The sequence below is a fragment of the Lithobates pipiens genome, unplaced genomic scaffold (genome assembly GCF_037356315.1).
Source record: "Lithobates pipiens isolate NorthernLeopardFrog02 unplaced genomic scaffold, aLitPip1_a1.2 Scaffold_18, whole genome shotgun sequence".
Lineage (NCBI taxonomy): Eukaryota > Metazoa > Chordata > Amphibia > Anura > Ranidae > Lithobates > Lithobates pipiens.
Window position 1 is genome coordinate 443,428,869 of NW_027507758.1, and position 144,179 is coordinate 443,573,047.

Consider the following 144,179-nt stretch of genomic DNA (forward strand, 5'->3'; position numbering starts at 1 on the left):
TCTCTCCACCACCAAAGAGCCCTCTTCGTCCTTGACGAGATCCTTAAATGCTTCTCCAAAGGATCCTGATAGGACCAGCTTGACAGAACCTCCCTCTGAAGGGGTCTGGAATGGAACCTGGCCCATTGAACAGCCGGGATTGCTGCCGTAAGCAGGCCCAGAACTGCCATAGCCGTCCTGACCAAGACTGCCTGGTTGCTCTGTATCCGCTGTACAGCTAGCTGCAATTTTCCTGCTTTTCCAGCGGCAGGAAAACTTTCTGGAGAATCGAGTTTATCGTATACCCCAGAAATTTCATTTCCTGTGAGGTTATCAGGTTTGACTTCTCTAGGATTTAGAAGCCACCCCAGGCCCTCGAGGTGAGACTGGGCCATCTGGAGATTGACTAGGACCTGCCCCCTGGAGTCCACAAAAAAACAAAAGGTCTTCCAGATAAGGGACGACTGAAATCCCCTTTAACTTCAGGGGCTCCAGAGCCTCTGCCATAATCTTTGTAAAGACCCTGGGAGAGGACGAGAGTCTGAATGGCAGAGCCCTGAATTGGAGGTGCCACACTGAACTCCCCAAATTCAATTCCAGGGGCAGGAACTGCTGCGATGCCCGATGAATGGGTATATGAAGGTAGGCATCCCTTAGATCCAGGGATGCCATGAAACAGTCTGGGGTCAACAGCTTCGTGATGGAAAAAAATTGTATCCATCCTGAAATGTTTGTACCGAATAAACCCATTCAGAACTTTCAGATTCAGGATTAAATGGTACTTCCCTGAGGGTTTCTTCACCAGAAAGATATGGGAGTAAAAACCCCTGCCCTGCTGGTTTACTGGGACTTGAATTAGAACCTCTTGCTGTATCAGCTCCTGTAATAAAAGCTTCATTGCAGAGGCCTTCTCCTGATCCCTTGGCAACGTTGTCACATAAAACCTGCTCGGGGTGGTTCTGAAAATTCCAACCTGTACCCCTGATCGACAACGCTCTTCACGAACAGATTTGGAGGCAGCCTGTCCCATTATTTGCGAAAAGCTGACAGTCTCCCCCCCCACTGGGGAGAGATTGTCACTTGCTCTTGGAGGTTTGCTCTGGGGGAGATCTAAAGAGGACTCCACCCCTGCCTCTGCCCTTCTGCGAACCCCATCTGCTCTTGCGATCCTGGTCTTTTTAATGGGACTGCTGAAGAGCCTGAAAATTATTTTTTGGTAACCTGCTTCTTGGCTAGGAAAAGCCTTCTTTTTATCAGCCGTCCTATCCAGCACTGACTCTAAATCAGGGCCAAAGAGCAAGTCACCTGAGAAGGGCAGACCACACAGTTTGACCTTAGAGGCAGTGTCACCAGACCATGTCTTCAGCCAAACTGCTCTCCTGGCTGAATTTACAAGAGCCGAGGACCTGGCGGCCAGTTTGACCGATTCTGCTGATGCATCTGCCATATATTTGACAGCATTCAGAATTAGTGGGAAGGACTCTAAAAGATCCTTGCGGGGCGTCCCCGCTTCAATATGTCTCTTCAGTTTCTCTACCCAGCACTCCAGGTTCCTGGCCACTACCGTAGCCGCCATAGCTGGCTTCAGACTGATGCTGCATCCCAAGCCTTCTTGAGGATGGAGTCAGCTTTCTTGTCCATTGGGTCCTTTAGGATCCCCATATCCTCAAAGGCTAGATCCGTTCGTCTAGATACTTGCGAGAAAGCTGCATCGACTCTGGGTTTTTTGTTCCACACCTCTGAGTCTTTATCCTCAAAGGGAAACCTTCTCTTGAGAGCCTTGGAGAAGAAAGGGGCATTTTCTGGGTCCTTCTACTCCTTTCTCACCGTATCTGAGAGGACCCTGTGGACTGGAAAAACTCTCCATTTTGTTTCGTCCAACCCCTGGTACAATTTGTCATGAACTGACAGCTGTACCTTTTCTTCTTCAATTTCTATAGTTGTGTAGATTGCTTTAAGGATGTCATCTACCTCCTCTAGTGATAGCTTGTACTTAGAGCCCCTGCTATCTTCTTCCTCAGAATCCCTGATGGAGATGAGAGTACTACCCCCTTTGTCTCCAGAATCCTCCGTCTCCACCTGTCTGGACGACGCCCTGGGGCTGGGTGGCAAGTTCTGAGGCTCGGTCTGTGTGGGAGGGTTTTGTATCAGGATGGACCTGACTAAACTCAAGGAGTTTGTTAGCTCTTTAACCGAAGAAAACAAATCCTTATACTGCTGGGATGCTTCCTCTTCCACCAACTTCCCTGATACAAACTCTGCAGATTGCCTTCTGCCACGAATCTCTGAGGGGGTTCTTGCAAGGAGGACATTTTCTCTGGCCTGGTTTAGCTTTTCCTAGTGACTTTTCCTGAAACGACATGCAGGCTTAACTCACTAAAAGCTCTCAACTACCAGTTGCTTAACACCAAGCCAGTGAACTGATACCTTAAGGTAAGCCTTTACTCCCCTGCAGAGAGTGTAGCTTTCCCCTGGTTCAGGCACATGCTTCCTCCATGGAGGAAACACAATAACTGAAGCCATGGAGGAAGAGGCGGTGTTTTTAAAGTGGGCATGTGTTTCCTGATAAGAAGGTGGAGCTACACTCTCTCCGGGGTTGTCCTGAAAGGCGATTTGAGAAAAAAATCTGATCACTTTTATTGCTGTCACAAGGAATGTAATCATCCCTTTTGACAGTAATAGGTGGCGACAGGAAAGCTTTGAGGAGGAATCAGGGATCTAAAAGACCCAAAAAACCCACATTTTTTTCCACTTTTACCTACAGGAAAGCCTATAATAAGGCTTACCTGTAGGTAAAAAAAAAATCTGCTAAACCTGTACGGTTTAGGAGATATTCCCCTCGGTATGCGCCGCTGACTGCAGCGGCGCATGCGCACAAGGGGATTCTCGGCTGAAAGTCCGGCAGCGGCCTGCCCGGCCGGGATGAAATCTCCCACGCGCATGCGCGGGAGTGACGATATCGCGGCTCTGGCCACTCACAGCGCCGGAGCCACGATACCCGGAAGAAACGCAGAGGGAGCATGTCAGCTCCCTCGGCGTGGATCGGGCCAGATGTCAGGGCCTCATTCTAAGGCAAGTATTTCATAATGAGCTAGTATGCGGTGCATACTAGCTCATTATGCCTTTTGCTTTGCAGGTGGTAAAAGAAAAAAAAAATAGCGGGTTTACTACCGCTTTAAAAGTAATCAGATCGCCAAAATCGGCAATTATGAATACTGCCATTTTTTAAAAATCGGTGCCATTGCAGTTACAGAGACGAATCCAGCTGGTGGCTCGGGTCTCCTAATGGGACGGGAGGCCCAGCAAGAGTGGCAGAAGGGGGGTACGTCCCCTCCCACTCCTTTAGGATAACAGCCGAGCAGCTTTTAGCTGCATCATTTGTTATCACCAAGGAGGAACCAACCACCCGCTCTAAAAACTGGTACCGGGGTGATCATCATCCTGGTATAACCCCTTTAAGCCATGAATGCAAATTTGCGTATGGTTGGCGTGATGGTGTTAAAGGACAAATTCCCCTTTGGGAACATGTTCCACCCCTGACCTGCCACCTCTAGTGACAGTAAGCAGAGGATCTTTCCTCTCCGCCTACTCTACTCTACTAGCTGCATCATTCATAGGTTAGGAAGGGGGGTTTAAGTGCCCAGTGGGCAAGTGGTTAAAGTGTTACTAAACCCACAACAGTAAAATCAGTCTGTATATGCAGAATAGCATGCTTAAGGGGGTCAATCCTCTGTATTGTGCATGGACAGAGCCATTCATCTGGAAATTGAAGGTGGTTGTAAACCCTTACAAACCACTTTGAACTACAGGTAAGCCTAGATTAAGGCTTACCTGTAGGTCCAAGAAATATCTCCCAAACCTATACGGTTTAGGAGATATTTGCCCGAAGATGGGCACCGCTTTCTACGGCGCATGTGCCGTAGACAGCGGCGCGCAGGCGCCCTGAGCGTGGCATCCTTGATAACAAAGATGCCACGCAATGCCGCGTGTCTCGGCTCCCATGCGCATGCGCGGGAGTGACGTCATCACGGCTTCGCCGAATGACAGCGGCGGAGCTGCGAGACCCACCGAGAAGATGGATGCGGCAGACTACAGGGGACAGAGGTGACTTCGCTGGATCCTGTGTCAGGTAAGTGACACATAATGGGCTACTATGCGATGCATAGTAGTCCATTATGCTTTGCCTTTGCAGGGAATGAAAGAGGAAGTAAACTCATCAGGGTTTACTTCCTCTTGAAATACTGGTGCTTCTACTTTCCTATCAAAAACCAACCACACTAGGTACGAAAGAACAGCGTGGTCAGTTTTCTGGCTGTGCTCAGAATTCAGCTTGCTCGTCTCCAATGATTAGACTTGTGCTAACACCACCCCCACCCCCAGCCATTTACTGCTGGGAAGACTAGTGTAGTTTCTCCTTCCTTTGCTCTCTGAGCTCCTAATGCAGCAGAGAACAGAAAGTATGTGCTCATCAAAAAAAAAAAAAAGAAGATAAAAATATATACACACACATACACACATTTTAAACTGAATGGGTTATTTTCCAAGCTGATGGTTAACACATTCTTCAAGCCCAAGTGAAGTCCTGAAGTAAAGGTGCCAAATATAAAAATATCAAAAACCCGGGGTGGGGTGTTCAGTTGTTTGCGACCGAGTTCTCATTTTGCCTGGAATTCTGCTTTAAGACCATGCCTTTTTTGTTTGTTTAAATTTGTATTTTTACTGCTAGAAAATTACTTAGATCACCAAACCGTGTGTGTATGTATATATTTTTTTTATTAGTAGAGACCCTAGAGGAGTGAAGGCAAACCTTGGCACCCCAGATGTTTTAGAACTACATGTCCCACGATGCTCATGCACTCTACAGTGTAGATGAGCACCATGGGTTCCAAAACATCTGGGGTGCCAAGGTTCGCCATCACTGCCCTAGGGAATAAAATGCAATATTTTATGTCACACCATATTTGCACAGCAGTCTTTTCAACTCAATTTTTGGTGAAAAATATTCAAAAAGTCTTAAAAAAAATAAAAAAGATAAACAGTAAAAGTTAGTTCAATGTTTTTGAATAATGTGAAAGATGTTACCCCGAGGTAAATAGATACCCAACATGTCAAGCTTAAAAATCTCCATAGGCAACGCTTTAAAAAACGTTTACAGGTTACCTGTTTAGAGTTAGAGGAGGTCTAGTGCTAGAATTATTGCTCTCCAAAGATCACAGCAATACCTCATGTGTGGTTTGACCACAGTTTACATATGTGGATGTGACTTATATATGCTTCTGCGTGCAAGCACAGAGGGATGGGAGCGCTTTACATTTTTTTCCTTATTTTACTTTTTATTTTTACACTCTCCCTTAAAAAAAAAAATGTTGATCACTTTTATGCCTATTACAATTCAATGCATCTCAACCGCCACCTCTAAAAATGGTCTTGTGGCAAACGCACAGCTGAGACCACTTTTAATTTGTAGACAATCGCTCACAGAACAAAAGGATACCGAGGGTTAGGGCAGCTAGTTGCTGTCATGTGTTATTTAGGGTCAAAGTAATGGTGTAACTGTACCGTGGGCGGCCAAGTGGTTAAAGACAGAAAGGAAGAACCCAACAGTTGCTGGTGACAGGCTAGGGGAAAATTAACATAGGAAAAACAGCTAGGTACCTTGCAACTCCTTTTCTGGAATCTTCAATGACAACACTTGAAAGAAGGCTCTTCTCACCTAAAACAGGAACCTCATCATTCACAGTTTAAAAAACAAAACCACAAAAAAAAGCTTACCCTTGTGCCTCAGTGATGCAACAGTACCAAAGGAACAGGTTTTAACTGTACTTCTATACACAGCATATAATTTATTACAATAAAAAACAATTAGTTGGGTAGCTCTGCTGTGCTGGAAGATTTCCAGAAAAGAAGTTACCATGTACCTAAATCCGTTTTCTCAAGTCATCTTCCAAGGTAGCATCTGAGAGGATTAGCAAGTAATACTTACTAGGGAGGGACCACAGTCTGAAGGACCCTACTGGCAAAGGTCTGGTTCTGGCTGGACAGAAGGTCTATTCACATGGCAATGGGATGTGAAGTTTTATGCTCATGCTTCTCAGGTGTGTAAACCATGCTCTTGGCGGCCAGTGGGGTGCCACCAAGATGACTGTAGCTTTCTGTTCCTTGATATTTTGGATTATCCTTGAGATCAAATTTGTCAGGGGAAAGCTTAAGCAAGAGGGAATGACCAAGTCAGGGCAAACGCATCCAACCCTGCATTGCCAACATTTGGTGTGAGAATTTTGGTGTCTTGGCGATTTTTTTTTTGCGGACTGATCTACTGCTGAAGTCCGCCATTTCTCTGTCAACCAATTGAATATGCCTTTGTTCAACAGCCATTCTGTCAGGGATTTCCTGCTCAGAAAGTCTTCCCGTGAGTTTGGAGATCCCTTCAAGTGGATGGCTGACAGGGAAAGCAGATTCTTTGCTGACCAGCTTAACAAGGCATCTGTTGGTTTCATCAACTGGTGTGATCGGGTTATGTAGGCAATTATGAGGTCATTACCCGACTGAATTTGGACGTGTTTGGTCTTGAAAATAGAGTAGGCGTTTTCCACGGCTTTGAACTCCCTCATTTTGGAGGAGTTTTCAGTTCAGGAATTACCCCATCTGCCTTTGGCCAGCTGATCTGCTAGGTGTGCACTCCACCCCCAAGCACTTGCATTGGTGGAAATACTGACCACCTCTGTTTGTGCCCTGCCTGTAGGGCTCAGGGTTGAGCAACTACTGCAAGGAATTCTTGACCTCTGGAGGGACCAGAGTTTGATCTTCTAACACCATCAGACTTCCATCCCACAGAGAGTAGGTATGCTGCAAGGGACCGGTGTGAGGTTGGACCCAAGTGACCGCTAGGGATGGTGGCGGTCCTTAAGCCCAAGACCCTCATGGCTGTTCCTATTGTGGACTGGTAGAGTGAGGTGGCTTCTTCTATTAGTCTATGTTCCTTCTCTTTGTTAGGAAAGTTGTTTGCTTGGAATCTAAAAATGTATCCCAAGTAGGTCACCATTTAGATAGGGGTTAAACATGACTTATTAGCTCAACCTAGATTTGTCAGATATTGGGTAGCTGTCTAGAGGGTGTGTTCTAGCATTTATTTTCTATCCCCGAAGAGGAGGTTGTGCAAGTAGGGTATGACTCTTAGTTTGTAGTCATAAGTCTTTCAATACTTCTGCTAATATTTTTGTAAATATTCTTGGTGCCGAGGAAGAGAGGACAAATGGTAGGGCAGTGTATTGCAAGTGTACTGTGGCCTGCAGCCTCTTGATCACAAAATGTTAGGCAACAGCGGAAACATTTTTCTGATTAAATATATTGACTATTTCTTCTTGAAGATGTGTGAATAAAACTCTCTTCCTCTTTGAGGGGTCCTTGTCGAATGGTGTTGGAGGATAAACTTTTTTTTTTTTTTTTTGATTGTCTACCAGTGGGAAAAGACTGTCGGTATACTCAAGCCAATGGTAGACCATCATTCGTTTTTTGTGGTGGTGAGGGAGTTTGAGGATAAACCCCTCTTTGCCTTTCCGTTTGTTCAAGGACCATCTTTTCTTTGTTTTGCTTTCTCCGAATCAGATGACATAGGTGAAAGGAGGTTGTGTTGTTTCTCTTAGGTAGGGAAGATCCTTTTTTTTTTTTTTTTCCTGTCCACTGGCCTATCTAGCATTAACTACAGGTCCAGTCCAAGTAACAATTTTCCTGAGAATGGGATTCCACATATTTTTGATTTGGAAGGGGCATGCCCTGACCATGTTTTGAAGAATACGCCCCCCCCCCCTCCCCCGAGTTTATGAGGGCTGTTGACGGTGATCTTTACAGCTTCAGCTGAAGCATCCGTGTTAAATGCTGCAAAGCTTTGTTTAGGGTCGTCTTTAATAGCGGTCTTGGTGTTCCTGCTTCCAGATGGGTCTGGAATTTATTTAGGCACAAGATGTGCGCAGGCTACATAAGAGGTGACGATGGCTGGATTGAAGTTGGCCAACCTCGCCTTCCAAGCTTTCCTCAGTAGGGCCTCTGTCTTTGTCCATTGGATCCCTCAGAGTGCTTGTGTCCTCGAAGGATAAGTCAGACTTCTCTAAACAAAGGAAACTACTTTTAGGAATCCCTCCAACTCTTTAAACACAAGTTTGTTTACGCACTTTAGGCATAAAGGTTTTGCTCAACTAGTGGCCATCTTGGTTTCACCAGAAGCGCAATGCTTTGGATGGGAACAAGGGAATCCTTTCCTCAGAGATCTTGGTCTTTCAGGGGGGGAAAAAACAAAACAAAAAAAACAAAACAAAAAAAAACAAAACAAAAAAAAAAAACAAAAAAAAAACCACACAGGACCCAGCAAGAAGATGCAAAAGAAATCTCATATCCACCAACACATTTCACAAGAGTGATAGATGGGTAAGAGCAGAGGTTTCCTGACAAAATCCCAGACTTACATTTGGGCTGTTCCGACAGGCAATATCTGCAAGGTAGACAGATGGAGTGACATCAGACATGGTCAGCTTAAGATGTCCCTCGGAGTCAGACCCTTTTTAAAGCTTCCTGCCCCTGCTGATCCAACCCCCAGCTGTTCCACATTATGTATGGTAGAATGTACATACCACTTTATGCTGCGTCACCCAGGTGTCCCCATACCAAGCAAAGGTGAGAGTCACTGGAAGTGATGCCTGCCTCTCGTGCCATCTAATTAAATATGTCATTAGTGGGCCTTCCAGGCATATCTATACAAACCGGAGTCCATTTGCTGCACTGAGGTCACTCAGGGATCATAAGAACATTGTTCTAAAAACGGCCAATAAGGGCTGGGTGATTGCGATTATCGACTATAGGAAAAGTATGCTTAATATGCTGGCAGACACCATTAGCTATGTTATTTTGAAGAAGGACCCTCTACAGAGTACTAACAATTTATTGGCCAACCTTAATAATATGGGTCGATCCAATAGCTGTAAAACTGACGAGACTGCAATTGTTTTTTGTACAATGACCTTCGTCTATGCTATACAGCTTTGAAATTAAGACAGATTGTTGCTGGTACAGGGTTGATCACCCAACCGTCACCCCAATTTCTTGACATTAACTTACAACCTTTATGTTAGCAGCATTAGTGACTTTTTGGAAAAACAAAAGCTTTTTCTGCATTGAACAAAGATTGGAAACTCACCACAGTGGACATTACATCCTTATACACTTGCATACCCAATGTAGTGGGACTAAAGACTGTTAGATATTTAACTAGACAAGATTTGCCAAATGAATGCCTTGAGTTTGTGATCAACAGTTATTCTGCATTCAAAGGGAAACACATGCAGTCCTCTGCGCACAGATATGCAAAACTTTTTTATAATGGTGAATGTGTCTCCTGTTTTAGGTGGCAGGAGCCTTCTCTCAGATGCTGCCCTGGACGATGACTTGGGGGGGAGAGAAATATACATACATACACACATATATATATATATATATATATATATACACATACATATATCTGCCAACCTGATAGTATATGGATTCCTTTGTCCCTCAATGGACAAGAAAGAAACGGCTCTATTATACTCACTCATCCCACCACCCCCTTCCTCTAAGCTCTTTTGCAAAGCTATAGCCCCTTCACATCTTAAAAACTTCCAGAAAAGCCTGTGTCTGCTGCAATCTGGTTCCTTTCTCCAGTTCTTATGTCATTAAGGGACATAGAAGTGACCAGAGAATGGAACCACAGCACATGGTGGGGGGGGGAACAGGCATCCAAATCTTCTAGAAGTGTCAAATATAAAGATTCGGTTAAAATAACTACTTCAGGTGCCTGCTAAATGCTGTGTGCCCTGAAGAGGCCTTTCATTCTTGCTGCACATCACTATCCCTTAGGGTAAAAATTCTACATTTCCCATAGTGCAAAGGGAAGAGGCTTTGTGTGAGCAGAGCTATGCTAAAGTGCGCAGGTTGGGCTAAGGTGCTCTATGTGGAGACCCACAATGTCCAACTGAGCAATGTAGTTATAAGCGGTTACAGACTCTCAAACACACCCACTGCTGCGAGCAGTGATGCAATTACATCACCACTTGCTGAAAGAACTACAGCAAGGATGTTACAAGACCAGTGTCCGGCCCAAAAGATGGCATAGTGGTCACCAGTTGTACAAAATGGAAATGAAGGGGAATAAAGCCTGTAGTTTAAATAATGCACCTTCATAATCTCTTACAGTACAGACTGAGGAGAGAAATGGACTACATATCTTCTTAAGATATGAAAGCACCAGCAACAAAAAGGGAAAAATGTTTTTGCCCGGAGTTCTGCTTTAAGGCTGCACCTCTTGAACAGAGCAAAGATCAGATAAAAGGGTGTCAGGATCGCCAAGTATACACCCTCTTGTTCTGCTTTTTTTTTTATTAACTCTGTGCCAGTAATTTTTGTGCCTGTGCAGAAAAATCTGTGCCAAAAAAAACTCTGTGCCAAGTTTTGATGCATAGGTCAGGCCAGTGCAGTTTTTATATACAATTTAAATGACTGAAGTGGAGGTTCTGCAACTACCTGTGTGTTGATTCCAGAATGGCAGATAATACTGCATCTGACATATTACAAAATAATTTGTGACCTTTAGATGCTTTACCCATGTATAACAAAACTGGAGCTCTGCATATTTTTCCAGACACCCTTGATGCATTAGCTCGAATTCCAGTTGCTTTGGAACTTGTGCCACTTTGCACAATAGTCTCCTCCTGCTAAATCTGAAGTGACTGCTGTATCCAGACTACAGGGATGCAGTAGACTAGAAGATATTCTTGAGTCACTTATTTCAGCAAAACTACAATTTAATAATTTCTGAAAAATGTGAAAATATATATTCTTTTTACAATAGTTTGACAGACTTCTTGTTGCTACACAAAAAAAAAAAGCTCCTGCAAATGTATTTTTGAAATGTACAATTCCGTTTCAAATGTAAATACTCCTTATACACTGCAAGTAATCTGCATGTTGAATTTATTCAATACATTAAAATCTGCAATGTAACAAAACTTGTTTTCTGCATATGAAATTTATAACACCATTTTAAAATGAACAAAAGATGGCTCACTTTATGTCACTGTTTCCATATGACAACTAGTGTGCATAACACTAGTTTATCTCAACTGACATTAGCGGTTTGCTCTGTTTATTGGACGCGCTTCACAGATTACATAGTACAATAAGAGTGCTGGACAAAACAAAAATAAACTTGAGGTATGAAAGTGGTTCAGAAATTACAGGTCATGCAGATCATGCTAAACAGCAGGGTGGGGGGGTGGTGGGGAGGGGAGGAGAAAGAAAAATGTGATGAGAGAACACTGAATAAAAATACAGAAAATGTGCTTAACAAAAAAAAAAAAAAAATACACATCTTTGCTTCTTTGGTTACAAAGTAGGTTGAACAATTTCACAGTTTTTTTAAATCCCACCCTAAAAAATTATAATTCACAGAAATTGTCTAAAAAGCATAAGAATCATGGCAATTTTCCTGTCACAAACGAGAGAAATGAACAAAAAAAAAAAAATATGTCTTCATCAAACTAGCTAATCTATCATTTATTTTTTGTATTACAACTGTTGCTCTCCTGTACAGGCGCATTATGGATCCACACTTACACTCTTTACAAAATGTACATTCAAATTGGATCCTTGCTCTACTGTAAAATAAATACCAGAAAAGTAGATTGCCATTAGTGTTAGATATATATTTATATACGCCAGGATACGTATGTTCAATTATTGCCAAAACGCTTTCCCTACTAAATGCAATCCCTCCCCTTCTACAATTTATGATAGATTTACATTTATTCTCTAGATAAGGAAATAAAATAAAATAGAGTGTCTGTGACATTGTTCATACACATTATGAAAATAGCAGCCCTGTAATAAATAAAACACAAACTTAAATGAACTAATAAAAAGGCAAAACAAAATATTACTTTATATTTAAAGAATGGTGGCTCTTACTACGAACGCAATGATTAGATTTGCTTACAAAGAACTGACAAAACATGGCTCAGAGTATGATCTAAAGGAAACGCTCCCTGGGAGAGCCACTAAAGCTCCATAAGACCCCTTGTTGAATACCAGAGATTAACTGCTGTTTATTAGCAGCATTTTATGTGATAGAAACCCAATTTTAAAAAACAGATTTACGCTGTCATTAGCTATTCGCTAGATCAAATATAGCTGCTGTTGCTTGTTTTTTTTCCTTTTTCTTTTTTTTTTTAAACATAGATCTGTTTATAAGGTGCAAACAACTGTCTCACTACAAACAAGCATTTCAGCATAGTAAATAGGCACCTTTAACACATGCAGATGTACACGGTAATTGTGTTTAACAATCTAATATACACTTAATGTACTTTTCTAAAACCACAAAGCGTTGTAAAGCCTACATGAAGTAGATCCTTTGTAAAATGTCATGCTCAGTGTATGGGTATACATTTACTCAGCCTGTAGACAGACTAGCAAGCATAAACACTGTATCCACGTGCAGTGAAATTAGCTGCACTGTTCTATCTACATTTACATCCTGTTCGTGGAATACCATTAAGGAAAAGTCCATCCTCAGGCTGCATCAGTGATGACTACAATGAGCACAAAGGGCATAAAAATGCATCTAGAGATCAGCCTTCTAAAAGTACTTATTTTTCAGTACATTCTGAGCAAAGAAAATGCAATGTTGTACATGAAGCACTAGGTTACTTTATCCGACACTCAAAATGCTACCTTGCATGCATTTTCAGGTGACTTGTGACACTATATGGTCTGGTCTTCTTTACAATACAAGTTAAATTCTACATGCAAGTTCATTTCCTTGTTCTCTAGAGGGTTTCTATGACATAAAATGCTGCGTTTGTCTCTTCTACTGAAAGAAGGGTTACATGTGTTAACATTTATTGCCAGCATTCATGGATTTACTGTCCCTAAAGCAAGGATTCATGCTTTTGAGATAATGAGTCTGTGCATATAATGTGTGTATGGCTATAAAAGCGTATACATACACTAGGGGCACAATCCACTGTGTGAGCATATACATACACACACCTTTCTAGCTCTGTTAATACCTGATACACAATGCAAACGGTATCACCTCTCTCACAATGAGAGATCAGGGAGTACGATTGTCTAATACTGAAAAGGCCAAACACACAAAATGAAGCATGGCTACTTGCTCTTTTTTCATTTTTCTCATTTTTGAAGTGGAAAGATCAGCAGTGGCACACAAGGACAGATTGCTTTCAGTTAGCTGAACAAGGCGAGAAATCAGTTTTTGTACAGTTTATGCAGAAGAGACATTCGGTTGTTGTGGAGGGTGTGCGGTCTGCGGAGCAGTCAGAGGAGCTGTAGTCACTGGAGGCGGTTGTTGGCTGAGGCCAGCCTGGGTCGAAAGTTGTGACAGCTGATCGCTGTTTGAAAGGGATTTTAACAGTGCATTCTCACGTTCAAGTGTAGAGTTTTTCTCTATTAATTCCTTTATTTGTTCCTTCAGGACTTCCACCTCTTCTCTTACAGCGTACATCAGATGGCTTTTGACCAGATCCTAGTAAAAGAATAAAAACAAGGTTATAAATGTATACCAAGGCTCCAAATTGGTCTATTTAAAAAGGGAATCAGCCTCATGAATGAAAACATATATTGGACCAGATGCAATTCAGTTTAGTAGAAAACCTCTGCTAAACAGAGCTCACCCCAACACAAGTACATTTAAAAATGGTTCTTTGTGGTCAAGGCATAGGCTGGCATAGGGCAAGCCACTTTTCTAAAATAGTTGGGTGCCAATGGTGCTGGTCTGTAAATTCCAGGTGATATTCAAAACAAAGTTCCACCACTCTATTACAAAATTTCCAAGGAAGGCACTTGCCTTGGCTCCCACAGCTGTCAAAGTCAGTCAGCCAATCAGGGGAGAGAGGGGCCGGGGCCAGGTCAGGGCTCTGTTTGAATAGATACACGTAGCTCTGACTTGGCTTGTGTGCCCCATGTAGAAATCTGATGGCTGAGGGGGCACTCAAAGGAGGAAGGGGCCAGGAGCAGCAAAGAGGGATCCGAGAAGAGGAGGATCCGGCCTACTCTATGCAAAACCAACTGCAGAGGGGAGGTATAACATGCTTGTCATTTTTAAAAGAGAAAAAATAAAAAATAAAATAAAAAACACAAGCCTTTAGAATCACTGTCAGAAAAATCTGCTGTATTTAGTTAACCACTTACGGATCGCCCAGCGTCGTTATACGCCAATTTGAAGAGGGATATCGTTGTTAGGGCAGCAGCTAGCTGCCCTAATTCTGGTATCCTCTCCTTCAGCAGGAGGTCCGCTTTCAGATAAAAGTGGTCTCTGTGGCAGTTGCGCAGCAAGATCACTTTTCGGCGATGGGAGAGGTCCCACCGCCCCCCTCCACCCAGAACCGCTGGCTGCGGCGATCGGGCCTGCTCTTCTGTTAGTTATGAAGGCGAGTGAGGGGAAGATGGCCCCCACCCATCTACATATCATTGCAGGGCGGAAGCGACGTCAAAACGTCACTTCCACCCATAGCTCTTAAAAAGGGATGTTTGCATTGCTTGTAATAGGAATAAAAGTGAATTTTTTTTTAAAGAAGCGTATAAAAATAAAAAACATTTTTAAAGGTGCCCCGCCTCTACGAGATAACATGCAGAAGAAAACACATAAGCAGTGACCGCATATGAAAACGGTGTTCAAATACCACATGTGAGATATCACCACGATTGTTAGAATAAGAGCAATAAAATCTAACTCAAAACATGCAACCTGAAGATTTTTTTTTTTTTTTTTTAAACGTCGCCTATGGAGATCTTTAAGGGTAAAAGTTTATCTCCATTCCATGAGCGGGTGCAATTTTGAAGTGCGACATGTTGGGTAGCAACTTACTTGGTGTAACATCTTTCACAATATAAAAAAAAAAAAAAATTGGGCTAACTTTACTGTTCTCTTATTTTTTTAATTAAAAAAAGTGTATTTTTTTTTTAAAATAAAGTTAATAAAGTTTTAAGACCGCTGCGCAACTACAGTGCGACAAAGTATTACAACAACCACCATTTTATTATCTAGGGTGTTAGAAAAATATATAATGTTAGGGGGTTCAAAGTATTTTTCTAGAAAAAAAAAAAAAAAGTTTTAAATTGTAAACACCAAATCTCAGAAAGAGGCTTGGTCCTTAAGTGGTTAATAGATGACACTTTCAGTTTAGGGAAATGTTAATTGTAAATATGGACATTTTTTCTTTTGCATAAAGTAGAACTATAGGCAAAACTTTTTTTTTTTCTTTTTTGGATACAGCAATGGAGGGTTATAGCCCTGTCTTTTTCCCCTCCATCTGTGTCCGATTGCGGAGATTTCCCTTCACTTCCTGTCCCATAAGCAAACAGGAAGTTAGAGGAAATCCCTGAAAATCAACCACTTAACCTCCAGAAGATTTACCCCCCTTCACGACCAGGCCATTTTTTAAAATATGGCACCGTGTTACTTTGACAATTGCATGGTCATGCAACACTGTACCCAAACATTTATGTCATTCATGTAATTTTTTTCACCATAAAAAGTCTCTTTTGGTGGTAATCGATCACCACTGTAGTTTTTTGCGCTAAACAAAAGACTGACAATGTTGAAGGGAAAAAAAAAAATGTATATATTTTATATAAAATATATCTACCTATATATCTCATCTAGGGTGATCAAACGGTGTGCCTAGTCAGTATTTTTGTGTACTGTATGTGCTGCTTTTACTAGAGGAAGAGAAGGATTCCCCCCCCCCCCCCCCTGCTTTGTGGGGACACAAAATCTACCCCTTTCCCCATTATAGTGGAGATTTGCCTTGTTTAGATGGTAAAAACACAAACAAGATCTGACTGACGATTGACGGGTGCTGATGGACATCCAGTGCCCAGCACCGGCAGATCTTAATAATGCGAGTGCTTACTTTGGTAGCTATGGGAATATCTTAATGAATATCTGCCCTCAGAGGAGAAAGAATTAAGTTGTTCCATATGGAGAGAGTGTAGACCACAAAAATAAAAATAAACAATGAAAAGCTGAGTGTTACTAACTAGTATTAGATTTAAATTAGAACATCCATGAGTCTACATTACCCGGTGTTTGCTACTGCCTTTATCTACAGTATAAAAAGGAAAAAAAATAAATATTGCAAGACATATCTGTTTGACTCGTAATAGACCAGTAGGAGGACATGACTAAATTATTTCTAAACAACGACCACGTAAACGAATGTGGGAATGCTTTGACATAGGGCATGACTGACATAATCAGGTAATGCTTGGAGATTACACACTTTCATCAGCGATACGCAGGCTTTAAGTGCAGACAGCTAGTTCATACTTGGTCACTTCCCTTTCTCAGTCAGCTCTTGTGGTGAGAACAATATCCTGTCATTTTGACATGATAGAACAAGCAATTAATTTTTAAACAACAGATAACCATGATGTGCTACAATATACCTGAAATAAAACTGTTATGAACGCACAAAAAAGCAGAAGTAATCTGACAGATTACCCTTAAAAAAGTTATGCATATCTATGGCTCAACAGAAGAAAATGATACTTGTATATAAATAGGTATCCCCTGAAGGTTTTATCTTGTTAGGTGTGACCAATCACACGCAATTTTCATTAACCAGATTGAAAATTTCTCCACCTTAAAGTGGAGCTCCAGGCTCCTTTTAGAAAAATTAAAAGTCAGCAGCTAAAAATACTGTAGTGGACTTTCAAAATTATGGCACTTGCCTGTTCACAAATCCAGCGGTGTCTTCACCCAAGCGGATTTTTTAATCAGCTTTCGGGTGCTGCCACCGCCATCTCGGCTAAGGGAAACTGGAAGTTAAACCGTTCCCTACTGCGCTAGCGCAAAGCGCGCTGCTCTTTGTGAATGGCCTGGCTGCGAAGGAGGGGAGCCAAATTTCTGGCAGAGTTCGTCAGAGTGTGTACACCCCCCCCCCAAAGAGGGAAAGGTAAAAACCTGTGCATCAACACCCCCAGCCCCCCATAATACTTACTTGAGCCCCATCATGATCCAGTGATGTGCACGAGCCCCACAGCTGTCCCAGGACTCTCTCTCCTCATTGGCCAAGGCAGCAGTGGGAGACTGCTGAGGCAGCAGTGGGAATTGACTCCACTGCTGTCAATCACAGACAGTGAGTCAATGAGGAGAGAGCAGGGGCAAGGTCAAGCTGCAGCTGTGTGTGTCTTATGGGCACAGAGGAAGTTCTCAAGAGCAAGCAGGTGCCATTGCCCCTATAGAAAGCAGCTTGCTATTGGGGGCAATGGTCAAGAGGGAGGAGCCAGCCAGCAGGGGACCTAAGAGGAGAATTGGGGCTGCTCTGTGCAAAACTATTGCATAGAGCAAGTATGACTTTAAAAAAGCCGAAACTTTAATACCACTTTTAAGGCTGTTTTTACACTGTTGCAAAAAAAAAAAAAAAAAAAAACAGTCAAAATGCATATCTGTTTTTGATTCGTTTCCAGTGCGTTTTCTGGGTGCCTATTACCCAGCATGCACCTGTGAAATCTGGATATGCAACTCAACAAAATGCACCTGCGTTGCATTTTTGGTGCATTTGAAATATTTTCTATCCATTGCAATTGGGGCCTATATTTTTGAAAAACCACACAAAAGATGCAGCATGCAGGACTTTTCAAAATGTACCACTCAGTGGTGCAAAGAGTCCAATAGGATTTAATGGGCTTGCATTATAGTTCTGTATTTTAGCAGCAGAAACACATCGGTATGAAAGCCACTTAAATGATCCCATCTTGAGAATATAGGGGCTGCCAGAGTTAACCTTCTGAAAATACTATTTTTGAGTGGCTGTTAAGCAGAGTTATGAAGGAGATACGCAGGACAGGAAAGACTCCCAATCTACCTTCTTGTTTGAGTGATCCAAAGCACTGATGTAAGATTAATTTAAAACGGAACGCTAGATATGGTTTTATTACATTGTTACGCTGGTCCAGTTTGCACCAATGTAAGTGTACTTATTCTATACTTGTGGGACCACTGTGAAAGTGGAGACTCACTATAGTACTTGCTGCCACTACAGCAATCACTGCAGTTTTCTGGGTCCTGTGCTGAGCAGCTGCTCTTCTCACAATGCTGAGACGACAGGCGGTCAGCACAGGACCCAGATGACTGTGGCGATCACTGTAGTTAGCAGTGACCATTTCAGTGATTATCGACTTCCATAGTGGTCCCAAGCTAGACCGGTGTACCTCTGCAAAAAACTGAGTCTGCAATTAAAGTGCCTTGAAAATGTATTCATACCCCTTGAAATTTATGATATTTTGTCATGTTACAACCAGAAAAAAATGTATTTCATTGGGATTTTATGTGATAGACCAACACAAAGTGGCACATAATTGTGAAGATGACGGAAATCGATAAATGGTTCTCCAAATTTTTTATAAAGATCTGTAAAGTGTGGCATGCATTTGTATTCAGCCCACTCAGGCAATACTTTGTAGAACCACCTTTTGCTGCAATTACAGCTGCAAAACTATGTGGGTATGTCTCTACCAGCTTTGCACATCTAGAGAGTGACATTTTTGCGCAAGCCCGGTCAGACTGGATGGAGAGCGTCTGAACAGCAATATTCAAGTCTTGTCACAGTTTTTTTAAATAGATTAAGGTCTGGGCCATTCTAATACATGAATATGCTTTGAGCTAAACCATTCCATTGTAGCTCTGGCTGTATGTTCAGGGTCGTTGTCCTGCTGGAAGGTGAACCTCAGCCCCAGATTGCCCTGTATTTGGCTCCATCTTCCCATTAACTCTGACCAGCTTCCCTGTCCCTGTTGAAGAAAAGCATCCCCACAACATCATGCTGCTGCCACCACCATGTTTCACGGTGGGGATGGTGATGTGCAGTGTTCGCTTTCTGTCCTCACATAGCATTTTGCTTTAAGGCCAAAAAGTTCAATTTTGGTCTTAACTGACCAGGGCACATTCTTCCACATGTTTGCTGTGTCCCCCACATGGCTTCTTGCAAACAGCAAATGGGACTTATGGCTTTCTTTCGGCAATATCTTTCTTCTCGACATTCTTCCATAAAGGTCAGATTTGTGGAGTGCACAACTAATAGTTGTCCTGTGGACAGAATCTCCCACCTGAGCTTTGGATCTCTGCAGCTCCCCCAGAGTTACCATGGGCCTCTTGGCTGCTTCTCTGATCAATGGTCTCCTTGCCTTGCCCGCCCTGTCAGTTTAGGTGAACAGCTATGTCTTGGTAGGTTTGCAGTTGTGCTGTACTCTTCATTTTCGATGAGATGTTCAAAGCTTGGGATTTTTTTTCCCCCAGCCTTGCTTTAAAATGTTCCACAACTTTATCCCTGACCTGTCTGGTGGGTTCCTTGGCCTTTATGGTGCCAAATGAACGCCACACCTTCAGATATTCGTACAAAATTTGGAAAACCATTTATCATTTTCCTTCCACTTCACAAATATGTGCCACTTTGTGTTGGTCCATCACAAAATCCCAATAAAATACATGCTTTTGGTTGTAACATGACAAAATTTCGAAAATTAAGAGGTGTGAATACTTTTTCAAGTCACTGTATAGCAGCTTTTCAAGTGATTTTCAACTTAAAGGAAACCTTAAAATGAACATGTGGCTAAGCTACAGACATTCAAGCCATAAACTAGGTAGAAAACAATCCGTCACTGACCTCTTTACAGTAAAAACACTTCAGGAGAATCTACCAGCCGAGTATGAATTACTCCACTGTGTCTGCAGCTACAGTGGTAGAAATTGGATGTACTGCAGGTAGACAGTGCTACCAACATTTATACAAAGGGTAACATTTTTAGGTTGACAGCAGTCTACATTTAGAGTGAATTCACACAAGAGCGTACAGGGGCTAGTGCTTTACCTCTCCAGCAGCTGTTTCCGACTGCGGTAGGGGGCTGTGTGGTGTGCGATTCAGCACATCCCAGAGCTACTTTTTTTGTTTTTTCTACAAACTTGAAGTGTACAAATGTACACTTCATTCATGCTGCTGTACAGCAGCCCTGTGCGGGGTTTCAATCACACAAAGTCATCTCAAGGCAGGCAGAAAAATTGTTAGGGGGGTCAGTTTACTCATCCAAAATGAACTAAAAGGCACCCCCTGCTGCCTGAAAGCACGGAAAAACAGCCCATGCACAGTTTTTGAGATTAGGAGACCTAGATTACCTAAAAAGTATCTGAAATGTGTATTAAACAAAATAACCCAACACTAGAATCAGAATAAAACTGATTAAGGCAGCCCTGCCATTCTAAATCCATCTGTCCTATACAAAAATAGAGCAATTAGTGACATCCCTTTTAAGTCAAATTATGGTAAAAAAAACATGCTGGCTAAAAATGGGGAAGTCATGCCTTACCATTGCCTGTTCAATCTTGTTGTCGATGGCAACCACATTTGCACTTGATGAACTGTAAAAAAAAACAAAAAAACAGGAAACCAAATGAGACATAAGAATAAATAAATTTTCCTGGCATAATTTTTACTGACAGCACATAACACAGACAAAGGATTTAACTAAACACTAGTTTGCAGTTTTAGGGCTTATTCATACTACAGTTTAAAGAAAACCTGAGAGAAACAGAGGCTGCCATTCCCGAGCTTCAATATTTCTACCTAGAACAAGCTGATCTGAGTTAAAGTGGTTGTAAAATGCAGGTGGTTTATCTTAATGCATTCAATCCATTAAGATAAAAAGCCTTCTGTGTGCAGCAGCCTCCCTCATACTTACCAGAGCCCCATCTCGATCCAGCGATGTTGCATAAGAGACTCAGCTGTCCAGGACTTTGCTTCCTCATTGGCTGAGAGAGCAGCAAAGCGCCATTGGCTTCCACTGCCGTCAAATTCATTGAGTCAATGAGGAGTGTGGGCGGGGCCGCGGCTCCCTGTCTGAGTGAACACACGGAGCTAAGGCTCGGCTGAACAAGATTTTAGTATCAGTTGAAGTGTTCGCGATCAAATAAATACAGAGGCCACTGGAGCCACATGTCAACCAAGCAACTTCTTTTTAAAATAAACCTGGTCTTTTAAAAATATCACATTAAAGTTTCCAGCAAAATCTAAAATGTATACAAATTTGACGAAGAAGACCACCACACAACACCAGGAGCTGCATGCTGAAGACCCAATGATTGTAATTTTAAACGTAAGATCGTATGCATTTGTTTTCTCTCTCTCTCTCAACAGAACATCAAATATACAGGCATTTCAAGACACACCATGGATATAAAAAGTTCACACCCCTGTTAAAAGGTCAGGTTTCTGTGATGTAAAAAAATGACAAAGATAAATAATTTCAGAACTTTTTCCACCTTTAAATGTGACCTATAAACTGTACAACTCAGCTGAGCAAACTAAAATCTTTGAGGTGGAGGGAAGTTAAAAAATATTTTGTTGTATAAGAGTGCACACCCTTAAATACTTTGGTGAAGCACCTTTTCATTTTATGACAGCACTCAGTCTTTTTGGGTATGAGTCTATCAGCATGGCACATCTTGACTTGGCAATATTTGCCCACTCTTCTTTGCAAAAACAATCCAAATCTGTTAGATTGCGAGAGCATCTGCTGTGCACAGCCCTCTTCAGATCACCCCACAGATTTTCAATCAGATTCAGGTCTGGGCTCTGGCTGAACCATTCCAAAGCTTTAACCTTCTTCTGGTGAAGCCATTCCTTTGTTGATTTGGATGCATGCTCTGGGTTGTCATGCTGAAAGATGAAGTTCCTCTTCATTTTCAGCTTTCTAGCATTCAGCTCTACTGTGCCAATATTGAATGGTATTTGGAACGGTTTATAATTCCCTCTACCTTGACTAAGGCCCGTTCCAGCTGAAGAAAAAACAGCCCCAAAGCATGCTGCTGCCACCACCACCATGCTTCACGGTGGGTATGGTGTTTTTGGTGATGTGCAGTGTTTTTTGTGCCAAACATATCTTTTGGAATTATGGCCAAAAAGTTCAACCTTGGTTTCATCAGACCAGAACACATTTACCCACAGGCTTTTGGGAAACTTCAAATGTGTTTTTGCAAAATGTATCCAGGCTTGGATGTTTTTCTCCGTAAGAAAGGCTTCCATCATGCCACTCTACCCCAAAGCCCAGACATAGGAATAATATGGGAGATTTGTCACATGTACCACATAGCCAGTACTTGATAGATATTCCTGCAGCTCTTTTAATATTGCTGTAGGCCTCTTGGCTGCCTCCCTGACCAGTTGTCCTCTCATCTTTTCATACATTTTGGAGGGATGTCCAGTTCTTGGTAATTCACGGTGTTCCATGGTATATCCAATGCCTTGGAAATTATTTTGTACCCTTTCCCCGACCGATACCTTTTTAACAATAAGAACCCTCTGATGCTTTGGAAGTTCTCTGCGGACCATGGCCTTTGTTGTAAGATGTGACTAAAAATTTCAGGAAAAACCTACTAGAACAGCTAAACTTTAATTTGGGGCTAATCAGAGGCACTTTAAATGACAGGTGTATACTCCTATTTAACATGAATTTGAATGCGATTGCTCAATTCTGAACACAACTACATCCCTAGTTATAAGAGGGTGTGTGTACACCTATGCAACCACATTATTTTAGGTTTTTTTTCAATTTTTAATAAACCCCCCCCCCAAAAAAGATTTGTTTGTTTCTCAGTTGATTTGTACAGTTTATAGGTCATATTAAAAAGGTGGAAAAAAGTTCTCATTTATTTACATCAAAGAAACCTGACATTTTAACAGGGGCGTGTAGACTTCTATCCACTGTACGTCTCAACGAGGAAAAAAAAAAAAAAAAAAAAAAAACACTTAGTGGTTGTAAATCCTTATATATAAGCAACTGATCTCAGGTGATACACAGAAATTAAAACAGATCCTCCTACTTAAAGTTGTAACTATTAATTTGAAGTCTTCTTTTCACTACATCTGTTCAAAGTGCAGAATTTATAAAGCTTGCCTGAGCTATCAGAAAACGGAGTTGACAGCTGAAATTACATTCTGCAGAGCTCAGAGCTGATTAGAGGGAAGACACTCCAGCAAACAGCACACGTGAACAGAGCTGAGGCTGTCAGGAGGTCCCTCCCGTCACTTTTTTCTCTTGGGTGTCAGGAAAACTTGTCAAAAGTGATTCATGCTGATAGAGGAGCAAAGCAGCAGACAGAAATTACACTTCGTGCTCTGGATTGAGACAAGCACACATGATAGAGGGATTTGCTTGGATCATACTTCAGATCTGATGTTTGCAACCACTTTAAAATTATGCATTGAAGCTAGAGTTTACAGGTCAGTTACACATGCCCATCCTAAACAGAAGGCAGTGTCTACAATACACACGTCACTTGGTTGTCAATATTTGTCTGCGTCAAAAAGCAGAAGTGGAAAATAAAGTTTTGCAGTTGAGCAGCTAATAAAGAGTGATTTATCATCAGGATATTTTAAAGCCAAAAAAGGTTCTAATTTCATAAAAGTAAAATGGTCGAATTAGATTAGTGAAGCTAATATTGCAATACATTATTCAGATTCAAACATTTCTATTGGTTATAAAGTAAAAACAGAAACAGCATCCATCCATGACCTTACGCCCTCATTCACCATTTCATCTTTACCTATGCCAAATTAGGCAAGGTTTTTTTTTTTTTTTAAATCCAATCCATTTCCAGAATAAAAGGTCATGAATACTAATGACTTCAGAACACCAAACTTTGTTCATTGGAGGACACCATGGCAGAGGTGATGTGTCAATGATCAAGTTTAGGGAACAGTGGCCTAGATACAAGTAACGTATCTGTAACATCCCATTTCATGTAACTATATACAGCACAATAATTGAATGCTGTACTTTTCCTTTTGCCTGTAAGGGGTGGCAAGGCGATTTCTTACCTCCAAGTTCTAGTGTCTAAAGCATAGCCAACTGTAAATTAAAAACCAATAACATATGTAGAAACCAATATATAACCAATATAATCTACAATATACAAATCTCCAATTTCTCTCGTTTTTATTTTTGGTTCTTTTCAGCCCATTGCCACCCTAGTAACTATTATCTAAACACATTGTACAACAATGAACAGTGAACAATTTTTACAACAGTTGTCAAAAATGCCATTGGTTTTAAAGGATGTTATCCTTTAGTTAAGATATGCAGGCTTAAAAATATTTCAGCTGAACTTCACCTCCAAGAGCTGCAAGTGTAGTTAGATGCATATTTGTGTGTGCCAGCAGTTAAAGCTTGCACTCCTGGTGCCATCTGTGACCCTGTGAGATTTCACTATATTTCCTGTCCATTTAACAGCAGGATAAGAAGTTCTGAGGAGGACCAAAGATTGCCAAAAAAAAAAAAATCTGATGTGCATTCTTCTTTCAGGTCTGAAATAGCCAATGGATCAAAAACGTCAGGCAGCATTTTCAAAAGGTGGTGAGCAATAGCAGTCTCCCATGTTTCTCCTGGGACAGGTTTCTTCAACAGATTTTAATACAGTCATTAGGAAAACACTATCAGCAGCATATGGACAGGTGTCCAGTTTGTCGTCAGAACTGACTCTCCTTACTAGTTTAAAGGAATACAAAAGCAGCCTGAAGTGTGTCAAATGCAGGCTAGAAGGTGAGCAATTGCAGGTCACATGCACCTGCAAGAAATGCAGAATGATCCGAGAAGCGTCTCAAGCCAATATCAAAAGCACCCCACATTTTGCAGTATAAAGCCTTTGAAATACCCAGCCCTAATACATCTAGAAGAGACTCCCATATTTTCTCAGTCTTCAACGCTTCTTAAATGTGGTTGTAAAGCCGGAAGGTTTTCTATGCATGAAGGTATAAACTATTCAATGTGCTGCCCCCTCCAAGGCTCACCTGAACCCCATCTCAATCCAGCGATGTGCACTAGAGCCTCTACTGTCCCAGGACTCCCACTCCTCATTGGCTGAGACAGCAGTGAGAGCCATTTGCTCCTAATGCTGTTATACACAGCCAGCAAGCCAATGAGGAAAGTGAGGGGGCAGGGCCAAGCCACAGCTCTAAGCATGCCCCAGTGCCCCATAGTAAGCAGCTTCTTATGGGGGCACTGATCAAGGGGGAGGAGCCAGGAGCGCTAGCGGGGGACTCAAGAAGAGGACCGGGGGCTGATCTGTGCCAAACCACTGCACAGAGCTGGCAAGTATAACAGGTTTATTTTTTTTATAAAAGCAGAACCTTTACTACCACTTTAAATTCACATTGATGGCTTGGCTAGACCTATTTTGCCAAATACTATTGCTATATCACTAAAGAGGAAGAGCTTGAACTTTTGACATCCAATAAAACCTCATCTAAAAAAGACGTCTAGTACAGATCCCTATCTGTACCTGCTTCTTTATAGAACTTGTGTGTTCAATTAGCCATATAACAGAATGTATATTGCTCAATCCACATTTGCCATGTTCCTGCAACAACTACAAAATTGAATTTATGTCTTGTGAAAGTTTAGAGGCTTACTGTATGTAATGCAGTGATAAAATGGAATTACACAGTATTTACCACAGAACAAAAGATCTTTTGTTACCCCCCTTATGTAACAGTCCTGCTACATTAAGAATGTATGATCTAAAGACGCACTCACACAATTACAGCAACTAAGGCTACAATTATTATAACAACATTTTTTAAAAACACACATTAGTGGGATTATTGGATTTCTGAACCAAGAGAACACAAAAGTGGGCATTGGCAGTTTTCATTTACAGGCAGTAAAGTATTAACTTCCCCTAAAAACTGGCCATAGATTGATATAGACTAACAGATTCCTCGATTCACAGAACCGAGGTGGGTGGAGCAATCTCCCTTCACTAGGATAATGCATTCTGACAGCTGCACTTGTCACCATCAGAATACACTGATCAGCGCCAACGTTTTACAGCATGTCCCTATAACAGAAATTACTTCTGCCACCCACGGACTGCCACACAATGAAAGGAATCTGGACACTGTTGATTGGCCAAATATCAGTCTATAGCCAGCTTAAAGGATAAATTAACCTTTGGGAACATGTTACACGCATTTTTAGGGTGGAACATGCAACATGTCCCGAATGCTGTAGCCGCTGGCAAACACTGCCCCCCACCCACCTCCCCAAGGGGTCAAGTATTTGATACCTTTGCAAAACATGACTTAGCACTTGGTAGCAAAACCCTTGTTGGCCGAGGTCAGACGTTTCCTGTAGTTGGCCACCAGGTTTGCACACATCTCAGGAGGGATTTTGTCCCACTCCTTTTTGCAGATCCTCTCCAAGTCATTAAGGTTTTGAGGCTGATGTTTGGTAACTGGAACCTTCATCTTTTCTATGGGATTAAGGTGAGACACTCCTTTGTTGCATTGGCTGTGTTTTGGGCTATTGTCATGCTGGAATACCCATCTATGACCCATTTGCAATGCCCCGGCTAAGGGAAGGAGGTTCTCACCCAAGATTTGATGGCACATAGCCCTGTCCATCATCCCTTTGATGTGGTGATGTTGTTCTTTCCCCTTAGCAGAAAAACACCCCCAAAGCATAATGTTTCCTCCTACTTTGACAGTGGGGATGGTGTGGAGTCATAGGCAGCATTTCTCCTCCAAACACGGCGAGCCGAGTTGATGCCAAAGAGATTGATTTTTCGTCTCACGACAACACTTTCACCCAGTTCTCCTCTGAAGTTTGAGAATGAACCTCAAATGATTCAGACGGGCCTGTACATGTGCTTTCCTGAGCAGTGAAACTTTGTGGGCGCTGCAGGATTTCAGTCTTTCGCAGCATAGTGTGTTACCAATTTTTTTTCTTGGCAACTATGGTCCCAGCTGACTTGAGATCATTGACAAAATTATCCCGTGTAGCTCTGGGCTGATTCCTCACCATTCATGATCATTGAAACGCCACAAGGTGAGATCTTACATTGAGCCCCAGACCGAGGGAGATTGACAGTTATTTCAGGTTTATTCCATTTGCGAAGAATCGGACCAACTGCTGTCACCCTCTCACCAAGCTGCTTGGTGATGGTTTTGTAGCCCATTCCAGCCCTGTGTAGATCCCACAATCTTGTCCCTGAAATCACTGGACAGCTTTTTGGCCTTGGCCATGGCGGAGAGATTGGAAAATCAAATGGATTGCTTCTGTGGACAGATGTCTTTTATACAGGTAACAAGTTGAGATTAAGAGCACTCCCTTTAAGACAGTGCTCCTAATCTCAGCTCATTACTACCTCTATAGAAGGCACCTAGGAGCCAGAAATCTTGCTGATTGATAGGGGATCAAATACTTATTTCACTCATTAAAATGCAAAATTTATAACTTTTTTTGAAATGTGTTTTTCTGGATATTTTTGTTGTTATTCTGCCTCAGTTAAAATGGGAATTTTGTACTCAAGGCCACCAACTTAGAAACCCTCCTGGCAGATGTAATAACCACTAGAAAGACTGAGAAAGTCAACATTAGGGAGATTTCCTTGTTTTCAAATGGCCGATCCACTCCACGCTGAAAAAACAGCAGGATCCTGGAAACTGAATGTGTGCGCGGACACCACCCCATCTCCTCACATGTAGATGTAAGCCTTCCACGTACGATGGTAAATCTTTCTAGAAGACTACTTCCGTGCCGTCAGCATAGTGAAAATTACCGAGTCTGACAGACCTAGGGCTGACTGTACCGCCCAAACCCCCCTCCCGCAACCGGTCAGGCTGGCGTCTGTTGTGATCATGTCCAATGGAGAGGAAGGAACGATCTTCTGGACCGGAGGGCCGGAGACCTCAGCCACCAGAGAAGGGAATCCCTGACTAGCTGGCTCACCTGAATTTGACAATCCAGGGATAACGGAGATTTGTTCCATTTTGACAAAATCTCCTTTTGCAGGATTCGAGTGAAATTGAGCGTATGGTACGGCTTCAAAAGTGGCTGCCATGAGGCCCAGAACTCACATCCAGAAGCGCAGCGACAACTACTTGCGGTTCACCAACAAATTCACCGCAGCTTGAAGAGTCTGCAACTTGTCTGAAGGGAGAAAAACTCTCGCTTCTGAGGAGTCCAACAGTAAGCCCAGTTACTCCAGGCGCTGAGTCGGCACTAACACCTTTAGGTACAGCACCCAACCAAACTCCCAGAGAGTCTGCATGGTGATCACTACATCCTCTCTTAATTCTGAGGCAGGAGCTGCTCTCAGAAGGAGGTCGTCTAGGTAACCCACAATTGCGATCCCATGTTGCCTTAACAGCGCCAGAATTGGCACTAACACTTTGGTAAAGACTCAGGGAGCTGACGCCAGGCCAAAAGGGAGAGCCACAAACTGGTTTTGCTCTTCCGACTGCAAATCGCAGAAACCTCTGATGCCTGAGGCATATGGTTACATGCAAGTACACGTCCTTGATATCCAAGGACGCCAGGAAGCCCCCCTGATGGAGTGCACGGAGCGAACAGATTCCATCCTGAACATTTGCACTTTTACAAAGCTGTTGAGGGCATTAAAGTCCAAGATTGGACGTACCGCTTTTTGGGGACAACAGATTGGAATAAAATCTCTGAAATCTTTCCAGCATCAGTACAGGTACTATCACCATGCACAGCAGGTTCTGTACTGCCGCTAACAGGGCTTCCCGAGGAGCCGGAAGCAGAAGTAGGTTGGAGAGAAAACGCCATCTTGTACCCAATGAAACCAGTTCGCAGACTCATTGGTTGGACAGTAGGAAGTTCACCGAGCTGCAAACTCCCGAAGGCAACTCCCCACTTGAGTCGGGTGGGGCCAAACCTTCATGCTGTAAAATTGTTGCTTGCAGACTTGTTTGGCTTTCGAAACCAGGGACCTTTTTGTCCTTCAGCAGGCGTCTTGTCTGACTGGGGACATTTACCTGGCGACCCGGGCGGGCAAAAAAGCCGTTTAAAAGGAAAGAGAGGGCCCTTTGCCTACGGCGTGGCTCCTTACCCTTCTTGGACTGTGGGACCAATGAGCTCTTCCCACCCGTAACATTTTTAATAATGTCAACCAGCGAAGCTCTAAATAGCCTCTCACCTTGGAAGGGAAAATCCACCAGTGTTTTTTTTTTTTTTTAGATGCCTGGTCCGCATTTCAGCCAAATCAGGCGCCATAGCACCACTGCTGATACTGATGCTCTAGAGTGCAGGGGGGCCGTATCCTGGGCCGCATCTCAGACCTACTTAAGGCCATGCACCAACTGGTCTGCCAGTTCTAGGCAGACCGGGGAAGACTGTTGCTTCGCCAATTCACGGTGCAACAACCTTGCCCATTCAGTAAGCGTCTGCGACATCAAGGTCAGCACAGGTTGTAACACCGACCCCACCACCGTAAACATGGACCGGGCCACTGTCTCAGCCCTCCTGTTGGCAGGGTCCTTGAAAGCAGGAGTCACTTCTACCAGAATAGTGGTTACTTTATTTAACCTGGATACCGGCCGGAGGAGACGCCCATTTTTTCAGGAGGCTCTCCTCAAAGGGGTAACGCACCACCATTCTTCTTGGGACTGAAAAGGCCCATTCCTTGTAGATGAACTTATCAAAATAAGTGAAATACTGAAACACCTTAGTCGTGTGGGCTGGTTTGCGGGACTTAAAAGGGACCGTCACCTCAGCAGAAGTTCCTGCTGTATCCTGTATCTTCAGGGTATCCTGCACCTCAGTGATAAGTGCTCCTACTAGCTCTTTTTCCTGCGCCAACCCGGACACAGAGTCATTCTCAATGTCCGAACGGTCCTGGTTCACATCCTCTAACACGCCAGAAGAGGGGCCGCCAGCCACCACTAGAGGTCGACTGGTATATTGTCCGGCTGATATTTGCCGTTATTTAATTAATTGGCATCGGCCGATTGTGCTGCTAAAAAGGCAGATTAGAACTACAGCGTGACTTGAAAATTACTTCTGTAATAGAAGTCAATGCAAGTTGCCTGAGTATTCAGAGAAGCAACTCGTTTCCTCTCTGGGCAGTCTGCCAAGAAAAGAACAAAGATACAATGTTTACACTTCTGAATGAACTCAACTCTGTGTAGAGTTCTCAGTTTTTAATTTAAAGACTAAATCTTTTCTGACACTTGTTGCTTACAAGTAAAAATCCTGTATTTTCTGCCAGAAAAATCACTCAGAACCCCCAAAAATGATAAATATATTTTTTTAGTAGAGATCTTAGTGAATAAAATAGCAGTTGTTGCATTTGCGCAGAGGTCTTTCAAACGCAAATTTTTTTTTTTTTGGGGGGGGGGGGGGGGGAGAAACAAAAAAAAAAAAAAAAAAAAAAAAAAAAAAAACACACACACCAGTAAAGTTAGCCCATTTTTTTTTGGTCAAAAAGTTTTGAATACCCATTTTTATTTAATATATAGTTTTTTTTAAATCTAAATTATACATACAAGTAAACCGATTGGAGGTTTGTTTTGTTCAATAAATGTAAGACATTTTCTGTATTACTTAAGGCTGCTTTCACACTTGAGCAGGCAGGAGTTGATGGTAAAGCGCTGCTAGATTTAGCGGCGCTTTACCGTCATTTTAGCGGTGCTATTTGGCTGCTAGTGGGGCGCAAATAACCCAGCTAGTGGCGGAGGAAGAGGTTAAATGCACCAGTGAAGCGCTGCTGCCAAATCACATTGCATGCGCTTTGGCAGTGGTGCCCATTCATATCAATGGGCAGGAGTGGTAGAGGAGCGGTATACACCACTCCAAAAGGTGCTGCTTGCAGGACTTTTTTTTTTTAACATCCTGCCAGCGCATCGCCTCAGCGTGAAAACACTCTGGCTTTCACACAGACTGCAGGGGAGCCGTATTTTTAGCCCAAAAGCGCCTGAAAAACGTCCCAGTGGGAAAGGTGTGTTAAATTTTATTGAGATGAGGGGGGAAAATCGACCTAACATAATCGGCCTAAAAAAATAAATATTGGCATCGGCCAGAGAAAAACCCATATCGGTCGACCTCTAGTCACCACAGAGCCAGAGTCCGAATCAGAGCTCTCTTCCCAGAAGATGCCCACAGACCGCTTCCACCCTGGCAACAAAGGTCTCCAGGACTGCCGACAGAGTCCACAGGCACTGCATTTTGAGCAGGTGAGCCGGTTACAATAGCAGGGATGTCTGGGGAAACCCCCCTGAGTGCTGCGCTATGCTGCCGCCGTCTGCTCAACCCTGTGTCAGTCACGACCGTCCTAGAAAAAAAAAAAAAAAATCACCAAGAAAATGGCCACCGAACCTTCTAGAAAATGGCTGACAGCACATACACTGACTACAGGAAAATGGCTGCGGCCTCAGCAAAATGGTGGTGGCCTCTCCCCATGTAAAAGCACCTCACAGCGAAGGCAAAAAAGGCAGTGAAAGAAAAAGCAGACCCTAACAGCCAGAGCTGCTAGGTGCATACACCGCACCTCATGCCCAGTCACACAGGGGCCCCAGCAGGGGGAGGAGGGAATTACTTGTATAGTGCTGCAACTGCGAACTGAATCACCTGGACACACCGCTCCCAAATTTATCCCACCATTGAAATCAATAGCCAGTGCTGCCAAATTGCTTCTGCAGCAGCGTTTTAAACCCTTTTTTGGCAGTTAGCGGGGGTTAAAAGTGCCCTGCTGGCGGCCGAAAAGCACCGCTAGAACTAGCTGCAATTTACCACCGCTTCAGCATGAAAGTGGCCTTGTTTGGTCATACCAAGCTGGCCTAAACAACAATTTTCCTCACCAACATGTGTGGCTGCTGCATGTGCTCTGTAAACTGTATGTAGCTGAGGCTGCGTTCCGGGTTTGAGACGAGACCTTCCCGGGGTTCATTTTATCAATGAACACAAAGCTTCACCTGATTAGCTCAGAGAGGTGGGCTGATGTTGCCACAACCTCAGACTCAGCCAATCAGAAGCAGCTTTGTAATCAATACATATTTACAGTGAATCCCCTAATACACTGCAGTAAACATGAGCAGCTTTAGCTAGACTGTCAAAGCCTCCCAGGTCTTAAATCCAAAAATTTTATACAATAGATGTGGTAACTGCATTAGTTTTCTTTAGATTTTTTATTTGTTTTCACCTAGATATCTGGCCAGTAACACCTCCTGTATTAGATAGAGTTCCCCCACTCTGGATGAAGGAACACAGGGGGCGGGGAAATATAAAGGGTTTACATAACGGCTGATTATTGTAAGCACCCCTGTCAGTGTTAAAATGATTGGTCTCATTCCTCTGGCTGCTACATGCAAGTAAGATTGTTCACATCTAAAAATAGGTAAGCTGCAAAATAAAGGTTTGCTTTTAGGTTTAACCACTTGCTCTCCAAAAGATTTATCCCCCTTAATGACCAGGTAATTTTTTGAAATACGGCACTGCGTTACTTTGACAATGGCCCAGGAGTGCGATGCTGTCCCCAAACGAATACAATTATATCCTTTTTTCCTCCCACAAATAGAGCTTTATTTTGGTGCTATTTGATCACCTCTGCAGTTTCTCTTTTTTGCACTATAAACAATAGTCTTACTTTCTGCTATAAAACATATCCAATAAAAAAAAAAAAAAATTAACAAAATCGAAATTTCTTTATTAATTTAGGCCAATATGTATTCTGCTATTTTTTTTTTTTTTTACTAGTAATAGGGGCGATCAGCAACTTCTATCGGGACTGCAATTAAGTGGGGGACAAATCAGACACCTGACACTTCTTGGGAGACCAGAGACACTAAAATACAATGAACAGTGATAAAAATATGCACATTATTGTACCGACACTGGCTGGGAAGGGGTTATCTGGGCAATCAAAGGGTTAACTGCATGCCTAGCTGGTGCAGAAACACAGGATCCATGCTCTCTCTACTGACATAACAGCAATCTTTTTACTTTACAGTGCACATTCGCGCCCCAGATCCAGAAGTGTCAGATCACGTACTAGGTAATAAGAGTAGCCCAGTACCTCTGCACACAAAGTGTAATGTCCAGTGTACATGAGAAAATTCAATGAAAATGACCGCTTTTGAATTGATCTTACGATAATCTAATCGTTAACACACAGGTATTGAGAGCCGATCACAACAGCTCATGCATAAATATCCGTCAGGGACAAAAACCGCAAAAATATTTTTTGTACAATACCAGAACAATTTTCTTTAAAATGTCCGGAAAAAAAAAAATTGTAAGAACAAGAATGCTTGGAAATGGAAGACTACATTACAATACAACAAAACTGTCGTATGAGCCCATACATTATGCATTTATTTTTCCTGTTCAACCAGTGGGTTGAAAGGGTAAATCCAGGCGTTTCCTCATTCAATGTGGACAGGGTAATCCAACCCGTTGTAGCATTGTATTCTGGCAGCAGGGAGCCTTCCCTGCTGATCAGTGTTGCCGGCTATAGCTGGCTGCAATGATCATTCGGGAAATACCCAACAGGCTGGTTGTACAGTCGATCGAACAATGTGCTGTACACAATATAACCTGAAGCTCCAGTGAAAAGGCCATCAATCCTAGGCTACATATAAATCTTGTCTATAAAAAAGGTGCAGCTGCTCACTGAAATATGAATATAAAGCAATCACAAGAAAATACAAAAAAGCTTGCACTTGGAAGGACTACATTCAGAAGATACGCAGACGGGGATTTTTTTCCTAAACAGGGGAAACGTGGAAATGTAACAGAAAATAAGTGCGATGAATCTGTGTAATAAAAAAAAAGTCTAAAATGCTGAGAGCCTGGCTAATCAAAGTGGAACTCCAGCCAAAAGGGTTTGTTTTTCTGAATAGTGATAATCCAACTAAAAACCCGAGTAAGGTTGATCTCATCAATACAGCAATTATTATGGTACATAATATCAAAGTCTGCCTTGGTTGCAGCTTGTAGGACAGGAAACATGGTATGACAATAAAATGACATTGCTGTAGGAAAGCAGCAACTGCTGCAAGACACATTAGTATACACTCAGTGCGCAAAACATCTGCAAACCATTTCCAAAAAGGAATCAACTCTTGCATTTAAAGCGGGACTGTATTGCGGAAAAAAATATTAAAAGCCAGCAGCTATAAATACTACAGCTGCTGACTTTTAATAAATGGACACTCACCTGTCCCGGGTTCCAGCGATGCCGGCAGTCGAGGCCGATCGATCGCTCGGCTCTCGACTGCTGCCGCCACCATTCTAGGTGAGGGAATCAGGAAGTGAAGCGAATCGGCTTCACTTCCCGGTTCCCTACTGCGCATGCGCTAGTCACGCAGCGGAATAGGAATTGTCTGCGCCATCTCTGGGACCCGTGTGTGTCCCAGCAGACAGCGCGGCAGGACAGGAAATGGCTTAGACTCCCACGGGAGTCTATGCCCGGAAGTGGGTGTGAATACCTGTCTTTGACAGGTATCTCCACCCCCCTCCCCCCCTGAAAGGTGCCAATTGTGACACCGGAGGGGGGGGGGGGAGGGTTCCGATCAGCGGAAGTTCCACTTTAGGGTGGAACCCCTCTTTAAGTACTATAGGAGAAAACCATTAAGAAAATCGCAGTAAAGGTCATAAAATAGTTCCTCTTATAAGCAGTAGTCACTGATACCAATTACCGATACCTACCGCAGCGGTTTTGTTTTTACTTCAGCTATCAGCAATGGTAAAAAGCATTGAAAAGTTATTTACAAATTAAATAGATTTTTGTTTTTAATTTTGCACTTTCAATGTGAAATGTGTAAATATGGGTTAGTATGGGTGAATGTTTATGCACATATAAAGTAACAAAGCAAAAAAAAAAAAAAAAAAAAAAAATAAGTTAAATTGTTCATGGTTTTTAAAATAAGACAAAAAAAATAAAAAAATAAAAAAGCAGGAAAATAATTAAATGGAAGAGAGTAGGGAGTTAAGGCTGATTAGAGTAAATTAAGGATAAATAAGGGGTTAAACAGAGGAACATTTGTTCATCTTTAACCTGCAAATGAAGAAACAAAGATACAAAAAGAAATTTTTTTTTTTGTATTTCAGGGCTGAGCAATGCTAATAAACATTGGCAGCTGCTTTTTTTCACAGCTCCAATTACCGGACTTCTTTAAACAGGGGAAACGTGGAAATGTAACAGAAAATAAGTAAGTGCGATGAATCTGTGTAATAACTTTAGCCGTCAACAGGGGAGACCCACTGACAGTGCAAAGAACCAAGTACCGATTCTTTTGCAAACGCTCGGTATCGGCACAGATACTAGTATCAGTGCAACCCTAACAGTCACCTATACAAAACTTTTTGAAGTATAAAGCAATGTGAATAGTTCTTTACAGCCCAACGATATTCTAGAGGAGGTGCCAAAAGGGTCAATGAAAGACCAACTCTAGGCAACACTTTCGTTTTGGATAAGTAGGGAATGGCTCGCCCGTCTTTTTTTACCGCTATCTGCATTCCCCCATCCACACTATTTGCTTTGGTAACCATTGTCACTGAGAAACAAAGCAAGGAGAAACACACAAAAAAAATAAAAAAAGGTATAATCTAATGGTGAAAATTGTCCAACGCCCCTTTCGGTTTTTCAGGTGGACCCGATCAGACCCTCCAGTCTCCTCTATGGAGCAGCGGGCATCAGACATGTGTGTCGACAACGGTCAACATCCGATATGAAAAACAGACAGGCAGTCCATTTACATCCGACCTTCGCTCTGCAGACACGAACCAGCCATCCGCCTACTCAGCAGAGATCAGCAGACAGATTCCCCACTGAGCAGGTGGACTCCAACGTAACCCACCCCATGTGGAAGTGGTGTAAGAGGGACACTCCTCTCACTTAAGACTCCAACTTCCTGTTGAGTCTCTGGGACAGGAAACGAAGAAAATAAGTATTTTTCCCAATGGTACAGATATCAAAAACAGGAAGTGGCACCCCCCAATTGAAAAATGTAAGTTGCCCCCCCCCCCACACACACACACACACACACACACACACACACACACTTAAGGAGCACAAACACCCAGATCTTTTTGCACTTGAAATTCAAATATACTGGTTTGTGGTTTTCTGTCTCCTTCCTCTTGGCAAGAGAAGTATATAGCGAGCAGTTTCAATACTAGTAACTTTACAACTCTGCTAAAAGACACGAGCAACAGTGAATTTGGCAAATTAGCAAAATTTTCAAAAGCCAGCAAGTCCATACCAAACCTGCAAGTCCAATAAACATTAGTTCTACTATAGTAAGTCTATACTACCTTACATTGTAATGGTTGTAAACTCTCATAAACAGGCAATTAAGGTTCCTGTAAAAGTTGTCAAAATATCGAGTATTCTGAAGGGCACACACAGAAGGTAGAGTGGTGGGAACAAGACAGGATTTATAAAAAGGTAAACACTTACCAGCATGTTCTCAAATGAGGATGAGCGCGTGAAAATGAAGAGCTCATGTATGAACGCCTGCATGCCATTTTGACCTCAACATGAAAATGTCCCTCCACTTTTTAGGAAAGACCAAAAAGAAAAAAAAATTGCAGAGGAATGCTCAAACCTTTCCTGTGCACGTACAAAGTTTGTATAGACTTGTGCAAGGGATCGATGTGTCACCAGACATGTAGCAGAGCTTTAAAGTTTTATCAACAATGGGTGTGTCAATACTTGCCAGCCCATTAGATAAATTATCCAGCACTAGAGGAGGGAAAACCAGATTATGTCAACCATCAATTATTTCTTTATTCTAAAGGAATCTAGTCATTCTGAATTGATCACATTAAGTTAACTAAGAATAATTTACTAGAGGCACAATGGGGGAGATTTACTAAAACCTGAGCAAAATCAGAATCTAGTGCAGCTGTGCACAACAGCCAATAAGCTCCAGACTTCAGCTTGGTTTAATTAAGCTTTAACAGGCTGGGTTCACACCGCTGCGGCAGCGAGAACCGGATGCGATTCGCACCGCACTGCAAATCACATCCGATCTCTGTGCGATGCGAGTTCAGCCATACAGATAGTATGGCTGAATTCGCATCGCACCCGCCGCAAACTCGCACGGGACCCTTTTTTGGTCCGCAGCAGAATCGGATCGCATGGGTGTTCACACCATGCGATCCGATTCCTGTCCGAGTTTGCAGATCGCACTGCGATATGCGAATTGATCTAGGGGGTGTCATTAACATTTCACTGACACTCCCAGCAGTCCGCATAGGGCAGTGTGAACTGCCGGCGGGAGGCATGCGATGCGGGAAAACGCAGCGGATTCGTGGCGTTTCCGCATCGCTGCAGTGTGAACCCAGCCTAAAGTCTAAAATCGGATATGTTTCTATGCAGAGCTACACCAGCACATCAAATCAATGGGTTGCAAAAAAAAGAAAAAGAAAAAGTAATAATGTGTAGCCAGCTTCAGAAGATGCTTTAAAAAATAGCTTTAAAAAGTCTGCTTGTTCACACGCGTGCCAACCCCCCCCCCCCCCCACCGACTGTCACATTTGACACTTTATTTAGCAGGTACCCAGTTTTGATAGGTAACCGCTCCCATTTCCTGGCAAGATCACCATTGGCAATCTACGATATTTCAGGACCCTTTTCCTTGGAGGTCCTAGGTGATCACAGCAGCTTTCAAATATTTGAGAAGGTATATCTGGAGCCTTTAAAAAAGTCAGCCACATTGGAATCAAGAAAATGGGTAAAAGAACAATTTGCCTAATAACTGGGTCATCACTAAGAGGCTTGGGTCGCACTACTGTGAACCCCTTTTGATGCGATTTTCAGTGTGATTATGTAGTGCGACTTTGGGTGTGGGTAGCACATTCTATTGAGCCAAATCACACTGAAATGGCACCAAACTAACACAGGAACCTTATCCAAAAATCGCACCACACAGTTGCATTGATGAGACTGGTCACCACTGAAAAGATTTCCCTCGTCATGCGATTCAATGCGACTCAAGTTGCATCAGAAAATCACAACAATGTGAACAGCACTAAACCTGATTTGTCAGTAGCAAGCAATATAGTTTCCCAAAACTTTACTGTACGTGATCAGTCTTATGTTTTAACACAGGAAATGTGATCTTTAAACACAATCTAAAGTGTGGCAATCCACAAAGTCCCTCTAGTGGAAGGAAAGAACAGAGGACTGTGAACCCAATTTTTTTTGTGCAGCCAGTTATCAGTCAATATTGAAACACACAGCAGTAAAGTAATACGTCAGATAATACCTTGAGTCTCTCCAATACCCAATCACAGGCAAGCAAAAACAAAGGGCCTGCACTACAAATTCTTTTTACTGAAAACCAGAAATACAATCACTAATCTAAAGCTTATGGCCACCGCTGTTGAATGCAAGTTGGTATACCGATCATTTCTGTACAACTGCCCTGTTGGATTTTAGCCGCTCGATCAGCGATGCAGGCAATAGACTACATTGCTGATCAGAGTATTCTGAAGGCAGGGAAGTCTCCTGTCCTGGATCCTAGAATATGCACCTTCAAAACTATTCAGCAATGACAGCTTCCATCTTCTTATATTGTCAAGTAACCCTTTCACTGCCAGAACCATGTTAAAACACACATTCTAAGCCTGAAAACTACTGGAACCCTACAAAAGCATTATATATTTTCAGAAAGCAGACCAGTGAGTGCCAAAATGCATGTGGTTGGCAAGTGCAAGAGCACCTGTGATAGTGTCGACAGATCACAGTGAAAGAAATAGGAACAGAACCTGAAAAAATAAACTATAGCAGCCACTTAAGAACTGGTAAGCTGCAGTATATTACATTGCAGTGGGGGTTGTTAAATACACTTTAAAGTGCATCTGAACCCAAGAGCCAAATAGATATTTCTGCAGCCTACCCATTCTTAGGATGTGGTGGCTGTATTAGTCCACTTCCCCCCCCCCACACCTTTTCCCTTTATTTTACCTGGTAATGCTGCCATAAACATATTTATAGCCCTAGGGGGAAAACCGTACTGAGCAGTATTGTCACCTCAGGACATGGAGTAAGGAATACATAACACCTCCCTATTCATAATCGAGGGAGGCATTTTGCAGTCCACATAGATGGCAGGAAACAATGCTAACTTGGACTGCATGAACAGCTTTTTTTTTGCCTGTCAAACACATAAAACAGAGGCAGTCAATTAAATCCTGTGAGCAGACAGCAGGGGATGGGGCTGAGCAGCACTGAGATTGTGCTCTCAGGTGCACCCCCATAGAAAGGGGCTTCCCATGGTGGGGAGAAGAGGAGGAGCCTGAAGTGCTGGAGGGGACCCCAGAAAAAAGAGCTTCAGGGCCCATCTGTGCAGTTACACTGCACAGAGCAGGTAAGTATAGTATAATAGGTTTGTTATTTTCCAGGAAAAATAATAATAATAATAATTGCCTTTACAAATGCTTTACATTTTTTATTCCCTTACAGTTTCAACTTTTTATACTGAAAGCTGTAAGAAGCAAATTAAAAGAAAAATGTAAGATCATTACATTTCCTTAAAAGCAGAATTCCAGCCTCAAAAAAATAAAAATGAGGGCTGTGGAAATTAAAGATTAATTCCTCGATTAATTTTTTTGATCAATCAAAATTCTTTTGATCGGTACTTACCTCCACCGGCTTCCGGGTCTTCAAGGAGTTCCGTCGGAGATCCGGTGACGTCACGGACATAGATGTCAATGGACTCCTCCCCCCTTCCCCAAGTGCCTACGTCTGCCAATGAAGGGAAGCGGGGAGGAGTCCTGTGATGTCAAAGTTCTGAGTGAACGTAACGCGTACGGGGGAAGGAGCTACGCACAACGTCACCCACAGCTGCCCTGCAGAACTAACACGATTGTTGGCTTTACAAGCTGTGTTTTTATTATCTTTATGCGAGTAGTTTGTACACAAATATTAAATCTTATACTTAAGCTGTGAGCACTTAGATCTTTTCTTTCTACCCATGACCTGGCGTCCTCGCTGAGATCTAAGGAGACGTGAGAGAAGTTTATGGTCCGTTTTAACCCTTTTGATACCCGCTTGCATGACCATCTGTTTGCACAGGGGTCCATGCCATAAGGGGAGAGTGATTAGTTATACCGGAGGTGGAGGGATTGTCACGCTACTGTGTGGGAAAAAATAATAAATTACTTACGTCAGTGGTACAGTTTGAATTGAAAACGTATTTGTGTGAAGTCATGGATTGTGGAAACGAACTAATGTCGGGTGATTGTATATAGTGTATACCACATTTACCACTGACTAATTCAAAAGTTGCAATGCAAGGAGATCAGCTAAAAAGTAGTTGGATCTGTTTGTGCGTTATAATTAATCAAATTAGTCGATCAATAAAAAAAAAAAAAAAAAAAAAAAATCGATTGATCGAACATGTTAGTCGGTAACAGCCCTAATAAAAATGAAATCTGCAGCTACAAATACTGTAGCTGCTGGCTTTTAATATAAGGACACTTACCTGTCCAGGGATCCCGTGATTGCCTCAGGTGTCGCCAATGCAAGAAAGGAAAACCGGCAGCCCGTTTCCTACAGCGCATGCTCAAGTCACACTGCTTTCTGAATGGTCCCGTCATCTTCTGGGACACACGGAGGTCTCAGAAGGCAGTGGGGTTGAGGGAGGAGGGTCAGATGCAATACTGATATGACGTACCTCATCACGAAAATATCCAAAAAGGGGGGGGGGGGGGTGCTCTATTGTTCAAGACCTACTTTAATTTTAGCCTGGAACTCTGCTTTAAGGGATGGTTCATACCAGCATCCACGCTGATTGCATGACAGCTGGTGTGCATTGGAAAGACTGATCTCGGCCCATCTCACTTTTTTTTTTTTCTATTTAAGACTTTATTCACGCTGTACTAGCAAAAAAAAAAAAAAAAAAGAAAATACTCCATGCAGCACTTTTTCGAAAGTGCACACCACTGCAACACAGTGGTTTAAACTGACAGCATAGGGAACACCACAAGCTGCCTTATCTTTGCATTGAGATCACACTAGGCAATGCTGCCCAGGGCAGCCCAATGGAAAATTGTGTGAATAGGCCCTAAAGCTGACCACTGATTTTCAAACAATCTTTGAGAAAATTCTCAGTATATTCCACGACTTGATGAATGTTGTTTGAAGGCACTTCAACATTTTCATTGATTATGACCACCTGAAGACGATGCCTTTTCTGGCACTTTTTGTTTACAAGTTTAAATTTGTATTTTTTTTTTATAGAAAACTACTTATAACCCCCAAACATAATTTTTTTTTTTTAGCAGGGACCCTAGGGAATAGAAGGGCAATCGTTGCCTTTTTATGTAACATGGTATTTGCGCAGTTGTTTTTTCAAACGCAATTTTTGGGGAAAAAAAAATACACTTAAATAAAAAAATAAATAAATAAATAAATAAATAAATAAATAAATAAATAAATAAATAAATATATATCTCTCTGTTCACCTCTGTGACCAGCCGGCATGCACCAATAGGGTCTGAGGCGCGCCGGTAAAAACTGTAAGCTCAAGAAACACTGGTGAGTGGTGGAAGAGATGATTTGGCCCCCTGAATGATTAGAAAATAAAACAAAATGTTCTTAAAATGAAAAATTTTGATCAAATTTCTTCAAGTATTTAGGTAGTTTCAGGCTCGCCATAGATGGATCAAATCTCGGCTGGGTTAGCAGGGAATAGCTGAGATTTGATCCATCTATGACAAACTGGTTGTCCCAAAATCGATCCATCGATCGACTTGGGTACAACCAGCCTGTCCGTTTTTTTACAGGCAATTACTGCCGGCGGCTATAGCCACTAGCAGTAATTGTGTTCTGCCAGCTGGGAAAACTCCCTCCTTCCCACCTCAGCAGAACGCAATAGCGATGCAGTGTAGATTGGGGAATTTAGCAATTTTCTTAAAATTCCACCCGAGGTTAGGAAGGAAGGAAAAAAAAAAATCACATCTATGAGTTGTTTTAGAGTCTTTGTTCTCTCAAAGGTGAAGCCATAATCTAATTATAATACAATGTTTACCTGGGTAAGTGTGTCACAAGATTTGAAAACAATTGCATTAGTCACTGATTTTACATCCCTTCGACAATAGAGCTGACCTAGAAAGATTGTAAACCTAGAGGCTGTCAAGTGTATGTTTTATGTTGACTCAGCTGGACATAACTTAAAGGGGTTGTAAAGGCAGGTGGGTTTTTTTTTTTTTATCTTAATGCATGCTATAAAAATCCTGTGTGCAGCATCCCCCCCTAATACTTTCCTGAGGTGTGTGTCTGTCCACGAGAGTCTCAGCCATCCAAGATTCTCCCTCCTGATTGGCTAGACACACAGCAGTGGCGCCTTTGGCTAGCTGACTTTGACAGCACTGGCAGCCGATCAGGGGGAGAGAGGGTGCGGGGCACATTTGGGGATCCGTGTCCAAATTTACAGAGCTGACTCGGCTTAGGCGCCCCCATAGCAAGCTGCTTGCTGTGGGGGTACTGAAAAGGAGGGAGGGGCCAGGATCACAGAAGAGGGACCAGAGAAGAGGATCTGGGCTGCTCTGTGCAAATCCACTGCAATAGAACAGGTACGTATAGCATTTTTTTTCCCCCCCGATAAAAACAACCAAGAGACTTTACAATCACTTTAATCTTGCCCATGTTATGACAAACGATCCCAACCAGTTTAAAGTAAGCCTGTCACAAACCTGGACATCTCAAACTGAGAATGTAATAAGGAAATGCAGAAGTTACTTCCAGAGCAAGTAAAATTTAAGATTTTTTCCTGCAACTTCCCTCTTAAAATTGAAGGTGCGTGTTATACGCTGATAAAAACGGTATATCCAAATAACACGCCCAAGCTCATCTCTTCACCACACACAGCCAAAAAAAGCAAGAGAATTCTTGTTGGGCAGTGTATTAGTGCTCAGATGAACCATTAAAATTCAGTCTAAGTGTTCAAAGAATGTCAGGCATAATGGTCGACCCTCACCCATGTTCACTTCATCAAAATCTGTCCCTCTTTGAAAAAAGGCTTGGACACCCGTCAGATGATTCAATTCTTTCCTGCAAAAAAAGTTGAATTCAACATAGTCAGTGCAACTCCTGCTATTGTGTTCTACCGACGGGGAAAAGGGGAGGGGGGATTTGGTGTGCGGGATGCATTCCCTGCCTGCAGAATACAATGATTACTCTCCTAGTGGCTATAGGTGCTGGCAGTAATCGCGTGTCAAAAATCCGACAGGCTGGCTTTACTGGTGTAGATCAATAGATCTACCTTTAGTACAGTACAGTCAGCCCATCCATACAGGGATTGAACTTCGGCTGATCCCTGCTGAACTGAACTAAATACAATCCATCTATGGCTGGCTTAAAAACGTGGCATGGTTCCCCCCTTTTCACACTCAAATTGGTAAACAGTTTTACTACATTAAAAAGGACTCTCACTTGGGGGACCAGTGTACCCCTTTTTTGTCTGCTTTATCACTAAAACCCTCATAATATGGACCCCAAAAAACGGTTTGGTCACCTCTGGCATTTCCCTTTAGAACAATCTGACACCATCTGAACCAAATAAGTTTATCTTGGTCTCAGACCACAGGACATGGTTCCACTAATCCATGTCCTTCAAAAAAAAAATAAAAAAAAAAAAAAACTGTTTGTGGGCTTTCTTGCGCATTGTCTTTAGAAGAGACTTCCTTCTGGGATGACAGCCATGCAGACCAATTTGATGCAGCGTATGGTCTGAGCACTGACAGGCTGACCCCCCCCCCCCCACCCCTTCAATCTCTGCGGCAATGCTTGCAGCACTCACATGTCTACAGTGTCTTGCGAAAGTATTCGGCCCCCTTGAACTTTTCAACCTTTTGCCACATTTCAGGCTTCAAACAAAGATAAAATTAAAATTTTTGTGAAGAATCACCAACAAGTGGGACACAATTGTGAAGTGGAACAAAATCTATTGGATAATTTAAACTTTTTTAGCAAATAAAAAAAACTGAAAAGTGGTGCGTGCAAAATTATTCGGCCCCTTTACTTTCAGTGCAGCAAACTCACTCCAGAAGTTCAGCGAGGATCTCTGAATGATCCAATGTTGTCCTAAATGACTGATGGTGATAAATAGAATCCACCTGTGTGTAATCAAGTCTCTGTATAAATGCACCTGCTCTGTGATAGTCTCAGGGTTCTGTTAAAAGCGCAGAGAGCATCATGAAGACCAAGGAACACACCAGGCAGGTCCGTAATACTGTTGTGGAGAAGTTTAAAGCCGGATTTGGATACAAAAAGATTTCCCAAGCTTTAAACATCCCAAGGAGCACTGTGCAAGTTATCATTTTGAAATGGAAGGAGTATCAGACCACTGCAAATCTACCAAGACCTGGCCGTCCCTCTAAACTTTCAGCTCAGACAAGGAGAAGACTGATCAGAGATGCAGCCAAGAGGCCCATGATCACTCTGGATGAACTGCAGAGAACTACAGCTGAGGTGGGAGAGTCTGTCCATAGGACAACAATCAGTCGTACACTGCACAAATCTGGCCTTTATGAAAGAGTGGCAAGAAGAAAGCCATTTCTCAAAGATATCCATAAAAAGTCTCGTCTAAAGTTTGCCACAAGCCACCTGGGAGACACACCAAACATGTGGAAGAAGGTGCTCTGGTCAGATGAAACCAAAATCGCATTTTTTGCCCACAATGCAAAACGATATGTTTGGCGTAAAAGCAACACAGCTCATCACCCTCAACACACCATCTCCACTGTCAAACATGGTGGTGGCAGCATCATGGTTTGGGCCTGCTTTTCTTCAGCAGGAACAGGGAAGATGGTTAAAATTGAGGGGAAGATGGATGCAGCCAAATACAGGACCATTCTGGATGAAAACCTGTTGGAGTCTGCAATAGACCTGAAACTGGGACGGAGATTTATCTTCCAACAAGACAATGATCCCAAACATACAGCAAAATCTACAAAGGAATGGTTCACAAATAAACATATCCAGGAGTTAGAATGGCAAAGTCAAAGTCCAGACCTGAATCCAATCGAGAATCTGTGGAAAGAGCTGAAAACTGCTGTTCACAAACGCTCTCCATCCAACCTCACTGAGCTCGAGCTGTTTTGCTAGGAAGAATGGGCAAGAATTTCAGTCTCTCGATGTGCAAAATTGATAAAGAGACATACCCCAAGCAACTTGCAGCTGTAATCGCAGCAAAAGGTGGCTCTACAAAGTATTAACGCAAGGGCGGCCAATAATTTTGCACGCCCCACTTTTCATTTTTTTGTTAGTTAAAAAAAAAGTTTCAAAAGTCCAATAGATTTCGTTCCACTTCACAATTGTGTCCCACTTGTTGGTGATTCTTCACAAAAAATAAAAATGTTATATCTATGTTTGAAGCCTGAAATGTGGCAAAAGGTTGAAAAGTTCAAGGGGGCCGAACACTTTCGCAAGGCACTGTATTTCCCAAAGACAGCCTCTGGATACGATGCTGAGCATGCGCACTCAACTTCTTTGGTTGACCATGGTGAGGCCTGTTCTGAGTGGAACCTGTCCTGTTAATCTGCTGTATGGTCTTGGCCACTGTGCAGCAGCTCAGTTTCAGGGTCTTGGCAATCTTCTTATAGCCCAGGCCATCTTTATGTAGAGCAACATTTTTTTTTCAGATCCTAAGAGTTCTTTGTCATGGGGTGCCATGCTGAACTTCCAGTGACCAGTATGAGCAAGGTGAGAGCGATAACACCATATTTAACACACTTGCTCCCCCATTCACACCTAAGACCTTATAACACTAATGAGTCACATGACACCGGGGAGAGAAAATGGCTAATTGGGCCCAATTTAGACATTTTCACTTAGGGGTGTAATAACTTTTGTTGCCAGCGGTTTAGACATTAGTGGCTGTGTGTTGCATTATTTTGAGGGGACAGCAAATTTACACTGTTATACAAGCTGTACACTCACTATTTTCCACTGTAGCAAAGTAATTTCTTCAGTGTTCACACATGAAAAGATATAAAATATTTACAAAAATGTGAGGGGATCTCTTTTGTGAGATACTGTATATCAAAAAGGTGATTAAATAGACTAATAACTGGCTTACTCTAAGATCCGTGAAAAAGATGTGGCCACAATTTAAGATGTGACGAAAGGAGGTTTAATCTTAAACTGCAAAAAAGGTGCTTTACTGTTAGAGCAATGAAGAGTAATTCCACTTTTACACCTAAAAATAAAAAGATGAATTACCAACACATTCCCACTGAACTTATCCATTGTGTTGAGAATCAAGGAGAGAGACTCATTGGTCAGTGCCGTCATGTGACCACGAAAACCAATGACCACTAGCAACTGCCAATGCCATAGTGTTGCATGGTCACCAGTATAGACTGATACACAGAAAGCCATGATCAGCAGATAATTTTATCACAGCAAGAAGGGAAATGGGGACCAGAACAGGAAGGGTGATGCGATTTTATTATTACCTATTGTTAAAGATGAATTCCCCTTTAAATTTGATAGAAGTTAGATCTAGGGATTATGAAGAGGCTGTTTTGCCAAGTAGGTGATCAAGTGTCATTCAGTACATCAAAACTTGTGGTGTACTACAGCAACATGGTGGTGCCCCAGATCCATTTGTGCAGCGAATGAGTAAACTCACAACAGCATTACGGCTGCAAGAACCCAACTGCATGTAGTTGGAGGAACTTGCATTTAAAAGCAGTTGCAATAGTTTTTCTTACAAACAATTCCAATACCGTGTAGGTAGCCAATGGCTTTCTTCAAGGCATATCAAAATAGTAGGGCTGTTACTGATCAAAAATTTTGTGTTCGATTAATCGATTTTTTTTTAATCGATTAATTAGAACACAGATCCAACTACTTTTAGCTGATCTCCTTGCATTGCAACTCTGCATAAGTCAGTGGTAAATGTGGTATACACTATATATAATCACCCGACACTACTTAGTTTTCACAATCCATGACTTAACTTCACAGTTCACACAAACGTTTTAAATTCAAATTGTAGCACTGACGCAAGTCATTTTTTTCCCCACAGTAGCGCGACAATCCCTCCACCTCCAGTCTAATGAATCACTCTCACCTTATGGCATGGACCCCTGTGCAAACAGATGGTCATGCAGGCGGGTATCAAAAGGCTTAACACGGACCATAAACTTCTCTCACAATCTCAGGTCGTGGGTAGAAATAAAAGAACAAAGTGCTCACCGCTTAAGATTTAATTTTTGTGTTCAAACACAAACTACTCACATAAAGATGATAAAAACACGGCATGTAAAGCCGACAATCGTGTTAGTTCCATAGGGCAGCAGCAGGGGGCGTCATGCGTAGCTCCTCCCCTTACATTCAATCAGAAACTTCAACGTCCCCGGACTCCTCCCCCCTTCCCTTCGTTAGCAGACGGAGGCACTTGGGGAAGGGTGGGGTCCGGTGATGTCATTGGACCTCCGGTGGAACTCCCTGAAGACCCGGGAAGTCGGTGGAGAGGTGAGTACCGGTCAAAAGAATTTTGATCAAAAAAATTTAACCATTAATCAAGGAATTAATCTTTAATTTTCAAAAATTACAAAAAAAAGTTTGAATATTTTAATAAAATTTAATGTAATATTGTCTTTCATGGCAGTACAATGAAACCTGGAGCATTAGGTTATAAAGTTACAGGTACTCCATTACTACTGCTATTTTCTGCCTACATCAAAAGCTATGGAAAAAAAGTGTATTTTTTTTATTTGGTGAGGTCATACTCTATTTTTACCACCAGGTGGCACTAATATATATATATATATATATATAAAATATTTAAAAGCATGACTGAAAAGTTTCAAGAACTTGTTTTTAAAATGAAGACAGTATATAAATATGTACAAAAATTTCACTGTACATAACAGAAAGTTAGAGAACGGTTCTTCGCTTGTATTTACCCTTCCTCATTGCCTCAAACAATATATTATGCAATAGAACTGCTCAGTAGAAGGCCAAGAAAGTAAAACAGACAAGTACTCTGAGGTAAAGCAAAAAAATTTAAATATTAAAATGAAAATTCTCCGTTTTAAGAGATCTAATGAAGAGCTGCTCAAAAATGTTTTTTGTGGATCTCAAAATCTGAAATTCCTGCATTCAGGATGCATGTCCTTGAGCGGAAAAAAATAAAATAAAGCGTTTATTCGCTATAGTGGTCAAATCGTACATGTGCGTGAACCCCAAGTTAACTCACAATGGGAGTTCCATGTGTGGTCGATACCTTATCCTAAAGGCCAACTTCACCTTTTCACTAAAATATACCTTGTGCAGTTTACAAATAACATCCTTTGTTTTTATGCCTTAGTAGTAGGCCATGACCAACATCCAAAAAGCCTGCCACAAAGACTCCTACTGAAGTGATCAGCAGCATCCGGCTCCAATTTTCTGAGAGGCACAAAACATCAAGACGCTCATTCCCTGCAGCACAGGAGTGAGCGCGCTGCGTGGCAATCGAAAAGAACTGAGAAGAAGAGGTGAAGGGAATCGCATTCTACAGGAGTTTTGTACAAGCGATTCTTTTGGCCTGGTTTGGGGCACCTGCACATTACAGTAGATCACCTTTCAGAGGGTCCTCCACCAGCATGTGCGATGTGCTTTCCTTAGTGACTCCATCATCAACTTCTTCCACTAGGTCCAAATAATTTTTTCCATTTCCTGGCCACAACTCCATGTGGGGAGAGTTTATGGCAAAAGACACGGGCAGTCTTTGCTAGGAAGGTATTTATGGGCAATTTTTTCAAATGTAACTTAACTTTAGTTAACGCTTTTATGAATTTGTTCCCAGCCACTGTAATCAATGCTTAAAATGTAAAAAAAAAAACAAAAAAAAAAAAAGCTTCCCCAACAGCAATATGGTTAAAACCCTTCCCAAGTAATCCAGATAAAAGAACAGCTCCAAACAGCTTGATTCACAGTCGAAATTCATGGGTAACCGTCTTACCTGAAACATAATAGAAACTGTTCCCCCAGTTTTGCAGCAAGACATCTCAGGCTGGATGCACAGCAGGGCAGTTAACTATATTTCCCGTTCAGCTCTGCTGCTTCTGTCATTTCTGCTCCCAGTCTGCCTATTGTACTGTAATACAGCATTGTCGCTCCGTCCTGCACTCTAACGGGTATTGTAGGAAACCAAAACATGGAACCAGGAAATAAAAACTTCATCTGCCTGGCTGTGCAGTGTGCCATTATCTGTATATCACAAGACTATTGGAACAGAATTGCAAACTCTCTAACAGTATACAATTGTATTTAATTGATTTCAGCAGTTTGTCTGCAACAATGTTTTAATCCACAGACAATTAGCAACCATGGTTGCTGCACATGCTTTTTTTCCCTACATGGACATAAATTTGGATGAACAAGATCATGAAGAGAAGTCATATATGGATAAGGTAACACAAATTTGTTATATATATACACATACACATATATATATATATACACATACATATATACACACACACATACATACACACGGTATCCCAAGTTATGCCTGAAGCATACTTAAATACCACAATCATCAACTGCCCTCTTCCACATTCCACATCCTTTGGCCACTGTCCATTTAAAATAAATTGTTTTAGGGCTAGGTAGTGAGGAGACGCGTTACTGCCTGTTTTAACTACTTAAACCGCTCACCAGTATTGTACATGGTTGCGGAGCAACACCATTCAGTTTATTGGGCATTCAGCAGAAATAACTTTTGCTGTACCCGAATGCCCGAAGCAGATATACTTATTTTTTGGCTATTCTCCTAGGGATCACAGGAGTGCAGTTCATTGTGCACCCCTGTGACCCATTTTCAGCCAACACAAGGGCTCAAGCTAGCCATCGGCTGTCACTCCAGGCCAGAAAAGATCCACCCAGATGCCTGGGCCAGATGCTAGCTCAGACTTCCAGCATGCTGCTGAAAGCCAGAGCGAGCCACTCCTGCCCCAATCAAGCAATCCTGAGGGCTGGAGGGGTAAAGCAAATGTGACTGCTCAGAGTAGAGGGGAGAGAACTAAGTAATCTGCGGTGTTTGATCACTCAGTTCTCTGGGTAAAGCCGGCGGCGATCGGTGCTGATGCAATCTACCAGAGTATACATTTTTTTTTTTCTGTATTCCTGAACCTTTTAAAATTTGCATAATAAAGGATGAACCTTAAAAGTGGTAGTAAACTTTAAAAAAAATAAAAAAATTCTCCCTGCCAGGCAAAGCTATAATGTGCATTACATACTAGCAAGTTATGAAAGGCTTGCCTTGAAACTAAGACTTCCAGCGGAACACTGGCACCAATGTAGAGGCTTCCATCTTCACTCGCTTAAAAGGTTGAGTTGCAATGATGTTACTCCCACGCGTGCAAACGAGAGTCTCGGCGACAGCACCCAGCTCTGAAGGAACGGGTGTGCAGAGAGTGCAAGCACTGGTGAAGTCACCGGCTGCTGTTCACTACAATAGCTCTTAACCACTTCCCGACCAGCACACGACGATGTACGTTGACAGAATGGCACGGGCAGGCATATTGGCGCACAGGTACGTCCAATATTCAATGCCGCCCTGCCATCGGGAGCGCGCCGGCGGCGGCGCGCTCCTGCGCTGCTCGGGACCCCCATGAGTCCGGTCGCGGGACCCGCGGACTCGATCGCCGCGGGCATCCCCGCGATCGTCTCACGGAGCGGCCGCATGGAGGAAATGCAAAGTAAACAGCATTTCTCCATTCTGCCTAGCAACTAGTGACGCTGATCTCTGCTCCATGTGATTGGAGCAGAGATGAGTGTTCACTAAATGAAAGCCCAACCCCCCCCCCACATTTAGTAACACACCCCTAGGAACACTTAACCCCTACACTGCCACCCACTGGTTAACCCCTTCACTGCCAGTGTCATTTACACAGGAATCACTGCATTTATATAGCAGTGATTAATGTATAAATGACAATGGTCCCAAAAATGTGTCAGAAATGTCCGATGGGTCCCCCACAATGTCGCAGTCACAATAAAAATCGCTGATCGCCGCCATTACTAGTAAAAAAAAAAAAAAATAATAAAAAATTATTAATAAAAATGCTATAAAACTATCCCTATTTTGTAAACGCTATAACTTTTGCGCAAACCAATCAATCGCTTATTGCGATTTTTTTTACCAAAAATATGTAGAATACGTATCGGCCTAAACTGAGGGAGAAAAATTTTTTTTATATATTTTTGGGGGATATTTATTATAACAAAAAGTAAAAAATAATGTGTTTTTTTCAAAATTGTCGCTCTATTTTGGTTTATAGCGCAAAAAATAAAAACCGCAGGGGTGATCAAATACCACCAAAAGAAAGCTCTATTTGTGGGAAAAAAAAAAGGACGTCAATTTTGTGTGGGAGCCACGTCGCACGACCGCGCAATTCTCAGTTAAAGCGACGCAGTGCTGAATCGCAAAAAGTGGTCTGGTCTTTGACCAGCAAAATGGTCCGGTCTGCAAGTGGTTAAACAGTACACATTTAGGAAAATTTTTTTTACCTACAGGTAAGCTTTATTATAAGCTTACCTGTATGTAAAAATCATATTTAGAAGTTTACTACCAATTTAAAGGATTAGTTAACCTTTCTAAAAAACTGCCTACACAGGTAAGGAGTGTTTGTAGATAAAAACAAATCATGTGGCTCTAACTAATGCGGAATAATGCCCTTGCTATAGGTGTAGGCCATTTACATGCCTCGTGTAGCCTGACTGGAATACTCTCCAAGGACCTTGCTAAGGCCTAGTTGTACCTGTTCACTTCCACCATCACAGCAATGAGCCTCATCCCAATTTGACAGCCATGAAAGTCCTCAAATGCAGAGCAGTGTGCGTTAAAGGACATGCACCCCCACACAGCTGTCAAACTGGGGCTAATGTCTGAGCAGCTGCTGTGTTCCAAAAGACACGAATAAGACTGCCTGCATGTGGACGTACAGAAGACCTGTGCATACCACCCAGGCAAAGACAGCCGTTCTCAAGGCTGTGGATATGTATGCTGTGTGAATGAGGTCTTAGAAGCACGACAAAATGAAAATCACTGTTTGTGAAAACCATGATGCCTTAACTACAGTCAGCCAAAAGGCATGTAGTAGATTCGGAAGTCAACTGAAAAGACTATGATCTCACGAGACCAATTTTAAGATCAGATGAAATGCCAGGTTTGCACATCACAGCATACCATCTCCATTGTAAAGCAGTATGATGTGAAGAGGTTTTTCATAAACCGAAACCTTGGAGGAAAACACGCAACGCAGTCTGCAAGAAATCTGACCCTTGGAAGATCGATCTTCAGACAACAGAATCAGCCCAAATATATTCCCAGACTTCTGTAAACTACTAAATAATCCCCATGTAATGGACATTTGGGTTTTGGGGTTGGTTCAAGTCAGAAGAGCAGCCTAGGGTGACAAAGCTACTCCTCCACAGATACAGAATACAGTGAGAGTTGTCACTACTTGGGGACTGGAGATGGTTTAACCACTTCCCGCCCGCCGTACGTCATACGACGTCCTTGACTTTGAGTGGGTATATCAGAACGATGCCTGCCCGTGTGCTCGCACACAGAAGCGAACGCATACATAAATCCCGCCCACTTATGAAAACCGTCTTCAAACCACACATATGAGGTATTGCTGTGAATGCTAGAGCAATAATTTTTACCCCTAGATCTCCTCTGTATCTCAAAACATGTAACCAGTCAAAAATTTTAAAGCGCCACCTATGGGGATTTTTAAGTACGGAAGTTTGGTGCCATGCCACAAGCGTGTGCAATTTTGAAGAGCGACATCTTAGGTATCTATTTACTCGGCGTAGCTTCATCTTCACATTATGCAAAAAAATTGGGCTACCTTTATGGTTTTGTTCTTAATTTAAGGCATGAAACTGTTTTCCCTCCCCCCCAAAAAAAAGGTGTTAGAAAAATTCCTGCGCATATACTGAGCGAGATAGAAAGTTACCTTTGCTAAAAAAAAAAATAAAATAAAATATATGCTTGGGGTTCTATGTAATTTTCTAGAAAAAAATAAAATAAAAAAAAGTGGATTTTTTTTACATGTAGGAGAAAAATATGTCAGAATTGGCATGGATGGGAAGTGGTTAATAGCAGGACTACCAGGTGAAAAAGAAAAAACAGCCTGGAAAGGTAAAGAAATGTAGCCATCCATCTAAGGGCTGAAATAGGTTTTTGTTATGGATTTAGATACACATAAGCAGCAGACGCATGCGTTTCAGAGCATGCACACTATTAGCTTACAATTACATAGCACTTTTATAATACAAGAGATTTTTTTTCTTCAGTACAAGCAGGACTTCTTTGTCTAGTATTTTATTCTAATGCATACCCCCCCCCCCCCCCCCCATTTTTACATCAACAAAAAAAATGTTAAGGAGCTAGTATCTCAAGCCCGAATCCTCAATCCACATCTTACCACATCAAAATATATTTTTGTCACCCAGTTAATTACATAGTAGTTGGTAAAGTTGCGACAATCGTTTATCAAGGTTAGTTTCACACTGCTGCAATATGCCTTTGATCTGATTTCACACGATTATGCAGTGCTACTTGGAAACAACGTTGTATATTCTATAGGGCCAAAATCGCACCAAAGTAGTACAGGACCCTTCTCCAAAATTGCTCCATGCTGAGTCGCACTGATGTGAATGGACACCATTAAAAGCATGATTTCCCTTGGCATGCAATTCTGTGCATGTGAAATCACACTAGTGCAAACCAAGCATTATTCTCCAAATTTTACATACTATAAGTTTACCATCTTCAGCCACCCTTTAATCACCCATCACTCAGGATCCTCCTAATTACTAATACACATCCAGTATTTACAGGAAAAAAACAAAAAAACAAAAAACAAAACAAAAAACAAAACAAACAAAAAAAAAACACACAACACCAACCCATCAATTGTCAAGATCGTTATTTGATTTCCCTGAGACACAGAGGAACAAATTTTCCTGTAATTTTTTCTTCTGCTGTTATTACTCAAAAGATGCTCAAGACCCCTTTCAAACTGGGAGGCGTTTTGCAGGTGCTTTAGTGCTAAAAAAATAGGCCTCATCTGCAGTCCCAGTGTGAAAGCCTGAGTGCTTTCACACTGGGATGCTGCTCTGGCAAGATGTTTTAAGTTCTGCAAGCAGTATCTTTCAGGTGGTGATCCACCCATTGAAATGAATGGGTAGCGCTGCTGAAGCGCTTACACAGCAATTCGGCAGCAGCAATATTAACCCTTTCTTCAGCCGCTAGCAGGGGGTTAAAAGCACCCCGCTAGAGGCTGAATAGCGTAGCTAAAACTAGCGGCGCTTTACCACTAACACAGCTGCAACGTGAAAGAGCTGTAAAGTGTAAGTAGTATGTTAAGGCGACTTCAATGTTGGTGATCTGCTGCTCAGCATTTCAGTTATACTGATGCTACTTCCATCAGGATACATCTGGACACACTCATACCAAACACAATATCCTTGCTAAATAGGGCCCTACTTATTCACTCCTGATGATTATCTGGTCTCTCAAACTCCAGGGATAAGTCACATGGCAACCTTGATGGCAAGGCTTAAAATAAAAGCTTCCCGAAGGAAGCAAAGAATATTCAATCTATGCAGTTAGAATTTAGAAGGCATTATAAAAACTTCAATCTCATGCAGTGTTCAAGTCATGTGCGTCACTTAATACACATCCTACAATCATTAATGCCAGCATCATTGCAGTGTACAAATTCATACATGCAAGATTAAAAAAAAAATGTTTTTTATATTTTAATAATAATCAGGCCAAATTATGCAACACACAGACCATTACAAAGAAGCACAGCCCACCTGTGTTGTGCACCACAAGATTAGTAAGGCATGATGATATTCAGAATGATAAATATACATATATTTTGATGATTCAGACTTGCTTCAAAAGGAGGGGGAATACAAAGTGATTAGATAAAGCCACCAATTTTGCTTTTAATTAAATAAATCATTGATTAAATAAATCATGGATTTAAAATAAAAAAATAAAAATCATACCTTTAGAGCAGATATTTTATAAACACATGTAAACATGGACAGTTTCTTAAATCGCACTCACAAGTGAAGCTGAAGCATATAATGAGCTGACATACACTTGAAGGGGGCATAGATCCTCACAACAGGATTGAGTTGTACATTTGGCTCTCTGCTTCCTGTGCAGTGGTATGGTAACTACACAGCCATTATTCCTAGAATTGGAAGTGGACAGCGATGAATTGCATCATTCACGTTGCACTCACTGACGTCAGTGGTACATGCAGGCTCGGGGAGGAGGAGCTACATCTCCCGGCATTCTGAGTATAGTACAGAATTCCACTGTGTAACACATATGACTAAACAGAGAGCTTTGTTTCAAATCCTGTATTTCATGGAGCTTCATAGAGGACCTATTTCAGCAAGGGAAATTCTTCTTACCTTTCACTTTTTCTGTTTGGGACATAGAATAAGGTGCTAAATCAGGCGGTGTTCACAACCTTATTTCTCGTTTACGGTATCCCCTGCTCCCTTGACTGCTATAATCCAGTTCCAGGGTCTTCCAAAGCAAAATAGAAATACTGTAGATCTAAAAGACTAAAGAAAAAAGTTGTACACAATTAGATTTAAAAGTCTCCCTCAGCATGCATCAAGGAATTAGGAACTGAGGTTTCTGGGAGGAGGAGACTAACACTGTGCGACTTAAACTTGAATGTAGCCAAAGGAGGTACATTCTCACCTCTGAAAAATGATGGTGAAAACGATCCAATTAACAGGCCTAACCAACACAATAGTGTGGGGCCAGTATTATTCAAAGAATATCCTCAATTTTATTGTAGAAGAAATAAACGAGTATAACTATGGCACATACTGCCCACACCATAGGTAGGCCCCAAGCCAATAGCTCCACCATAAACACAAACATTCAGCTCAGGTGAACATGTGCATTTATGTCCAAGGGGAGGGGAGGAGGAGAAAAGTTCACTTATCACAGCGAAGGGGACAACAGTAATTGGGACACTTTTCAACCCCTCTAAGTTATTCAATCTGCTAGCCACAATGGTTGTTGGCCTACTTCTATTCTAAACATTAAAGCTAGTCAAACCCCCATAATGGGCAACTGTTGCTTATGTCTACCAGCACAGCAGGCCAACTCTTCTGTTATTGTGTGTGAAGCTGCTCAGGTGTGCACTGCTTTCAGGATTTAGACAATGGCAGCCTGCAGTGCTAGACTCGAGCCCTTGATCTAAACAGAAGATAGATTACATTTAAAATCAGCTGCCAAGCCCCTGAATTCTACAATATTTTGTCCAGCCATGTTGTATCGGAAATACATCCAAAAAGGTACAGAAAACCAATGACATGGTGAAAAAAAAAATATCCCCGGTTTTCACTGGCATCTGAGGACTCCACTGCCTCACGGTCAAATCAGTTCAGGTACTGAACTCTGTGCTCAAACCAGAGCCAGGTAAAGGGAATATTATTTTAAGTGTGTTGTTGCCTTTAACACATCTATGTTCACGAAATTTGGGTGGGGATAAAAGTATGTGAAATTACCTTTAAAATGCATCCAATTAAACTTTTTCAGCTATTCTAAATGGCCATGAATTTGCAGAGGAACATACAATGGTATACCATAACTGGCCATAGGATTTGTCTGAAAGGTTGCGTCGCCATCGGTAAAAAAATTCAGACATGCAACATTCCTCCTCCGCTTTTCAAACTGCAACACCTTTATTAGTTGCAGTCACTGAAAGAGGGCTATTTTTTCCTAGAATTATTTCTGTGTGCATGGGTTGTCTTAAACAGCTTCCAAGTTATTTAGAGGCAACACTTTTAATGCAGATTTATCAATCTTTTAGCAAAATATAGTTCTACACTGCAATAAACAAAAAAAGTTCTATTTTGAGAACCTTTGTATCCATTGGTCTGGAATCAGTCAGCCAAGAACTTTAAAAAGTGAAATGAGGGGGTCTCAAAATTTGGAAACCCAATCAAATGGACTTGTGTTCTGAAAAAAACATGGAGACAACGATCCAAAAAAAAAAAAAAAAAAAAAAAAAAAAGAAGGACAAATATTCTTTTCGGACCACAAAAAAATAAAAATAATATTATAAATAATATTCCTTGGAATTGTATAGAAAAAGGAATGCAGATAAATCTTAAAAGAAACATACATGAGGTGTACATATTTGGAAGACTAGAACTGGATTTGAGCATTGAAGGGAGCAAGAAAACCCTGAGGAATAAAAATGGTTACTTAATTCTACATCCAAATTGACATCACAAGCTACCCACACACCCAAATGAATACAGTGGCCTGCAAAAGCTGTTATCATTTAGAGAGCACCATTCCCAATTGGTTAATGCAAGAATCAAGCTCACTGCAAGCTGTCCATGCAAACATCTCTGCATGTGGTCATTTTATTGTCATACCTATTACCCAGTTTCTTTGAACCCTGGAACTTCACTTGAAATGCTTCATAGAAAGCTGAGGAAGGATTCCTGTGAGACCCAAGAACCAAATGAAAAACATTTTTAAAAACATTTATGATGTATACAACGTGGAGCTAAAATATAATAAAGCAAAACAGATAGCCCTATAAAACAAAGGCAATGAGCAAATCTTTGGGGGGGGGAATAAAAAAGCATTTTTGTGTGCACCTTTATATCTATTTAACTGCAACAAATCACTTGTAGTACAACGTGGATTTGACTTTCGTAAATAACCCCCCAATGACCTTATGTTACAAAGCTCTAGAAAATTAGTAATTGGTCTATTCTAAAATGACAATATATTAAAGTGGTTGTAAAAGGTAAAAGTTTTTTTTTTTACCTTAATACATTCACTTAATAGTACTCACCGAACCCGATTTCCATCCAGCACTGTGCATGTCCACAGTAGCTCTTCTCCCTTCTCTCCCCATCTCAAAGGCTTGGCTGAGTGCAGCGGGAACCATTGGCTCCTGATTGCTGTCAGTTAAAATGCTTATTCCATATTTTCAGTTGATGCGTATGTACACAGATACAACAGGCAAATACCTGTAAGGCTCAAAACATTCACAGTCTCACCAGTGCCCTGAATGGTTTAGCTTTCAGTTGACTTTGTAAGATCCAAGTGTTTGGCAGCAAATTAACAGGAAAACTGTCAACCAAACTAGAGGCTCCTCCACACTTGCCTAAACACACGGCACTTTGTAAAGTCAAGCTGCTCAACAAGTCTCAGACGAAAATTTGTATTTTGATGTCCATATGTGAGAATGGTACAATTTATCAGCTTTAATTAACAGTGCACAAGCAGGTCTTTAAGCAAATGAAGTAATAGTGACCTAAAACTTTTGGGGCTTACAGTTAGGTTTTCAGCTGGTTAACTGCTGTAGCCGACAGTTCACAATCATATCCATTCATTAGTTACTGGAATGCAGCCTGTGCAGTTCATACTGGTCAGCTATCTATGGAAAATGAGCTGTACTCTGTTCTTATTCCAACGCAGTCATATTCTACCTTGGTGCCAAACGTAGAGGACTTTTCAAGGAATTTTATCCCATACGCGCTACCACGAAGTTCAAATACACGTTTACAAAGATATTTCTTTCTTCTGATCGCAACCATTAGAATCTAAAGAATAAACCCTTAGGCCTTTATGTTGCTCAGAAGGTAGAGCTATTCGGTTACCTAGATACATCTATGTGAGGTCTGCAAAATAAATAGCTACACTGCAGTGAATCCAAGTAAAAGACTTACCTACCCAGCAAGCAGAGTACACACCGCACACCCTACCTGAACTACACCCTCTATGACTAAGCCCATCATGGGCAAAATGCATTAGAGATCATATCTATGATCAAAGCCACCAAAGCATGGTGAATGTGAACCATGTGTAATCCTCTTTCTGAATAAATCATTTACATGATGGATTCCCTGGAGTATGGCCATTTCTTCTGTGAACATTGTATGTGAGGTCAGGACAGGCCTTTGTGGCTTAAAGTGCACTAGTGTAGGGATTATGTACATTTACATAATCCTAACAAATGGTTAAAGAACTGAAGGGCAAATTTACATGTATGAAACACATTGTCCCCAATATACAAAAAAAACTGTGCTCCATTCCCCCAAAACAAATGCCAACCTCTTCAGCTGAGGGTAATATTGCCCCCCAAAATCCTCAAATAAACCCATCAACCTTCCTCCCCATTGCTCAGTGTTTTCTCCAAGAGTAAAGGATTGTGGGTGGAGAGGAAAGCTAGGAGTGTTTGTATGCGGATATCTAGAGCTGTGCACCGATGCTTGGTGTATCCCACCATCTTCAGAACGGATTGAGCTTTTTTGTAAAACATGTGTAAAGGTGAACCTATCTGTAAAAAAAAAAACAAAAAAAAAAAACAAACAGCATTCACTGACCTCTCTAGCTGCATGTACCGTTAATTCTCAATAAATCACAAGACTCTAAAGTTGGGTTGCAATCACAGATTGATGCCAGGTTGGTGCTCTCCACATAACGTAAAGCAGAAACGAGTATACATTTCATGTCTCCATTGGGGTTCTTTTACAAGAGTGCAGAGACCCATTTTTGCGTATGCAGCAATGTGGAGCTCTGTGCAGGTGGAAGCGATTTGGCAAAACACAGAAGTCATGTGTACTACATGACTTCCAGGTTCAGAGTGGTTATACACCAGTTACTGTGGGCGGGAAAGAAGCTGATCAAACTTTATCTCTGCCTGATCAGTTTCGGTTTGGTCTATAGGTGGCATTAGGGGGTCTAATGGACCCCCAATATCTCCAAAAAATAAAAATAAATAAAAAAAAAAGAGCCCTTTGATTTCTACTATGCCATCACATCGGGAGTAAGGACTTTGATTCTACTATTCTAATCACATAGAAGGCCATCAGCCCATTTGATACAAAATTTAATTAAAACGGAGGGAAAAAAAAATAAATAAAAATTGTGCAGGTGTTCCAACATACAAAGATGTAGAGAGTGTGCCACAAACAAGGCATCACCATGAATATTGAAGGGAGTAATAATTCTAGGTCCATCTATCTAAATGGGAAACCCTGTAAACTAGAGCTGCAGGATTCTGGTCAAAATGAGAAGCACTTTTTGCTTAGAATAAAGATCACGATTCTCGTAACATTTCACATTATATAAAAAAAAAAAAAAAAAAAAAAAAATTGGGCTAACTTTAGGCTCGGTTCACACAGGGGGCGACACGACTTGCCGTGACCTGACAAGTCGCCCCCGTTCTGTACTACGGAACCGTTCTAAGAGGAGCGACTCGAGTCGCTCCGACTTAGAAAAAAGGTTCCTGTACTACTTTTGGGCGACCTCGGGCGACTTGCATTGACTTCTATACAGAAGTCATTTGCAAGTCGCCGCTGAGGTTGCGGCACGGCAAGTCGTGTTGCCCCCTGTGTGAACCGAGCCTTACGGTTTAGTTTAATTTATTAAAGTTGGTTTTTGTTTGGGGGTTCTAAGTAATTTTCTAGCAAAAGATACCAATTTTAACTTATAACCAACTAGTGTCAGAAAAAGGTTTAGCGTTTAAGTAGTTAAAACTTCCCTAATTTACGGCCCAAATTCATTCCTTTGATCTAAAAGGACAGTGTTACAAATGTATCTTTATTTCCATAAGCAATGTCATAAACTTGGCAGGATGCCTGGATATTTTTTTTTTTTTTTAGGATAGCCGTCAGCTGTGAGCAGAGAACTCTGCATAGAATCGGGAAAATTATTTGTTAAGATTGTGGGGGAAGAATCGCGATCTGATTAATGATTAATCATGCAGCTTTACTATGAAGGCTTTAAAAGTGTAAACTATGAACAATTTTGAGTACTGAAGTTTGATGCCTTTTCATGAGCATGCAATACTTTGAGGCTTGTCATGTTTGGTAACCATTTTACATAAAGCCACTCCATCCTTTATATTTGATCACAAATTGGTTAAATCTATTGACATCTATAAGAAGGAAAAAAAAATTAAAATACTATCCCCACTCAACTGGTTTAGCCACTCCAGCCCTGGAAGGATTTACCCCCTTAATGACCAGGACATTTTTTTGCGATACGGCACTGCGTTACTTTGACAATTGCACGGTTGTGCGACGCTGTACCCCAATAAAATTGAGGTCCTTTCCCACCACAAATAAACCTTTTTGGTGGTATTTGATCACCTCCGCAGTCTTTATTTTTTGTGCTATTAGCAAAAAGACGAGTTTTGAAAAAAAAAAAAAAAAAAAAAAAAGTCAAAACTAAAATTTCTTCATCAGTTTAAGCCAATATGTATTCTACATTTTTATTTTTTTTTTAAAACAACAAACACGCAATAAGCGTATATTGATTGGTTTGCACAAAAGTTATAGAGTCTACAAAAAAAAAGGGATAGATTTATGGCATTTTAATTATTTTTTATTAGTAATGGGGATGAACAGATTTTTTTAAAAATCGGGACTACGACATTGTGGTGGACAGATTGGACACTTGACACTTTTTTGGGTCCAGTGACATTAAAGTGATCAGTGCTAAAAATATCCACTGATCACTGTATAAATGAAACTGGCAGGGAAGGGGTTAAGTGTGTCATAGGCAGGTGTTTCTACCTGTGGGGGGAGTGTACTGACTGGGAGTAGAGAGATCACTGTTCCCGATCACTTGGAACAGACGATCTTCACTGTACTGTCAGAATGGCGATCTGCTTTGTTTACATTGGCAGATCTCCGTTCTGCCTCTGAGAAGCGATCGCGGGTGGCCCCGCAAATCAGCTCCCATCGCTGTGAAGCAGGAGTGTGCGCACGCCCGTAGTGTCTTGTGCACGAAACGGCAAAGTACAGCAAGGACCAGGCGAGTGGGGAGGGTGTATGGTGTTAGTTCTGTATGTATGTAAGAATGTAGCCATCCTCTCGCTCACTCCTTAGATGGACTATGGACTATGGTCGAATGGAGTTGTCATTTGCATAGAGCAGTGCACATAAAAATATGCACTACCAATTATTCCATGAAAACAAAAAATTTCAGAGAATTTGGATATCGTTAAGAGCACTTTCACACTGGGGTGGGTGTTGGCAGTAAAGCACTGCTATTTTTAACGGCTGAAGGTTAAAAGCACCTACAAAGTGCCGCTGCCCATTGATGACAATAGACAGGGGCGCTGTAGGAGGAGAGGTGTATACACCACTCCTACAGGGCCTCAAAGATGCTGCTTGCAGGACTTTTTTGGGCTCCCTGCCAGCACCGCTCCAGTGTGAAAGCACACAGGCTTTCACACTGGGGTGCGAGAAGCACTTCACAGGCGCTACAGCGCCTGTAAAGCGCCTCAGTATGAAAGTAGCCTTAGTGTCACTAACTCTTGCAACTCTGGGGAAGTCCTTCTGCAAGGTAATGTCCCCCCCAGAGTTCCACACACACGGTAATACCATTTCCTTGGATGTTCTATACAACAGTTTACAGAATGCATTAGGCTGGCTTTTCCACTATTGCCACATGGTTTTCCTCCTCTCACCTTCCAGGACGGCAACACATGAGAGATGGGGCTCCACCCTAGAGGAAACAATCCGTTCACAGCCATTAAAAAAGGTCCAACTTTCCCCTTGTCCTTTTTTTAACCACTTGCCGACCAGCCACCATTATACCGTAGCAGGTTGGCTCTACCGCATGAATCGCCGTACCTGTACGATACAGTGGGGGCATGCGGCGTCGGAGCCGATGCACGCGACTGGCAGGCACGATGTCTGCCGGCCACCCGCGATTGCTCCACAGAGAGCCAGAAAGGGGATCTGTCAATGTAAACAAACAGATTCCCATTTTGACAGGGAAAAAAAAAAAAAAAAAAAAAAAAAAAAAAAAAATGATATTCTGTTCCTAGTGATCAGGAAAAGCAATCTCTGTCTACTATTAGTTAGAAACAGCTCCCTAGGGAACACATTAACCCCTTCCCTGCCAGTGTGATCACCATATAAATGTGACTGGTACCGGGACAGACAGCTGATCACCGTTATTACTAGTAAGGGGAAAAAAAAAAATAATAAAAAAAAAAAAAAACACTAATTATAGACATCTAAATAAAAAAAATGGCATAAATTATGTAGACACTATAACACTTCAGCAAACCAATCAATATACACTGATTGCAATTTTACTTACCAAAAATTAGAAGAATATATATTGGCCTAAACCGAGTAAAAATGTTTTACTTTTTTTGGATACTTATAGCTAAAAGTAAAAAAAATATTGCTTATTTCCCCCAAAATTGTCGCTCTTTGTTTAGGTACATCGCACAGTTGTCAGTTAAAGTGACAGTTCCATATCGCAAAAAATGGCCTGGTCCTTAAATCATTCTCCTGAACAGAGCAATGTTTAAGCCAGATCCTCTTTGTTGATCAAGAGTAGCATCCTTGTCTCACACAGAGCAAGTCTTCGATTGGTCCTTTTAGTGGTCCGAAGAAGTGTTACAGGCATGATTAGGCAACAATTTCTAGATGGCTGAGACAGGTAAACCGTGCTAATCTACTAAATTTCATAGGTTTTCTGATTCCATCTTTAAGAGCACTCCACATAGACCCTGCATCAGAAGCAGAGAAGGCAGGACATCGGTGGAGCAAACCTGCTGATTAGCCTCTTGACCCGACTAAGATACCGTCATCAGCCATAATAAAAGAGGTAAAAAACACTGTAGAAACTAGCATTAGGCAGGAAGATCTTTCAGCCAGTGGTCAAATCCTAGGGTAGGCCTGCGGATTACTTGATTATACTCATGTGTTGCTGTTCTGGAAGGAGAGGAGAAAACTGACTGTTAGACTTACCAGCAACAGTGTTTCTACAAACCTTCCAGAATGGCAGGCCTATATGCCAGCCTTGTTAAGGGGTAGAAAGATTTATACAGTAGGTCAGGGCTCGACAAACCCCGGTCGCCAGGTCGCATTTGCGCCTAGATTTCGTGTCCTGGCGACTGGGGCAACGCTGCTGGGGTATCCTGTCTCCATTTGGACCCCGAACTCCGCCGCGCAATTCCATCGGGCCGCGCCGGCCAGTAATTGAGGCCGCGGCTTTGCGGCCTTCTAAAATCTTTCGGTAGTCTGGCGCCATCTTGTGGTGGATGTAGAAATTACACCCTATTCCAATAATGCTAATTCCTAATGGGGTGAAGCTCCCCTGCCTGTTTTTTGCCCAACGGTGAGTGTGGTGGCTGGTAAATGGCTTCTCATTATATTATATATATTATTAAATTTAATAAATATATATATATATATATATATATATATATATATATATATATATATATATATATATATATATATATATATATATATATAATTTTTTTTTTTTTTGTAATTTTTTTTTTTTTTGTAAAAAGTAAAAAAAAAAATTTATTTTAATTAAGGAAAAAAAAATTATTATTTGTAATCCTCCCTGCTTGACCCCTTTCACAAGGGCTGTCTGATCAGGTTCACCTGTCAGTTTTTCAGGCGGACCTGATCGAACCCTTAGCAGGGAAATGGCAGTAAATGAGCGGGAATATGTCGGAAATAATAGTCACATTCTTTTGTTAACCACTTCGTGCCCGCGCTATAGACGAAAGATGTCTACAGCGCGGACACCAATTGCCGGGAGGGCGTCCCTAGACATCTTCCTGTTTACTTCCCCTCTGCACGCCGCCATGGGCGAGCATCGGGGAAGTTCTGTGTTGGCCGTGTCCCTTGGATACAGCCAATCACAGATCATGCTAAATGACCAATCACAGCGGCCATTTAGCACTCGAGCGGTGTGTCCAATGAGAGGTGATCTCATATGTGGGGGGCTGGGGGCTATCTTCCCCTCACTCGTCTCCATGTTAGGCCAGGGACAGGTCCAGATCGCCGTCACGGACCTGGCTCCTAACTTTTTTAGCTGGCTCCTAGATTCCAAGCAAATTTGTCAACCCCTGCAGTAGGTGGCAAGTGCCTAATTAAAGACCCCTTGTGAGACAGTTGGGAGAATTACTTTACAACTGATGGACAAGGGGAAAGGTGGAGCCTTTTAACCTCTGTGAACTGATTGGGTTTCCTGTAGGGAGGAGCCTCTGCTGCCCTGGAAGGTTCGTAGAAACACCGTTACCGGCAAGTCTAAAGGTCGGTTCACACAGGGGCGACCCGTCAGGCGACTTAGCCGCCTGACAAGTCGTGTCCCGCTCTATGCAATGGAACCGTTCTAATCGGAGCGACTCAAGTCGCTCCGACTTAGAAAAAGGTTCCTGTACGACTTTTGGGGCGACTTGCATTGACTTCTATACAGAAGTAATTTCACAAGCCGCCGCTAAAGTCGGATCACGGTCGCCTGAGGCAGTCGCGCTGCAAGTCGTGCTGCCTCAGTGTGAACGGGCTCTAACCGTCGTTTTTTTTTTCTGCCCCTAAATGTGGAGCTTAAAAATATGCCTCCAATCGTCCTAATGTACATGGACACATAGGATAACATTGAGCTGCTTCTACAAGCAAAACTCCCATAGTAGCAGCCAGTGTGCCTGGAGCATTAGTTGCATTTACAGAACAGCCCCCATTCATTTTTATTGGGTCAGAAAGGTAAACCAATGCACAAAAACACTCAGCGGTCTATGTACTCCACCTGTGAGGTGCTCAAATGCAGGATGCTACATTACACAGCATACCACTACTCTGTTGGGTAAAGGCAATGGTTCTTTTCCCATCCACTCTAGAATGACAACATTGTCTCAAAATCAGCCAATAGAGATGAATTCAGCATCAGCGAGGATGTTCAACTTGCAGAGGAAATGAAACGACAGCATAGAAGTTTAAAATCACAAATGATCTCTCATGTATCACGGATAATCCTTTGTGCTTTACTGTGTAAGCAAACTTTTTGCTCTGTTAATCTTTTTCTATGGATTCCATCTCATTGTTCAGTGTAGTGTTTGCCATTGCTGCATTCTTTTAATCAGCAACAGGAAAAGTTATGTTTAGAAACGCAGGGATAAAATATTAATAACCACTTTTTTTATTTATTTCTTATGATTTGATTCATTTTCACACACCTTCTTGCACTTTACTTTCCTACTCAGTTTATTCAATACTCACTCACCTTTATAATTCTATTTACTTTCTGATTTGGTTTTTGTGATCACAGCCTGATGCATGACCTTCCCATGGAGGGTTGCCTGTTGGGCAGGCTGTCGCTTAACATACCATCTCAGTTCCCGGAGATGTTCCCCATGTGGGGATATTCATGACCCTCAATACTGTACCAATTGCACATGGATGCTCTGTAAGTATCATATAGGGTGTTTTACCCCCCCATTTCTTTATATTTTTCACACCTGTGACTATATTAGACCAACTAGAAATGCACACTATATCATTACAGAGATATCTTGCACGTGTACATGCTTGCTCCTGATGAGTGACATCCAGTCACGAAACTTGTTGAGCTAACAGATGACGTGTTCAAATCACATACGTTATCCTACCAGGTCATTGTGGATTCTGTTCAATATGTGTTTGACTGCATTCTAAATCATGTGCTATCCAATTTTGGGCTTTTCTAAATGTATCATGTGCCATCCATTTTTTGGATTATTTATTATTTAATATCTTACTCCATGCAGGTATTTAATTTAATGTATAATGTATCAATTTTCTATCCAACTAATGTCTAATCTAATTAGTCTAATGACTAATGTCCTACTCCTCTACATTATAGATATGTCAACTATAATGCCAAACACTTGACACTCCGCGTACTTCATTTAAAGTCCCGCCTCCCTGTTCTCTTTTGTATTGATAACTAGTGTTAATGTTCGGTAACTGAAAAAAACTTGCGTATCTAAAATGTGCCTGAAATTAGCAAATTTTACAATACCAAAAGATACAAATATGGACACAAAGAAATCAAAGAATTATAGTTTGTATAGAAACAAAGAAAATGAAATAGGCAATAGAAAACTAAACTAGGGCAGAAGCCGAACACAAAATGAACTGTCTTCAGTCTAGTGCAGACAGTTAGCATTCATGGCATGATGGGAATCACTTTATTTTTTTTTGCAACTGTTAAATCAGTGGGTTTACTGAGGCAACACTTTTTTAAAGTGTTACTAAACCCAGAACCTGCATTCACTATCTCTGGTCTCCCACTGAACACAGATCATGGAAACTCAATTTTAGTAGTAAATGTAAACCGCTAAATACCCTTTCTCATCAGCGGTATATAGTAGTCTTGTGACTTGTATCCCTACCCGTTTAAGCTTATGGGAGGAGTTTTCAGTTTCCTCTGATCCTCTGTCTGGACAGTGCATGTGATCAGCACAGGACCAAATAAAATAAATATACACAAACTGAGCATGTGCAGCCTGACTCCTAATGCTCTGTTTTATTGAGAGATGGGTTGGAGTCAGTTAAAGGAGGAGGTTCAGAGAAGACAGGATCGCACAGCCTTTATACACAATGCAGAGGATTAACCACTTAGGTTCCACAGTGAGAACAACAAGCATGCTTTACTGCATATACAGACCGATTTTACCATTATGGATTTAGTAACACTTTAAAGCTAAACTTCAGTCACAAAATATATCATTTCTATGTAGCCACAAAAGGAAATAAAATGTACTTTGTGAGCACTGACATCACTGCGCTTTACAGCTTGTTGAGCTCAGAAACGCTCAAGCAAAATCCCATCAATTTCAATGGTCCCTGTTCATATTTGAGCGTTTTGTCGCCTGTAGCAAAACACTCGTCGCTCAAAAGTACATGTGCTGCTTTGCAAGCAGATTTTTCTCCCTCAATGGTAAATGCCTGAACAGCAAGAAATTTTCTTTTTCTTTCAAGCGTTCAGCTCAAACAGTAACTGCCCTTTTCTAGCATCGCTCCACACCTTACACAGGTTTCTATTGGCCACAGCAAAAACACCTAAATAAAAAATAAATAAAAGCCTGAAATATTTGCAAATCTGCTAAAATAATACCTGAAAACACACAGCTCAAGTGTGACTGTTACTGGAGCCTCAGTGTTCAGGTTAAAGTTTTGGAAAGAGCAGAGAAGAATTAAGTCCTCTGCTGAGCTTTCAGGCCGCATTCACACCTGAGCATTTTCAGCTAGTAAAAAACACCCAACAAGCAAAATCCTATTCAGAAGTTCAGTGGAAGAAATACACAAGAGAAAATGCATGTTGATAAGGGGAGTGTAGAGGTGGGCGGGGAGTCTACTGACATCGCAACTCCACCCACTGAGCCCTGGAAAACAGACCCACCCAAAAAATCTGCAGTTTTCTGGGTCATAGCAGACAGAGGGGAGACATTTGACAGATAAGTATACATGCAGGAGGCATGTATATCCTTCTAGATAATCAATACTGCAGTAGTTTAGAAAGGACAAGAGTGGGTTTACATCCACTTTAAGATTTTTTTATTTTTAAATGGCAAAGGCGGGCTAAAATCGGAGCACATTTTAGACACCAAAAGTTTTAACAGATATTTGAAATGGTTCTAAAGGCTCAAGGCAGTATTCAACACAAAACCATAACTGTAATATAGTGCAGCCGACCAATCCTTAAATATGGTGGCTACATTCATTTTCTTCTCTACCAGGGGTGCAAACATTTGCAAAGAGCGCATGAAGAACATATAGCTGGCATGCACCATTTTCAGAGCTGAGCATCTGGAAGAGTGGCTTGGTGCAGTAATAAAGTTATGTCTGAATGGTCACTTCTTCCATGCCGGGCCATGAACTTTTCAAACTATCCTTGTTATGGATACATTTGGAGGACCAACTTGTTCTGTTGGTTGGCTGGTTAATCAGGATGAAAATAAAAAAGGAAAGAAAGCTTAAACATAAAAACAAAACAAATTGCAGACACCACCTCCAAGTCCTCAACCACATTGGACATTGTAAAAAAAAAATGGAAAAAAGCTCATGTGCCATTTTGAGCATAAGGTGTACAGTGACTGAACATATAAGCGTGAACAGGGACAATTAGAAAGAATAAGAAGAAGATTATGCATAATCTGGCACAAGGAAAAAGAGCAGAAAAACGCTCAGGTGTGAGTGGGGGCTTATACGCTGTATGTGTGCATTGCCATTCATTTTTAACTGCACCTTCCTGACCAAATGCACCTGTGATATAGTGCACTACAATGCACAGAAGTAAATGCTTTGTATGTTGCCTATAGCAAACGTGCAGGTTTTTGGGACACAACATAAAAAAAAATTTTTTTTTTAAATGTAATGTCTCAAAAAGCAGTTTATTGCAAAGATAAGGTCTTTTACATCTCAGGAGGCTGTGTGTAGTGCCCTTAAATTGATACAGCGCCCCTCAATCAGCATTAGACCTGTTGAGTCACAAGGGTTGGAGGATGGAAACATGAGTGAAGTGGGATACAGGCATCTGACACTTCTCAAATGGAGTGAAAGTTAGGAGGCGCAGCCTACAAAAAGGTATCTCTAATGACTACTTTTGCAGAGAACTGTTTGTTTTGCAGGGACTGGGTGGTTTTAACGCAAAACTGCAAAGAATGAAATTTTAGAGCTGTCTGTCCATTTACAACGCGTAAAACAGACAGACATACTGTTGTTCACACAAATCTTTACTAGGGGAGATTTAAACTGGTCTTGCAATAAAATGTATAGTTTCATGTGGACATACAGTATACATGATGTGGTGCACTGACATCGACTATATGGGATCTCAAATGCTCACAGGACAAAAGACAGACACCCAATATTCTGTGTATTGTGCACATTTTGCAAGACCTTTTAAAATAAATATTCAGTTGCCATAACACAATGTGCTTCAATACATGGAGAGGCAACCATTGTTACAAAAAGGTATGTGTGGGTCCAAAGACATGTCATGTCGTCAGCAAGCAAAATAGGTAACATTTTTGTTTTCTCTACTTTCAGTCTTATACTGGGTAGAGAAATATGTATAAAACAAGCAAGAAGAGACCTGTGTCATAGTCAAACATGTACCTGCATTCTTGTGTCATGTCATAAGCTTGAAGTATTTAAAGAGACGCAGTTGTCAGAGCATTCCCTTCAATAAAAATATTCCAATAAGGTTGTGTGTGCATTTAACAATACTTTTGTATGTTCTTCACCCCTACAATCCATACTATTTAAGTAGACATCTAAAAAGCCCTGGGATGGCTGCAGGGCACCGCCATCTTGGAGGTGATATAGACTCACAGCTGTCACTCAAGAGACACGATAACCTGTCCCTATACGATTCCCCCAGCAGATACATATACAATTATGTAAAGAGGTGAAAGGGGGAGTAGGGCCAGCACTGAGTAATTAGATATTTCAATAAGGAGGGAGAGCGCTATAACATGGGAGTGAAGGGGAATGTGCTATAAAACTGGCTAGCAAAACGTAACATTTAATAATAACTTATTTGAAACTGTAGGTAAAATGGCAAGTATTTTAAATGCTTACTTGCAGCGCTTTTCCTTGCCATTTTACCTGCAATTTTAAATAAGTTGGTGACAGGGTCTCTTCAACCACAAAGTTCAGCTTGGCAACCCGGTAACTGACAATTTCAAAAGCAGAGGTCAGATACGGCTGCCTCACACTTCTCCTAGGAGTTTCCTTTCAAGACAGCAATAAGGACCATTTCTTTAGCATTTAACAGGCATCCATTTCTCAAAAGGATAACTAGAAACTACGGTGCCAAATCTATTTGTGTAGGCTAAACACAACTCTAGGGGCTCATGCACACAGGACCATTTTACAGCTGCTGTTAGAGGCAGTTAAAAATCATGTCACATGCCCCTAAAAGCCCCTCCATGTTAGCCTATGTGTCCACATAAACTGTAGAGGCATTTAGAGGACTAAGCCTTTAGTGGCAGAAAAAAAAAAAAAAAAAACACCTAATCAAGCCGCGTCAAACGCAGCTTTACGCTTTTTTTGGTGTTTCTCGTTTTTAAAGCCTGCTTTAACTGCTCCTGGAAGCACAGGCTGTCTTGTGCATAAAAAAACAAAAACGCTAACGTGGGAAGACACAAAAAAAGGGTGTTTTTAGTGCTGCCATTTTTAAAACATTCTGTGTGCATGAACCCCAAGTATGGACAGCTCATCTGTCAATTCCTGGGAATGTAGCTGTAAAGCAGCACTCTAATTCATGTTCTAGACATGCAAAGATGGGCTATTAAAGTGACACTTGTAATTATATACAGCAATTAAAGTCCAGCCTGTTTACATGTTTGTGTCCAATTATAAGTCAAGATATTCTACATGCTTTGTTTCATTCCTTTACTGATGAAAGAATACTGCCTACAAGTGAACCATCCGAAATACAACTCAGATTTCAGATTGTGGTCCAACCAGTTCCATATACTAGAAAAAAAAAAAAAAAAAAAAAAAAAAAAAAAAAAAAACACCCTACAAAAGAACTGAATATATAATTCAGTACTCATTCACTCACAGAATATAAGTTCTGATACATACATTTGTTAGTAATAACTAGTATTAAGATGAAAAAAAAAAACCCCACATTTAATCATCATAGGACAAGTTCAAACAAAAAAAAGCATTGCCTACCAGAACCAGTGAGCTCTTAGTATTTTTTTTTTAAGATTACAATCATGTACCTTATTGGGTACATTTCCTTCTGAGTCTTCCAAATTACATTTCCTTTGCAACGATTAGCCAATCAACACATTTGTGCTGCTAATAAGGAAAAATCTAAATAAGGTTCCATGGAAAAACCTAGGAGTTTAGAAAAGCCTTAAAGTAAAAAGGGAAAGACTAATCACTAAACCTACGTTAAAAAAAACTTTGCCTCCCCATTGCCCTGCAGCCCAAGGGCTCCTTACCATAGGCATAGAAGGCCATACACTGACAAAATTTAATGTATTTCTGCATACCACCAGGGAGACAGATGCCACAACCATGCACACATCTGAGCGGTTACATACAGTACCTACAGGGAGGGACGAGCGGCCTTGGACAGAGGGAGAATTATTAAAAGCAGTGCACACAAAATATGGCACAGCTGTGCAAAGTAACCAATAGGCTTCAAGGTTAGATTATAAAAGCTTAAAAAGGGGTTGTGCTTATGCCTATGCATTAAGGTATAAAGACTTGACACTGACCAGCCCCCTAGCCCCCCGTTTTACTCACCTGAGCCCGTTCGTTCCCTTGGCACTGTACCTCTCTGCCCAGGGTTCTCGGCTCTTGAGTGGATAGTTTGATAGCAGCGCAGCCATTGGCTCCCGCTGCGGTTAATCAAATACAATGACGTCGGGGCCGAGTCTGGCATTCTGTGTCTATGGACACAAATGCTGGACTTGGGAGCACGCCGTAAGGTAACCCCCCCCCCCCAAGAAGAGCGCTTCTCCTATATGGGTTTACTGATGCGAGGGGGGAGTGCCGTTGGGGGACCCCAGAAGACGATGATGACCACCATACTGCACAAGATAAACTGCACAGTGGAGGTGGGTATGAAAGTACACATAAAACACACAAAGTACACATAAAAGGTAAGAGGGTTTACAACCCACTTAAGAAAGTTAAAAGTTAGAAACCGACTGGCTACTAAGCACAGCTACACTAGATTCTGTGTGCACCACACTGTCCAGGACTGCTCATCCCCTCCCAGTATGCATGTAACTGCTCAGATGTGTGTAGAGCTGTGGCATTCAATGGCCTGTCATTGATTTGTGCAGGTGGCTGGCCACGGCTGTACGCAAATCCCTGCGACACCCAGGTGCAGAAATGCATTGAATTCTGCCAATGTAGGACCCTCTGTGCCTGTGTAAATGAGCCAGAGCTTTGAGGTCGAGTGACTGCATAGTAAAACTTGGGAAAAGGGAAGGAAAAAAAAAAAAAAAGGATATACTGTGTGATGTATGCTAAAATGTATGCACAGCACTGGGAAGGCAACATTTTAAAGAAGGTTTCTTGCTCTGCCTTTTCATCTGAGTGAAATCTGAAAACAAGAATTTATGGTTTTAAAACACTAATGGCTTACACCAACGTGAATGTAAAATGTACATACAGCACAGTATGTAGGTGTAGAGAAACATGACCTTTACATTACATGTCCAGAGTCCACTACAAACAGTGATAAAAGCAGGCTCTACAGGTAACAGCAACCTTCACAAGGGAAGTGATTTAGCATAAATTACAGTAATGCAGAATATGGAAGGGGGGGGGGGGCTTAATTTTAGTTACAATAGCTGAAAACTTTTTCCTATATCAATCTTGTTAGTGAAAAATGAAAGTCTTTCTGAAAGTTTTCCTGTACAATATATGTTTCACACATATAAAAACGCACTGCTCGGTGGCATTACTGAAAATGAGGTTTGCACTTTATGAATATCCTGCCAGATAGCATCCGTTATAAGTTTAGTCACTAAGTTTTTATGTCTTGCGCACACCTCCTTTATTAATGAGCACAACTGTCATGTGAGACCAGCTGCTCTGCAACAGTCTTACAGATAAACAGTATGACAATACCTGACAATAAAGATGGCATGTGGCATTTTCTTCCAACTAGTACACAAAATAAACAGCAGCATTTCACTGTGGCATAGTTCAAGTCCATCTGTCTTATGAATATAAAAAATAAAAAAATAAAACACACACACACACACACACTGTAGGAGGAGTTGTCATTCCTGGTGGTGGAGAGACAGTTTGCTTGTTCACACAGCATGGGGTGTTACATTGTCTGCTAAGGAAACTCAAATGCTATTCACTAAAGACAGCCATACATGGATCGATATTTGACTGATGCTGCAGGGCCTGTCAAATGTGGCTTGATCAGTGCCACCGGCTATAGTAACCAAAGGACCCTAGACCTATGCAGGCCTCATCAGATCAGCCACAGCTTAAAGCAGAGCTCCACCCAAAAAGTGGACGCTCTGCTTGTTTTCTCCCCCCCCACTCTGCTGCCACATTTGCCACCTGGGGGGGGGTACCTATTTTTGACAGGTACCTGTTCCCACTTCCAGGGAGACCTTGCTGCTGTGAAGCCTCTTGGAAGTTCAGCCCTTCCTCCTTCCCAAGCTGTCAGGTTTTGTGCAGTAGGGAACAGACTTTGAAGTTGCAAGGCTTCACTGTCAGTTTCCCCTTACACAAAATGGTGACGATAGTACCCGAGAGAACCTGGACGGGTAAGTGTCCTAATATTAAGTCAGCAGCTACAGTATTTGTAGCTGCATACTTAATTTTTTGGTGGGGGGGGGCTGGAGCGCCTCTTTAAAACGGAACCTCCAACAACCTCTAGAAGAACCATGCTTGAGAATGGCTGCACTGTATTACACCAATGTCTCATCTTCAATATTATACAAGGACCTGGATAAGGTGGCGTTTCTCTACTTCGTTGAATTGCAGAAATTCACATTTCAACACTTTACAAACCTGTCATTCAAGTGTGACATTCCCTGATATATAAAAAAACTTGCCATGTTCCTGGAAACAAATGCATTTACAGCGTTAAGACAAATATGATACACTTCATACCTGTCATCCTCACCATCAACAGGAATAGGTAAACCAAAAACGGGTAAATGAAGAGGGTTTGTTAGAGTGTCCATGATAGGAACCTTCACAAAAGACTTCTCAGAAATCAGGGGCATTGATGGCTGAGGTAGAGGTTCCGATTTTCTTCGGTCATCAATCTGACCGGCCAATGGCTGAGTCTGAAACTGACTAATGTTTGACTGTGGCAGACTCGTATTTACATTTGCTGTACCTTGCACTGATGGAAGCCCAACTGTTGGTATTAGGCTGTTACTCCTACTGACAGATGCATGGCTACTCAAGGAGGACTGTACAAAAGTAGCAGGAGCTATTGGCATAGTAACAGGAATAGTAGACACACTACTACTTGATAGTCCAGAAACCCCTGTACTAGGCACAGCCACAGGGACGCTCTGCACTCCGGGGTTCATGGCATGGTGGCTGCCCAATATGCTACTCCCACTCGCTTGCTGCTGTGGCACTGCACCGATGGAGGACAAGGTTGCCTGCGCCACGCCTCCCCCTGCTTGTTGCATATGAACCGGATGGGTCCCAGGCCCTGATCCTTGACTGGCCGAGTCATTCAGTTTCGAATGAAGGCCCAGAAGCGGCGCTGGCAAGTGCTGGCCCGGAAGACTGGATGGAGCCCCAGTACCTGCAATCAGGGAGGTTGCAGCTATTTGGGTTGTTCCTTGCGACTGTATTACTGTTCGGTTTTGGCCGTACTCAGCTTGGCCGGAGGCCTGGGGGGTCATCACGAGCCCCGGCTGGGAGTAAGGGAACTGTTGGGCCTGGCTAACGGACGTGTTGGTCTGCTGAGCGCCGGGCTGAGCTAGGGAGACATTCTGGGGGACACCCGGGCCCAGGTTTGGTAGGTAAGTCTGTCCTGGGGGTGGCACCATCATAGGTTGGGAGCTGACTGTAGCAGGATGCATGGGCTGAGCGGTTGCCCCCTGTATGGGTTGCTGCCAGGGTTGGTTGATCTTATCCGGTTGTAGTATCTGTGACACAGCAGTCAGCGTGGTGTCCACTCCAAAGTCATGGTGTACAGAGGACACAACAGCCACCGATCCCCCCAGGCCGCTGTCCCTGTCCGGAGCCGGGTGCTCGTAGGTACTGCCCCCCGTGTGCCGGGAGATTAAAGTGCTGCCATCCGAGTCCTTGTCGTAGTACTCCGTGCAGGTCCAGCGCCCCCTCCGGTACGGCTCCCCGGAGCTGTGGTCAAGTTTGATGACCCGGAAGCGGGAGCTGCAAGCCTGAGGCGCCGGAGAGGCCTGGCTGGGAGGAGGGGGGCCGCTCCGGATAAGGGGCGCCTCATGCGGCATGTTGGGGGACATAGTCCCGGGGGTATCGGCCTCTCCCCCCACGTTGTTCAGGGTCTCCTCAGACGAGCTCCTCTCCACCACCTCCTCAGGCCCGTAGTCGGTGGCCCGGGACACATCGAAGATCTCTGAGGAGACGTCCTCGGTGTGGGACTCGTCAGGGTCGTCCAGGCTCTCGGTGTCCTCGGTGATGCTGCTGGCGGCCTGGGCCGTGGTGACGCTGGTGATCTGGAAGCAGCTCTTCTTCTTAGCCGGCATCTTGGACATGGTGAGGAGGAGAAGAGGGGGGCCGGGCCCACACACGTTCCCCCTCCCCGGGGAGGACACACGGACCACCGCCGCCGCTTCCAAAGATACCTCGGCTCTAGCGCAGGCCTGACATCCCGGCTCCGTGTGGGGATTGGCGCTCCGCTGCAGGCCTTCTCCTGTCACCACAGTCCGGGGATGCTGAGCAAAACAGGCCGCCGGCTCCAGCCTCAGCGGAGGAGGAGGGGGGGACAGGCCGCAGCTCCCCCGGCTCTCCCCTACCTGGACTCCACAACGACTGACATGTCAGGAGTAGGATGTGGCCGAGCACTCTGCTCTCAGAGGAAGTGAGAGACGCTGAGCAGGCTGGAAACTACAAGGAGGAGAACGTCTGTTACTGACGACCGGCTCCTCCCTCCCCTCCTCCGACACTCAAATTCAAAACCTCCCCTCCTCAAAATGGCCGCCAGGGGCACTGTGAGGAAAGACTAGTGGAGGGGCGGGGCCGCTGGGATGGACGGACCGCCTTCTGTTGGAAGACGTCAAGCAGAGGGGCGTGTTCTGCAATGGTATGGAGGAGCCAATCCCCCTGGGACGTTGTGGAGAGGGGCGTGGTGCTTGGTGGTACGTCATGGGGCGCCGGGTGGCCGCGGTGTCTGTGCAGGGCTGGCTGTGTCATGGTGGGGGGTTAACCTCTTCAGTACCAGTACACAGGAGCGCGGGACATGGAGCGTCACATTTCCTAACCAGTGTAAATCACGTACAGCTCATCTGAGCGCTCATTGGTCAGCTCTTCGGAAGAGTACTCATCTGCCTCTAGTACTTTGTGTCACCGGGCATATCAGGAGTTCGCAATGTCATCCCTATACAGATCCTTGTGATGGAAGTCTGTAATCGCCTCTCCAGCGGTGTCTGCACACTTTGCTGCCCCTATAGTGTATGTGCATACCTCCAAACAGTTTGAGATGTGAATGAGGGACACCTATCAGCAAGAGTATACAGGCATAGGACACACCCCTTGCCACGCCCCCTTAACTACTTCAATACCAGGGACTTATATACCTTCCTACCCAAGCCAGTTTTCAGCTTTCTGCGCTGTCACTGTTTAACCAGTTTAACCAATGCAGGTCCATGCTATAGCCAAATGACAGCTACAGCACGGACCTGCATTGCTAGGACGATGTCTATTGATGTCTTCGCATGCACAAGCAGCCTGCGTGCACCCTGGAGGGTGCGCACGGCATGCTCTGTGATCAGCGATCCCGACCCCTTACCACATGATCAGCTGTCAGCCAATGACAGCTGATCACGTGATGTCAACACAGCCGGTAATCGGCTATTTTTTCTCCTCATGTTGACACCGCAAGGAGAAAAAAAAGCAGATAACTCACGGCAGTGAGTGGGATATCAGTCCCACTCACTGCGTTATGCCCCAGATCCTCTGTGCCCCCTACAACTGCCGCCTACCAGTGCCCACCAGCACCACCTGTCAGTGCCCACAATCAGTGCCTGGACAGTGCTGCACACCAGTGCCACCTATCAGTGCCCATCAGTGCCATCTATCATTGATACCTATCAGGGCCCATCAATGCCATCTTATCTGTGCCCATCAGTACCGACTTATCTGTCCCCATCAGTGCCATTTTATCTGTGCCTATCAGTACAGCCATAACTATGCCTATTAGTGCCCATCAGTGCCCACCAGTGCAGCCTATCAGTGCCCACCAGTGCCGCCTCATCATCACAAGAAGCAGGAAAATTACCTGTTTGCAAAATGTTATGTAGCAGCCATAACCCTTTGTAGGGCGGTCTTGCCTTATTGGGCTTACCAGTTACCTCCGCTTGGCTTGTTCTTCGACGTCTAGGGGTTCCCAGGGTTTATACCCAACAACTTTGGACGCTGACACCAATAAAGTCCTTTTGAAAGGTTTTTTTATTTGCAGGGGTAACATCCAACAACACAGTCTTGTATAGGAACAGAGGGCAAGGGTGAAGAACTCAGGCACCTTGAACTGCAGACATAAAAAATTCTCTAGTATCACCCAGAGAGTAGCCACTCGCAGCTGGGCACTTCAAGGCTGAACAGATCTCTAGCTAGAGATCGTGGCAACCAGCACATTGCTTCAGAACTTGTAAAATTCTCTGAACGTGGACAAGTTATAACTGAAAGTGAACAGGAATCTTTTTCCTCAGTACCTGGAACGTTCTCTGTTTCCTCGATAGTACTGTAAAAATGTGGATTCGTCAATGTCCTTCCCAACTCAGTAACCAGGCACTTCTCAGGATGCCACTTGTCGGCCCTCCTCCAAAGAGCTTTCACGAGCTGCAGTGCCCCTCCAAGCTGAGAGTACACCCGAACACTTTGAATCCTCCCTCAGTTACTGCACCTCGGACCAGCCGGTTCCAAGACTCGGGTACAGACAGATCCCTACCCCAGACCAGGCGGGTTTATTGGGGGTAACCCATAGAAGCATATTTCGGGATGTCGAACACCCTGTGACCGGGCCCCCTCGCGGGGCTACCCCGGTCCTGGAAACCAGAATGGACCACAGGGGCCACACAAACTCCTCTCCCGAACACGTGACCTCAACATCTTAAGTACCCCTTCCCAGACTCCTCAGCGGGGCCCGACACACCCACTGATTGGTTCCGAGAAGGCTGATGCCTAAAGCATCTAACCAGGCCTGGTTCTGGCCTGTCATGTGTACCTCACTGTTTACATGACCCGGCAGAACTTCTAACACAGCCCAGCCAAACTGATGTCAAAGTTAACCTACATAATTAACCCTCAGAACCCCATTACCGTTCTGAGGCAAAAACTAAATTTACATATTAATGATACTTTGTCCAAAATGTCATCCGCTACATTTATAAAACAATAAAGGAAGGCTCAATGACCTAGTGCATTACCATAAAAAGAGCTTTATTAAAAACAGAACAAATAGCAAAATGGCTACTCACAAACGAGTATTGATCAAAGGCAAAATCAAATTGCTTATTTTGGCTCTAAAGAAAGGGGGTCACCCCCGAAACGCGTTAGCTGTTTTCGTTGAGGTATTTGTCAATTCATCTGACATCTGATCTGGATATGTCGATGTTCGGTGCTATGGATCCAATTGTATTGATTTTGCCTTTGATAAATACTCCTTTGTGAGTAGTCATTTTGCTATTTGTTCTGTTTTTAATAAAGCTCTTTTTATGGTAATGCACTAGGTCAGTGCGCCTTCCTTTTTTGTTTTGTTTTTCTCCAGTATTTGAACACCCAATGTTCTAAAGGAGGGCTGCAAGACCTTTTTGACACTACCATCTTTAACTGTCGGTATCACACTTCAAAAACCAAGACACCAGAGCGCAGGAGAAGTTGTTGTTTTTTTATCCGCTACATTTATAACAGACTATTAAACATGTTTTTTTTTTCAAAATTTTCCATCTTTTTTTTGTTTGTTTAGCAAAAAATAAAAACCTTAGCTGTGATTAAATACCACCAAAAGAAAGCTCTATTTGTGGGAAAAAAATGATAAAAATTTCATTTGGGTACAGTGTTGTATGACCGCGCAATTGTCATTCAAAGTGCGACAGTGCTGAAAGCTGAAAATTGGTCTGGACAGGAGGGGGGTGTATAAGTGCCCAGTAAGCAAGTGGTTAAATGACAATTGTGCGGTCATACTACACTGTACCCAAACAGAGTTCTTATAATTTTGTTTCCACAAATAGAGCTTTCTTTTGGTGGTATTTGATCACCTCTGGGGTTTTTATTTTTTGCTAACCAAATAAAAGAACACCGTAAATTTTGAAAAAAATAAGTTTTGCTGTTATAAAATATTGTAAATGTGTAAGTTTTCTCCTTCACTGATGAGCACTGATAAGACGGCACTGATGGACACTGATAAGGCGGCACCGATGAGGTGGCACCAATGAGCGGGCACTAACAGGCACAGACGATGGGCACTGATATGTAGCACTGATGAGCACTGGTATCATTGATACCTATCATTGATGGGCATTGATAGGCGGCACTGATGGGCATTGATATGTGGCACTGATGGGCACTGATAGGCATCCCTGGTGGCAACGGTAGGCATTGTGAGTGGGCACTTGTTGGCAGCTGCCTTGGCACAGATTTGCATTTGCCTGGTGGTCTAGGAAGGGCATACCTGGTGGTCCAGTGTGGATGGCCATCCTGGTGGTCTTGGGCGGCATGATGGTGGTCCTGGGCGGGATCCGAGGGGGGGCTGCGCTGATAAACAATCAGCGCAGACCCCCCCTGTCATGAGAGCCGCCATTCGACTCTCCTCTACTCGCGTCTGTCTGACGCGAGTGAGGAAAAGCCGATCTACTGCTTTTCCTGTTTACATCATGATTAGCCGTGATTGGACACGGCTGATCACGTAGTAAAAAGCCTCCATCGACCGAGAGTGGTGTATCGGTGTGTCAGACTGACACACCACACCACCGATCGCCGCAATGTGCGCCCTGCAGTACGTCATATGACGCCCAGTGAGGATAACTGGAACACCACTCGGTTGTCATTTTGCTATAGGCCGGGTGGGAAGTGGTTAAAGGAGAATTGTACAAGAAAAACTATTGGTTAAACCCACAAGTGCTTTTTTTTTACCACTACTATTCCTTTATATTGGCTTTTGGAATTTACAAATGCAGCAATTTAGAAATCAGATGAAAGGTTTAGCACTGGGAAACACTTTTTGATAGATAAAATGTGCATTTTATATACATCTATATAGATCAGACCAAAATGAGGGACACATGAGGAGGAAAGAGGGACATTGCTCCAAATCAGGGACAGTTGGGGGCTATGTATGTTAACCACTTCAGCCCCAGAAGGTTTACCCCCTTCCTGACCAGGCCATTTTTTGCGATACGGCACTGCGTTTTTTTAGCTGACGGTTGTGCGGCGCTGTACCCGATTAAAACGTTTGTCCTTTTTTTTGTCCTTTTTTCCCCACAAATAGAGCTTCCTTTTGGTGGTATTTGATCACCTCTGCGGTTTTTATTTTTTTAGCACTATAAACAAAAAAAGAGCGACAATTAAAAAAAAAAAAAAAAATGAATATTTTCTACTTTCTGCCATATCCAATAAATAAAAAACAAAAACAAAACAAATGTCTTCATTAATTTAGGCTGATATGTATTCTGCTACATTTTTCTGGTAAACAAAAATCCTAATAAGTGCATATAGATTGGTTTGCGCAAAAGTTATAGCATCTACAAAGTACTACTTTTTATATTTACTAGTAATGGCAGTGATCAGCGATTTTAAGCACGACTGCGACATTGCAGCGGACAAATTTGACACAAAGTGACGCTTTTTGGGGACCAGTGGCACAATACAGTGATCTGTGCTAAAAAAAAATGCACTGTCACAGTACTAATGACACTGGCAGGGAACGAGTTAACATCAGGCCCAATCAAAGGGTTAAATGTGCTCCTAGGGGGTGCTTGCTAACTGGGTGGCGGATGGCCTGACTGTGAGAAGAGAGAGAACTTTGGTTCCTGCTTAGCAGGAACCCAAGATGTCCCTCTTCCCCACTGACAGAACAGAGATCTGCCTTGTTAACATAGGCAGACTTCTGTTCTGCCTTTCTACAAATAATCGCTGGATTCCCGGCAGACATCGCGTCTGCTGATTGGCTCACACTGTGTCCAATCACAACAGGAGCGGATCGCCAGAGGGGCACGAGAGCCCCAGACCCGAAAGAAGCGAACAACGTAGAGGTACATTTTGCTCAGCTGCCGCAGTATATGTGCGGTGGGCAGTCTGGAAGCAGTTAAAGCAGGACCCCAGGGAAAGTGTTTTTTGTCCCATGCAGTGGGGCTGTGCCTGCACTGCATGATTAAACCACTTACCTACTGGGCACTTTCACCCCCTTCCTGCCCAGGGAATTTTTCAGCTTTCAGTGCTGTTTCACTTTGAATGACAATTGCAGAGTCATGCAACACTGTACCCATATGACATTTTTTATAATTTTTTCCCCACAAATAGAGCTTTCTTTTGGTGGTTGTTAATCACCACTGGGTTTTTTTTTTTTTTTTAATAAACAAACGAGAAAAGACCAAAAATTTTAGGCAGCACTGATGTGTGCTGATGAGGCTACATTGGTGGACACTGATGAGGCGGCACTAGTGGGCACTGATGAGGTTACGCTAATGCGCATTGATTGGCAGCACTGGTCAGCACTGTTGGGACTGCACTGATAATCAGTACCCTGATTATCATTGTAGATGTCCCTTTCACACAAGCTGGTTATTTGCTCTCCTCTTCTCACACTATCGGCTCTCCTCTTCTCACACTGTCAGCATGAGGAAAGGAATGCCAATAACCATGTCCCATGCAGTGGGGCTGTGCCTTCACTGCATGGGTTAAAGTGGTTGTAAACCTCAGACATGAAATATGGACAAAGCATATTCCTTATAGTGTGTAATAGTCTCACTTAAGATCACTTGAGTGTCATTTCTGTCTGCTGCCTCATTCCTCTGCTATCAACATGAATCACTTCTGACAAGTTCTCCTGACACCAAGAGAAAAAAGTTACAGAGGAGGAATCTCCAGCTGATTGACAGCCTCAGCTCTGTTCCTGTGAGCTGTATGAAGGGATGTGTGTCCCTTCCCTCCAAATCAGCTTCAATCAGCTCTCAGACTTCTCCTCACTGAGCTCTGCAGAGTATAACTGGAGCTCTCTGCCCCCTTTTTTCTTAATTCTAAGATAAGTATTATAATTCAGCACTTTGGGGTGATGCAGAGAAGAGAGGGCTGCAGATAAACAGGTACAACTTATGTTGAAGGATTTGTTTCATCTCTGTGTATGACCAGAGGCCAGTCACTTCACTGGTTATATGTAAAGGTTTGCAACCATTTTAACTACAGTACTTGTTTTGTCTAGTGGTGGACACAGAGCTTATACTCATCTGACCCATCAATCCTCTGGGAAACATCACTCCAGTGGTGGATTGTTCCTGCCGTCCTCATGTCCGGGGGGCATGAGCGGCAGTGACTGGTCTTGTGCTGGAATGATCTGGGGATTAGGTGAGTATATCTCAGCCATCCTCTACCCTAAACAAAAATGAGCAGTCAACCCATGTGGTGTGGGCACAGCCCCACTGCATGGAGAATTTTGTTTTTTCTGTTCTGCTTTGACTATTTTCAGTCAGCGGGTGCTAGACCTTTAACCACTTGCCGTACTTGGCAAGTTTGACACTTTTCACATACATGGTAAAATCAGCATTTTGTTCCTAAAAAATCATCACATGCCTGATGAAGGGGTCCTGTGTGACTCCAAAACGTTGCTTTTTTACTGTAAATAATGTGATCATTGATTAATATTGAAAAAATGTTAGAACCCCCAATATTATACATTTCTTAGAAGCAGAGGCCCTGGAGAATAAAATGGTGACTGTTGCAATTTTCTATGTCAAATGGTATTTGCGCAGTTGTTTATCAAACACAAGTTTTCAGTGTACAAAATACACTTAAAAGAGAAGTATGGCCAAAGCTTTGTTTTTTTTTTTTACCATACTTCTCTTGTGGGTCAAAGGAGTGCACTTACTTTTGCTCTCCTGTGGTCCAGAATCAGCTGACATTGGGCTAAAGCCCACTATGAGCTGACGTTACACAGAGCTACTCCAGACTCTGGAAGGATCCTGGGATGTCGGGATCCATCATGGGCTGGGAGCTGACTGCAGCAGGATGTACGGTATGGGCCACCACCCCACCTATAAGCTGCTGCCCGGGCTGGTTCAGAATGTCAGGATCCTCCTAGATGCCTTATTGGCATCTGGCTCGGCCTCTCAGCGCAGGGCTGAGAGCTTGAGCCAGCTACTCATTCCCCCCTCCACAGCCCAGTGACCAGACCCAAAATCGCACAGGACCCTTTTTAAAACGGCACCGTGGCCGCCCCGCACATGTGTGAACCGGTTCTATTGAAAAAAGGTCAGATTCAAATGTTATGAGAATTGGATGCATTTAAAAAACACATCCAATAAGTATATATGTGAACCGAGCTGACAGGGGACAGCTGTAGCATTGGACTGATGCTGCAGCAGGAAGGTGAGTATATATGTTTTTTTTTTTTTTTCAATTCCCACACTTCTTTAAAGCAGAACTCTGGGCAAAAAAACTTTTTTCCATGTCCTTGTTGCTGATCTCCTATCTTCACCAGCTATGCCACCCATGTTCTTCTGAGCTCTGTAGTTCCTCTGTAGCAGCCTGAAAAGTCGTTACTGCCCAGTGATTTCCTGTTTGTAAGACTGCCGGCTGCTATTCCTCCTGTATCCCCAGCCAGTGATCTTGGCACTTCCCACTAGTAGTTCTAAAGCTGAGCAGGGATTTATATTCCCGTCTTTCTGCTCACTGTAATGGGTGTGACCATTAGTGATGGCCGAACGGTTCGCCCGGCGGTCGTTTCGCGGCGAATTTCCGACATTCGCGGTCCGCACGTTCGAACGCCTTTTTCCGTCGTTCGCCGCGGCGGACTTACGTGTTTAATGTATACAAGAACTTTAACCTTTGGTGACACGTTTATCATGTGATACAGGACAGCCAATTGAGACATGACAGCACATGGACACTTGTACATTCCCCCTAACCTATAAATACACCCGATCCGGTGGCCATTTTACATTCTTTCTTCTGTTAAGATAGGGACAGGTTCCTGTGTGGAGTAGGGAGAGATAAACCACTAGCTATTTGGTACACAAAAGTTCTTTTCAGGACTGGTATAGGTGTTAGGTGTTGATAGGTTTGCTGTGCTGCTGATTCTTGCAGCAGCCTGAGTGTCTTTTGTTAGTTTAGAGAAAGGGAAAGGACGGTGTATGCTACAGGGACAGCCAGATTAGTCTTTCATCATCATCATCATCATCATCATCATTAGCTGTTACTATCAAGGTCCACAAAAGAGCTGTTCCAGTAACCACTAATCGTTCTCTTTTTTTGCCAATTTGTATAGGGACAGGAAGGAAGCAGTGTTGTCAGGCAGTGAGGGTAATTTTAAAGACTTGCTGTTATTATTAGTTCCACAAAGGTTCTTTTCAGGACTGGTATCAGTGGTACAGTAATAGGCTTGTACATGTATAATATTCTTTCTTCCAAATATAGAAAGGATATTATACTTGACTGCTGCCCTTCTGCTGCAGTCTGCTAAACATTCACAACTCACTTGTTCCACAAAAGTTCTTATAAGGACTGGTAACTTGGTATAGGGTGCTACGGTACATAGGCTTGAGTGCGGTACAGTCTGCTGTTCTGTAAGGACCGCTATCGGTCCACAATAGATAGGGTTGACGTGCACCACTGCTGACCGCTGCCCTATACTGCAGCAGTCCTTCAGCGGTATAGGGACTGACGTACAGTCTGCTAATCACTAACACACAACCTGCTTGTTCCACAAAAGTTCTTATAAGGACTGGTAACTTGGTATAGGGTGCTACGGTACATAGGCTTGAGTGCGGTACAGTCTGCTGTTCTGTAAGGACCGCTATCGGTCCACAATAGATAGGGTTGACGTGCACCACTGCTGACCGCTGCCCTATACTGCAGCAGTCCTTCAGCGGTATAGGGACTGACGTACAGTCTGCTAAACACTAATACACAACCTGCTTGGTCCACAAAAGTTCTTATAAGGACTGGTAACTTGGTATAGGGTGCTACGGTACATAGGCTTGAGTGCGGTACAGTCTGCTGTTCTGTAAGGACCGCTATCGGTCCACAATAGATAGGGTTGACGTGCACCACTGCTGACCGCTGCCCTATACTGCAGCAGTCCTTCAGCGGTATAGGGACTGACGTACAGTCTGCTAAACACTAATACACAACCTGCTTGGTCCACAAAAGTTCTTATAAGGACTGGTAACTTGGTATAGGGTGCTACGGTACATAGGCTTGAGTGCGGTACAGTCTGCTGTTCTGTAAGGACCGCTATCGGTCCACAATAGATAGGGTTGACGTGCACCACTGCTGACCGCTCACCTATACTGCAGCAGTCCTTCAGCGGTATAGGGACTGACGTACAGTCTGCTAAACACTAATACACAACCTGCTTGGTCCACAAAAGTTCTTATAAGGACTGGTAACTTGGTATAGGGTGCTACGGTACATAGGCTTGAGTGCGGTACAGTCTGCTGTTCTGTAAGGACCGCTATCGGTCCACAATAGATAGGGTTGACGTGCACCACTGCTGACCGCTCACCTATACTGCAGCAGTCCTTCAGCGGTATAGGGACTGACGTACAGTCTGCTAATCACTAACACACAACCTGCTTGTTCCACAAAAGTTCTTATAAGGACTGGTAACTTGGTATAGGGTGCTACGGTACATAGGCTTGAGTGCGGTACAGTCTGCTGTTCTGTAAGGACCGCTATCGGTCCACAATAGATAGGGTTGACGTGCACCACTGCTGACCGCTGCCCTATACTGCAGCAGTCCTTCAGCGGTATAGGGACTGACGTACAGTCTGCTAAACACTAACACACAACCTGCTTGGTCCACAAAAGTTCTTATAAGGACTGGTAACTTGGTATAGGGTGCTACGGTACATAGGCTTGAGTGCGGTACAGTCTGCTGTTCTGTAAGGACCGCTATCGGTCCACAATAGATAGGGTTGACGTGCACCACTGCTGACCGCTGCCCTATACTGCAGCAGTCCTTCAGCGGTATAGGGACTGACGTACAGTCTGCTAAACACTAATACACAACCTGCTTGGTCCACAAAAGTTCTTATAAGGACTGGTAACTTGGTATAGGGTGCTACGGTACATAGGCTTGAGTGCGGTACAGTCTGCTGTTCTGTAAGGACCGCTATCGGTCCACAATAGATAGGGTTGACGTGCACCACTGCTGACCGCTGCCCTATACTGCAGCAGTCCTTCAGCGGTATAGGGACTGACGTACAGTCTGCTAAACACTAATACACAACCTGCTTGGTCCACAAAAGTTCTTATAAGGACTGGTAACTTGGTATAGGGTGCTACGGTACATAGGCTTGAGTGCGGTACAGTCTGCTGTTCTGTAAGGACCGCTATCGGTCCACAATAGATAGGGTTGACGTGCACCACTGCTGACCGCTGCCCTATACTGCAGCAGTCCTTCAGCGGTATAGGGACTGACGTACAGTCTGCTAAACACTAATACACAACCTGCTTGGTCCACAAAAGTTCTTATAAGGACTGGTAACTTGGTATAGGGTGCTACGGTACATAGGCTTGAGTGCGGTACAGTCTGCTGTTCTGTAAGGACCGCTATCGGTCCACAATAGATAGGGTTGACGTGCACCACTGCTGACCGCTCACCTATACTGCAGCAGTCCTTCAGCGGTATAGGGACTGACGTACAGTCTGCTAATCACTAACACACAACCTGCTTGTTCCACAAAAGTTCTTATAAGGACTGGTAACTTGGTATAGGGTGCTACGGTACATAGGCTTGAGTGCGGTACAGTCTGCTGTTCTGTAAGGACCGCTATCGGTCCACAATAGATAGGGTTGACGTGCACCACTGCTGACCGCTGCCCTATACTGCAGCAGTCCTTCAGCGGTATAGGGACTGACGTACAGTCTGCTAAACACTAACACACAACCTGCTTGGTCCACAAAAGTTCTTATAAGGACTGGTAACTTGGTATAGGGTGCTACGGTACATAGGCTTGAGTGCGGTACAGTCTGCTGTTCTGTAAGGACCGCTATCGGTCCACAATAGATAGGGTTGACGTGCACCACTGCTGACCGCTGCCCTATACTGCAGCAGTCCTTCAGCGGTATAGGGACTGACGTACAGTCTGCTAAACACTAATACACAACCTGCTTGGTCCACAAAAGTTCTTATAAGGACTGGTAACTTGGTATAGGGTGCTACGGTACATAGGCTTGAGTGCGGTACAGTCTGCTGTTCTGTAAGGACCGCTATCGGTCCACAATAGATAGGGTTGACGTGCACCACTGCTGACCGCTCACCTATACTGCAGCAGTCCTTCAGCGGTATAGGGACTGACGTACAGTCTGCTAATCACTAACACACAACCTGCTTGTTCCACAAAAGTTCTTATAAGGACTGGTAACTTGGTATAGGGTGCTACGGTACATAGGCTTGAGTGCGGTACAGTCTGCTGTTCTGTAAGGACCGCTATCGGTCCACAATAGATAGGGTTGACGTGCACCACTGCTGACCGCTGCCCTATACTGCAGCAGTCCTTCAGCGGTATAGGGACTGACGTACAGTCTGCTAAACACTAATACACAACCTGCTTGGTCCACAAAAGTTCTTATAAGGACTGGTAACTTGGTATAGGGTGCTACGGTACATAGGCTTGAGTGCGGTACAGTCTGCTGTTCTGTAAGGACCGCTATCGGTCCACAATAGATAGGGTTGACGTGCACCACTGCTGACCGCTCACCTATACTGCAGCAGTCCTTCAGCGGTATAGGGACTGACGTACAGTCTGCTAATCACTAACACACAACCTGCTTGTTCCACAAAAGTTCTTATAAGGACTGGTAACTTGGTATAGGGTGCTACGGTACATAGGCTTGAGTGCGGTACAGTCTGCTGTTCTGTAAGGACCGCTATCGGTCCACAATAGATAGGGTTGACGTGCACCACTGCTGACCGCTGCCCTATACTGCAGCAGTCCTTCAGCGGTATAGGGACTGACGTACAGTCTGCTAAACACTAATACACAACCTGCTTGGTCCACAAAAGTTCTTATAAGGACTGGTAACTTGGTATAGGGTGCTACGGTACATAGGCTTGAGTGCGGTACAGTCTGCTGTTCTGTAAGGACCGCTATCGGTCCACAATAGATAGGGTTGACGTGCACCACTGCTGACCGCTGCCCTATACTGCAGCAGTCCTTCAGCGGTATAGGGACTGACGTACAGTCTGCTAAACACTAATACACAACCTGCTTGGTCCACAAAAGTTCTTATAAGGACTGGTAACTTGGTATAGGGTGCTACGGTACATAGGCTTGAGTGCGGTACAGTCTGCTGTTCTGTAAGGACCGCTATAGGTCCACAATAGATAGGGTTGACGTGCACCACTGCTGACCGCTCACCTATACTGCAGCAGTCCTTCAGCGGTATAGGGACTAAGAGTTTTGTCACAGGGTCATTTAAAAAATGACATGCAGAGGAAGAGGCAGGCCCTTCCGCAGGGGTGGTAGGGGTAGGGCAGGAGCAACAGGCTTGAGCCAAAGTGGGAAGTTGCAGAAGGTGCGTTCAATTACTTTAAAGGATGCACCAGACTTGGTTGAGTGGCTCGCTCAGCCTTACTCTTCTGCACCCTCCTCATCCTCTCGATCTGCACCCTCTTCTTCACTCTCTGCTATGTGCACCCCCAAAGACACTACCACCAACAACACGACCACCACCACCACCACCACATACCTTCCGCTTGAGTCACTGGAATTATTTTCCGATCCATATCAAGAGGACATTTCTGATGCGCAGCCACTCTTGGTATTGGATCAGGAAGAGGAGGTAGCAACAAGCGCTACTCAGCAGTCTGACGCCAGTACCCAGATCAGCCCAAGGAGGAGGTTGGTCCCCGGTGTTGCTGCCTACTCTACTTATAGCGGTGGGGAAGGTGACGTTGATGATGACGTGTCTAGTGATGTCACGTGGGTGCCCACAAGAGAGGAAGAGGAGGGGAGTTCAGAGGGAGATATGGACCAGCAGATAGGGAGGAGAAGCAGCAATGACTTACATTGCACAGCAGGGACAAAGCAGACTGCAAATGTATCAGGAGCGAGTCATCGACCATGTACGGTCACATCTGGCGCTCCCAGGACACCGGCACATGGCTCCGCAGTGTGGGCTTTTTTTAACGTGTCCGCTGCTGACAATAGCGTTGCCATCTGCAATCTTTGCAGTCAACGCGTTAGTCGCGGTAAGCCCAATACTCACCTAGGGACGACCGCCTTAAGAAGGCACATGAGCAGCCATCACCGAGCCCAGTGGGAGCAACGGAACACACAAAGCCACACTGCAGGCTCTCACCGTCCAGCCTCGTCTTCTACTTCTCCTTCTCCTCTCTCCTCACAATTGTCCTCCACTCCACCTTCCATCACGCCAAGCTCACATTTTTCTGCAAAAAGGCAGGCTTCCGTGGGCCTAATGTTTGAGCGTAAAAAAATGATGACGCCGGATAACCCTCTTGCCCAACGGTTGGCGGCTGGCTTGTCAGAACTCATAGCCCGCCAACTACTGCCATATAAACTGGTGGACTCGGAGGCCTTTCGCAAATTTGTGGCCATTGGAACACCACAATGGAAGGTCCCAGGAAGGAAGTATTTCTCAGAGAAGGGCATCCCAGAGCTATATGGCCATGTTCAGCGGCAAGTGAATGTATCTCTGGCACACAGTGTCGGTGCCAAGATACATCTGACCACAGACACGTGGTCTAGCAAACACGGGCAGGGAAGGTATATCAGTTTTACTGCCCACTGGGTGAACCTTCTGACGGCCGTCAAGCATGTAACCCGTGGCACCCGTGTAGATTTGGTTTTACCGCCACGGATTGCATGCAGGCCTGACTCTTCTTCTCCTCCTCCTACTCCATCCTCCTCCCTCTCCTCCTCAGCTGCCTCCTCCTTTTCCGCTGCTAGCGTCTCTTCCACTGCACCGCCCAAGCTCCCCAGAACCTATTCCACATGCCAGGTGAGACGTTGCCATGCCGTGCTGCGTCTGTTGTGCCTGGAAGCAAAGAGCCACACTGGCCCGGCACTCCTTTCAGCTTTGCGTTCACAGGCAGATGAGTGGCTAACACCGCTCAATTTGACAGTTGGTAAAGTGGTGTGTGACAACGGTGCCAATCTGCTTAGCGCATTGAAACAGGGCAAAATCACGCACGTGCCGTGCATGGCACACGTCTTAAACTTGGTCGTGCAGCGATTCCTTGTCAAATACCCTGGGGTCCAGGACATCTTGCGGCAGGCAAGGAAAATCTCGGCCCATTTCAGAAGATCTTACACGGCCATGGCTCGCCTTGCTGACATTCAGCGGCGACACCATCTGCCGGTCAGACGTCTTATTTGCGATTGCCCGACGCGATGGAACTCAACCTTCTATATGCTTGATAGGCTGCTCCAGCAGAAACGTGCAGTTAACGTCTACCTGTATGAACTCTGCGAAAGAAACGGTTCTGGGGAGCTGGGTTTTTTTTCACCGCGCCAGTGGCTGCTCATGCGCGACACATGCAGACTTCTGCGGCCATTTGAGGAGATCACCAAACTGGTCAGTCGCAGCCATGGCGCCATCAGTGACATGGTACCTTATGCCTTCTTTCTGGAGCGTGCATTGCGTCGTGTCATTGATCAGGCTGTGGAGGAGCAGGAGCGGGAAGATGAGGAAGTCGCAATGCTGGATGAATTCCCAGGGGGGGCTACTCTATCTGAGACAAGTCAACAACAGGAGTCTGATGAGGAGTCAGAGGAGGATGGTGCCGGGGCGGATGAGCAGGAGCAAGAAGAGCATGCTTTAAACCTTTCTGGGATCCCTGTTGTGCGAGGATGGGGAGAGGAGAATGAAGAGGACGACATTATCCTGGATGATGAGCAGGAGCCAGGCCACCACACCGCTTCCACTTTAGTGCAAATGGGGGCCTTCATGCTCCAGTGTTTTAATAGGGACCCCCGTATAAAAAGCATGAGGGTCAAGGACCAGTACTGGGTGGCAACGTACTTAGACCCCCGGTACAAACACAAAATGGCGGAAATGTTACCGCCGTCGCAGAGGGCTGTCAGAATGCAGCACTTCCAGGCCTTGCTTCGAGAAATGCTGCATTCTGCTTTTGCGTGCGCTGGCAGAGGAGCAATTCCCACTCCCAGAGAAGGATTTGCGGGTACCAATCCAACAGCGCCTGCAAGAAGAGGCCGGTTTGAAGATGTGTTGGTGACTTCGGATATGAGGTCATTCTTTCAGCCGACCCATCGACAGGTGTCATCCGGATCCAGCATCAGGGAACGCCTAGACCGTCAGGTGTCCGACTACATTGGGTTAACGGCCGATGTGGACGCTCTGAGGAGTGATGAACCCCTAGACTACTGGGTGGGCAGGCTTGACCTCTGGCCAGAGCTTGCCCAATTTGCAATCGAACTGTTGGCTTGCCCCTCATCCAGTGTCCTGTCCGAAAGGACGTTCAGCGCAGCAGGGGGGATTGTGACCGATAAGCGTACTCGCCTAGCTCACCACAGTGTTAACTACCTCACATTTCTAAAAATGAATGAGGCATGGATCTCGGAGGAATTCAACACATGTGATCAGTAGACCATGTATATGTCTATAAACAATTTTTGGAATCAAGCACACAGACCTTCTTAATTCATTTGGCTCACTTCCCTGACCCAAAAAAGCACACCGTACTATATGCCCCTACCCTCCTCTTTGAAGAGGTTGAGCGGTGTCATATTTCTACTGGGGCTGCTTATTATGAGGGGTTCCCACCATCCCTGTGCTGTGCTGACTTCCTCCTGGGTGTTCTTATTATGAGGGGCTCCCACCATCCCTGTGCTGTGCTGACTTCCTCCTGGGGGTTCTTATTATGAGGGGATCACACCATCCCTGTGCTGTGCTGACTTCCTCCTGGGGCTGCTTACGGTGCTGCTGTCAGCGCTGTATGTCACGGAGCTGCTGTCAGCGCTGTATGTCACGGAGCTGCTGTCAGCGCTGTATGTCACGGAGCTGCTGTCAGCGCTGTATGTCACGGAGCTGCTGTCAGCGCTGTATGTCACGGAGCTGCTGTCAGCGCTGTATGTCACGGAGCTGCTGTCAGCGCTGTATGTCACGGAGCTGCTGTCAGCGCTGTATGTCACGGAGCTGCTGTCAGCGCTGTATGTCACGGAGCTGCTGTCAGCGCTGTATGTCACGGTGCTGCTGTCAGCGCTGTATGTCACGGAGCTGCTGTCAGCGCTGTATGTCACGGAGCTGCTGTCAGTGCTGTATGTCACGGAGCTGCTGTCAGCGCTGTATGTCACGGAGCTGCTGTCAGCGCTGTATGTCACGGAGCTGCTGTCAGCGCTGTATGTCACGGTGCTGCTGTCAGCGCTGTATGTCACGGAGCTGCTGTCAGCGCTGTATGTCACGGAGCTGCTGTCAGCGCTGTATGTCACGGAGCTGCTGTCAGCGCTGTATGTCACGGAGCTGCTGTCAGCGCTGTATGTCACGGAGCTGCTGTCAGCGCTGTATGTCACGGTGCTGATGTCAGTGCTCTGTATTACGGTGCTGCTGTCAGTGCTCTGTATCTCCTGCACCCTCTTGTTTGCCTACCCTGGTCCCTGACCTTCCCTCTCCTCCATTGCCTTCATTAGCTCCATAGTCCTGAATTGTCAGAACAATTTCCCAAATAAAAAAAAAATGCTTGTAGTTATCGATCCCAAATTCACCTCATACATGTATTATGCTATTGTCCAGGTGGTGGGACTACGTGCTACCCCCTAATAATTACCCCGTGGCCGCAAATTCGACCTAAAGGTTTGCGAAATTCGCCTCCCATTGAAGTCAATGGAGCCCGCGGCGAACGGTCGTTTTCGCGAACGTTTGTGTCCGTTCGCGTTTCGCGTTCGCGAAACGTCCCGTCGGAAGTTCGTCCATCACTAGTGACCATAGAGGTGGTGTCTTCCTCCCTCCTCCTTCCTGCCAGCACCACCCCCACTCTGACCCTGCCCCCCCTGCTGCTACTGCCGCCCGCCATCTTTCTCAGTGAAGAATGGGGAGAGTTACCAGAGATCATCCGCATGACAGAGCAGAGATCTCAAGCTGGCGGGTCTTGTATATGAAAACACAGATCGCTGTAATGTCCCGTCTCCCAGGATTGGAACAGTGCGCTGTCTATCACAATTACGTGTCCAGGACTCGGGAGGCGGGACATTGCTGCTAGCGGTGTTTTCACATACAAGATCTGTCAGCTCGAGTTCTCCGCTCTGTCATTCGGATCCCTACTCTGCAGTGATGGGCACAGATAAGATGCACTGATAAGCTGCACTGATGTGACCGCACTGACAGGCACAGATAAGGTGCACTGGTGGGCACTGGTGTGACCGCAATGATGGGCACAGATAAGCTGCACTGGGGAGACTGCACTTATGGGCACTGATAAGCTGCACTGGTGAGACCACACTGATTTGCACAGATAAGCTGCACTGGTGTTACTGCACTGATGGGCACTGGTGGGGACTGGTGAGACTGCACTGATAAGCTGCACTGGTGGGCACTGGTGTGACCACACTGATGGGAAGAGATAAGCTGCGCTGGTGAGACTGCACTGATAAGCTGCACTGATGTGACCTCACTGATGGGCACAGATGAGATGCACTGATGGGCATAGATAAGCTGCACTGGTGTGACTGCACTGATAAGCTGCACTGGTGAGACCACACTGATGTGCACAGATAAGCTGCACTGGTGTGACTGCATGCAGAAGGACTTCTACCTAAGCAGAAATGATGGGAATATTTCACAGCAGTAATAAACATTCAGGCCTCATGCACACAGGGCGCATGTTTAGCATCTCTGAACACCACAACTCCTGGTAGGAGAAAAGCTGCTTTAAAAACGCAGTAAAAGAAGCATATTACACACGTGTTTTGGAGAGTTTAAGCTCTTCAAGCATTTGAGAGTTAATGGATTCTATTGGCCAGTATACAGTATATTTTTATTCTGGCCATTGGAATGCATTATTATTCAAATTCTAGGCGTGTCTAGTGTTTAGGCGCATTTTGTAATATGCCTGTAAAAACACCTATGGACACATAGGCTAACGTAGAGGTGCCTTTTCAGGCGGAAAAAAAAGGCAAATATCTGTAAATGGCAGTGTTTATAAGCCCAGTGTGCATGAGGCCTGAGAAGCTGCATTATCACTAAATGCTGATAGTGTTGTAGTTATCTTTCTTTCTAATGTTTTATTTATTTATTTTATTACTAAAACAAACCTAAGGCTATCAAATTTTGCTGTCCATTACACACACTGGCAGCTCTAGGTAAATGTGGTAAAGGAGTGCGCACAACACACACACATACACACACACACACACACACACACACACACACACACACACACACACACACACACACACACACACACACACACACACACACACTAATAAATTCTACATCTTCCTCTACTTGGGTGAGGTCGACATTGTGCCATCATCTGCCCACCTCCCACCACATCCAACCAGAGGAAGCCTTTTTTTTTTCTTAAATTCTTCAGAAATTGTGCAGGGTTAGAAATTCATATATTTCAGTGTATAGAAAAAGAAAAAAGGAAAAATTAGAAATTATGAGGCCTGACATAAAATCTTCCAAGCCTTTATAAATATTGAATATATGTCTTGTCTAATGGCTAACAATTGTTCATGTACAAAGTTATAACCAGCTCAATAGTTTCGGAAGGGCTGGGTACTAACTGACGTTTCCAATGTAATCGGAATTCAAGCAGCTAATAGTATGTCGGTGACAACAGTGTGGAGATATGAGGCGAGTTTTCTATACCTAGATTTAATTTTGCCAGTACTGCAGAAGTGAAATGAAATAAATCTCTTCTATGAGTTGAAACAATTTCTTCCAGAACCTATTGAGATGTTTACATAAGATATGCATCAGTGTTGTTCTTGTGCATTTTTGATGCATTTTGCCAAGTTTCAGATGCGGTCCACACAGAAAAAATGCAGCATGTTCTACTACTGGAATGCACTGCACTGGTGTGATCTAGGTCCATTGGAATACATGTAAAACACTGTGCATGCATTTTTGATACAGATTAACCACTTAAGCCCCGGACCAATTGTCAGCCTAAGGACCAGAGGTATTTTTACAATTTCGCACTGCACTGATTTAACTGGTAATTGCGCGGTCATGCAATGTTGTACCCAAACAAAATTTGCGTCCTTTTCTTCCCACAAATAGAGCTTTCTTTTGATGGTATTTTATTGCCTCTGCGATTTTTATTTTTTACGATATAAATGGAAAAAGACTGAAAATTTTGAAACAAAAAAGATATTTTCTACTTTTTGTTATAAGAAAAATCGAATAAACTCAATTTTAGTCATACATTTAGGCCAAAATGTATTCAGCCACATGTCTTTAGTAAAAAAAATGTCAATAAGCGTATATTTATTGGTTTGCGCAAAAGTTATAGCGTCTACAAACTAGAGTACATTTTCTGGAATTTACACAGCTTTTAATTTATGACTGCCCAGCTCATTTCTTGAGGTGCTAAAATGGCAGGGCGGTACAAACCCCCCCCCAAATGACCCCATTTTGGAAAGTAGACACCCTAAGGAAATTACTGTGAGGGACATGTTGAGCCCATTAATATTTTTTTTTGTCACAAGTGATTGAATAATGACAAAAAAAAAAAAGTTTACAAAAAGTTATCACTAAATGATATATTGCTCACACATGCCATAGTTATAAGTGGAATTGCACCCCAAAATATATTTTGCTGCTTCTCCTGCGTACGGGGATACCACATGTGTGGGACTTTTTGGGAGTCTAGCCGCGTACGGCACCCCGAAAACCAATCACTGCCTTCAGGATTTCTAAGGGTGCAAATTTTTGATTTCACTCCTCACTACCTATCATAGTTTCGAAGGCCATAAAATGCCAAAATAACACAACCCCCCCCCCCCCAAATGACCCCATTTTGGAAAGTAGACACCCCAAGCTATTTACTGAGAGGCATGTTGAGTCCATGGAATATTTTATATTTTGCCACAAGTTGCGGGAATATTACAAACTTTTTTTTTTTGCACAAAGTTGTCACTAAATGATATATTGCTCACACATGCTATGGGCATATGTGAAATTATACCCCAAAATACATTCTGCTGCTTCTCCTGAGTATGGGGATACCACATGTGGGGGACTTTTTGGGAGCCTAGCTGCGTACGGGACCCCGAAATCCAAGCACCGCCTTCAGGATTTAAATAGAAAACGCTACCAAAAAAACTGTTAGCGATCGCAGGGATCAGGCCTGACTCTGCGAACGCTGCAGTTATGTGTTTAGTGTTTTGTAAGTGACAGTGATCGATCGATACTGCACTTGGGTGGGCTTATCCCACCAACAATGCATTTTTTTGAAACCCTAAACTGCTGGGGACGCTAGTATAGATCTGATAAGATCAGATATTGATCTGTTCAGATACTATACCACTACGGGAGGTATATACTTTGCACGTGGGTGTTAGCGGTACTGGCACTAACCTAGCGCTGCCTGGGGCGACGCAGACCCTGACCCTAAAACCTAATTGATATCACCCGCCGGGTGATCAGGGAGTTAAACCTTTATTGGGTAATAAATGGTGGGTGCTCTGATGCTATAAAAAGCAAACTAACTAACCAGCGTCACCCGTAACACTTATACGGTGATCACTGGTGAAAGGGTTAACTAGGGGCAATCAGGGGGTTAAAACCTTTATTAGGTAGTATATGGGGATCCCTGACGCTATATAAAAACCTGACGGGGAACCTAAATAACAAAATAACTAACTGGCTAACCAGCATCACGAGTGACACTTGTACGGTGATCGCTGGTGAAAGGGTTAACTCTAGGGGCAATCAGGGGGTTAAAACCTTTATTAGGTTGTATATGAGAGTACCTAACACTATAAAAACCTGGCGGTGAACCTAAAAAATAACTACCTACCTAGCGGCACCAGTGACACTAATGCAACAATCAGAAAAACGATCGCTTAGTGACACTGGCAAAAGGGGGTGAAAGAGTTACCTGGGGGGCAATCAGGGGGTTAAACCTTTATGGGGGGGGTAGGGGGCTACCCTGGACCTAAAACTAACTGCCCTGACAGTTTTTACAGTTATAATTGACACTAAATGCAGTGGTCAGTAAATAAATGATCACTGCAATCAGTGACACTGTGACTGGGAGGGGTGATCAGGGGGTGACTGGGGGTTAAAGTGTGCCTATGTGTACCTACATGTCAGTGTAGTGTTGGTGCACTTACTAGGATGTATTCTCTCCTCGTCGTCTGGTCAAAAAGACCGCCCCGAGGAGAGTGACATCACTTCCTCCTGCCTGTGATTACACTACACAGGCAGGGGAAGCTTCTCATTCGCCAGGAGCAATCGAGAGGGGATGGCCAACGGCCATCCCCTCACCCCGGATCGCTCCTGAAGCGAATCGGACTGACGCAACCAGCAGGAGGGGGTCCGATCAGACCCCCCACCCGCTGGAAGGCAGGCACGTACGGGTACGTGATTGTGCCTGTCCGTGCCATTGTGCCGACGTATAATTACATGCGTTGGTCCTTAAGTGGTCAACCACTTGCTTACTGGGCACTTAAACCCCCCTCCTGTCCAGACCAATTTTCAGCTTTCAGCGCTGATGCATTTTAAATGACAATTGCGCGGTCATGCTACACTGTACCCAAATAAGTGTCCAATCTGTCCACTGCAATGTCGCAGTCCCAATAAAAATTGCAGGTTGCCGCCATTACTAGAAACAAAAAAATAATAATAAAAATGCCATACATCTATCCCCTATTTTGTAGACATGATAACTTTTGCACAAACCAATCAATATATGCTTATTGCTAATTTATTTTTACCGAAAATATGTAGAAGAATATATATATGCCTAAACTGAAGAAGAAATTTGTTTTTTTTATTTTAAATGTTGGGATATTTATTATAGCGAAAAGTTAAAAATATTGTGTTTTTTTTCAAAATTTTCAATATTTTTTTGTTTATAGCGCAAAAAATAAAAACCACAGAGGTGATCAAATACCACCACCATAACCATGCAGTTGTCAGCTAAAACTACGTAGTGCCGTATCACAAAAAATGGCCTGGTCTGGAAGGGGGTAAATTCTTCTGAGGCTAAAGTGGTTAAAGAACACTGAACCCAGCATGCTATTTAGCTCACCTGTCTTATACCTATTGGGTTTATGCACCTCCTCAACGTATGTATAGAAATTAATATGTACAGTGCCTTGAAAAAGTATTCACACCCCCTGAAATTTTCCACATTTTGTCATTTTAAAACCAAAAATGTAAACAAGGTGGCACATAATTGTGAAGTGGAAGGAAAATGATAAATGGTTTTCAGCATTCTTTACAAATAAATATCTGAAAAGTGTGCCGTGCATTTGTATTCAGCCCCCTTTACTCTGATACCCCCAACTAAAATCTAGTGGAACCAATTGCCTTCAGAAGTCACCTTAGTAAATAGAGTCCATCTGTGTATAATTTAATCTAAGTATAAATACAGCTGTTCTGTGAAGCCCATAGGTTTGTTAGAGAACCTTAGTGAACAAACAGCATCATGAAAAACAAACTTTTTTTGGCATGTCACCCTCACTGTGTATGAACTTCAGTGATAATTAGAGAAAACCAGTGTGATGATTTAATTGGATTCTGATGGGGGACACCAGCTGTGGGGGGACTCTGATGGGGACACCAGCTGTGGGGGGGACTCTGATGGGGGACACCAGCTGTGGGGGGGACTCTGATGGGGGACACCTGCTGTGGAGGGGGCTCTGATGGGGGACACTAGCTGTGGGGGGACTCTGATGGGGACACCTGCTGTGGGGGGACTCTGATGAGGGACACCAGCTGTGGGGGGAATCTGATGGGGGATACCTGCTATAGGGGGGATCTGATGGGGACACCTGCTGTGGGGGGACTCTGATGGGGGACACCTGCTGTGGGGGGACTCTGATGGAGGACACCTGCTGTGGGGGGGCTCTTATGGGGGACACCTGCTGTAGGGGGGCTCTGATGTGGGACACCTGCTGTGGGGGGACTCTGATGGGGGACACCTGCTGTGGGGGGACTCTGATGGGGTTACACCTGCTGCAGGGGGACTCTGATGGGGGACACTTGCTGTGGGGGGACATCTGCTGTGGGGGGATCTGATGGGGGGCACCTGCTGTGGGGGGACACCTGCTGTGGGGGGACTCAGATGGGGGACACCAGCTGTGGAGGGACTCTAATGGGGGACACCTGCTGTGGGGGGATTCTGATGGGGGACACCTGCTGTGGGGGGACTCTGATAAGGACACCTGCTGTGGGGGGACTCTGATGGGGGACACCTGCTGTGGGGAGAATCTGATGGGGGACACTTGCTGTGGGGGGACTCTGTGGGGGTCGCTACCTGTAGTATGTCTGCAGTCTCTGACCTTCTTCTATAGTATGTCTGCAGTCTCTGACCAGCTCATATATCATGTCTGCAGTATGTCTGAGGGCTCTTGCTAAGGCCCCTTTCACACTGGGGCGGTGCAGGTGTCGGCGGCAAAGTGGCAATATTTTTAGCGCTGCTTTACCGTCGTTTTAGCGGCGGTATTCGGCCACTAGCGGGGCAGTTTTAACCCCCGCTAGCAGCCGAAAAAGGGTTAAAACCGCCCTAAAGCGCAGCTGCAGCGGCGCTTTGCCGGCAGTATAGCCGCGCTGCCCCATTGATTTCAATGGGTAGGAGCGGTTTAGGAGCGATGAATACACCGCTCCTTCACCGCTCCAAAGATGCTGCTAGCAGAACTTTTTTTACCATCCTGCCAGTGCACCGCTCCAGTGTGAAAGGAGACACTTTTTTTCAGGCGCTATACAAGCGCTATTTTTAGCGCTGTAGCACCTGAAAAACGCCTCAGTATGAAAGGGGCCTAACAGAAGCCTTCCCTGTGTGCATTAGAGAGGCCCCCCTCCAGGTCCCATTAGTGTGCTCATTTTCTTTATTGTTAAAAGATCATGGGATCCTAGGGTAATGAAAACTTCTTAGGGGACCATGTCTGTGTTTGAGTCGTAGCCATAGAAACATTTTTAAAGGGGAGGAGTTAGTAAGATGACCACGCCCATGTGGGGGGGGGCGCCAGAAATATTTCTGCACCCAGGCGTCTGTAACCCTAGGATCGGCCCTGGTTGATCGCCCCCCCTCCCCCAGCACTACTACTGACCCCACTCCATCCCCCTAGCACTGCCACTGATCCCATAAACCCCCCAGCACTGGGGGCGTGGCCTGGACATAGCCATGTGAAGAAGTGATATTGCAGAGCTCCCCGCCTCGGAGCCCCTTTCCCGGCTTAGTTTACTCTATGACTCGGTATGCTACCGTCTAGAAGGCATAGGACCAGAGCCAGAACTCGGGGGACACCCACTGCCAAAAATTCAGGCGAAATCCACCGCTTCTTTAAACAAATATTGGGACCAGCATCGGGAACCAGGGCCGCGGCTCCTCGGGGTCCCCCACATAGCGCTGAGAACAGGGCGCTGAGACAGGAGGCTCTCTCCGCTCCATCTGACTTACTGACACAGCCTGATTGCGACGAGGATTCCCTGCACAGCCCTCGATGTGATATGACCTCCTCGACCCTGCCGGTGACTACTGACATGGACCAGGATATCAGGGCCCTGCTCCAGGCCCTACCGACCAAAACGGACATAGAAGCCCTGATCCTCTGCCTTGAGGAGACTCACTGCAGGGACATCCAGGAGGTGAGAGGAGAGGTGTCTAATTTAGCGGAACGGGTTACCGCAGGAGAGTCCTCGGTCTCCTCAATGGAGGGGCGAGTGGCAGCATTGGAGCATGCAAGAGACCAGCACCGAGACTCAGCCATCGCCTTGCAGCTCCACCTTGAGGACGTTGCAGACCGGAGCCGCCACAACAACTTGCGGCTCCATGGTATCCCGAAGTCCACAGAGGAGGAGAATCTAGGAGAGGTGGTTTTGGGAATCTTCCGCACGGTTGTGGCGGACCCCGAGATGTCCTTCGAGTTGGACAGGGTCCATAGAACATTGGGCCCCAGATCAACAGACCCAAGCAGGCCTCACAATGTGGTGTGTCAGTTTCACCGTTACACCCAGAATGAATCTGTGCTGAGGAGAGCCTGGGACCATTGCGATGTGGAGCTGGAGGGCTCACAGGTGCGGCTGCTACCATATCTTTCTTAAGCGCAGGGCACTTCTGTGCCCCTTGCTGGATATTGTATGTCAGAGGGGCTATACCTATCGCTGGGGTTATCCCCTATCAGTGTCTATCCGGAAAGATACCTCCTCATTCACGCTCCAATCCCCTGCAGATCTGCCTGCTCTCTTTCAATATCTAGGAGAGGAGCCGATCCCGGTCCCTGACTGGCTCCAACTCTTGCCACGTCCAACAGGCAGATCGGGGCCCCCACTTGTTCAACGATCCATTGCCCTGTCACCCACAGAGAGCGGGCAGAAGACAGCGCTCGGCATCTCGTGAGATGCCCAGTGAGTAACGTTCCAGACTCTCATTCACACCAGCTTCCACCCGCCAATGGTTCTCCTCAACCACATGCCTCTCACACCCCGGTGAAGACCCTCAGGTTGTGGACACCTTTGATAGTGGCGCACATTCACTCAGGTCATTTATTTCCCCTTTTAAAGAACGCCGCCTTGTTTTATCCTGTCACACACTGGAGATATAGAGAGAGTTACACCAACATTCCTGCAAGCTCTCACCAGAGATGGTTTACGCTACACCTCGGGATGGGAGCACGGGTAAAACGGATCAAGTGGGTGAACGGAGATGATCGAGGAGGGTGAGTCGTTGACACTTGGGGGTCGGGGACTTATTTGACTTTTTTTTTCTTCTCTCTGCTTCTCCCCGGGGAACTCACTCCTGAAATGCCCCTGTGGACTAAGACAGGCGGCCTTGCCCTCACGTGACTCCACCACCCCTACTCCCGAGATGCAATCACGTTAAGGAGATGTAACCCTGATCTACTGCCTTGACCACATCCTCCCCCGTGCACACTGCCTAAACTTTGCCTGTGATTGTGATGTGCCTTCTTTTGACAGGTTATTAAGACTGACACACAAAGGATTGCTCCTCGTGGAGGGAGGGGATGCATTGACACCCTAAGCATCTGCAACTACCAGGTCAGCCTCAGAAGACTTCTCTCCCCAACGGGTAGACTTGAGCTCTGGAATAAGGGATGGATCTGGCAGAAGCCTACCCTGGGACAGATGTGAGTCTGCCGCCCCTTTCGGGGGGAGGGGGGCTCCCTTCCCCCTTTTTTTTTCTGTACATGAGGCATATTAACTAAACTGTCATTTATTACTTACTCCTGCTTGCATGCTAGAATCATCCTACTATTCAGCTTATGCCTGCAATAAGTGATGAGGTTGACATGGGGGATGGTTGAGCTAGAGGGCTTTAGCAGACAGAGGGGTGGTCTCTGTTTCTGAGGCTGGGCCCCCTCCGGCATGGGCAGACCTTAACATGCCGGGACCTGGCGGTGGTGGTCTCTTTATTTGCCCTCCCCTGCCTGGTGTTTAGCCATATCCTTTCCTTCCGGCTGCCCTGTGCCAGAGAGGAGGTACTGCTTTGGCACATCTGCCCGAGGGGTTGAGAACATGAGCGTGTGTGTGGGGAAAACTTTAGCCAGATCGTTAAGAGGGTTGAAATCTAACACCTATATACCGCATGTAGTGAACCCAAATGATCAAAAGGCCTCAACACCAACCCAGATAGCCAAGAGGTTTGGTGACTTTTACTCTGACCTTTACAATCTACCCAACCCCAACTGTAACCAGGAGGACATTGACACATATATTACGGACTCGGGCCTCCTGACCCTCACATCTGAGACCCAGGAATGCTTAGATGATCTGATTACCTTAGAAGAGGTCCAGACGGCCATAAATTCACTAAAACTTGGTAAAGCCCCAGGTCCAGATGGATACACGGCCCAATATTACAAGACCTTCCTTCTCATTCTGGGGCCTCGCTTAGTGACACTATTTAATGCCCTGGGCTCTACTGGGGAGTTTCCCAAAGACACCCTTAGAGCCCACATCTCGCTGATACCCAAGGAGGGTAAGGACCCGAGCTTGTGTGGAAGTTACAGGCCCATCTCCCTCCTAAATTTAGACTTAAAATTATTCTCTAAAATCCTGACCACAAGATTAGCACAACATCTCCAATGCCTTATACACATAGACCAAGTGGGCTTTATCCCCACAAGAGAAGCAAGAGACAATACCATTAAGGTTCTGAATCTGGTGCACAAAGCAAAGTCCTCTAGGACCCCTTGTATCTTTGTGAGTACAGATGCTGCAAAAGCCTTCGACTGAGTAAATTGGAGCTTCATGTTCTCGGTCCTTCGCCATATTGGCGTGGGGGAAAAAATGATGTGCTGGATACGCAAAATGTATTCCCGCCCTTCAGCCCAGGTTAAGGCGAATGGAGTGCTTTCTCCTCCCTTCGCCATTGGAAATGGAACCAGGCAGGGTTGCCCCCTCTCCCCTCTCTTATTTGCGCTGTCCCTGGAACCCTTCCTCTCCACAATCAGGCAAAACCCGGATATTTCGGGTCTCCAAATAGGCAACATCAACTGCAAAATATCTGCCTATGCAGATGATATGCTGTTCTCTTTGACAAACCCCGGGATTTCGTTGCCGAATCTGCTTCAAGAGTTTAAAACATACGGAACGCTATCACACTTGAAAATACATTTATCCAAGTCGGAGGCTATGAAGGTAGCGGTCCCCGCGCAAATCCTGCTGGATCTACAATCCAACTTTTGGTTTAAATGGACTGACGCAGCCCTTAAGTACCTGGGCACCTATATCCCCCCGGACATCTCACGCACATTTGGGCTGAACCCCCCCCCCTACTAATTAAGACACGCCAACTACTCTACAAACGGCACTCAGGTTTCCACTCCTGGTTCGGGAGATGTAATCTTGTTCTCTGCTGAGGGCCGCCGCATATCATCATAGTGCCTCACACTTCACTTCTGTGGGCCTTTGAGCTCCAGTTACCATCGTGTCTCCTCCCCACCCCCATCCCACCCTTCCCCCCTCCCCTTCACCCCCCTCCTCTTTCCTCTCTCTTTCCTCTTTATAATCTCCCCACCTAAAGAAAAGGGAAAAGGTGGGAAGGACAGCCGCCAATCCCTATTGTCCGGATGGCCCTCCTCGGATAGATCTGAGGCTTTACGTCCTTAGACCCTCTAGGGTGCATTGTACAGTCATGAGGTTTGGAAATATAACTGTGGTGGATAACATGCCTGTAAAATGAAACGATTACGATGCATTCTGTTCCATTATATGTAATGTGGGGACCGTCCTCCCCTGTTTGGAGTTGAATAAAATTATATTTGAAAAAAAAACAACGCTGCCAATGAGCACACCCCCCCCAGCACGGCCATTAATACCATTCTACCCCCCCATCACCACCACTGCCATTGATCACACCCCTCCTGCGCCAGCAACCAATTGGTGAGCGGCTATGATGTGCAGTAACCTTTAGCAACTAATCAGTGAGTGGTAAAGTTATGCTGTAACCTCAAGCAACCAATCACAATTGCTGCCTGATCTGCTACACTAAACTGATTTTGAGTTTAGCTGCTATTTATTGTATGTCTCAAAGCAGGCGGAGAGCAAAGAATATGTTTGCCCAGGGTCCAATCAATATTAAAGATGGCCATGAAGCTGATTCTGTATTTTTTGTGTCACTGTCCCATCGAAATATGTGGGTATGCATATATGTTCCAGATTAGTGGCTTGGACATTAGTAAAGCCATTGGATTGGCATAAAAGTCAGTGCAATTATTATATAGAGAAGGCAGGAATTTAAGTGTATATATTATTGTCAGCAATGATTTAAATCCCTTAATCTCTGTCAATACAGCAAAGAACAGGCGGGACCACCCTGAGCTGAACTGCCCCTAAGCAATAAAAGAGCTCACCCAACATGCCCTGAACAGTGGATGTGCATATCAGGTGAAGAAAGTACAGCCCTGAACATCTGTGTTCTTTTTTAAATGTTCAGATTGCCCTGTGTACTTGAAGCTTTATGTTCTCCACTGTCATATAAAACATTCAAGATTGTATCAAAATCTTATGTATTCCTAATAATCTGAAATTCGCATATAAATGTGTAAGTTATTAAGACAAAGGGGTAAAATTTCAACATATGGAACTGTAGTAAAGTGATATTCTTCGGAATGAGATGATATTGTGCAAAGGAATGCGCCAATCTCCATTTCCAGACAAAGTACGCTAACTGTAATCTGATTTCCTTAATTTAGTGAAACGAGAATATATTTCCATAAAGGTCTAATTTCATTCTAATATCAACATGGATAGAAAAGATCATCTGATTAACAATGGTAAATGTTTAAAACAGAATTCCAGGAAGTGGTATGTACATCTAAACTTTCCCCTTAATGATTTTGCATTACTTTTAGGGACATCATTTTTTTCTGTGTGAACACATAGGGCCTCTTCACTCTTCTTTGTATTGCGGTAATAAATACATCTTAACAAGCTTTATTGTGCTTTGTTGGGTGCTGCATTACTGTAGCTCATTTATTTTGAATGGGCTACTAACACAGGAAAATGGATTGTGCTGCATCACTGGCACTGCAGAACGCCACAACACATCCATTTGCTGAGCTGCGTGTGCTGTGATGCAGCTGCATACACGAAAGATGTTAGGGTGACTTCCGAATGACTGGCACCTCAACATATTGCAGCCTACTCAATATGCCACTGCATGTTTAAAGAGGAAAGATATTTTGTTTCACTTTAAAGTGTTTGTAACCTTTAACATATAATGTAATAAATCTGGCTTCAAGGATTCAAACACTGTTTTGTGATATATATGTAATTTCTTATTGTGCTCCTTTGGTAATAACTGGTTAATGCTGCCATTTCCCCAATTCCTGATGTAAACTGACCACGTTAAGTATGGAAGCCCACCATGTTAAGCACAGAAGCTGGAACAGACAGTTTGCATCCCTTCTTATCTGTTCAGAGTTACAGGCATGCTGCACAAGCACGGAACAATATCTTCATTGGTCAGATTGTAGCCACTCCTTCTGCCCATCCCTTCATTCTTGATCATCAGTGGCACCCCCATCAGTGACGCTGCAACCTCGCTGTCAAGCTTAAATGACAGCAAAGCCCCTGATTTGATCATGGCTACCTGCTGGTCCTTGATGCGATGAAGGAGAAAAAGCAATCACAAGACCTGCACCAGAAACCAATGAAAATGGTACATAGGTGCTGTTTTTACATTTTTATAATTATGTAGTATTTAGAGATATATTAATACCTATTAGTATCTATCTATCTATCTATCTATCTATCTATCTATCTATCTATCTATCTATCTATCTATCTATCTATCTATCTAGCTAGCTAGCTAGCTATCTATATATGCTTTCTTGGCCATTTTTCAGAGAATATGAATGATAATAAAACAGCTTTTCTTTCACTCATGTTTAGTGTTTGGCTGAAACCATTTATTATCAATCAACTGTGTTTACTCTTTTTAAATCATAATGGCAACAGAAACTACCCAAATGACCCAATCAAAAGTTTAGTTACATACCCCAGTTCTTAATACCGTGTATTGCGCCCTTTAACATCAATGAGAGGTTGAAATCTTTTGTGGTATTTGTGGATGAGGTTCTTTATCTTCTCAGATGTTAAAGCTGCCCATTCCTCTTGGCAAAAAGCCTCCAGTTCCTATAAATTCTTGGGTAAGGATGAGCTTGGTGTTCGAGTCGAACGCATGTTCGACTCGAACACCAGCTGTTCACCCGTTCAGCGAAGCCAGAACTGTGTGGGACGTTCCTCGCCAAATTCGTGTGGCGCTCACGGCCCACAATGCACTGCGCCATCGCAGTGCATTGCTGGTTAATTATTGGCCAAGCATGCACTGTGACCCCGCATGCTTGACCAATCACAGCGCCGGCAGTGAGGAGAGCCATGACTGGCCACAGGCAGGATGCCTGTGGCCAATCATAGCTCAGGCTGTGTAGTACACGCCCCACACTATATAAGGCCGCCAGCGTGGCGGCCTTATGTAGTGTGTTGGCGTCTGTAGGAGTCAGTGGGTGTTCTCTGTGTACCTTCAATACAGTATACACCGTTCATTATTGGCCGATTTAACGTTCTTGCTCTTCTGTAATTTAGCTTCAGCCAGCTACAGGAGTTTGTGGGTGTTGTCTGTGTGCCCTGACCGCAGTATACACCATTATCCACCTATATAGTTATATTGCTCTTCTGTAATTGGGCTTTCAGCCAGCTGCAGGAGTTTGTGGGTGTTGTCTGTGTGCCCTGAGCGCATATACACCATTATCCACCTATATAGCTATATTTCTCTTCTGTTATTGAGCTTTCAGCCAGCTGCAGGAGTTTGTGGGTGTTGTCTGTGTGCCCTGAGCGCAGTATACACCATTATCCACCTATATAGCTATATTGCTCTTCTGTAATTGAGCTTTCAGACAGCTGCAGGAGTTTGTGGGTGTTGTCTGTGTGCCCTGAGCGCAGTAAACACCATTATCCACCTATATAGCTATATTGCTCTTCTGTAATTGAGCTTTCAGACAGCTGCAGGAGTTTGTGGGTGTTGTCTGTGTGCCCTGAGCACAGTATACACCATTATCCACCTATATAGCTATATTGCTCTTCTGTAATTGAGCTTTCAGCCAGCTGCAGGAGTTTGTGGGTGTTGTCTGTGTGCCCTGAGTGCAGTATACACCATTATCCACCTATGGAGCTATATTGCTCTTCTGTAATTGAGCTATCAGCCATCTGCAGGAGTTTCTGGGTGTTGTCTGTGTGACCTGAGTGCAGTATACACCATTATTCACCTATTTTGCTCTTCTCTAATTGAGCCATCTGCCATCTGCAGGAGTTAGTGGGTGTTGTGTGCCTCCAGCACAATATATACTACCCAATTGCTGGTTTTCCCATCTCCCTTCAGGCCATTACCATGTCTTGAAGGTCAACAAGGAGAGGCAGACAGGCACGAGCCGATAAAAGAGGGCAAGCAGGCTCTGTGTCTAGAGACAACAGTGCTGGTCGTGGACGCGGTGCATCGTCATCAGCACGTGGCCATGGGACACGCTTGTCCTTATTTTCGGCAGCTGGATGTATTGAGCCGCATCATGCCGAAGACTTGGTAGAGTGGATGACCAAGCCCTCTTCATCCTCCTCATCCTCTCTCACCCAGGCTCAGGGTACTATCAAAGCAGCTGCCAACACATTGTCTTCCCTCGTCTCAATGTCATCATCAGTGACTCCATCCCTAGACCCACCACGTCCTCCTGAGGAGTCCCCTGAACTCTTTGAGCACAGTGTTGGGTACATGCTCCAGGAGAATGCCCAGTGTTTTATAGGCTCTGATGATGATACTCAGCTAGAGGAAGGCAGTAGCGTGAGCGCAGAGAGAGGGGATGCTCAAGAAGGACAGCAATCTGGCAGTCATGTTCCACAAGCTGCAGCATACTGCCAGGTTTGCTCCAGCAATGAAGAGGGAGGGGATGATGAGGGCACTGACTCCACATGGGTGCCTGTTAGGAGAGAGGAGGAGGAGGAGGCACATCTCCAATGAAGCAGGATGCGCTCTGGGGGCCAGCTTAGGGGCAGCACACCGACTGAATCACACCGCAGAGCTCCACCTGTGCAGGGTGCTGCCGCTGCGCTTTATTCTAAATGTTCTTTGGTGTGGGCTTTTTTGAGACGAGTGCATCAGATTGCACCGCTGATATTTGCAACATATGTCTCAAGCGTATCTTGCGTGGCCAAAAAATCAGCCGCTTGGGCACCACATGCTTGACCAGACATATGTTGCCATGCAGCTCGTTGGCAAGCGTACCTCAAAGACCCACACCAAACAACAAAGCGGACCTCTCCTTGCTCCTCATCAGCTGGGATCTCCGACCTTCAGTCCTCTCTGAAACTTGTGCTGAGAGGAATGAAGGTGTAGAATTAGGTGTGTCACAGCCAAGTGCTTGCGGGCACTCTACTAGCAGTACACCCACGTCCGATTATAGCGGGCAAATTTCCCCGCCCCAGCTGCTGGACCGTCTAAAGAAGTTCACTCCCAGCCATCCACATGCCCAGCGTTTGAATGCTAGCTTGGCTAAATTGCTAGCACTTCAACTGCTGCCTTTTCAGTTGGTAGACTCGGCCCCCTTCCGTAAGTTTGTACAATGTGTGGTTCCTCAGTGGCGGGTCCCCAAACGCCACTTTTTCTCACGGAAGGTGATTCCGGCTCTCTACCGGCATGTGGAAGGCAATGTCCTTGCCTCGGTGGACAGGGCGATCAGCGGTAAAGTGCATATTACCGCTGAATCATTGTCCAGCAGGCTTGGACAGCGACGTTACCTGTCTTTCACGGCCCATTGGGTCACTCTTCTAGCAGCTGGGAAGGATGCAGGACAAGGTGCAGTAGTGTTGGAGGTTGTTCCGCCACTACGCCTCCAAAATGCTACTACTGGTTGTGACACACCTCTCTCCTCCACCCCCTCCTCTTCTTCTTCCTCCATGGCCTCTTCCAGTGCTCTGTCCTCGGAACCAGCGGTGCTCCGTAGGAGTTCAAGGGGCTACGTAAGTATGCAGGCAAAATGATGCCATGCCGTGCTTGCGCTGGTTTGTTTGGGGGACAGGAGCCACACTGGGGCAGATATTTTGTCAGCTCTGCAGGGGCAGGCCGAGAGGTGGTTGACGCCATGCCAGCTTAAGCCAGGATTGGTGGTTTGCGACAATGGCACCAACCTCCTCTCCGCCCTCCGACAGGGACAACTGACCCATGTGCCCTGTGTGGCTCACGTCCTTAACCTGGTGGTGCAGTGGTTCTTGGGCAGGTACCCAGGCTTACAGGATGTCCTGAAGCAGGCCAGGAAAGTCTGTGTGCATTTCCGCCGATCATTTAATGCCTGTGCTCGGCTGGCTGAGCTCCAAAAGGAGTTGCACCTGCCCAAGAACCGCCTTATATGTGACATGCCCACCAGGTGGAACTCAATGTTGGCCATGCTGCAGTGGCTGCACATGCAGCAGAGGGCCATCAATGAGTACCTGTGCGACTACGGCACCAGGACAGGGTCAAGGGAGCTTGGTTTTTTCTCACCACACCAGTGGGGCATGATCAGGGATGCATGCACTGTCCTGTCATCATTTGAGGAGGCCACAAGGATGGTGAGCAGTGACAGTGCATACATCAGTGACACTGTACCTCTTGTCCACATGTTGGAGCATACGCTGCGTGGAATAATGGACAGGGCACTTGAGGCAGAACAGAGGCAGGAAGAGGAGGACTTCCTTTCCTCTCAAGGCCCCCTTTATCCAGACAGTGTTCCTGCTGTCCCACCCATCACACAGGAAGAGGATGAGAAGGAGGAGGATGATTGTGTCAGCATGGAGGTGGAAGCTGGCACTCAGCAGCAGCAGTCTTGTAGGGATGATTTACAGTCCCAAGAAACCTGTGGACTTGTACGTGACTGGGAGGAGGTAGCTGCGGATCATGTTGTCATTAGTGACCCAGAGGACTCCGGACCAAATGCCTCAGCTAACCTACGCTGCATGGCCTCCCTGATCCTGCAAAGCCTGCGGAAGGATCCTCGTATTCTTCAGGTCAAGGAGAGAGACCATTACTGGCTGGCCACTCTCCTTGATCCACGGTACAAGGGTAAGGTTGCTGACCTTATCTTGCCATTGCAGAGGGAGCAGAGGATGAGACATCTCCGGGAGGCCTTGCATAAAGGTCTGTGCAACGCATTCCCAGAGACTGGGAGGTTAAAAACTCCTGGTCCTGCACAACGTGTTGCTGAGGCATCGGTCAGAAGGAGCGGTGGAGAAGGTGGCTGTCTGACCGATGCGTTCAGACAATTTTTTAGTCCGCAACCCCAAGGTATGATCGATTCCAGCAACCATCGCCAGCGTCTGATTTACATGGTGCAGGAATACCTAGGGGCAAGGTCAGACTTGGACACCTTTCCCACCGAAAATCCTCTGGCTTACTGGGTCTTGAGGATGGATCACTGGCCAGAGCTTGCACAGTATGCAATTGAGCTACTGGCCTGTCCTGCATCCTCATCCTTGATCGACTGACCTTCATAAAGATGAATCAGTCTTGGATTACCCACAGCTACCAAGCACCTGAAGCTGATGTAACCGAATATTTTTTTTTGAAATATCACATCCCTTTAAGACTGCCTATGCTGATGCTGAGTGACTGTCCTGTTATGTTGATTGTCTATCCTCTTCCTCCTCCACTGATATCTTGGAAGAACATTTTTGGTTCTGGGTGATGCCACCAGCCCAACTTGTCTGCCCCTGTTTAACATGAGTGAAAGAAATGTTTTTGTGTTATCATTCATATTCTCTGAAAAATGGCCAAGAAATCCTAAATTCTGACAGGGTATGTAAAAGTATGAGCAAACTCAAGTAGTGAGCTTATCTAACAAAATAACTCAACACACAGCTATTAATGTCTAAACCACTGGCCACAAAAGTGAGTACACCCCTAAGTGAAAATTACCAAATTGAGCCCAAAGTGTCAATATTTTGTGTGGCCACCATTAATTTCCAGCACTGCCTTAACCCTCATGGGCATGGAGTTCACCAGATCTTCACAGGTTGCTACTGGAGTCCTCTTCTACTCCTCCATGATGACATCACAGAGCTGGCGGATGTTAGAGTCCAGTCCATCACCCTTACCCTCAGCTTCTTTAGCAGGGCAGTGGTCTTCTTGGAGGTATGTTTGGAGTCGTTATCATGTTGGAATAATGCCCTGAATAGTGCCATGCGGCAGGTAGGGGATCATGCTCTGCTTTAGTATGTCATAGTATATGTTGGCATTCATGGTTCCCTCGATGAACAGTAGCTATGCAGTGCCGGCAGCACTCATGCAGCACCAGACCATGACAATTCCACCACCGTGCTTGACTGTAGGCAAGACACACTTGTCTTTGTACTTCTCACCTGGTTGCCGCCACACACCCTTGACACCATCTGAACCAAATAAGTTTATCTTGGTCTCATCAGACCAAGGACATGGTTCCAGTAATCCATGTCCTTAGTCTGCTTGTCTTCAGCAAACCATTTGCGGGCTTTCTTGTGCATCATCTTTCGTAGAGGCTTTCTTCTGGGACGAAAGCCATGATGCAGATCAAGTTGATGCAGTGTGCGGCATATGGTCTGAGCACTGACAGGCTGACCCCCCACCCTTCAAACACTACAGCACTGCTGGCAGCACTCATACGTCTATTTCCCTATAACCTCTGGATATGACACTGAGCATGTGCACTCAACTTCTTTGGTCGACCATGGCGAGGCCTGTTCTGGAAACCTGTCCTGTTAAACTGCTGTATGGTCTTGGACACCATGCTGCAGCTCAGTTTCAGGGTCTTGGCAATCTTCTTATAGCCTAGGCCATCTTTATGTAGAGTAACAGTTCTTTTTTTTAGATCCTCAGAGAGTTTTTTGCCATGAGGTGCCATGTTGAACTTCCAGTTAACCAGTATGAGAGAGTGAGAGCAATAACACCAAATTTAACACACCTGCTCCCCATTCACACCTGAGACCTTGTAACACTAATGAGTCACATGACACCGGGGGGGGGGGGGGCTAATTGGGCCCAATATGGACATTTTTGGACATTTTCACTTAGGGATGTACTCACTGTTGTTGCCAGCGGTTTAGACATTAATGGCTGTGTGTTGATTTATTTTGAGGGGACAGCAAACTTACACTGTTTTACAAGCTGTACACTCACTACTTTACATTGTAACAAAGTGTAATTTCTTCATTGTTGTCACATGAAAAGATATAATAAAATATTTACAAAAATGTGAAGGGTGTACTCACTTTTGTGAGATACTGTAGATGGATCAACCAACATTCATCCACCCAGTGCAGCAGGGGGAATTTCCCTCCACTGAGCTAGTATACTCTGAAAATTGGGACTTTCAGGCTATATCCTGCAACAATGATCAAATAAGGAATATCCAACAGGGATGTACAGAAGTCGATCAATAGTGTCTACAAACTATGGTATATATATTGGAATGTTTGTTTATATTTTTATATTAGTAATGGTGGTGATCAGCGACTTATAGTGGGACCTGGATAGGTCCCACTATAAGAATACGATAGGAATGTCGCATCTAAACAAATGACGGAATGAATTAATAATAAATAATAATAATTATAAAAGGTTTGTTATTTATTATTATTAATTAGTTATGTTCCATTTGTTTAGATACAGCATTCGTTATTTCGGATAATTCGTAACTTCAGATAAATTCATATACGTTACATTCACTAACAGCCAAATTTGAAAGGAAATTCCAATACCTATACTTTAATAGTTAGTAATACTTAAGTTATTATCAGTTAGTTATTATTTCAGATTTTTGCATTTTCTGGTTTTCAAATTTTTGGATTTTCGTTCTTTTGAATTTTTGTTCTTATTTTTGGATGTTTGAATTTTCAAATTTACGAATTTTCTAAATCCGAATTGTCTAATTCTTAAATTTTCACATTTCAGAATTTTTTAATTTTCTAATTTACAAATTTTAGAATTTTAGAATATTCGAATATACAAATATTAGGAAAAGTTCATTAAAGGGGTTTTCATTCATTCGGATATTTCTGAATTTGTCAAAATTCGTTAGAAATACGAATTCGGAGACAAACAAATTGCACGTGTCTAGATGTAAGTGCTGCCGCCTTCCCTCACTGAGACATGCATAGAGATTGTTAATGATTTCATGTTCCTGTTTGGAAGGTTCACTGAATGTTATTTCTTCAAAACATGGACTTTCAAATACAATGCTGTGTGGATTACTGTCTATGTGGAGATACATTTCTTAATTGGGATTTCACTTCCTATTCACAAGCCCCAATTGAGTAGACGCACTGCGCATGTTAGAGATGCTGTCCTGATCACACAGATTATAAAGACTCTGCTCCTAAATACTATACAGGTGGAGCCATCATAACTAATAAACATAATAGTGAAAGTGAAATTGTAAATTGTAAGTGAAAAAGTGAAAGTAATAGTGAAAAGAATAGCGCTACATTTGGAGGCACTGCTAAAATTAATATCTTGGATTAGGACATTAACCACTTCATCTCCGGAAGAACTGACCCCCCTTCCTGACCAGGCCATTTTTTGTGATACGACACTGCATTGCTTTAACTCACAATTGCACGGTCGTCCGATGTTGTACCCAAACAAAATTGATGTCCTTTTTTCCCCACAAATAGAGCTTTATTTTGGTGGTATGTGATCACCTCTGCGGTTTTTATTTTTTGCGCTATTAACAAAAAAATCGTAAATTTAGAAAAAAATACAATATTTTGTACTTTCTGCTATAATAAATATCCCCAAAAAGAAAAAAAAAGAAAGAAATTTCTTCATCAGTTTAGGCCGATATGTTTTCTTATTCATATTTTGGGTAAAAAAATCGCAATAAGCGTATATTGGTTGGTTTGCGCAAAAGTTATAGCATCTACAAAATAGGGGATAGATTTATGGCATTTTTGTTATTATTATTATTTTTAACTAGTAATGGCGATGACCAGTGATTTTTATCATGACTGCGACATTGTGGTGGACAGATCGGACACTTTTGACACTTTGTGGACCATTGACATTTATACAGCAATCAGAGCTAAAAATAGCCACTGATTACTGTATAAATGTAATTGGCAGGAAAGGGGTTAACACTAGGGGGTGATCAAGGTGTTAATTGTGTTCCCTAGGTTTGTTCTAACTGTAAGGGAATGGGACTGACTAGAGGAGGAGACCGATAGATGTTCCTACTTAGTAGGAGCACACGATCTGTCTCCTCTCCCCTGAGAGTACCGGGATTTGTGTGTTCACACACACAGATCCTGGTTCTCGCCCTGTCACGAGCGATCACGCATCGATTCTGGAGAAAAGCTTGGGGGCGCGCACACACCACTGGTGGCGTCTTAAAGAGCTGACATACAGCTACAACGGCTTGCGCAGGGGAACCATCCTGCCACAGTATAACTGCGGCGGCTAGTCAGGAAGGGGCTAAGGAACAACCATGTCACGCTGTCAACAGAAGCTGTGAGGCAGTGGGCCTTGGAAGAGGGACTGCCACCTAAAAGGACATTTGCTATTTTGTACTGCAGGAGGCGCTAAAGGCAAATGAAACCTTGCAGTCTGATGCTCTTGTGGATAAAAGAGAGGAAGATGAGAGTTATGAACTGTATACTTATTATCTCTGTCTTAGTGAGGTGGATTTAAATCCAGGTAATGGGCCCTTTTGCATATATCCAAAAGAGGCTGAAGTAATTGGTTGTGCTGCAGTATTTCCAGTAATCTCACCTCCAGTAAGGTGGAAGTTACCAGCCCTGCCTGTAAAGTGTGAACCATTCAATACATTTGCTTCATCAGGAGAACTGTAATGTTGACTGCTACAGCCACTAAACAGGAAACAAATATGCAGCATCTGCTGCTAAAAGTCACTGAAGTCATTGCTCAGAATTGACATGCTGATTCTTATCGCAAATGAAAGGCTTTTTCAGGAGTGCTACCTGTCCCTGCTGGTGAAGAAAAGTTTGAGGTGTGGAAAGGTTTTGCACAACAAGTGATCGAGGAATGGACCTGCTTAGAGGAAAAGAAAAAACTGTGCATCTTTGAAAGTTTAAGACCACCAGCATCCATTATCATTAGAGCTTACAAGGACACTCATGTGAGTACCAGTGCTCAAGAATATATTGATGTTTTGACAGATGCTTATGGACTGCATCGTGACCCTGATCAGATGCTTTCTGATTTTAAACAGACAAAGCATAAAGAGGGAGAGGATAGTCAGGCCCGGATTTACTCCCTTTGCCGCCCCAAGGCTGGGTTCATCAATGTCAGCCCCCCCCCACCACACACACACCACCACCACCATTCTCATCCTTTATCGATGACTGCTACAATAGATCAATTAAAAACATACCTCCACACACGAGAACACGCAGAAAATGCCTTTTAAAGATTATAGCAGTAAGAAACTCCCTACAATTTTAACAGTGCCGTATCGCAAAAAAAAATGATTGAAGTGCAATATTTCTATTATTACATTGTTATATAAAATAAAATAGTTCAACTCACCATAAGCAGAATCAGTCGGAGCCTGAGGGTGTCACTTGCCAACGTCACTTGCCTTCAGATGCAGATTGTCACTTGCCACATATTGCAGATTGTCACTTGCCACGATGCCACCTGCCACACATTGCAGATTGTCACTTGCCACGTCACTTGTCAGTGGATGCAGGGTGTCACTTGCCACGTCACTTGTCAGTGGTTGCAGGGTGTCACTTGCCACGTCACTTGCAAATGGATGCAGGGTGTCACTTGCCACGTCACTTGTCAGCGGATGCATGGTGTCACTTGCCACGTCACTTGTCCTTGTATTTCACGGGGACCATTCGGGCTTGCGTACTGCCATTTCCTGGTAGCCGTGGAACGCACTATAGGGCGGACGTGATGTCATCAGCCGCAAATGATGCAAGACATTGGAGGCAATGCGGCTATCATTTCTGGCTGATGACATCACATCCGCACTATCATGCGTTCCAGTCACCAGGAAGTGGGAGTACACAAGTCCGATCGGCCTCCGTGAAATAAGCAGTGGTACCGACGAAACAGGCTGGCTAGCGGGCGAGAGTTTCCCACAAAGCCGAGAAGTCGCCGCAGAAGCGGCACCGCCCCTGTATCACTGCCGCTCCGAGGCCTGGCCGCGGTGGCCTTGTAGGGAATCCGGCCCTGAGGATATTTCTGTGTTTGTGAGGAGGCTAGAAGTGCTTCTAGGGAGATTGCTCACTGAAAAAGTAATCTCTCCTACAGATGTTGACAAATTAAGCAAATAATAAAGGAGCTTCTGCCATGTAACCCAATGCCACCAGTCCTAAGAGATGTTTTGAGAGAGAGAAACTTTACTTTCACTGAAACTAAGACTGAAGTAAAGAAACAGGAGCCTGGTGTCAGGAATCCGTCCGTTCCATTCGACCGGCTCTCCGTGCGCGCACACGCGTTCGTGTTGCGGGTCATCGTAGGCACGAGCGCCTTCCGACGCGCGCGGGTGCACGACGATCGTATGTACGCGCAGCGCACGCACGCACGGGCGTACGTTAGCTTGATTGGCGCCAGTGGCCCTTTTTAAGGGCACAGTTGTTGTGGTTCTGTGCTGTCTCGTCTGCAGCTAGTGCCTGAAGTTACCTGTTACCTGTCTGCTACTCATCTGATACCTGACCCGGCTCCGTTGACCTTGCTGACCTCTCCTGCTCCGACCCCGGCTTGTTTGACCCTTCTTGGACTGTTTTCCTGTTGCCGAACCTCCTGCTTGTACCTGACACCTCTGCTTGATTCCTGCCTGTTCCTGAGTCGGCTACCTCCTCGTCCAGCGGACCTTATCCATCCAGGATCCACAGTCAGCAGCCTTCTCCTTGTCTCTTCCATACTACTGAGAGTTCCTGCTCCAAGGATCCTTACCTACCCAGCACCGGTTGCTGCACCTGGCCGGACTCTTCTACCCCGCTGCGCTCCTGTCTCCCTGTCCCCATTCCAGAGAGACCGGAACCAGAGCCGTAGGAGAGGTCCCCTTCCACCAAGTCAGACTCAATACCAGACGTTCCTAACAGTACGAGACAGCCATGTCTGAGTCTGCGGAAGGGACCTCCGCCATGAAGGAGATTTGCTCCCACCTTGCGGCCCTCACCCAGGCCGTGAAATCCCTTCAGGATGGCTACTCCAGGTTGGAGGAACGTGTCCAGCACCTCTCTACTCCGGGATCATCTGACGCCATACCTCAGCCTCCTCCTGTCCAGCCAGCTGCACATTCAACAGTCATGATGCTCCCACCTGAGCCTAGGGTTCCCACTCCTGAGAGATTTTCTGGGGACCGCTCCAAGTTCCGGGCTTTTCGCAACGCGTGCCAGCTTTACTTTGCCCTCCAGCCCAGGACTTTCTCTCTGGAGGCCACCAAGGTGGGGTTTGTCATTTCTCTCCTGCAAGGAGAGCCTCAGTCCTGGGCACACCATCTCTTGGAGAATGACAGCCCCCTTATACAGACTCTCGCCACCTTCTTCGAGGGGATGGCGCAACTTTACGATGACCCCCAACGGGCTACCACCGCAGAGTCTGCATTAACTGCGCTCCAGCAAGGCCGCAGGACGGCTGAGGACTACGTCTCGGACTTTAGACGCTGGAGCGCAGATACCCTGTGGAATGAGGCGGCCCTTAGACACCAATTCCGTATGGGCCTGTCTGAAAGCCTCAAGGATGAATTAGCTCGTGTCTCCACTCCTGACGCTTTGGAGGACTTAATTGCTCTGGCCATCCAAATAGACCGCAGACTTCGCGAGCGTAGGGCCGAACGCTCTTCCCAACCACTGAGACCTGCCTGGATGACGGCTAGGACCTCGTCTCCCACACCTTTCTTCTCTCCGCCTCCTCAAAGAGGACCTACCAGTGTGCCTCCTGCTCCTGAGGAACCGATGCAACTTGGACTACTCCGACCCTCTCTGCTTCCTGAAGAGCGAGCCCGCCGCCGTCAAATGAACTTGTGCCTATACTGTGGCGGCCCCGGACACTACGTGGCCAACTGTCCTGTAAAGCCACGTAAGTGCCTCTCACCTGTGTCTCACAGTTCCTTTAACCCACCTTCCAACCCTCTCCATGTTGTCCTTCTGCTCTCGTTTCAGCTGCCGGGAAGAACCATACACGTTAATGCCATTCTTGACTCCGGAGCCTGCGGCTGCTTCATCGACTCCGCCTTCACCGACCTGCATTCGATTCCACTACAGAAAAAGACTCATGGACTTGCTATCTTTTTGGCCGATGGTTCTCAGATTAAGTCCGGCCGAGTCACCCAGGAGACCCTTCCACTATCCGCCTCTACTCCCTGCCAACATTCTGAACTATTAATCCTGGATGTCATCTCATCCCCACTTTTCCCTGTGATTCTGGGCATTCCGTGGCTGCAGGCCCATAATCCCTCCATCGACTGGACTTCAAGGGAGGTGAGGTTCCTCTCCCCTTACTGCCGGGACCACTGCTTGCCTGGGGCTTCTACACACACCAGGACACTCCTCTGCCTAGATCCAGACTTGGACTTATGCCAATCTGTCCCCGAACCTTACCATGAGTTTCTGGACGTTTTCAGTAAACGGGGGGCTGACTCCTTACCCCCACATCGTCCCTATGATTGCCCCATTGAGCTCCTTCCTGGGGCTGAGATCCCGTTTGGACGTGTCTACCCTTTATCCGAAAAGGAACAAGAGGCCCTGAAGGCTTACATTTCCGAGAATCTCCAAAAGGGGTTCATTCGTCATTCCACATCTCCTGCCGGGGCTGGAATATTCTTTGTTACCAAAAAAGATCAATCTCTTCGACCCTGTGTGGACTATCGGGAATTGAACAAGGTTACGATCAAAAATCGCTACCCCCTACCTCTGATTCCTGAGCTCTTCCAGAAGCTGAGGTCAGCTACCATCTTCACTAAATTGGACTTAAGAGGTGCCTATAACTTGGTCCGCATACGAGCAGGCGACGAATGGAAGACCGCTTTCCGAACTCGTTTTGGGCACTACGAGTATCTGGTAATGCCTTTCGGGTTGTGTAATGCCCCAGCCACCTTCCAACATTTAATTAATGATGTCTTCCGTGATTTCTTGGATATCTTTGTCATCGTATACCTTGATGACATTCTGATCTTCTCCAGGTCCCTGGAGCAGCACCGGGGGCACGTCGGCAGAGTTCTGCTTCGGCTCCGGGAACATGGATTCTATGCTAAAGCCGAGAAGTGCAAATTTGAACAGCAGGAGATCCAATTCCTCGGTCTCGAAATCTCCCCAGTAGGCATCAAGATGGACCCGCAAAAGGTCGCTGCTGTCCTCGAATGGCCAGCCCCTACTGACAAGAAAGGCATCCAGCGCTTTGTGGGCTTCGCTAATTTTTATAGAAAATTCATTAGAGGGTTCTCTGCCATTATTTCCCCCATCACCCAGCTTACCAAGCAAAATACACGCTTTCTTTGGGGTCCTGAAGCCCAGGCTGCCTTCAAGAGACTTAAGGACCTGTTCACCTCCGCTCCTATCCTCAGCCACCCGGATCCATCCAGACCTTACATTCTAGAAGTAGACGCCTCTGAGATAGCTGTAGGGGCGGTAGTCTCCCAGCGCCTTGGCGTGGACGACCTGATGCACCCCGTAGGGTTCTTTTCCCGAAAACTCTCTCCAGCGGAAAGGAATTATGATGTAGGCGACCGGGAATTACTTGCCATTAAGTCCGCTTTGGAGGAATGGAGATATTTACTCGAAGGGGCGGTACACCCCGTGCTCATCTACACGGACCACAAAAACCTCGAGTACCTCCGCTCCGCAAAACGCCTGAAACCTCGGCAAGCTCGCTGGGCCCTCTTTTTCTCCCGGTTCTGTTTTCATATAACTTATCGTCCTGGATCTAAGAACGTTAAGCCTGATGCACTTTCCCGTATGTTTGACAGCCCTAAGGACACCACACCCCCGGATACCATCCTCCCTGCTAATACTTTTCTTCTCATCCAACCAGATCTAGTAACTCTGCTCAAGAATGCCTCCTCCTCTTCTCCCGGTCCCCCGGGAATCTCGCTAGCATCCAGGGAGGGTCTGCTTTGGAAGGACAACTTGATCTTCGTCCCTGAAGACATGAGGATTAAGGTCTTGGGTCTCTGTCATGACCACCCGCTCGCTGGGCACTTTGGTGTCCGCAAGACTTTAGAACTAGTACAGCGTTCCTTCTGGTGGCCAGGCGTGAGGGAATTTTGCAAGCAATATGTAAACACCTGCCCCGTATGCAGCCAGAATAAGGTTCCCAGAAATCGGGCTTGGGGGCTGCTTAAACCTCTTCCCGCACCCGACCGCCCTTGGCAGATGATCACGATGGACTTCATTGTGGAACTTCCCCCTTCTGAAAACTGCACTGCCATATTTGTAGTTTGTGACCGTCTGACCAAGATGGCCCACTTCCTACCCTTAGCGGGAACCCCCTCTGCAACCGAGACTGCCCATGTCTTTATTAAGGAAATAATCAGGCTCCACGGGGTACCCACCAATATTGTGTCCGATAGAGGGGTCCAGTTCACCTCCCGCTTCTGGCGAGCCCTTTGCGAATCTTTAAGAATTGAACTAGCTCTGTCCTCCGCCTACCACCCACAGACCAACGGGCAAACGGAGCGCACCAATCAGACCCTCGAGCAATATCTTAGATGCTTCTCTTCTTTTGTCCAGGATGATTGGGTCCCCCTGTTACCTCTGGCGGAATTCGCCTATAACAATGCCAGCCATGCCACCACTGGGCAGTCCCCGTTTTTTGCCAACTACGGTTTTAATTTGTCTTTTCTTCCCGATGTTCCTACAGAATCCCAGGTTCCAGCGATCCAGGATAGGATATCCTTCCTGCAACAGAATAATCGGACGCTTCAGGAGGTCATAACCAAAGCTCAGGCTGACAGAAAGAGGAGCTTCGATCGAGGAAGAAGGGGAGAACTAATCCTTCAAGTCGGGGACCAGGTATGGCTGTCTTCCTCTAATTTAAAGTTAGCATGCCCCTCCAGGAAATTGGCACCCAAGTTTCTGGGCCCATTTCCCGTTAAGAGAAAAATCAATGAGGTGTCTTATGAACTGCTCCTGCCTGATTCCATGAGAATTCACCCAGTTTTTCACGTAGCTCTTCTTAAGCCTGCTGTACCTGATCCCTTCCCTGGTAGAGAAACAAGACCACCTGACCCTGTGCTAGTTGATGGCAATGAAGAATTTGAAGTTGAGGCCGTTCTGGATTTCAGAAGACGACGGGGACAAGGTCAGTTCCTTATTAAATGGAAGGGCTATGGCCCAGAGAGTAATTCTTGGGAACCTGCTTCTAATGTACATGCCAATAGACTGATCCAGGCTTTCTTTGCTGCTCACCCGGAGAAGAGAGCCTCTAGGGGCACCCGGAGGTTGCCCCTTGTGGGGGGGCAATGTCAGGAATCCGTCCGTTCCATTCGACCGGCTCTCCGTGCGCGCACACGCGTTCGTGTTGCGGGTCGTCGTAGGCACGAGCGCCTTCCGACGCGCGCGGGTGCACGACGATCGTATGTACGCGCAGCGCACGCACGCACGGGCGTACGTTAGCTTGATTGGCGCCAGTGGCCCTTTTTAAGGGCACAGTTGTTGTGGTTCTGTGCTGTCTCGTCTGCAGCTAGTGCCTGAAGTTACCTGTTACCTGTCTGCTACTCATCTGATACCTGACCCGGCTCCGTTGACCTTGCTGACCTCTCCTGCTCCGACCCCGGCTTGTTTGACCCTTCTTGGACTGTTTTCCTGTTGCCGAACCTCCTGCTTGTACCTGACACCTCTGCTTGATTCCTGCCTGTTCCTGAGTCGGCTACCTCCTCGTCCAGCGGACCTTATCCATCCAGGATCCACAGTCAGCAGCCTTCTCCTTGTCTCTTCCATACTACTGAGAGTTCCTGCTCCAAGGATCCTTACCTACCCAGCACCGGTTGCTGCACCTGGCCGGACTCTTCTACCCCGCTGCGCTCCTGTCTCCCTGTCCCCATTCCAGAGAGACCGGAACCAGAGCCGTAGGAGAGGTCCCCTTCCACCAAGTCAGACTCAATACCAGACGTTCCTAACACCTGGTATCATTTTAAGTCTAGGTTCACATGTATGCAGCTGCGTTTGATGTGTTTTTCAGGCACATTTTTCAGTGCATTTTGCGTTTTTAAGCCAGCGTGTTTTATGCAATTTTGCATGCAGTTTTCATGCATTTTGCGTTTTTTTTCTCTTTAAACGGTTCCCGACCAGCGCACGCCGATGTACGTCGGCAGAATGGCACTGGCAGGCAAATGGGCGTACCAGTACGTCCCTTTAAATTTGCCGTCCTGCTGGTCGGGACCCCCTTGAGTCCGGTCGCGGGTCCTGTGGACACGATCGCTGCGGGCATTCCCGCAATCGTCTCACGGGGCGGCTGAACAGAGAGATGCCATTGTAAACAGCATCTCCCCATTCTGCCTAGCAACTAGTGACGCTGATCTCTGCTCCATGTGATTGGAGCAGAGATCAGTGTTCACTAAATGAAAGCCCAGCCCCCAATAGTTAGTAACACACCCCTAGGAACACTTAACCCCTACACTGTCACCCACTGGTTAACCCCTTCACTGCCAGTGTCATTTACACAGGAATCACTGCATTTATATAGCAGTGATTGCTGTATAAATGACAATGGTCCCAAAAATGTGTCAAAAATGTCCGATGTGTCCGCCATAATGTCGCAGTCACAATAAAAATGCGATAAAACTATCCCCTATTTTGTAAACGCTATAACTTTTGCGCAAACCAATCAATAATCGCTTATTGCAATTTTTTTTACCAAAAATATGTAGAAAAATATATCGGCCTAAACTGAGGGAAAAAAATGTTTTTTTTATATATTTTTGGGGGATATTTATTATAACAAAAAGTAAAAAATAATGCGTTTTTTTCAAAGCTGTCGCTCTATTTTTGTTTATAGCGCAAATGATGATCAAATACCACCAAAAGAAAGCTCTATTTGTGGGAAAAAAAGATATCAATATTGTTTGGGAGCCACATCGCATGACCGCGCAATTGTCAGTTAAAGTGAGGCAGTGCTGAATCGCAAAAAGTGGTCTGGTCTTTGGCCAGCAAAATGATCTGGGGCTGAAGTTGTTAAGCACACTGTAAAACACACTGTTTAAAGCTGGTTGCTAAGGAGGGGGCCGGGAAGCCAGCCGCTGAGTCCCTAACAACCGATGAGTCAACAGCTGTCAGCAGGGTTCCCACTGAAAACTGGATTTAAAAAAATATTTGCAAACAAAATGGACTGGGGTTCACTCCAGGTCCATACCAAGTGGCAGGCTCTACAGGCGACGTTATGAGACCAGTTTTTTTTTTTTTTATCGGGTAACCGGGCTCAGCGAAGAAGAAGACGGTGACACAAGGAGGAAGAAGAAGGCGGCAACAAGGAAAAAGGTGTATTATTCATTGAACTCTGCAAGGGGCGGCTACATACAGAGGAGGCCGCATGTTGGGCAGAGCTCATAAGATGGGAGCAGATTTCTCAAAGAGGTGGATGCATTATTGAGAAGCGTGTAAGGGGCGGATGCCTAGCGTGCGGCAGTGTGTGGTACAATGTTGTCTTGATTGCACAGGCGCCGTGTACAGCTGATCTACAGCTGTTCATGTTCGGAGAATTTTGACGGCTCCGTTGAGCTCTGTACCGCGAAAGCGCTGCGCAGTACAGGGTGGGCATTATCCGATGGGGGACCTTTTGTCGGCACAACACCGGCAAATTTTTTTCTTACATTCAGTTTTCCGCAGGGAATCCCGCTAACTGTTGATGACTCACTGGTTGCTAAGGACGTGGCAGCCAGCTTCCCAGCCCTCTGCTTAGCAACCAGCTATATACAGTGGTAAATTAAGAATCGCAAAACGTAAAACACATCAAAAATGCACCACTTGCATTTTAGGTGCAGATCCATTGAAGTCTGTTAGCCGCAAATCGCTGGAAAAAAGTCCCCGACCCTTTCCAAAAACATACCAGCCGCAAATAGCATAGATGTGTACTAGTACCATAGGAAACCATGTTAAATGGACTGTAGTGCATTTCTGCAAACTACAAAACGCACAAAAAAATGCATATGTGTGAACGTAGGGTTAGTATCCCTTCTAAGAGCAAAGTTAAACAGATGTCTTTGGTTGAACACAAAAATTTGATTTTTGCTAAAAAAAACAATGAAGTGGGTAGTCTCCCACAGCCTAGAACTGGATCTGTTGATAAAACCTCCAGTGATCAGCTTCTCTTCCACATTAAATGTTTCCGCTGTGGACAAGCAGGCCTCACAGTTCGTCAGTGTCCACTGTTTGCTGATAGCTCTGAAAGTCACAGTAAACCTGGACATGTGTACAAAAAATCAAGAAAGCAAATGTTTACCAAGCTACCTGGGGTAGGCAGATGTGCTTTCAATGTGTTTGTTAATGATATACCCACTACTGCTCTGTTTGATACTGGTTGTCAGCTGACTATCATATACAGGTCCTTCTATCAGCAACACTTAAACCAACTCCCTTTGCAACCTGTGGACACTATGCCTGTTTATGGTGTGGGAGAAAATCCTGTTTTTATGGATGGTTGTCTAGAAGTTGAGCTTTGTATTCCTGGTGTGTTAGTTGATGAGGATCCCCCACTTAAAGTCATTGCTTATGTGAGCCCTCCACCTGGGGGTAATGAGTATGCTCCCATGATTGTGGGTTCCAATGTTGAAGCCGTTTAGGCTGCTTTCATATGGTTTCTTCAACCCTAACAGGGAACTCTCCTACCTTCACTACCTGTTGCTACAGAGCTTCAAAATATCTTCCAAACCTTTGCTCCCGGTCTTCCTGGAGGGTGTGTGACAAATCCATTGCATCCCATAGAGCTTCCAGCCTGGAGAGTGAAAGTGTTGCTGGTTTATGTGGAAATTTCACCAAGTGCAAACGGTAGCTTTTTACCACTAGAGACTGATACAAAAGAGGCTGCAAAGAATGGCTGGGTACCAGAAAGGAAAGACTATTGTTTAAAATGTCCAAGAATGGATGATGTTATGGTTGGGAACATTACCACATACCCAGTTATAATACCAGCCTTACAAGAGGTAGCTTATTGTTACCCAGTGGAAACCTTTAGCTCCTACCCTGCCAAGGTCGAGGAGAAAGAAACCAAATTAGACTTTCACCTAAATGATGCTGATAGTCCTGTAGAGCACAAAAAGCACTAGGAGATCAGCTAATGGAATAGATGTTTTCTCTACTGATGACATGGATGTTGGGTGTGCTAAAAGTATTCAGCACAGTATTCGTTAATAGATAGCACCCCATTTAGAGACCCAGGCGCATACCTCTTAAAGATCTGGATGATGTTCGAGAGTGCTTGCACAAAATGAAAGATTAAAACATCATTGTTGAGTCTAACAGACCGTATGCATCCCCAATAGTGGTGGTCAGAAAGAAAAATGGTGGAGTATGAATATGTGTTTATTATAGGACTCGGTGAAAGGTCCCAGATCAATACACTCTACCTCGCATTGAGGAAGCTCTTGATGCCCTGCAAGGCAGCAAATGGTTCACAGTAATGGATTTAAGAACCTGTTATTACCAAGTACCAATGAGTGAGGAAGATCAAGAAAAGACAGCTTTTATTTTCCCCCTGGGGTTTCTTTCTGGGGGTTGAATGCCTCAGGGAATTAGTAGTGCACCTGCAACCTTCCAGCTTCTAATGGATCAGACACTGGAAGACCTTTGTTACACTCAATGTATTGTCTACCTAGATGACAATTGTTTTTGGCTCCACTCTAGAGGAGCATGACCAGAGACTGTTTAAAGTGCTAGATCGTTTGAGGAAAGAATGTCTGAAACTCTCCCTGGACAAATGTAAGTTTGCTTGCTCTTCATTAAAATTTGTGGGTCTCATCGTATCTGCAGAAGGGGTAGACACTGATCCTGCTAAAGTGGAGGCTGTGGTAACCTGGCCCCATCCTACAAATCTGAAAAAACTGAAGTCCTTCTTTGGGGTTTTGTGGCTATTATCGCCGGTTCATTAGAGGCTATTCCAAGACTGCTCGGCTTCTTAATGACTTGCTCAAAGTAACCCTTGGCATTGACACAACCAGCAAAACTCTTTTCAGTGAGAGGTGGATTTCTGCTTGTGAGGACGCTTTTCTACCGCTTAAGAAAAGTCTTACATAAGTACCAGTGTTGGCTTATACAGACCCACAAAAGCCATACATTCTGCATGTAGATGCCAACTATGATGGATTAGGAGTCCTACATCAGGAGTACCCAGGGGAACTAAGGCCTGCTTCTTATATTAGTTGCAGAAAAGGATTATCATGTTCACAAACTGGAATTTCTTGCCCTGAAGTGGGCTATTGTTAAAAAGCTGCATGATTACTTGCATGGGGCTCAGTTTGAGGTGAAAACTAACAACCCCCTCACTTGTGTTTTGACTACAGCTAAGCTGGATGTACAAGAAGACAATATTGTTTTCTCTGACTTACGAGTTATTGACTCCTTGGGAGCTGGTGAAGAGTGTATCCCAAACATGTATTGCTTCCCACCGCTTTAGGGGTACTATAAAAAATCCTTCAACAAAAGAGAGATCCAGTAATCAGACATGTTAGAAAATCTGTATGCCACAAAGATCCTAATTACATGAGAAAAAACCATACCTGAGCAGAGTACCATCTTAAGGAATGGGATAAACTCAAAATAATTTATGGACTTTTATACAGGGTACATTTGTTCCATGATCATCCTGGAAGGAGAAAGCTAGTGCTCCCTCAAGTCTACAGAAAATCTGTTTTGAGAAGTTTGCGTGACCAACATGGACATTTAGGAGTTGAAAAAAAAAACCTATGGACTAATCCGAGATCATTTCTTTTGGCCACAAATGAGGGAATCTATTGTGGACTATTGCCGTTGTGTGAGATGTCTGCAAAGGAAAACTCTGCTGCTCCTATGGAACACTTGAAAAGTTCCGGTCCAATGGATTTAGTGTGCATGGACTTTTTGTGTATTGACAATGACAACAGTATTGTGGGAAATGTTTTGATTGTGACTGATCGCTATACTTGATATGCTCATGCCTATCCCACCAAAGATCAAAAAGCAGTAACTGTAGCTAAAGTGTTGTGGGGGAAGTTTTTTGTTCATTATGGATTGCCACCACACCTTATCATCCAGAGGGTGATACTTTCCCTGAATGTTTCCATCACATCTTGTTGAACATGTTGGGTAACCTCCCTAATGGTGCTAACCTGGAGCCGACATACTGGAGCTATGGTATATGCCATGAATCAACTGGTTTCTCTCCTTATTTTCTCATGTTTGGGAGTGAAGCCTGTCTGCCTATTGACATTCAAGAGGAAGTAAACCCTTGACATTCAAGAGGAAGTAAACCCCAAGTAAAAAGTTGTTTACAACAACTTTCAGTTTGGTGTGTTTACTGATGGTGTGAAACAATGAAATCACTACTAGTATGTGGCCTAACTTAAACAGAGTTTAAAAGAGGCCTATCGAATGGTTGAGGAAAATGCTCCAGAAATAAATGCTGGCAATAAAAGGCGTTTTGATGCCAAAGTTTGTTACAAAGATTTACAACCTTGTGATAAAGTGCTTCTCTGCAATTTGGAACCCTCAGCTAAACATAAATTATCTGATCACTGGAGAAATAATTAGTTTGAAGTTATAGAAAACCTGCCCAGATTTTCAGTCAACAGGATTTGAGGACTTGAGGATCGGCTCAAAGCCTGGCATAGCAATCACTTGTTTCCAGTACCATAAGTTGCTACTGCTGATGAGGAGCCACAATCTGATATTGCTACAGATTCTAATGATGTGCCTTGTGCAGACATTGGAGACCAGAGTGATGACTGTGGCTGGTTTACACCTCCACCGGTCTCCTGTACAGGTTCCTTCACCTATTACTGATGGGGCCCCCTCTCAGATGGGAGGTTTGAACCCAGCTACTCCTGTTTTTGAACCAACAGCCAAAACTTTGGCTGGAGCATGTTTTCAAATTTTCCCACTAATGCTGTCCCCAGAGTTATTTTGGACTAATGCCTGAGGGCTTGAGGAGAGGCGATCGTGTTCGACGACCTCCACCAATATTTACTTATGACACCTTGGGAAGACTCTGCTATGCTGTACAGAACTACGTACAACCTCATGTTTTGATGGGCATGATTGCAGCTTATTCTAGACTGGTTAGCATGATGCCTATTTGTTACTGACCATATTTTCTTTGCAGGTAATCTTTGTAATAGATTGCTTCTGGAAAAGTGGCCTGCAGAAGGCGGCAACGATGTTAACTTTTGCAATGCTTTGTTGTTATTTTATGTGTATATCCTTTTTGGGTCAGAAGGATTTTCAGCAGGGGAGAATGTAGTGATGTAATAATTTCTTTGCCCATTTTCCAAGTATATACTCCTGTTATGCAGTGTTTGTTTTGCCCTTTTCCAATATGGCTGCTATGCTCTCTCCTTGCATTGAGGATGAGGTCATTAAGAAGAGCAGAGGATGGCAGAGGGTTTTGGGTACGTTGGGGGATGAGAGAACACAGGTTGGAGAGAGCATATGTTGGAGAGAGAACAGTGGATTCTTGCTGAGAGAGCACAGATGTAAGTGCTGCCGCCTTCCCTCACTGAGAATACATGCATAGAGACTTAATAATTTCATGTTCCTGTTTGGAAAATACCTTATGTTGGATGGTTCACTTAATGTTATTTCTTCAATACATGGACTTTCAAATACAATGCTGTATGGATTACTGTCTATGTGGAGATACATTTCTCAATTGGGATTTCACTTACTATTCACAAGCCCCAATTGAGTGGACACACTGCGCATGTTAGAGAGAGTCATCATAACTCAGTAGCCGCAGAGAGTGAAAAGAATAGCGCTACACAGGCAAAATGAATCCCTTACTAATCTTTTATATCTCTTGGGGATTCCGGTGGTGAGGTTCCAAGATCCCGCATTATGAAGAGTAATCCAATATCACTGTTGTATTTTCGTTTAGTTTGCATTATGGAGAGTATACTGCAGGAAGAGTAAAAACCCTTCTCCTGCTATTGGTAGGAATGGGTAGACCAGGGCACTGACAGAAAGATCCCCTTCGTAAAATCCCTGGGAGATGTAAGAAATAGTCTCTTACCCTACAGCAATCTATCATACCTGAAATTTCAGGTTTGAAGCAATGATCTTCTAGCTGTCCCTTCTTATACACTTATAAAGTTCATGAACTGAGTGATGCTATACTGAAACCTGAATTCCTCTGTGACATTTACATTTGCTGACTTATTTCTGGTAAGAGCAAAAAGACACATGTTTTCTATTTACAGAGACTGTGTATGGCTGCTTGTTCTAAATGTAGCAAAAAAGGAAGCTGTGACCTTCTTCTACAGTAGTTCCAGTTCCTTTGTACTTAAACAGTTTTGTCCTTGGGGTAGTTGCCTTCTTATTCATTCTCCCTCTGCTATACATATTGTGAGGCACTGGCTGGCAGGATTTTGGACCGTGTATATGTTTCACCTAGGTTTCCCACCTACACACCTGGTGATGGACTCAAGGACTTACTTGTGTATGTTACAGCTCATTTACACTAGTGGTTATGGGATGGTTAAACCACGTGGTTGAGGTGTGTATTTACTGCCCACCACCAGCTTGCCCTTTGCAGTGGCCAGAGTGTACACATGTCGCAGAAGAAATTATACTCCCTATCGAGTTCGGCGGCACTACTGCCCACCGAACACAACCCATTAAAGTGAATTGGACTGTGCTGCAACTGTCTGAAACTGTTTTTCCCCCCCCAAAAAAGCGGTTAAAATTTTCTGCGCAAATATCGTGCGAGATAAAAAGTTGCAATGACCACCAGTGTATTCTCTAGGGCCTCTGCTAAAAAACATATATAATATTTGGGAGTTTTGTGTATTTTTCAGAATAAAAAAATTATGATTTTTTTACATGTAGGAAAGAAATGTCAGAGTTGAAGTGGTTAAACACACCCTTGAGGCTTGTTTAGACAGGCTTAGAAATTTTAGATACCATGAACGCCCATTAAAATACCTAGGACTTTAAGATGTGTTATTGGTGCATTTTGGGTGCGTTTCCATCCTATTAAATAACGCTTTCCAGATGTCTTCTTTGTGATGGTTTTCCAATGTCCATTAAATGTGCCTTAGTTATATGTATCCCAGTACCAACATCATCAATCCAAATATAATTGAAAACATTTTTAATTCAGAGAGTTACCCCACTATTCAAAAGTGACACTTGTGATCCTGATGGAAGTCTACCACCTATATGCAAATGTCCAAATAAAACAAGTAGTTATGTGTAGGAGAGCTCCACCACTATTGTAAATCTTGTCATGTTTTTCCACTTGTGAATGACAATAAGCAGCTTTGTGTATTCAACACCACTGTTAATTGCCTCTTACCAAGTGATAAGACCCCCAATTATAGGTGGTCTTATAACAACATGTTATCAGTAGTCATCCATCCATAGCCTTGGAACCATATGGCATATCACAGCAACAGGTTGTTCAATGGCATTTTAGGAACTCCAGGGTACATCAACTGGGATTCACTGTTTGCACCTCTTTTCCGCCATATACATTAAGCCATGTAAGAGATAAGCAAGCATTCCATAGTGCAATCCACAGATTTATTGCAATAAGTATTTGTGCATCTACTTACATAGGTATAAGGATAAATCGCATATAAACATAACCACTACCACTGCTAGCTCCAGCTGGTGTAATGATGTCAGCACTAGTTTTGCCCCCAATGCATTTCAACCAATAGACCGTCCTTGTGTTATTTGGACTTTTGCAAATAGGTGGTGAACTTCCATCAGCATATATGTTTATTGATTTATTAATTTAAAATTTACTTTGGAACAGTAGGGTCACCCTCTGAATTTTAATTTTTTCAATTGTATTTATGATATTGGTACACATATTGCATTTATTTTTGATTATACTATGATCCTTTGTATTGGGATACATATAACTAAGACAAATGTAATTTAGTAACACAGCACAACATTTGTATTCCTTTTCATTTTGGTTCAGCGCTGGTATTATTTGTTGTTTGTGAGTGCAGTTGTGAGAGTTTTGATTTTTGTTTCATGCTGAGCACCAAGCACAGTTTTTCTACCATTTAGTTGGTTTTCCATTGTATGGATACCTGTACTATAATCTTGGCTAGTAACGTTTTCCACATTCATTTCAAATGTGCTGTAAGCCCCAGAGAGGAAACATGAGGCATTTGGGGAGCAGTAAACCAGGTGAATGCTACATGCAACATAAATGTTGCCACGACAAAACATGAAACAATGCAAACATGACCATGTGAACTACGTTGTGAGCTGCAGTGGACATAGTCAGTACAGAGCATTGACAGGTGTTTTGCGAGGCTTTAAAATTGCAGGTAATATGCCTGTTCTTGGCACGTGTAAACTTAGGCCTCATACATATTGGTGTTTTAAAAAAGCTAGTACCAATGCCAGGAAAAAAGCTGCGTTAAAAACACGATCTTATCTGTGTTTTGGATTGGCGTCAGTGCGCGTTTAACCTCGCTTCGCTGCCTCTATTCAATATCAATGGTTCCCTATGGGAGCCCATTGATTTGAATAGAAGGTGCACTCGAATTCGACCCTGCCCCAGATCACCCACCCCCCCATGTTGAGGGCACGTGGCCCGGTATGGTCCAGGAGGGAGGGCAGTCGCTCGTTCCCCCCTATTCCTGACCTTTCGGGCTGCTTGCTGGCGCGGGGGGTTCCCCTTAAGATCCATAATACCAGACACAAGGCTACATCCAGTGAAAATGGCCAGGGGAAAATGGGGAGGAAAACAAAAGTAAGGTAGTTATCATTAGGTGTCTTTTTGTTGTATTTTTATTATAACAGTGCAATTCCTCCATAATAGTTCTGGTCTGGGTCAGGGCCAGGACTACCACTAGGTGAACTAGCCACCTCGGGTGCAACCATGGCATGTAAACTGATCCCCCACAGCTGCTGAATGCCAGCCTCTCCTCTCCCTCCGGCAGTGACTGCAGGGGGAAATGGAGAGGATCGGTTTCCCTATATGCCGCCCCTTCTATCCAGGCTCTTCAGCCCTGCTGTAATCTCCCGACCCCACTATTTCCTCCGTCTCAGCCTGCTGTTTCCTCTCTCCCAGCCTTGTTGTTTTTTCTCTCCTGGCCCCACTTTGATCTTTCCTGGCCCTGCCTTGATCTCTTTCCCACCCCCCATTCATCTGCTGCAGGGGATCTGTCAGGATGGAGAGTCGGGAAAGGTGTAATTTACAGACCCCTTCCTTGTCTAAAATGAGTCAGTAATCGGTAGAGGTGTTTTTTTTTTGTTTGTTTGTTTTTTTTTCATTCATAACTGAGATATAAAACACTGTGTTTACCAGGAGTGGTCAGTTCATTAGGGGTGCAGGACATTTGTATGAGTTTTTATTTTTTTGCCAGCCACCTAATTAGAGCTGGAGGCCGAGCACTGCGCCCTGAGACCACCCACTTGTGACAATAGCGAGTTAATATTCGCTATTGTCTTCTGGCTTCTCATGGCCAATCAGGATAGGAGACGGATGGGGTTGGCAGGGAGGAGAAGCAGAGGAAGCCGTAGACGCCGTGGAGGGGTGAGTGCGATTGTAAGTGCGGGTGCAGGGGGTGCGGCGGACTGTCACCATTACCATGGAGAGGCTGGTTGCAGGCGGACCTGGGAGTGGGTTTGTTTGCCGTCCACCCCAAAAGTTTAGCATCAGCTGCCACTGGTGTTTACTATGCCTCTGTTTATGAATGAATAGGATGTCTCTGTACAGAATTATTCCTGTTCATTTATTCTGTGCTGCTGGGGCTCCAGAGATGGAGGTTGAGGGCTTTGTCGTCAGTCCCCCCCGGGGCTCTCAAAAGATAATAAAAAATAAAATTGTAAAATAAAATTAAATAAATAAAATGTTACAAAAAATAACTGAAAATATGAAATAAGATTTTTTTTGTGTTTGTGTTTGTAGGGTGTGGGGGTACAAGTAGCTGGTTTTGCCTAGAGCACAAAATAATCTAGCATCAGCCCTGGTTTGGGTCCTGAAGCCTGGAGGCTATGTAGAGCTTTGGGTGTAATAAAACCTCCATAGCTAGGTCCACATCATACCTGGTAGCAAGACCTTTATTATTAGTCTCAACTCTACTCAGGCTTTTTGTGAGTTCTCTCTTATGCCCCGTACACACGAGCGGACTTAAGTCCGACAGACTTCCAAAGGAGTTCCGTCGGAGTTCTGCTGGAATTCCGACGGAGTTCTGACAGACTTTTCGGCCGAACGGACTTGGCCACACACAATCACACTAAACTCCGACGGATTCGAACGTGATGACGTACGACCCGACTCGAATAAGGAAGTTCATAGCCAGTAGCCAATAGCTGCCCTAGCGTCGGTTTTAGTCCGTCGGAGTAGCATACACACGAGCGGAGTTTTCGAAGGGGACCGGGTCCGGCGGAGTTCCTTCGGGAAAATTTGAAGCATGTTCCATATTCTAAAGTCCGTCAGACTTTGGTGAATCAAAAGTCCGTTGCAGCCCACACACGATCGGATAGTCTGACGGACTCGGTCCTTCGGACTTTGGATGTTGAAAAGTCCGCTCGTGTGTTACTCTCTCTCTGCTGTGGGAGGCTGCTGCTGGGTGAAAAGACTGAGTGCTCACAGAACACTAAAAATGAGCATATGCTTCCTGTTTATCCTGCTAACATATTTTCTCACTGGCTCAGACAGTCTAGTTTTATGTTTGTTTTTGGCTTTGTACTTACCATACAAAGCCTTCCTGCAGTAAACTGTGATTGTTTACTGCCTTACTGAATAAAATTGCAGGACAAACCTGCATGAACTGTTCATGGGTGTTCCTGTCTCGTGCATAGTTTACTGCTGCCAATGCAGTTTGAGCCTGCTCGCCTCTCCAATATATAGTAATATACCTTTATATAGTGATATTTGAAATTATTAGTAGTTTTTAAACATAAAAGTGGCTGCAGATTTTAAATAGCATTACATTGTAGAATTGCATGTGTTGCAGCTGTACATATGTTATATTATTTTATAAAAATAAAAAGAAAGACTAGTGTTTTAATCAGTATGCATTACTCAGTTTAAAAGTGAGCAGAAGTTGTAGTAATATGCAAAATCACATTTAGTTCAGCTTATGTCAGCTTCCTCTTTAGAAGAGTTCCTATCAATGCCAATTCCCATAAAGCTCCTTATTTGCAGTCAAATTGTTTTGGTATTATAACCAATATACAATATCTCACTAAAGTGAGTATACTCACATTTTTGTAAATATTTTATTATATCTTTTCATGTGACAACAGAAAGTTACAGAAATTGCACTTTATTACAATGTAAAGCAGTGAGTGTACAGCTTGTATAACAGTGTAAATTTGCTGTCTCCTCAAAATGACTCAACACACAGCCATTAATGTCTAAACAGCTGGCAACAATAGTGAGTACACCCCTAAGGGGAAATGTCCTAATTGGGCCCAAAATATTTTGTGTTGCCACCATTATTTTCCAGCACTGCCTTAACCCTCTTGGGAATGGAGTTCACCAGAGCTTCACAGGTTGCCACTGGAGTCCTCTTCCACTCTTCCATGATGACATCACGTAGCAGGTGGATGTTAGAGACCTTGCGCTCCTCCACCTTCCGTTTGAGATTCCCCCACAGGTTTGCATTACAGAATAGCTAAAGTTGGCATTTGTGGCATAACTAGCTCTGGTAGAGTCTAATACTATACTTCTCTAAACATGAACATGAAATGATTTATGTTTGTAAGAAAATGTACTGTGTAACTAATATTATGTTACATCAAACCACAAATGTTGCTGATCTGAATTTGTCTCAGAAATATAATCCTATTTTATATATGCTGGTCACAAAATCGAATTACTACACATTGTTTTGGTGGCCATGGGTAAACTTGCCAACTGCAAATGCAGCAGTAGCTGGAAGATTGAGATGCAAAGAGTGAAATGTAATTTCTCATTAACTGCCTCTGATCTTACAAAATGCATGATCAACCAATATTTCTTACAAAACTGATATTTAAGTCTTGGTGGCACACTCTTGTTGAATCTCCAATTGTCTACTGTTATTGTCTTTCAGGAACTTCAGTGGAGAGATTTTCCTACAAAAGTTTCACTTTCCACAAAGGCCATAATGAAGGTTTCACATTCTTTCTAAGGGCTAGTTTACACTTGCTTCAAAACATGGCTTCAGACACGCTTTGTTAAAGCTCTCAATGCCAGTCAAAGCTCCTGTCACTAAATTAAAATGGTTAGCTTACAGTCCTGTTTACACCTTGCTTTTGCTTGGGGCTTCCATGAGGCTTTGGCGGAGCTTTGATGAGCCTTTGAAGGGGATTTGGTGAGGCTTCGATGAGGCTTGAATTGAGATTTGCCATAGGCTTCTATGGAGGCTTTGAAGATGCTTTGAAGCACCACTAAAGCTACATGGGGTATAATTTTTGAAGCAAACCCAAAGCAAATCAAAAGCAAGGTGTAAACAGGACTGTAAGCTAACCATTTTATTTAGTGACAGGAGCTTTGACTAGCGTTCAAAGAGCTTTAACAAAACCTGTCCGAAGCCTTGTTTTGAAGCAAGTGTAAACTAGCCATTATTGTGTGTTGAAGCTGAAGCAAGTGTAAATGAGCCCTAATGGACTACGCAGTTATTTGTTCATCTTACACCAAGGAATGATAGAATATTTATAATTTAAAGAAAGGGGGGGGGGGGGGAGGGAGAGGAGGAGGGAAGGGAGAGAGAAAAGGGGGATTGTGTTTTTTTTTTTGTTTTTTTTATATTAAATGAAGAGTAAAATGTTTGGGTTTTATGTATGACGTTGTATGATGATGTTGTAAATGGATATGTATGTTTTATGATTATTATAAAAATAATAAAGAGAAGATTTGAAACATCTTACACCCATCTATCCCTGTTTGTTGTGGTCGTTCAGGTGCTTATCTAATCCTTTTTTAAATTATCGATGCTCCCCACTGAAACCACTGCCTATGGAAGAGAATTCCACATCCTAACCACTCTTACACTAAAGAACCCTCTATGCAGTTATAGGTTAAACCACATTTCTTCTAATTCTAGTAAGTGGCCACGTGTCTTATTAAATTCCCTTTCACAGAGAAGTTTTATCCCTATTGTGGGGTCAACAGTACGATATTTGTACATCTCTCCAATTCCAGTACATCCTTCCTGAGGACTGGTACCCAGAACTGGATAGCATATTCCAGATGCGGCCGGAGAGTCTTGTAGAGTGGGAGAATTATCAATTAAGGGCGTTAATCCCCTTTTTAATGCTTACCAGTTTTCTGTTTGCTTTGCTTGCAGAAGCTTAGCATTGCATACCATTGTTGAGCCTGTCATCTACTAGGACCCCCAGGTCCTTTTCCATCCTAGATTCCCCTAGAGGTTCCCCCCCAGTGAGTAAATTGTATTCATATTTTTGCCACTCAAATTCATTATTTTACATTTTTCTACATAAAACCTCATTTGCCATGTAAGTGCCCACCCCTTTAATTTGTTCAAATTTTCTTGCAAGGTTTCCACATCCTGCGGAGAAGTTATTGCTCTGCTTAGCATCATATTGTCCATAAATATAGAGATTGAGCTGTTTATCCCATCCTCCAGGTCGTTTATGAATAAATTAAATAGAATTGGTCTCAGAACAGAACCCTGGGGGACCCCACTTTCCAAACTGGACTATTTACTCCCCATTTATCACTACCCTCTGAACTTGCCCTGTAGCCAGTTTTCAATCCATGTACTTACCCTATGGTCCATACAATGAACCTTACTTTATACAGTAAACATTTATGGGGAACTATATTAAATGCTACCATTGTCATTACTAAAATCTTGTATATAGTCCCTTATCATCTCATCCAAGCTTGCATACAATTGATGTTAGTGTAACTGGTCTGTAATTCCCAGGGATGTATCTTGGCCCTTTTTTAAATATTGGTGTTACATTGGCTTTTCTCCAATCAGCTGGTACCACTCCAGTCAATAGACTGTTCCTAAAAATTAGCAACAAATTAGCAACAATGGTCTGGCAATTACTTAACTGAGTTCCTTAAGGACCCTGGGGTGCAAGCCATCTGGTCACGGTGACTTATTAATGTTACGTTTTTCAAGTCTATTTCTAATTCTGTCATCTGTTAGCCATGAGGGTGCTTCCTGTGACATGTCATGAGGATAAACATTGCAATTTTGGTTACTGAAGCCCCCGATTCCCTCGTGAAGACTGAGGAGAAGAATAAATCCTATACCTTCGCCATCTCACCATCCTTAGTAACCAGATTCCCTTCATCATTCTTTTTGGGACCTTCCTTACTATTTATGTACTTAAAGAATTCCTTGGGATTTTTTTTACTCTACTCTGCTATGTGCATTTCCTGTTCTATCTTAGCCACCCTGATTGCACCCTTACATTTCTTGTTGCATTCTTTGTAAAGTTGGAATGGCGATGATGATCCATCAGCCCTATATTTTTTGAAGGATTCTTCTTTGCTTCTATATGCATTTTTACATGGGAGTTAAGACGCCAAGGACTTTTATTAGCTCTTTTAAATATATTTCCCATTGGGATGCACTGATTAATGCCCTTATATTATATGCTCTTAAAGCATGCCCATTTTTCCTCCATGTTCTTTGTTTCTAAGAACAAACATTTGGTTGAAGTATGGACAGTGAGAAAATTTTGTATCATGTGATAAAACTATAGCGCTGTAAAGCGCAGATAACATTTCTTTTTTCTACCAGTTTTTCTACCATTTACCTATGATTGGGCATCTACACTAGAGCGACCCCCTTGGGCGCACAGCAGTGCAATCTTGTGACCGCTGTGCCTTGTGGACATTACAGATCACAGTGCTCAATACCCAACCGTTATGAGCAGCCATGGTATCATTTGATCGCTAGTACCAATCATAGTTTTCACATAATCACAGGTAAGCAAAACAGTCATGAATGGCCCCCATTCATGACTGCTTGCTTACTTTCGTGATGTTGTGATTGGTCCACAGCACCCCGATCCTCACTTTTGTAAACAATAACAGTGAAAAAAAAACCCTGGTCAACCCCCCAGAGTAGTAAGTGACACTATGGTGATACTGAACTACTCTGATGAGAGTATGTAAAATAAAAAAATTGATTATTATTTTTTCTTTACATACTGTATGTCAAAAAAATTAAGTTGTGAAAAAAAATATTTAATTTATTAATTTTCCAAAACATTGTGCCAAAAAATTACAATTACAAAAAACTTGCTATACCTCTTACTAAATACATTTGACTGTTTACTTCCTAAAAAATGGTCTTTGGGGGGGGGGGGGGGTATTTGTACTGTCCTGGCATTTTAGGGCCTCCAGAAATTAGATAGGCCATCAGTACATCAGGACTGATCAATTTTCAAGTATATATACCATAGTTTGTAGACTCTATAACTTTCACACAGACTAAATAATTTACACTGATTTTAGTTATTTTTAATTAAGAAATGTAGCAGAACACATTTTGTCCTAAATATATGAAGAAAGATTCTAAGTTTACAAATTCTTATAATAAAAACTCAGAAAAATTTGTTTATTTTCAAAATTTTCATTTTTTTTCCGTTTATATATAAGAAAAAAAAACAGTGATTAAATACCACCAAAAAAATATCTATTGTGTGAAAAAAAGGATATCAATTTAATTTGCATACAGTGTTGCATAACCAAGCAATTGCCAGTTAAAGTAGCACAATGCTGAATAGCAAAAAATGCCTTGGTCATAAAGGGGCTAAAACCTTTGAGAGGTCAAGTGGATAATAAAAGGGATTTCCTAAATTTAATAGAAGCTATGGCAAAAGAGGGGATAAATATGTGGAGCTTCAATGCACACAACTTTATTGTACAAGTATAAAGGGACATGCTGCAAACATAGGACAGTTTTGCTTGTGTAAGCAACAAGTGTATGCTGCCAAAGCCCAAAAATAAAAAAAAGTAAAATAGAATATACCTCCACAAAGCAGAAACCTTGATTTCTGGAAGGATGTGTAACTTATGGCTGTAGAAACTTAATATATGCTTCTGCCTGTCAAACCATCTGTCATAAGATGTTTTCAACTTCATTTTCTGTTGCCTGCCCTTTCCCCTGCATTGTAGAAGGACAGACAGCCTATGGCATTGGTTTTCCTTGTTCAGATTTGTCTCCAGTGCAGGGGGTTCTGCAACCATCAGAATGTGTGGCAAATAGTTTATTTTCTCCTTCTGTCCAAAGTAGTGCATTTTGGACTCTCTCTGGTATGGTGTCAGTAGATCCCCCAGAGATTATCCCTTGTTTTAAGGTGGGGTGAAACATCCCTCTTGAAGCCTCACAACAGATTTAACTCCCCTTCTCACTGTCAGCACCCAAGTGCTCCTCCTCATATTCCTCTGCCTTATGCTGCCTTATAGCATTTCACATGCTGCTTAAGGCCGCGTACACACGGGCGGACTGTTCGCCCAACTTTGTCCGCTGAACAGTGTTTGGGCGGACAGTCCGCTCGTGTGTGGGCTTTCAGCGGACAGTTTCAGCGGACAGTTTGATGGACAAGGTTTTTCGAAATTTCCGAAAAACTGTCCGCTGAAACCTTGTTTCAGCGAACAGTCCGCTCGTGTGTAGGCTTGTTCGTCAAACAAAGTTGCGCGCATGCTCAGAAAGGATTTTCACGCCGAAAGCTATAATGCAGTGTATAGGACGTCGTATTTTTCGTCCCGTCGTACGTGCCGTTCACGTCATCGCGCACGGTTTAAGCAAACTGTTCGTCCGTCGTGTGTGGCCATGTCCGTCCATGCTAAGTTTGAGCGGACTGTTTGCCGAAACTGTTTGACGGACAAAGTTGGGCGAACAGTCCGCGCGTGTGTACGCGGCCTGAGAGTAGTGATAACATTCTGTGCAAAATAATGGCACTGGCTTATGTTTTTCTGGGCAAAATCCCATATGGGAAGGTTTGCAGGGCAAACACATTGGGCAAATAGTAAATAAAAAATAAAAATAAGCAAAACAACTGAATAAATCTGCAAAATGAAAACTAACAAATGAACAAGTAAAAATAAAGAAAAAAGTTGGCTGGGAATCTCACACTCTGGGTATACGGAGGTCAGGAACTTTCTGCTAGTGTATACTGCAAGGGTTGCAGGACAAATAGCTTTGAAAAAAAAGGGGCTCAGACTGTTACACATGGGGATTGTTATAGTATGTAAACTCTGTTTTAATATTTAAAGTGGAAGTAAACCCACTTTTTTAACTTTTACCTACAGGAAAGCCTATAATAAGGCTTACCTGTAGGTAAAAAAAATATCTCCTAAACCTGTACGGTTTAGGAGATATTCCCCTCGGTATGCGCCGCTGACTGCAGCGGCGCATGCGCACAAGGGGGTTCTCTCCGCGAAAATCCGGCAGCGCTCGTCCGGCCGGATTTAAATCTCCCGCGCGCATGCGCGGGAGTGACGATATCGCGGCTCCGGCCACTCACAGCGCCGGAGCCGCGATACCCAGAAGAGACGCCGAGGGAGCATGTCGGCTTCCTCGGCGTGGATCGGGCGAGATGTCGGCGCCTCGTTCTAAGATAAGTATTTCATAATGAGCTAGTATGCGGTGCATACTAGCTCATTATGCCTTTTGCTTTGCAGGTTTTAAAAAAAAAAAAAAAAAATGCGGGTTTACTACCGCTTTAACAGTTTTAAGACAATGCAGTATGGTACTGTGAAAAAGAAGCCCACAACAAACTATACAATAAACTGTTGTGCAATGGGCACATTTCTATATAGTTGAGAGCTTTAGCTTAACTTTTTTTTAAGAATTGCTACTTCAATTCAGGCCTATTACCACTGGATGCAAAATGTATTGTAGCCAAAACTAAATAAAAAGCTATTTTATACAAATTGTGATGAATCAGACTGTTACTGTCAAGCTAGAATCAGAAGTAAAAAAATCCATTAAACATCCAAAATATGCCCCCACACAGGCAGAATGGATTACATCCGTGAATGACTCTCTTATTAGAGAGCAACTTACATACAAACACAGAGGCAGCTCGAGAAAATTTGAGAACATATGGGAGCCCTGGCTGGACACTCCTGGTCTGGCTCCATTACATTTGGTCCACAATAGAATTTAATGTACAAGCAATGAAAATAACAGAATGCAAGGCTATCCAGCATTGCTCCTTATGTGCCCTTCACAGATATATGATATATGTTATGTTTGAAAGCTGGAAAATAAAAAGTTTTTGTTTGTTTTTTTTGTGTTGTTTTTCAATAAAAAGTATCTGATTAAAAGAAAAAAAAATCCAAAATATGTAATGCCAAAATTTTGTGTTGCTGAACTGTCCATGAAAATTGGACATTTCTGTAATTCCACATACAGCTAAAGGCATCTCCCAAGCATGTAATTGAAAGGACTGGTGCTTTTCTCATGTTGTATTAAAATGAGGACCCTGTCCATGCTGTACAGTATTTTTCTGTACATTTTCTGGCATGGTACATGCTCCCCATGGCTTGTCCTTTCCTTACAATCTGTAAGGTACTGGGTGAGGGAGCCTGAAGCATTGAAGAAGTCCTCTCTTACAGCTCAGGTTTTGGAGTCCATGAAAGGGTGAAAGGGAATGCCGGATTGCAAAGTGGCACAAGGGTCTAATAAGTTTTTCTCTGGCAGGTGCTGGCATGCATCTGGAATGTAGGGATGACAGGACCAGACACACTGGCAGAAGAGCAGGAGGAGCAGGCGGAATTCAGTAAATTCAGGGGCAGGATCAGATCAGCAAAAGAAGAACAAAAGGAACTGGTAGCAAGAACACAGGAATGTAATAGACCAAACAGCACTGACACACTGCACTAGCCATTCTAGTGCCAATGCACGCTCGCGCATGCGCACCCGCCCGCTAACCAGCCACGGGCATGGTCTCTTAGGTTTGTGCATCTGCACACATGGATACTCCTTTCCTGGCACAAGCCCTTCCTTATTATCCATAAAAATACCTAGAACTGATAAAAAAGTGCCCCCTATAGACTTCAATGTGGTTCTGTTTTAAAGGATAAGTTTACCTCTGGGAACATGTTACACCCATTTTTAGGGTGGAACATGAAACCTGTTTCCACTGCTGCAGCCTTTTCCTGATCTACCACCTCTAGTGACAGTGAGCCAGTGATCTTCTACCTGAACTTAATGTAACAATTAAAAAAAAAACACGCAGCCCTGTGTGAATGGGAAAACGGCATTGCAACTACTGTCAGACTTTGTGGATGAGGGCTTATAGTGTTCAATGAACTACCAGGGCACCGGTGAGCACTCTAGGTAGTTTATTGATGGTTCCTGTCATTGTGTAACTGCCTGCCCATACAAGATACGGGCAGACAGCTTACACTGACCGTCTGCAGGAACCCTGCATTGCACCCAGGATCTGCTGGTTGACCTTTAGTATTTCCTCAATCATTGAGTGGGAGGAAGTAGGCATATCAGTTAGATTAACCACTTGCTTACTGGGCACTTAAACACCCTTCCTGACCAGACCAATTTTCAGCTTTTGGTGCTCTCACACTTTGAATGACAATTACTCAGTCATGCAACACTGTACCCAAATGAATTTTGTGTCCTTTTTTTCCCACAAATAGAGCTTTCTTTTGGTGGTATTTGATCACCTCTGGGGTTTTTATTTTTTGCGCTATAAATGAAAAAAGACCGAAAATTTTGAAAAAAAGCGCATATTTCTTTGTTTCTGTGATAACATTTTTCAAATTATAATTTTTTTTCATAAATTTTGGCCACAATTTATACTGCTACATATCTTTGGTAAAAATAACCCAAATTAGTGGATATTATTTGGTCTTTGTGAAAGTTAGAGAGTCTACAAGCTGTGGTGCGAATCGCACAAAATTGATCACACCTGATGTACTGGTGGCCTATCTCATTTCTTGCGACCC

General features: G+C 44.0%; 1 protein-coding gene across 4 annotated transcripts; it reads right to left on the minus strand.

Moving 5' to 3' along the window:
• Positions 1 to 10,960: 10,960 nt before the first annotated feature.
• On the minus strand, positions 10,961 to 76,296 carry TSC22D2 (TSC22 domain family member 2). Of its 4 annotated transcripts, none has more exons than XM_077488185.1 (4): positions 74,282 to 76,294; positions 57,278 to 57,346; positions 20,389 to 20,440; positions 10,961 to 13,549 (listed from the first exon to the last, which is right to left on the minus strand). In XM_077488185.1, the coding sequence occupies exons 1-4, from the start codon at positions 75,868 to 75,870 to the stop codon at positions 13,289 to 13,291; spliced, it is 1,971 nt and encodes a 656-aa protein (XP_077344311.1). In that variant the 5' UTR covers positions 75,871 to 76,294; the 3' UTR covers positions 10,961 to 13,288. The 4 variants fall into 4 exon arrangements, 2 of the variants coding, with proteins under 2 accessions (XP_077344311.1, XP_077344312.1); XR_013276878.1 differs by lacking the exon at positions 10,961 to 13,549 and adding an exon at positions 55,283 to 55,438 and having other exon boundaries at positions 20,388 to 20,440; positions 74,282 to 76,296; XM_077488186.1 differs by lacking the exon at positions 57,278 to 57,346 and having other exon boundaries at positions 74,282 to 76,291.
• Between the last annotated feature and the right edge of the window lie 67,883 nt (positions 76,297 to 144,179).

Coding starts and splice junctions, on each gene's coding strand:
- TSC22D2 (XM_077488185.1), bottom strand. CDS start 75,870: ATGTCCAAGATGCCGGCTAAGAAGAAGAGCTGCTTCCAGATCACCAGC. Junction 20,441..57,277: donor TCAAAGAAACTGGGTAATAG/GTATGACAATAA, acceptor TTTTTTTTACAG/TTCATCAAGTGCAAATGTGG. Junction 13,550..20,388: donor ACAAGATTGAACAGGCAATG/GTAAGGCATGAC, acceptor TTCTTTTACTAG/GATCTGGTCAAAAGCCATCT.